Genomic DNA, 144,179 nt, shown 5'->3' with positions numbered 1-144,179 from the left:
CTATTCACCAGTTGGTATAGTCCCTGAAAAGGAATTAGTAGACTGCTTCCAAAACTACTATAAGCATTCATAATACTAGCCTACAGAAAGAATTACAGATGGGTCTAGGAGTTTGGCCTAGTGGCCAAGTGCTTTACCTAGCGTGCAAAAAGACCTGGGTTCACTTAAATACACAGAAAAAGCTGGAAGTGGTGCTGTGGCTCAATTGGTAGAGCTCTAGCCTTGAGAAAACTCAAGGATAGCACTTAGGCCCTGAGTTCAAGAGAGAGTTGAGAAAGAATCACAGGTCTATTAACATTACTATGCCAATCTTTTTTGAGAAACTTTACCACCACATAATAGGCTTTTTCCTTATTTCGCTGTATTGTCTATTTATTTACATGTGCTTGCTCCTTTATTGGACTATAAATTCTTCAAGGATAAACATTTGGACTCATTAGTTTCATATATCTGTTTGTCTACCACATAGTAGACCTAACACATATTTTGTTGAAAGCGTGGAATGGCATATACCTGACATTAACTAGGCATATAAGATAGTACAAGCCTTTATTTAGTATAATTGAACTGACCTTTCCAAATGAATAAGTAATTTCTCTTCATTGTTTGGCTTTCCATGAATTATAATTGTTAGTATTTGACAATTAATTAGGGTATGCTAATGTTAACAATGCAAGTACCATCAGGTATGTGTCAAAGAAAAGATGGCTAGTCAGATGTGGTATATGTCATATCCAATTTTCACAAGGTCACTCAATATTTAGAATCCTCCACTGCTTCTTTTTCTCTGACCAAGCAGAATTTTGAGTGCCTATTTTGCATAATTTAAGCACTACATGAAGTTTCATAAGGATTCTTGTCTAAAGTATATTCCTCAGTGAAAGGTGATTTATCCCGTCCAATTAATTCACATCTTCATGTTCTCTAGGCCCTTTCAGTCTTTCTAATCCTTAACTGAGTAATTCAGGCAGAGATCCAGTGCCATCGTGTTTGTCTCATGTCTCAAAATCTTTCAGTTTCACTCAGTTAGGACATGAGTTAGGCTTAACTCATATATGTGATTGACTTCAGTGTTTACACTGACAAGAGTGCTAAAACTCTGACTTTGCCTACCAAAGTTGTTATCATTTTTTATAGTGCCACGTGCTAATAACTGAGCTTTAAACACCAGGGCCTTGGGGGCCATTGAGCCAGGCTGTAGAAGTTGACTTCATAATACTACACCGACCATCACCTCCCCCAGTTCCCATACCCCAAGTAAATTCAGCCCTCACCCGAGTTTTGAGGCAGAACTATTATAAATAAAGTGATGTAAACACAGATGAGAGGCCTTGAGGCTACAAACCTATAATGCAAAATTAAAAAAAAAAGAATCCTGACAGTACAAACATTATTCCAAAGGATTTATGTTGTTGGTTGTGGGGCTTCAACTCAGGGCCTGGGGCGCTGTCCCTAAACCTCTTTGTACTCAAAACAAGTGCTGTACCACTTGAGCCACAGCACTACTTCTGGTTTTTGATTGGTTTATTGGAAATAAGAGTCTGGAGAGGACTTTTCTGCCCAGGCTGGCTTGGAACCATGAACCTCAGATCTCAGCCTCTTGAGTAGCCACCGGCTCCTGGCAAAAGGATTATTTTAAAGGAGGAAATAGCATATTGTGGAGTACACTCTGATTATATAGTTTGCAGGTGTCTCAACAGTTAGATGAATTGGAATGGTCTTCATAGGTTTCGTTATAGAGAGAAATAAGCAAGGCTAGAATGAACCAATCATGGGGAAATGAGATAAACAAGAGTGGTGCGATTAGACAGACGACCAAGGCATTATTCTAAATCCAGCCTGATTTCAAGGCCATCACTCTTATCCACTGTAGCAGCTTCCTTCTTGGTCTCCCTGCCTCCAACCTATCCTCATTTAAGCTTAGCCTACAAACCACAGCCAGATTATGCCTCCTACAGCTGAATCCTTACTATTCCCACTCCATTCAGGGAAGCATAGCTTCCATCATCTCCATATTGCCATCAAATTACCATGCGTGCTTCCCCTCTCACTATCGAAGATGCTCCACAAGCTGGCTACATGGGTCTATGACAAAAGACACTGGCTTCATCCTACTACCTACTTAGGTCTGAAGATGCCATGAACCTACATGCTCATTGCTTCCCTTATTGTGTTTAACTGGGATGACTTCTTGCTCTCTCTCTCTCCCTACCCCTATTTGAACCTTGACACCCAATCTTTCTCATTCGGTGTAGCTCTAGAACTGCAAGCTACATTTCCCTATATAAAATCTTGATGCTTCTTACTGACTTACATTATTTTCTCCATTTTTGTCAGTGTTTGAACAGCATTTTGTTTTGTATATACTGATCTATTTGGAGCTGTCATGTGATGATTTTCATTTTTAGTGATGTGTAAACACATGCATCCTTCTTGTGATCAATAAATTCCTTAAAAGCAGGAATATATCTTGGTGTTATATACCAAAAACAAAAGTAATAAGAAAAATCATCCTGATAATGGTATACCGATATTTATGAAAGTTTTGGAGCCCTAAAGAAACATCAAGCAAATTGTTTTTCTTTTTTCAAAGAGAACTTTAATACAAAATAGAAAGTAAAAAGCGTTGCATTTCAAAAGAAATTATTTAAAAACTTTATAGTGTTAAATAAATCGCCCATTTATCCAGAACCATCAAGGGTTTTAATATTAGACAGAAATCACACAGACACACAGACACAGACAGCAGACAGACAGACACACACACACACACACACACACACACACACACACACACACACACTTGAGCTCTGTTGAGTAGTTTGTAACTAAGAGGAAGAAAATGGTATCCTGTCAAAACACTTTAGTGTTATGCTATAAAATGATCCTTATTGAAGTCAGTCTCAGAGCACTGCCCACCTTCAGCTTGGCACCATTATTACCTCAGAAAAGGAAGCCGGAGGTTGTGTTGACATAAAGGAAATGTCATTTGTGAAATCCCTGCATTAGCTGGATTCTTCTGGGAAGTGACTTGTGCTCAGACTTCAGAGGCAAGAATCTGTCTTTGCAGGGAAGTGCACATTTATGTCATGTCATAAAATCCCTGAACAGTAAGTAGCTGAGGATGCCTTCAAGTAATATTTTTAAAGTATTGCTACCGAAAAATGGCACAATGAATACATATACTGTCTTAGGGTCTAATAAAGATAAAAATGGCAAATCAAACCAATCTCACGGGTAGCAACCACTAAGAAGGAATCTATGGTATTTAGTTTGATTACCTTTATATGCTTTTAGATTCATTACTTTGGATCTTATATGTAAAATCTGTAAAAGTTTATCACCTATTAACAGAGATAGAAAGGTAATTGTTTACCAAGGCTGTGGTCCTTGAAGGGAAGAGCAAAGGGAAGATAGGTTTCCAGCAGACTGCAGGAGGAGTACATTTTAATAAATTGGTATACTACATGCTGACCAAAATTATTAATGTAAGCATAGTAATATGATGATGTCTTTTAGATTTCAAAATCAGTAAAATGGGAATTAAATATTCACATCTATCATCCTAGCTACTTAGGAAGCTGAGATCTGAGGACTGAAGTTCAAAGTCTTCCCAGGAGGAAATCCAGAAAGACTCTTTACTTTAGTGAAACAAGAAGATAGATGCAGGGGTATGGCTCAAGTGGTAGAGAGCCAATCTTGAGTGAAAAACATTAATGAAACTCTGACCCTGAGTTCATGTCCCAGTTCCACCTCATACACAAAAATCATGAGCTAGTGGATAAACTGCTTTAACAGGTTACCTGTTTAACTGTAATATATACATATATTAAAACATTGCATTTTGATATATAATTATTTGATGCTTAATTTTAAAATAATTTTATTAATATTTTACTTCATGATTTTTTAAATTTTTAAATTTTTATTTTTATTATATTTTGGCAGTACTGGAGTTTGAATTCAAGGCCTCACATTTGTTTTTGTGTGTGTGTGTGTGTGTGTGTGCGCCAGTCCTGGGCTTGAGCTCAGGGCCTGAGCATTGTCCTTGGACTTTCTCAAGGCTAGAGCTCTACCACTTGAGCCTCAGCACCACTTCCAGATTTTTACTATGTATGTGGTACTGAGGAATTGAACCCAGGTCTTTGTGCATGCTAGGCAAGCACTCTACCACTAGGCCAAACTCCCCGCCCTACTTCATGAGTTTTTTCCCCAGTCCTGGTGCTTGAACTCAGGGTCTGAACACTGCCCTTGGACTTTCTCAAGGCTAGAGGTCTATCACTTGAACCACAGTGCCAATTCCAGTATTTTCTACGTATATGGTACTAGGAAATCAAACTCGGGTCTTTGTGCATGCTAGGCAAGCACTCTACCACTAGGCCATACTCCCCGCCCTTACATTCATTATTTTTGTTCCTATGTAAATCGGTATCTTAAAAAATAACAATATCTAACTGCTTCTTTGTTACTTGTTTTTCACTTGTGTTCAGTGAGAGTAGTGGTTCACTGAGAGCAGCAGGATCTGAGGAGCTTGATGAACATGGAGAGATGGGTGGGTCATGGTTCCATCATGAAGAACCCTGGTTTAGAGCAGTCTTTTAAGTTTTGGCTGCGTGTTAGCTTGGGGAGGTTTTACAACTGCCCTTCCCAGGCTACATTCAGAAATGATTAGAATCTGTGTGGGCTAAGAATCCCAACATTTTCTTTTCATTAAAAAATTCATTGTTGGGCCAGGAGTTTGGCCTAGTGGTAGAGTGCTTGCCTAGCATGCATGAAGACCTGGGTTCGATTCCTCCGTACCACATATGTAGAAAAAAGCCGGAAATGGTGCTGAGGCTCAAGTGGTAGAGATCTAGCCTTGAGAAAATCCAAGGACAGTGCTCAGGCCCTGAGCCCAAGCCCAGGACTGGCAAAAAAATTCATTGTTATTACCAATTTTTCCCTCCCATTGCCACCCAGAAGTTGCATAGTTCATTTTCCACATAGTGTCTAGTGAACACCAATGCTGCACCATTTTTTTTCAAAGTACCTATGGTTCCAGTGATGGATAAGTTCAGAAACCTCTTCAGTAAAGAGGTTTTGAAAGACAAAATGGCTTTCTTTCAAAATATCCCAGATGGGGCTGGGAGTTGGGCCTAGTCGTAGAGTGCTTGCCTAGCATGCACAAAGACCCGGGTTCGATTCCTCAGTACCATATACATAAAAAAAAAGGTGGAAGTGGTGCTGTGGCTCAAGTGGTAATGATCTAGCCCTGAGAAAGCCCAAGGACAATGCTCAGGCCCTGAGTTCAAAGCCCAGGATTGGTAAAAAATAAAAATTAAAAAAATAAAAATATCCTAGGTAATTGTAACATATAAGTAAGGTTTGGATAGCCTATGTGTAGCTCTTGAAATTTCCCAGATACCATCCTAGTGTATAAGTGTATCTAGGCAGATTGTTATATCTAGGTTCATCTGATTCTTTTCCTTTTATGCTAAGTTGATCCAACATTAGAGCCTACTGTCTTGAAGTAACAAAAAGATTTCAGAAGTGGGTATAGTGAATGCACAGAGAAGCTAAACCTGCCCCAATAATGACAATGTGCAGTAATAAATTTGATATCATCTTGGTTACTGCTTCTTCATCCAAAGAATGTCTATTAGATTACCTAGGCCTGTAGTTTCCTGACCCCCAGACTGAGCCTTAGATGACTGTAATTAGAAACTTTGAACACTAATGGTGAATTAGTGAATTTAGTGAGATGAATGTTGAAACTCCCAAATGATTTCAGTGGCATGGATGGCCACAATGGATAATCATCATTAGTTGAAGGCGAAGCTTCTTTCCAAGGGTGATCTCTGGGTAGCAGCAGTGGCAGCATCTGATGTATGTGGGGGAAAAAAACCCTAATAATTCTCAAGCGTCATCAAGACCTGAAAATTCAGGAAACTCAATGGTAATGCCTGGTGATCTATGCCTCAACAAATCTTCTAAGGGACCCTCATGCTTACGTTAGATAGCCACTGGTCAGGTAGTTTTAACCACATCTCCTTCAGGCTTGATCTGTTCTCTGGTCCTCAGATACTAATGCCTGAGTGCCTTCTTCAGGGCCTGTCACAATATCCTATTTCAATTGTTCAAATGTTCAATTGTTTTCTTCTAAGTATTTTATCACCTTTGACTCCTCTTAGTTTCCTGCACAAGACTGTGACAGAGGTATAGCCCCATTTTCCCCTTTTGATGCAGTAGAAAAACTACCATTTCTAACATGAAGTCTCAGTCTTGAGCCTATCAGCCATTCTCTACCTTCAAATATGACCACTGATAGGCTAGCAACATCAGTGTGAGCTTAGCTTGTACAAGGCTCTGGGTTTGATTCCCGAGTGCCAAAAAATGTACAGATTAGTGAAAATACAAATGCCCCGAGTCATAGAAAAATGCTCAAGCTGTCAGTAGCTGATATTTCTGGGACTTAGCTACCCTGATGAGTAACCTTTACTTCTGTCTCCCAGCCACTTATGCTCATGGGTGATACCAGCTAATAATGGATGACCACCCTGATGCTGAGATAAGACCCTGTGATAACAGGTATAATGGGGGCACAAGGGAAGGGAAGATAGAGATGAGGGAGCATTGGGTTCAACTCAACATCAGATAGACACAGCAGCTATTCTGAGCAGCCTCGGGCACTTGGGCTCCTATCCCCAGGCAAAATAATGTTCTTTGTTTTCTGACAGAAGCATAATCTCTCTAGGGAAAATCTATTGGGAACATGTCTGCTGAGATTTGTGACATGTTCTGGGAAAATGGTCCTTTGCTAGGCAGTGGTGCTAGGAGCAGGGTTTAAGTACTATTTTGTCAGCTGTGGTAAATGGAAAATGTGTATAAAAATGTCTGAGCAGTACTATATAGGGGCAGTGTTCCCCTTGGTAAAGGAATGCTGGGAATGTGCTATTAATTACCTAGTTCCACCTTTGCATGGAAAAGATTATAATTATAGCATTTTTCATTTTTGTTTACTTGTCAGCACTATATCCATGCATGGCATTTGGATAAAGAACTGTATTTTTTTTTGAGTTGGAGATTTTAGAAATCTGAGATTCTAATATTAGACTTGCAAGAGAGTTAGGTACTTGAAAAGAATTCATTTATTTTACCGTAATTTAATGATAATTTTAAAAGACATTTAGGCACAATATCAATGATCAAGATGATGATTGCCTATAAGGAATATGTTAAATTCTAACAGATTTTTAATTTTTTTGGTAGTTATCATCATCTTTTGAGACAAATTCTACTGTTATCTCTATTTCAAAGATAAGTAAGGTGCCCTAGGAGGTGAACTCATCTGATTTAGATTAATAAAAGAAGGAGTTACCCCTAATGACCGAAATCTTGTCATTGTGTTAGTGTCTACTTCAATTGTTCCAGAGTAATGAGCCAAAACAGACAAAGTTAATAATGTAAACCATCAATTACACCTGAATAAAGGCCAATTATATCCCAGTGTGCAAAATGAACAGATGTCACAGAAGTTGAAAATGAGATGTGTGCTTGGGAAAATGTAGCATATTTACTATAGAATAGATTTTGTGCCCCCAAATAGATTTCAGCACCCAGTTGTACAATGACTAACTGCTGTAGAAATCTATTAATAACTACTTGGGGAGAGGGGGATTGAGGAACCATGTCTACATTGTTAGACTTTTGTATGGTTGACTTTTGCTTGGCACTGCATAGTGCCACTGTGTGAATCACTTCTTTTGTCAGAGGGAAAACCCTTACTACTAGATATATCTAAGTGATAACCACAAATGGTTAGTCTGTTGTTTATGTCTCAGTATTAGCTAGCACACATTATTTGTTATATATATATTATATATATATATATGTATGTATATATTGAAGACTCCGTTCCCCAAAGGTTAACTCATGTATCTTGTTAGGAAACTGATTGATTTGGATCTATGGTAAGGTAAGCACCTTATGAAAGAAACCATCATTACCAATAAGTTGGGCTGTGTAAGAATTGGTCCCTCACTGAAGCACACGTTGTTCCTTCTTTTTCAAACTGCTATTTTCTGTTTGATACTTTCATCACTGTTAAGTAATAAATTTATTCTTGTACTCAGATTAGTTTAAGAAATTTTCTTTGCAGCCGCTTCACAATGGGGGAGATATTATCCAATAAGCTTTACCTGACTTATGTAACTGTAACAATTCTGAACATCACCTTTGTGATAACCATAAAAATTTTAAAGAGACTTCACAAGTCACATAGAAGGAGAGGAGAGCCCCACTCACAAGGAGGGACAATATGGAATATCACTCCTTATTGATGTTCCAAGTGGTTATTTTAATTCAGAAAAAAATGGCTATAAATTTATTGTAATTTTCATTTTTTTTCAGTTGGTCATGAGGCTTGAACTCAGGATCTGGGTGCTACCCCAAGGTCTTCAGCTCAAGGCTGCCACTTTAAGCCACAGCACCACTTTTGGTTTTCTGGTGATTAATTGGAGATAAGAGTCTCATGGACTTTCATGCCCAGGCTGGCTTTGAACCACGATCCTCAGATCTCAGCCTCCTGAGTAGCTAGGATTGCAGGTATGAGCCACCAGTGTCTGGCCAATTTTATATTTTTATCATATTTTGTCTTCCTTCCATCAGCTTATGTAGTGATGAAACTAAGTTCAACGGCTTTCTAGTCTATCCTCAAAAAATGTACACTCCAGATAAAGGAGGCCCAGAGTGTTTAAGAGAAAGAAATAGTCCAGAGAAGAATTAACTAGAAGGCAGTTGGGCAAAGGGCTTTGTTTCAGGTAGGGTGATCAGAGATGTCTCTCAGGGGAAAAAAAAACAATAGCAGTTAAGAAAATATTTAAATAAAGTGAGGGAGAATACCAAGAACAGTTCTAGTGGAAAAACATTTCAGACAGAGCAGAAAAATTAGGGAAAATGTTGGGGTTGGCAGTACAGACTTGAATTTGGTCCCCAACAGCACACAAAAAAATGTGCAGCAGAAAACCATGCATTGTTTAGAGCAATAAATCTGAACTAGGAGCAATTTTGTTCCTTGCAAATGACATCTGGCATTATCTAGAGATATTTTAATTTGTAACAATGTCAGGGGATGCGATTTACATGTCAGGGGTAGAGATTATGGAAGCTGGTCAGCATCCTCTAATGGATGGGGCAGACTTCTCCCCTCAGCCAAAAATTATGCAGTAATGCTGTTTGAAAAATCCTGATGTAAAGTATAACTTTTGAGGTTATTTGATTATAATTCTAGAGGAAGTCTACATTTTTTCACTAGCTTTGAGTGACTGTACAATTCTGTAATAGAAAAGTGATAGGCATGCAAATAATATTAGTGTGTAGACATGTAATGAAGTCTTCCCCTTGGATGATTTGATTGTTGTCTCCTCCTTGCTAGGGAAGAAACTTTTTTTTCTTACATTTTCACATTCATTTCCATATCTCTGATCCAAAAATGTGTCTTTTCTTTGAATCTGTCTGAATTGCTGTAATAACTCACTGGTTTCTGTTAGGCCCAAATGACTAGGTGTTCTTGAGGCCACAGTCACGCCTACCCGACCTACTCTCCCAGACTAGATAATGCTATGTGGCCGGGTGCCAGCCCAAAGATGTGTTTTCAGCTTGGACCCTGAGCAGATATCCCAGCTTAGCAGCTTCCCTTTCTCCAGCGGTGGTCTTGTTTCTCACCATTTGTCCCACCATTAGGTATTTTCCAACTACCTCCACTACATAATTCTAACCTTCTTTCAGACCCATTATAAACACTCCCAATTGTAAGTAAGAAGTGTGGCTCTAGCTTTGAGAGAAGGCTCCTCTTTGCAGATTTTTTTCTGAACAACCCTGTGCTGGTGTTGAGCTGTTAGGTGTGTCTTTGCTTATTCTTTTTTTGTACTTTTTTTCTATTTAGAACCTAACAGTTCCCTCATTGTTAATCAGGAAAAATAAAACATTTAATGCATGATTATTCTTACATCTGCAGCAGAATAGCAGTGATGTTACTTTTTTAAGTTACCTTTCAAAAAATTCTGAATTATTTTTAATTGTTCATTTTATCTGGGAAAATCAATTATTGTATATATTATCAGATATTTTATATAAAACACCATTACTTTTGAGGAACCATCTGTCCATAAATATACCTAAATGGTTTTCATGGCTCCATGATATTCAACTTAGTATATATACCATATTTAATCACCTTATAATGCTTTTGAAGTGATAAAAAAATTTCCATTTTTTAGCTCGGTGCTACCAGTGGCTCATGTCTATTATCCTAGCTACTCAGGAGGCTGTGATCTGAGGATCAAGATTTGAAGCCAGTCTGGGCAGAAAAGTTCCCATGAGACTTTATCTCGAATTACCCACTCAAAAACTGGACATAGAGCTGTGGCTCAAAGAAGTAGAATACTAGCCTTGAGCCAAAGAGCTCAGCGACAGTGTCCAGGTTCTAAGTTCAAGCTCCACAACTGAGAAAAAAAAGTCCATTTTCTGCTGGGAGTGTTGCTAACAAGCTTATAATTCCAGTACTCAAGAGATAAAAGTAAAAGGATCACAGTTCAAGGCTAACTAGAGACCAAAGTGCAAGACCCAACTGATAAAATAACTAAAAGAGATGAGATAGGGAGATGGGATGCTTGTGTTCAAATCTCAGTACCATCAAAAACAGAGGTCCCTCACCAGAACCTAACCATCTTAACATCTTGATTTCAGACTTCCAACCCCCAGAACTATTGGAAACAAATTTCTGTAATTTCTAAGCCACTCAATGTATGGAAATTTGTTATGATACCCTGAATGAACAAAGATAAGTCTTAGGTTAAATCCTCAATATGCAAGACTTTCTCAGTGTCTACTTCTGGAAAACCCAAGGTGTACAGATATCTGAAATCCTCTAATTATCATTCTGTACTATCTCTATACCATCTTTATATATATCCCAGGATCATTTTGGCAGCATTTCTTTGTCATTAAGAGGAAAACCTATAAAAAAAAGGAAGAAGAAAATATAAAATCCCTAGTAGCACTTTGCTTTCACCTCAAAGAGGAGAGGAATTAAGTAGATAGAGCAAAGAATTGCCCTTTGTGGAATTAGATGTAAGATCTTTGCTTATAGTCCTGAGGTTAACTGCATGACTGGACTTGTAGTGAAACAGTGCACTGAACATGAAAATCTTCAGATAGGGCACGTAGGGAAAGACCCACAGAAACTTTAAAAGGTTGCTCATGAAACAATAGATATGGATATATTAGTTGATTGATTTTTTTCTAAATATAAGGAAACTTCAAACAGCTAGATTTAATTTGACTGATGCATTAGGGAATTAAATGCATGTTCCTCAAATAATTTTCACCTAGCCTGAAATTCATGCTGAGAGTCAATCTCATGGAACTTCCATCTTACCTGAATAGGACGATTTAAGTTAGTCATCAAGTGTCAAGGATGGAGATGTGATTCAGTGCTAGGAAAGAAAGGGTAGGGAGGATTCTAAATAGCGATTCTGTTTCTACGATCTGTCTACTGGAATTTGTTTTTATCCTCTGGATTCAGTTAGGCATCTAGTGTTCAGGAATAGCTGGTTGGACATTGAGAAGGGCCATAGAATGTCTTTTTCCTTTCTTCCTTTTCTGGAACCCTTTACATGGATGTTCATGCTAGGAATGAGGACAAGGGCAGAGGAGGTGGCAGTTGGCTCAATTAGCTAATTTTAGAACATTTCCATCACACTTAAGGGAAACATTATATTCACTATTTTAAATTTAATTGTTATTAAATATGCAAAGAAAGGCTTACTCATTGATGTTCAGCTTCTGTCTTCCACCTTCTTCCCTTGTCTTAAAACATGCTTTTATCTTGCCTTCTCTCATTATAAACACTTAGACTATAACAGGACGTTGTAGATTTAGTTTGATGTGTTCTTTCTGGACAGAAAGAGAGTATGAAGAGTCAATATTATATTGTACAGAATTTCTATTACCCCATGTGAGTATCACTTAAATAAAATATGAGTTTTCTATATTTCTACGCTGTTATTATGAACACTCAAATTGCTAGCCTGCCTCTTCATACTGCTTCTTTTGAGAAATAGAAAACATTTCATTCCTTTAAAACTCTTAGATTCTCAGTTCTGGAGGATATTGTGCAGACAACCAAAGTACCAAAATCATGTATTATTCAGATGACATTCAAAGGGACACTGCAGCAAAATAGTCCTAGCAGCCCATGAATTAGTTGAATAAACTCACCTTTAAGTAGCATGCATGTTTGCTAGTTTCCCTTTGAACATTTTATTTCTATTCCTCACTTCTATGAGCAATAGCTGGAAGCTTTTCTCAAATCACATTGTTAATTCTTAGAATCTCCTTGCAGATCTTTGGTAGGTGAAAAGTGTAGTATTGAAATTTCCCAACTGGAGATAGACAAATTCCCACTATGTGTACCAAACAAGACAGATGAGATTTCAGAATCTTTGTAATGACTAAGATTCAAGACTAACAGCTTAGAAAAAGAAAGAAAATCACTGTCAGTTTATAGTTAGCTCACTTTTTCTCACAAGACTGGTATTTCAAAGCCTAATATCTTCCAGGGTGGTCCCAGTCAAAATTAGCAACCAGCCATTTTCTTTCCATCTAAGTGATAGCGGAATCTAAGAAACCATTTTAATTATACCAGCATAATGATTTATCTTCTCTAATATTTTTATGCAACATTTTTGGACTGAGTTATTTCAGTCCAAGTATGATAGCTCGAAAGCAAATACTGTTGTTGAAAATGACTTACAATTCTGTCCAATACAGGCTGAAATTTAATGCTATCAATGCCTATGAGTCAGTGACAAATTATCTAAAGTCTTTGATTGTCATTGCCATGTGTTTTAGTCAAAGGGGACAGTGTCTATTTCAGGGGACTGAATAATATAATCAAAGACCAAGTCATAAAGCATATATAAAAGTCTTAACTCTAGGCTTCATGCTTGATATGCCCTCAATATTTGAAAATAGTTCATATTATTATCACTAGTATTTGCAATTTCTACAACTGATAGTAGTTTAAAGAGGCTGAGGGTATATCTTAAGTGGTAGAATATCATTTGCTGAGCTGGCACAAAGGCCTGGGGTCAATCCTTAGTATGGGCAAATAAATAAATAAATAAGACAACTAATAAATAAAACTGAATTAAAAACATTAAATTTGATACTTTTCTTGATCCTTCCCATCTGTGTCATTTCTTGCACAATTTTAATTTGTAGCCTTTCCTTGTAATAAATCACAATCACAAGCACAGAAGCTTTTAGTGAATTCTCCGGGGCTTTCTACCTCATTATTAAACATGGTAATTTGAGGAACCTCCTCAACTTGCAATTAGTTCCATAAGAGAGGAATAGTGTGCTTCCCTCTAAATTCTAAGGCTACAATGTCCCCATCTTCATAGTACACTTATAGATTGTGTATTTAAAGTCACTGTGACTTGGTCTCCTTATAATGGGGACAATAGACGGAGGGACTAAGGAAACACTTAATCCCTACATCACTCACTCTACCTTTTACATAGTAGGCTGAGATCCTTACACTTTGGTTAAGCCACGCCACTTCTTCCTATGGCATCAACACAGCCAGCCAGCACACACATCATTTAGCTTTCAAGCTTTTCTTTGATGTAAAGTTAAAACTCGTCAAGAGAAAGCCAGTACAGATGCTTGCTGACTTTACAATAAATTGACATAGGATTCTTTTTTATTTTACAAAGATGCAAATGTGATATGCATTCTGTAGGAAGAGCACTTCAAGTTTGGATCATTTCCTTGGAAAATCGTATGCAGTATGATTCCCTATTGTGATTACATGCCCCTGCAGTGACTAGATCCCAGTCAGCCATAGGATGGGAGGAGCATCAACCAGTACCCTCCAGTGCATGGTGCTGCTAATCTGGGATCACTAATAGGTTAGATCCATTCAAGGCATTGTTGCTGTGATGCTTTCAGTTCATTGTGGACTTATTCAGATGGAATTCCATCATATGTCAAGGAGCATTTACCTATCTGTCTATATTCACAATGAACCATAAAAGCATGTTTGAAAACCTGATAAAAAAGGAAAACTGAGACAGATATAAGTCTAAACACATAAACTGAAGTCTAAAAGTGTTTTCACTGTGCTTCTGCTGATTTTGCCCTTACCTAAGTATGATTTTTCTTTCCCTCCCATTGTAGTCTATCAATATCTTCAGCTTTGGCCTTCCCAAATTTGCCGGGCGACTGTATATACAGTATCCTTCCTTCCTTCTTTCCTTCCTTCCTTCTTCCTTCTTCCTCAACCCTCCTCCACCCACTATATCAGGGTGTGAACACAGGGCCTGTACTGTACTGGCTAGGTAAGTACTCTACCACTTGAGACAGGACTCCACCCCTTTTCCTTTATATTTTTCTTTTGGGGCTGGCCTGAGACTGCTATTCTACCTATACTTCACACATAGAATTACAGATGTACATCACCATGCACATCTGTTTGAATTCTCTGAAGGCTTCTGTTCTCTGTCCTTGTGGCTAGGATTCTTTATGTTCATCATAACAAGCATCTGCACTGCACTGAGATTTCTGCATAGACATTCTAGTCCTGCTCTGGAGGGAGGGTCACCTTCCTCCTGGCATCTGAACGAGAAATGATCTCATTTTATTGTACACCATTCTTTTCCACAGGTGACACATTTCAAAACCTTCCCCCAGCAAAAAAATTGGAACATTAGTGCTTAGGTAATTTATCTTCAAAATATAAAACTTTTTTGAACTCTACGTCAAGGAGATTATTGGGGATAGAATGGAGGTGTTATCATAAGCTTCTTCTTGTGTGCATATAAAATGTTCATCTTTTCCCAATTAAGTAACTATGCACCTATATGACTCATTCTTCCCATTTTGAAGTACAGTATTTATCTTCAGCCATTCCTGTATCCATTAAAATAAAATTTACTATTTGTCTAGTGAAGTAATCATAATGTGATTTCTACTTGCAGTGTTGGCCATCCTAAAACCTGAAGAATGCTCAAGTTTGAGAATCCAGCTTCTGAGATGAAGCAATTGTAGGTTGACCTCACTAATTTGCGGTGTGATAGAGATTCTGTGGTCCCTGTTTTGTTTTGGTCCCTGTTTTGTTTTGGCGTTTGCCCTGAAATCTACCTTCTCTGTCTCTGTCTCTTAGTACATAGGGCTGTCTCCGGCAGAAAACTAAAGCTTTTGCTACAGAGCTCCAGAATCCAAAGTGATCTATGGCCTCGTCCTAGGCAAGGGAGGCTGTCCTTCCAGAGTTGAGTCTCAACATGAGATTTCAACCAGCAAGAGAGGAACCACTCTGCTGTTCTTGGTCCAGTGAGATATATGTGAAGCTGACTTTATCCCAGTTTCTGAGGTGAACTTGAGACTCATGTAAGCCACACAAAGCACAGGCTATGATGTTTTACAATTGGTGTTGGAGCATGAATATTTGGATTTGATTCTCTACCCTACCACTTCCTAGCTCTGAATCATAGTCTTCATATATGTTTTCTTCAGCATAATAGACAAGGTGGCATTTGTCATAATCCGTAGAAACCTTGGGCTCTCCTAGCAGAGATTTATAATAGAACAAAATCTAGATACATAAGACCATATAGTATGATGCTAAATGTAAGGACCTCCAAGATATAGAGACAAAAGCCATATGAGTGATTGTTGTCCTTAATGTACTATGTTATCTCTCATCTCTTTTGCTGTCCCTTGGTGATCTCATATTGTTACAATATTTCACCTTGTTATCCGATATATTCTATATATGCTTAATTGGTTTTTTGAAATTGGATAGGGAAGGGGGAAAATCAAGATGAGTGGGGGAGGGAGGGAGGGAAATGGGGACCATGACATGAGAAAGGGTATCAATGTTTGTGAAGTAATGCACCTTCTATCTGGTGAATATAATGTAACCCTTCTATTAAATACAATAAAATATATGGAAAAATAAATAGACAAGGTGGCAATGCCTATCACATGAGAACAGTGTTAAGGGACATGTCTGAAAACACTGAGGGCTCAATAAGTGTAATTTTCATTCTTCTTCCATGTACTCATCATATCAATTGCTCCAGGCATATACGGATGACCAAGAAGAGCCACAGAGAATGAGATTTAAGACGTCTATTAAGGTTTTTGGAGAGGATTCTGTCTTTTCTATTGATATTAAAGCAAGATGACAGAGGTCTGAAGCTTGCATTTTCTCTCCCTGTTAGAGCCTGAGCATGAAACCAACATAAGGAATAGATCAAGGAAATATAGAAATAACATCTTATGGGGACAAGGCTGGTTGATGCTCTTGGATTTACCAGTTTGTGGAGCTTGAAGTCTAATTGATCTTTGCACTTGTCATTTGTTTGTGAAAGCTTAATCACTTTTTTTTGTTTGAGTTCTGTTTTCTGTCACACACAATCAGAAGATCCAAGGTGATTCAAGATTTAATATAAAACTGTTTTTGGAATCAGAAAAAACAGTTTTCCAGTATCCTTCAAATTGCATTTCCAAATTGGTAACTTGTATATAAATTTTACTCCACTATTTCCCATAGCTAGGAATTACAGGAGGGAAAGGAATTGGATAAAAAAATCATAGAAAAAGTAGCACATTTAGTATAATTTAAGAAAAAAAATCTCTTTGAATAGAGATTATTTATCAAATTGTGTAGGTTTCACAAACCATAGGAGTAAGAAGAGACCAGTTCTGGGTGTTGGGCAGCTGGTGTGACACAGCAGACTTTAGGAATAAAGTGACACAAAGAAACATGAAAAACTAAAATGCAACATACAGTGCAATTAATCTACAATAAACTAATGACCTTAAATAGGGGTGCCAGAAGTTTTAGGAGGGAAACAAGCTTTCAGAGAATCCAGGGTAGTGTGATTCAAGAGGAAATCAGTGAAGATCTTGAAGCTATTCATAGGAAACAATGATCATATATATGCCCTCTTGTTGCATACAGGTCCTCAAAGGCTTGAACAATGCACACCCATGATAGGGAACACAATTTTCTTTACTCAGTCTATTAAATCAAATGCTTGTTTTATGTAGAAAACCACCCATGGATACACTAACACTAGTAGCCAAATATTTTAATGCTCTTGTGTTTACCCAAGTTCACAGCTAACACTTACCATCATGCTAGGTTGAAACATACTAATTTCAATGGTTGCTACTTGATTGTTTTCCGCAATCACTATCACAATTCACATCCTCATAGAAAATTTCAAAGTGCTATTTTATCTCACAGCAATAAATGTTATGACATTTAAAATATTTTGCCAATCTGTTACTTGAAAAGGTTCTGCCTTGACTAATATTTTAATTTGCCAATCAAATGAATTTATTCTCATGAAGCTTTCTCTTCCAATAACCCTTCCTTTTTTGGTTGTTTTCCCCTTTGTAATAATTTTAAAGAGTGGTTTGTACATTAATTCCATTAACTCATCGATTCTTTGTGTTGCACATAGTTGTTCTATTATTTATCTACCAAAACTTCCAATATTTTTGTAATGTAGAAGCTATTTATGAAACAGTCTGAATATACTGTTTTAATGAGTCAAAGATGTCAAGACTTGCTATTATGCACCAACAAGGGTAAGAGGAACACTGCCAATTAAATTGATAGAATGCTTTCTTGTGAACTCAACTTTTCTTTATACCCATAGAAGGAATATTTTCTGGTCTTTAATATTGGCAGTATTATTTTATGGGGCATTGAAGGATACTGAGTCTCGTTAGTATTGACTACTTGACTCATTCTGTTATTTTACTCTATTAAATTATAAATAACAAGTTTAACACTAGCTTCTTCAGCAGGAGTTTTTCGACATGTTGATGTTAGTTAAGACTGTAACCATGCTTTAGCCTGAATTGGTCCCAGTGGCCTTTTGTTCCTTGAAATGTCTCCTCTTTTCCAAGACACTTCTCATGTCTCTGTTGCCAGGATTGGTATTGATAGTCAATATCACCTCACATATCTCAACTACAAAATGTGTCATGCCGTATCACACTGGTGGGCATCTTTTCTTTTGGTGCCACAAAGCTCTTTCTTGTCACTCTGGGAAAAAAAAGTACAATTGCTGGGTTTTCCTCCAGTGAAGATAACTTTGCTTCTTTAATGCCAGGTATACGTTTATATTGTTTGTGTACCTCAATAAGTGTTAAGTGAATGAATGACCTCTGCGCCTTCTGTTATTTGTTGAAATTTTTCTTTTTTTTTTTTTATAGAAACTTAAAGAGAGCAGTCTAGATTTTATCTTTTCTCCTTTCCTTCCCACAATTGTTAAGTAGAACAGCCTTTTGGAAGTATAATTCACAGGTGTCACAATTCGTCTCTTTATCATGTACTATGCAGTGTACAAACATGCCTCTCAAAGAGGGGACTCAAGAGGTAGAGTAATAGCCTTGAGTCCAAAGAGGCTCAGAGACAGCTCCCAGGCCCTGAGGTCAAGCCCTACAACTGACAACCTCCCCTCGAAAAAAACGTATTCAACCAGACCCGTAACAATTTTAGTTACTACCATCTTTCGTATATTTTATTTAAAGGGATTCAAAACCATGTTGTCAAATGGCTCTTGACTCCTAAATCTTTAGCTGAACTTCACAGCTTATGCCAGTGATTCTCCAAGGGAATCATTGTCCAGTAGAATTCCCAGCATGACTATGTTCCAAAAGAGCATTCTAAATAACGACAGCTGAGCTTTAGACCTCGGCTAGAGCAACCAAAACATCATGACAATCATAAGGAGGAAAGTCTTCATGTACTATCAATTCCCCTCTCTCCCCTCCTCTTTTCTTCTGGTCTTCTCTCCACTGGCCTCCCCCCCCCCTCTCTCCACTTCCTCCTCCTTCTTCAATTCCTCCTCTACTTCTTCCTCCTCCACTCCTCCAACCAACTCCCTCCCCTCCCTCCCCCTCTCTCTCTCATTAAGGATTGACCCCAGACCCTTATGGTCTGCCACTTAGCCACACCCCCAACCCTGTTGGGGAGCTTGATGGAAGAGAAAAAAAATCTACACAGAGAGAATGCCCTTTGGTTTTCCCCTCCATTTTCTCTTTTGAATACTGTCTTGAGAGCATGTTATATTTAGAACTGGGCCCATGTGAACGAGCAAGGTAAGACATGGGGTTCTTGATGACATCGCAATGCTCAGCGAATTCTGAAAGACCTATCAATCGACTTCATATACTGAACATTACATATCTTTCTGGTAGCTATGTTTTCTCTGATCCATATCACCTAAAGCCATAACAAATAAAGAAGTAACAAATGACTTCCATTCTACATTCCTAAAAACATTTTTGAATCATTTATTGTAGTTTTTGCTATTATTATATATTCTATTCTAAACTATTTATTATTCTATATTCTAAGTACATGACATTTTGGTTGATATCCAATCAGTACTTATTTAAATGATAGATTTGTAATTTTGGAGTTTCATCTCCCTTTATCACTTATTTTTTCTAACATAACTCTTAGTGGACCTACTTTTAATAACTGTTCCTTAAAATAATGTATTATAATGCTCAAACTCAGCAAGTATTCAGAGACATTGCAAATTGCCAAATACATATTTGATTTGGCTAAATATATGCTAAATTTAAGAAATGGAATGCAAATAGGCAGAAGCTAAAAGCTTTTGCTGGCTTGGACACTAGTTATTTGGGCAGAGCACAAACTCAGTAGTGAAAATGCAATAAAGAAGTCAGTGTAAATTGAAAAGACTAATCTTAAAATGCAGCTTACATCATCTTTCAATATATCTTTGTCACCTACAAAAATATATGTGGCATTATGAGGAAGAATAATGTTGATCTATTACTCCCATTTGCAAATGAAATTCTCCCTTATCAGGGCCACTTAAATACACAAAGCATCCAAGCACACGTTGTCCTTTTGTCTTTCCCAATTAGTATCTTAGTAGATTGTCTTAAATTCAAAACTGTACAAAATTTAGTTTACATAATGGTTTTACCTTGTTTACCTTGTTTGCCAGTAATTACATATAGGTAATAATCATGATTGCAGATGCTGTGAATATGAAGAAAATATGGAGTATAGAACCATGAAAAAAAGGATCAGTAATCAGCTTGACTAATTATCCTTTTAAAATTTCTTTTACAAGCTCATTCTCTCATTTTCACTCATTTCCTTCTTATGGGCTTTGTCTTTATTTAACACATTAAAATAATATCTCCTAATTTTCTGCATCAATCCAACCAACTTCAAATCTTTCCCCTATCCTCATATCCAAATTTTTTTACTTCTTAACAATAGTCAGAAATCAATGCACTCAGTATGGGATCAAATTCCTTTTAGCACTCATCTTCCAGTGTAGACTGGAGATGCCCTAATTTAAGCATCCAGAACACCCCACGTGGGGATTTCTCTTCAGTCCAGTGCAGGGCATACCAAAATTTTTGGGGAATGCATACACCTGGCAATGATGTGTGTGTGTGATGTCTGCAAGTCCTATTCCCTGAGTGAAGATAATCAAAACTGAGTTCTTTTATTTCTCAGGAACTTAGGAGGCTTGAACTTCAGTTGATTACAGTAATAATCTATTGGAGACCTTACACTTGACTCCCCTCCTTTCCCCTCCCTTCTGCTTCTCTCCTCTCCTCTCCTCTCCTCTCACCACAGAAGTCCTCCATGTCAGTTACTAGTCTCTCAGGACCACCACACAGATTAATTGCTTTCACTTTCTTGACAGAGGCTCTTGCTACCGTGATATTGCATAGCTATGCTTTCCATTTGACTTCTCTGCCTGTGCCTACCTGGTTCTTTGCTACAGGCTTTTCTGGCTATTCAATAATCAAATAATTTAGTTCCTCTTCTCATTCTGGATGATTTTTTCATATATTTTTATTGTAATTAATAGAAGGGTTATACTATATTCACCAGGTAGAAGGTGCATTACTTCACAAACATTGATACCCTTTCTCATGTCTTGGTCCTCATTTCCCTCCCTACACCCCCGCCCCTCAACTTGTTTGCCCCCTTCCCTATCCTATTTCAAATAACCAAATAAACATATATACAATATGTCAGATAACAAGGTAAAATATTCTAACAATATGAGATCACCAAGGGACAGCAAAAGAGATGAGAGATTACATAGTACATTAAGGACAACAATCACTCATTATATGGCTTTTGTTTCTATATCCTGGAGGTCCTTTCATTTAGCGTCATCCTATATGGCCTTATGTATCTAGGTTTTGCTCTGTTGTAAATCTCTGCTAGGAGAGCCCAAGGTTTCTACTGATTATGACAAATGAGGGAAACCATTGAGCCTATGTTCCTTTGAGTCTGGCTTACTTCACTTAACATGATTTTTTCTAAGTCTATCCATTTACTTACAAGTGGGATAATGTCATTCTTTCTGATGGCAGCATTGAATTTCATTGTATATGAATACCACATCTTGTTGATCCACTCATCAACTGACGGGCATCTGGGTTGGTTCCATATCTTTGCTATGGTAAATTTTATCTCTGATTTTTTTTTCCACATGCAGTTACTACTAATAAGGAAATGGTTCACATATCTCTATCTTTAGCCTAAACCTCTGGTCTCTACTTGAGACCTGCATACTTAGTTGACTCCTTATTTGACTTGGATAGCTTGAACATGTATCAAATTCAATAGTATACATGGGAATATACGATTTTCCAGCAACCTGTACTATCCTATCAGTATCTACTTTAGAAAAGATGGCCAGCTTTGAATCACTAAATCCCAATAATTCTCAATTGATACATCTAATTCATATGTATAATGCAGTACTCACTATATCATTTTGATTTTACCTACCAAATATTTCTGACTTAGTGATTTCTGTCTAGTCACCATCTCCTGAACCTCTGAAAATACCTCCTAATTTGCTTTCCTGTTTCCTTTCAAGCACTATAATCAAGATGTTGTGATTGCTTCCATCCTCTCCTCTGGTGTCAGATTTAGAATAGGGTCCCAGTTCATTAAATATGCACAGAGTACTTTACATCTGGGCTCCACTTGCTTCTCTAACCTTGTCTAGTCCGAGATTTTCTCTCCAACATACTGAATCTGGCTTGTGTGACCTTCTGTCCCTACTTATGTATACCTACACATAAGGTTCTTGAACATACTATTTCTCTTAAAACCCTTCCGTGTCCTCTTCATTTCTCCCATATTGGTTAATTTTTTAGATCTCGGCTGGATTATTACTTCCGTTAGGAAGTTTTCATTCACCTCTCTAGGCTAAATTCTAGTACAAATCCTCCACATCCTACTTCCCCCTCTTTTTTATTTATTTTTTTACTTTATTGTAATTAATAAAAGTGTTACATGATATTTGCCAGATAGAAGGTGCATTAATTCACATATATTGATACCCTTTCTCATGTCTTGGTCCCCATTTCCCTCCCCTCCACCCCCCCATCTTGGTTTTCCCCCCTTCCCTATCCAATTTCAAATAACCAAATACAAATAAATCCAATATATCAGATAACAAAGTGAGATACTGTAACAATATGAGATAAACAAGGGACAGCAAAAGAGATGAGAGATAACATAGTACATTAAGGACAACAATCATTCATTATATGGCTTTTGTTTTTATATCCTGGAGGTCTTTTCAATTAGCTTCATACTATATGGCCTAATATATCAAGGTTTAGCTCTATTGCAGATCTCTGCTAGGAGAGCCCAAGGTTTCTACTGATTATGACAAATGAGGGAAACCACTGAGCCTAAGTTCCTTTGAGTCTGACTTACTTCACTTAATATGATTTTTTCTAAGACTTTCCATTTCCTAACAAGTGGGGAGATGTCGTTTTTTTTCTGACAGCAGCATAGAATTCCATTGTGTACACATACCACAACTTGTTGATCCACTCATCAACTGAGGAACATCTAGGTTGGTTCCATATTTTTGCTATGGTGAATAATGCTGCAAATTACATTATTACAGTGGAGATTCATGGTTATGTGTTCAACAATAAATAACTGCCCTGAATGAGTGAATTAAACCAAAAAGCTCCCTTCATAAAGCTATAAGAATCTTACCTCCTGATGTGGGCTCCATTGTGCCACATCCAAATTCCTATGTTAAAAACCTAAACCTCGGGCCGGAGTTTGGCCTAGTGGTAGAGTGCTTGCCTAGCATGCATGAAGACCCGGGTTTGATTCCTCGGTACCACATACATAGCAAAAAGCCAGAAGTGGTGCTGAGGCGCAAGTGGTAGAGTGCTAGCCTTGAGAAAATCCAAGGACAGTGCTCAAGCCCTGAGCCCAAGCCCAGGACTGGCAAAAAAAAACCTAAACCTCAACACATCAGAATATTACCATATTTGAAATATGGTATTTTGAGAGAGAGGTAAGTGAAATGAGGTTATCAGATCATAATTCAGTATGATTGGTACTCTTAAAGGGAGAGTATATTCAGACACAGAGAGATGAGGATGACACACAGACACAGATCTAGCGAGAATTCAGCCATCTGCTAGTTGAGGAGAGAAACCTTAGCACAAATGATTGGTGTAAACATCTTGATCTTGGACTTCAATCATCCAGAAGGATGAGAAAATGGATTCCTATAATTTAAACCACTCTATCTGATGTGCTTTCCTAAAGTGGCTCTGGCACACTAATACATTTCATTCCCTCAATGGATCAGTGTGCAGTGTTTTGGAATATACCCAGCACCATGTCTTTCCTGAAGAACAGTTCTCCTCTATTTTGCCAAATACGGTCTCTGACTGCCAGGATGTTCCCATCTGCTCTAAATGAAGCAGCATTCATCACTGTCTCGTGTGTTCAGCATAAAAGCCAATCTTTATAAATTGGGGCTGAAACGACCTTGGTGTAGAACCATCATTCTATGCGTGGAGACGAACGATGATATGAAAGACAAAGCCACATTGGAGACATAAGGCAATATATGTTGAACCTGCTACCTTTGAGTTATCCATGACACCTTTGTTGCTGGAATTTACAGTTTCCTATTCTGTTTAAAAAGTCAAATGATATTTCCTACAAATCTTGTGACCAATTTGAATATTTCCAGTCCTTCTATTCCTTTTTCTTAGGATAGATATGACAACTGGAGTTGTTTCATGTTTGAAAGAATAAGATGGCATCAATCAGTAGCAGGGGATTATAGGATTTTCTAATTATTTTTAAAGACTGAGACATTATAGAGCATATATATTGGTTAATTTTAATGTGATAATATTAATAATGAGAACACTTGTCCCTCGGAATATATATGTTTTTCTGTAAGTAGTTAACTTGGTGGTAAATAGGCTTAACCCCCAGTCACATTTCCAAATATGATTAATATTTCTTTGTACTTTCCTTAATGCTCCATTAACTAGTGCAAAGTAAGTGGTCCTACTGCCAAAAGCCTTGTCCCTTAATGAAAAATACATTTACACTCTTTGTGAATTAATTAAAGCCATGTGGAATTTGGAATAGAAGATTCTACCTTAAATATTTTGTTTTAAACAGACTTAGAAAATAACCATTTGTACCCAACAAGACTCCAATATATTTTCATCTTTGAAAACAAAAATACAGAAGTGCTTAAACTTTTTCTCAAGCTTCACAGTTTTCATGCATATAATTTATAGCACTATTCCAACATGTACCTGATTAATAGCAATGAATGACATTGAACACTTAAATACCTCTGAAAGGGAAAGGATTCTTCAGTTTTTTTTAATTCCATAAATCTCAAATATTTTAGAAATTTAGATGTGGAGACAAAGGGTATGCCACATGGATATTTTAGGTGATTGATGGCCATACCTTGAGCCTGATAGAACTATCATGTCTCCTCAATTCAACAACTATGTCCGGAAAAGTATTCTGCTCACTAAGAGTCCAAATAAACACATCTAATACTAAGTCTTTACCATCAGAAGCACACCAGAATGCAGCAGGAAGGCCTACTCTTGAGAGAATGCTTAGTCCATGATTTCTCTGATGAACGGACTGGTAGCTTAAGCAATGGTAAACTCTGAAAACTTTTGTCCTCATCATCTATTCTTGTTTTTATATCAATGACTATTATTGAACATCTGTTATCGGTCAGGCACATATAGGCCATAAGCTATAACCCACACATTTTAAAAAATTTTTATTGTCGGGATAATGCATAGAGGGGTTACAGTTACATTCGTCAGGTAGTAGGTGCATTACTTCTCATACATTGATATCCCTTCTCATGTTTCCCTCCTCACAACCCCTCCCAATCATCTTGTTTTCCCCCTTCCCTTTCCTACTTCACATAAACAAACGTATATACAATATACCAGGTAACAAAGTCAGATACAGTAACAACATGAGATTAATCATAAGGGCAAAAAAAGAGAAGAGAAATAACATAGTACATTAAGAACAACAATCACACAAGATAAACTTCGTGTTTATACCCACACATTATAAAGGTATCCAGTGAAGGAGCCCTCACTTTTGCTGCTTGCTCCATGGAAAGTTAACTCAAAAGACTGCTGTCTATTAATATCTTTGAACGAATTTATTTGTGCCATTTATCTGAAAATGCCTCATTCCCTACCTCAAATGAAAAGTTTAAGATCCTCTTTATTCATTTTCCCAAGCCGAGAATATCAATTCAGTTCTGATATAAGAATATCCTGGAAAGATATTGAAACAAAAGCCATATAATGAATGATTGTTGTCCTTAATGTACTATGTTGTCTCTCATCTCCTTTGCTGTCCCTTGGGTATCTCATATTGTTACAGTATCTCACTTTGCTATCTGATATATTGAATTTATTTGTATTTGGTTATTTGAAATTTGATAGGGAAGGGGGGAAAACCAAGACGGGGGGCGGTGGGGGGAGGGCAAAGGGTACCAAGACATGTGAAAGGGTATCAATGTATGTGAATTAATGCACCCTCTATATGGCAAATATCATGTAACCCTTTTATTAATTACAATAAAAAAGTTAAAAAAAAAGAATATCCTGGAAAATTTGGTAAAACACAAACTACTGATCAACTGTTCCTGGTTTTCTTTGGGCTGTGAGGTTTCCAAAGTCTTTCCATGATAAAAATGGGGCAATGGCAGACAAATAGGAAACCACGAATAATCAATCACTTGAGGAGGCCTTTTTATGGTTTTTCTGAGGCACATCTCTTCTTCTCAGTCTACTTCTTTCATTCACACATATCAATTCCGAGACTACGCTAGCTCTAATGTATTTCCTGCATGCTAATCCCCATTTGTAGAGCTTGCCTTTTCAACTTTCTTGAAATCTGGCAGGTTTCCCCTAACACCTGTGACATCAGATTTAGGGGAGAAATGCTGGAGTGTACTGTCTCCTCTAATAATTACTCCTCCTTCCCTTAGATGCTTAATGACCTTTAGTAAGGGTCTGGAGACCTGGTGTCAAAAATGATGAATCAAACAAAGATGACTGGAATCTCAGCCTGCATATTGAATTCACTCAGCAATTACAGTAGTTTAAATACATTTGTCAGAGATGCTGCCAGAACATCTGAAACAGACTGGAATAAAGCTGACTTGTGCTATAAAGACCACTTCTAAGTTCTACTCAGGAAGCTGAGATCTGAGAATCAAGGTTCAAAGCCAGCCTGGGCACAAATGGACCTGAGACTCTTATCTCCAATCAATCACTAGAAAACAGGAAGTGGGGCTTGGCTCAAGGTTAGGGCAGTCGTCTTGAGCTGAAGAGCTCAGGTACAGTCCCCAGGCCGAGTTTAAGCCCCATACCCACAAAAAAAGAACACTTGTAAGTTTAATTTATAGGGAAAAAGTGATCATATTGAAAGCAACTCTCCTCATTCTGTCACTTTACTCTCTCCTAACTTCACTCCTCTTTCTTTCCTTCTTTCCCTTTCTCCTTTTTCCTTCATTCCTTTCTCTCTTTCCTTTACTCCTTCCTTTCTCCCCACTTCCATCCTTTCCCTCCTCCCTTTCCTTTCTTCTGTCCTCCCCACTGCTTTGCCCACTTTTTCTTCTGGTTATGTCAGGGAATTCTGCCTTCACGAGAACTTTCACATAATCAAAATGTATTTGCCAAGCCTGACTCCCTAACGTCAGATGCAAAATTATTGAATTCTAAATTTTGTGTAACATGGGCGCTAATCAAGGTGGAGATTCTTCCTGAAAAAATAATTAGCTTTGGGGATAGAAAGCTCAACTGAAGCATAATAATTAAAGTGGTTCCCTGTTTTTATTTTATTGAGAACACCATTATATTGCTCTTCTTACAAACCAGATGCTGGTTCATACAGTCCCTTACAGATTTAGTTCTGAAGGGGAAATAGGAAAAGGAACAAACTTGATGTTTCTACCCCCCAGTGCACTGGCAGATTTTAGATAATCCCTAACCCTTGGAAATTCAAATGCCAGGATTAGGGTTCTCAAGTGGAAGATGCTGGCTCTTTAAATATGTAGTGATATAAATATCCACTGACTCCTCCAACAATGTGGAAGGAAAATCTAAGATGAGAAGACTTTCAAGATAAAAATATTATAGACATCAGTTATACAAATACAAGTCTGATGGACACTTATCACAATAGAGATTAAAACGAAAGAGGTAAAACTTATATATGCATTTCATCATCATGATTGAAATTTTTAAAAAGTGAAATCCAGAAATCACAAAAATTTACTGCTCAGTTTGGAGACTAGCAAGTCCAATGTGAAGAAATCAGAAGATTCCGTGAGCTCTAACTGAGTGCACTGGCCGCTCCAGAGATGGTACCCCTATCTGGGTCTGTCTATTTTAGAAAGGAGAAAAGAAATTGAAAACAAGATTCTCTAGGCTAGGAATGAAGTTTCAAATGACTTATTTAGAAGTTTGTTTGCAAATAACAGCTGATCCTCACAGCAATCCCCTGTACAAACCAGTCAACCCTAAAGCACTCTTTCTAGAAGTTTCCCCTAGAACCACTCTTTTTGCTAATCTGACTTTAAAATCTTGTTTGCTAGGCTGGTATCTCAACGGTTATTACTCAATTTTCATCCCTTAGGGTCATCTCCAACCTCCCTTCCCCATTTTGTATGTGACCTATTTGCGTTGCATGGCTTTCTTGAGTGGGGATGGGGTTTATCTGACAGAAGCCCTTTTTTCAAAATCCGAGAAGGCAGAAGCAACAAAGTGTACCCTTTACATGGGATGGACTTATGTAGGTATCTATTTATATATTGAACTAGAAGTGCATGTTTTGATTTTTGTTCATTTTGTAGGATAGATTGCCTTTTTTTTTTTTTGCCAGTCCTGGGCTTGAGCTCAGGGCCTGAGCACTGTCCTTGGACTTTCTCAAGGCTAGAGCTCTACCACTTGAGCCTCAGCACCACTTCTGGCTTTTTTCTATGTATGTGGTACCGAGGAATCGAACCCGGGTCTTCATGCATGCTAGGCAATCACTTTAACCACTAAGCCAAACTCCCGGCCCACGTTTTCAGTTTTTGACAAATTTATTCTGTGAATGAATTTAGTTTGACAAAGGAAGACTGCATTATGGAATACACATCAATCTTAAAATATATTGTTGACTGATTTTATGTCATGAAAAAGTTATTAAATAATTTTATAATGAATTTCTATAATGTGATTTTATCAATTGTCCCCAAGAGTTAAAGAACAATAGCTTTCCAATTTTTTTATCTACTATGGGAAATTGGTCTTTTAAAGGCTTTGATGATAGTGAAATGAATGGATTGTGGCATAAAGTGATTTCTTCCATTGTAAATGTGTTATTGAGTCTCTTTTTTAAAATTAATTGACTTACCTATTTGGGTGCTATTGCAGTTTGAACTCGGGGCCTTACAATTGATAGGCGAGCCATGCCTTCAATTCTTTTTTGTTGTTGCTTGGTCTCACTGTTTGAGGTTAGACTCATATCATTATCCTTCTATGAAGCTGTGATTACAGGTATATAGCACTGTGCTTGACAGACTCCGCTGCACAGTTTGCTCCTTTGTCTGACTGGTTCTTCTGTTACTTAGAATGTGGACTTCTTTCCTCTTATTTTTCTGCTTTTCTGTTTTACCTAAATTACTTTTTTTCCCTCCTGAGGCTTGAACTTGGGGCCTCTTTGGTACTATCTCTGAAGGCTAGAACTCTCCTATTTGAGCTACAGATTCACTTTGGGCTTTTCTGGTGGTTAATTGGCCATAAGAATGTCATGGACACCCTTGCCCGGGATGGTTCCATACCATGATCCTCAGATCACAGCCTCCTTGAATAGCTCGACTTACAGATATGAACCACCTGCCCCCTACCAAAGGTCTCTTTTGAATTTGTTTTTGAAGTCTGTTTTTTCTATTCCCGTTGTTAGGTTTCCATTTATCCTATCATTTTGAAAGCATTTTAAGACTTATATTTATTTTGAATGTTTCTTTTTTTAAACAATGTTGTGTTCTTATTTCCTGTTTGAATATCTCCTCTGGTGATATTAATGGTAGATGTTAAGAAACCATAAAATCAATTAAATTATAGGGACCAGGCATTTGGCCTAGTGTTACAGTGCTTGCCTAGCATGCACAAGGACCAGGGTTTGATTACTCAGTACCACATATACAGAAAAAAAGCCGGAAATGGTGCTGAGGCTCAAGTGGTAGAGCTCTAGCTTTGAGAAAGTCCAAGGACAGTGCTCAGGCCCTGAGCTCAAGCCCAGGACTGGCAAAATAAATAAAATAAAATAAAAAATCAATAAAATAAAAAATCAATAAAATAGTAACTGACACTAACTTCTTTTCTCACAACATTGATGTTCAAAATTTCCTCAGATGCCCATTGTGGGCTCATATTTAAGAATGTAGGATTAAATATCTAATTGGAAGATCTGGCTCACTGCAATCACACACACACACACACACACACACACACACACACACACACACACACACACACACGGCTTAAGCATCAATTTAAGGATGAGAACATTGTTGTATGCCAGGTTAATCTTGTTCTCCTTGGATGACATTCTTCTGGGTGACAGAAAACTATTTCCCATTTCTGATTTCCTAAATTAAATTTTAAGTCTTAAATTTCTGGTGGCATTTTTGCCTACAACGGGAATTTTTTCAGGGCACTAGGGACAGGGTTAGGGATGTAATTCAGTAAGAGAGCTTTTGCCTAGCATACTTGAGTACCTGGCTTCCATTCCCAGTAATGCAGGGAGAGAAAGAGATGGACAACTCCAGATTGATGGCCACCACACAATGTAAATTATAGCATTTGAAGCCCTGAATTTAATGAACTATACTCCATAGCTTCTCCATGAATCCAGCTATTGTGCCCCTTGTTTGATTTTTTCTCTGAGATGAAATTATTTTGAATTATAATAGTAGGAGACTCAACTGAAAGCATTATTTTAGGGATAAAACATATTTTACATTTTTTTATTCTGCCTGAAAATAAAATAATTGACACAACCTACAAATATAAAAGGTCACCATCTATTCATCATTTCCTTTCAGCTGTCTCCTAATGGCTCGAATACTATGTAAAGTACCAGTGTGTCACCGATTAACCAATATAGCAACAGTGAGAATATTATGATATGGGAACAGAGAAAAAATTATTTTTGCAACTAACAGTGATGATAAAGTTAGAGCCATCTCCTCTCTATCAAATATCTTATTCATTTCTGGAATATTTTGTTGGTTAGAATTTGTGCCAATTTCTTATTTTGTGCCAAAAAATCTCACCACGTTATCTCTAAAACATGTAACAATGCCTCTTTTTAAGTATTTTGCCTGCACTTAGCTTGTTTGTGATAATAACGTGAACATCTCTGATTGAAAATGTCATTGTTTCCCAGATGCCACTATTTTTCATCTAGAACATTTTTATATCACCACTTTAAAGCTTCTATTTCTTGCATATTTTTCAGTTACACTTTTATTAGATGGGAACTAAGTCCTCAGCTTTAGAAGCACGTTTATTATTTAGCAAACTCTGGCTTAAGCTCCACTAGGATAAATGCGCCTTTACCCTTATGATGCTCACTGTTTTCTTCAGCCACATCTGAATGCAAACTACTCTTCAGCTTTCCATTCCTTCTAAAGATAGTTCTCTCATATACTTCTTAAAGGACAAAGGATGAACCCAGTGCAACAGTGATATTCACAAGACAATATGTTGGAAATGAACTCTACAACTTGGGAGGGGGAGGGGAAATAGAAGAAAAACATGGAAAGGGGTATCAATCAATGTTCAAGAAGTAATATACCCATTATCTTACAAGTGTAACTTTATACAACACTATGATAATAAAATTTTTGAAAAAAAGGAAGTCTGCTTCTTACCCTCATGTATCCCAATGGGCCTGATGAATGTTCTAGATCTAAAACATGATTGATTTTCCTGGGAAAGAGTTTTGCTTGTCAAAAATACTTTGAGTTTGGTTGTAATCAATGTTCATGATTTTGAAAACATTGGAAAACTAGGTTTATCATATTTATTACTTACTTCCATCACACATGAGCTTCTGGGTATGCTTAGAAAATCCTAAGACTAGAGAAAATGAGACCATAATTCACTAGGTTTCACTCCCTACACTATACATCATAAAACAACAAATATGATTTATCTCAGAGCCAAGAGTTCCTTGTAAAGCCCCAATTTCAAAATAAGGAACAGAGCAATTAGAGACAGAGTTTGGAGACACCAAAGAGAAGGACTAGGCAGCCCTTAAATATTAGTTTCTGATAATTAAACCCTCAGAGAACATGTAACTCCTTGCCCTCCCATTCTTTGTCTACCTCTGGGATCCATGGCTCTATTCAAACTCTTTCGATTTTTATCTTTTACCACTTTATCCATTTTGTAGAGTGCTTTTTTCTTGCTCTATTCCAGAACAAAACTCTATGACTAAATATAATCTGATTATATTTTCTGCTTAAGTCTTGTCTCATTCTAGGGTATTTGTTAGCTTTCAGTATTTTAATGTGGAGGCAAAGACAGCATGCATCACAATTAAAGGAAAATGTCTTAATATTGTTATAAGGAAACAGATAAGGAATGATACATGAGTATAGACGCTGATTTAGTAATTGAGGCAGACTCTTATCTGAATGTTTTCAATACCAGCATATTCAAGGATTCTAAAAAGTACTTCTCTTTATCTCAACAAATATCCAGACGGTGGAAAACTAAAGCATTTCTTTTAAACCACAGTTTGTTCTTCCTTCATTTAGTGGAAAGATTATTACAGAGAGTGATTTATAGAGCAATGTAAAATTGTTTTCCTTTAAGGATGATATATCCATGCAGTCTTGATATGCAAAAGAAGATTCACATATACTGATGTCATTGTTCTAATTTTTCCTAAAGACCTAAAGGCAGAAACTCTAGTTCCATGATTATAAAGCTGTAACTCTAAGAATGTTTTTTTCTAAAGTGACAGTATAGTGGATAGTAAAAGTAATAGGCTTGGCAACAAGAGGTTATGCGTGTGAAATATGCTTGTGAAATGATTTACGATATATAGAGAGTTAAATTAGATCATTTTAAGGTTTTTTTTCTAGCTGTAAAATTTTCTATTGTAAGCCATATCCTCTTTGAACCATAGTCCCCTTGTTCTTTCTAGTTTGTTCACTGGAAAAATAGTCTTGCTTTGTGAAAAGGCCTTTGTGAAGCTCCCAGGCTAGCGTACAATAAGTCCATCTCCTTCACTCTTTTCTTTATACTTCTCCTTTCAGTGATTGTGATAAGGTTAAATCAAGTAAACCCTAGAAGTGTAAGCTTTCTTGGCTTAATATTCTTACATGGAGTTAAGAGCCCTAAACAGCTATATAGACCCAGTTTGATCATGTTTTTTCCAAGAGAATTTCATTCTTGATCTTCAATAGTTGAAATAACCCAACAGTAAATTGTGAAGGATTTTTTTTAGTAACTCTCTATACCACAATTTTCCTCAGCACATAGTTCTCATCACATGGACTTCCAATCTAATGATAAGCATTCTCACAGAAAAGCATTTTGGCTTTCACTCTGGGATGGTGTATGGACAGATATGAGCCAGATTTTGTTTCACAATTTTTCCAGGCAATGTTTTCCTTGAAGATAAATCTGATCCAACTTCGGCATGTGAGTTTTATTCATTGCTGAAATCATTTCTATAACCGGTTCACTAAGGAAAAAGGTTTAAATATGGCTGAATTTATTTTTCCTTCCCACACTACTTTCAATTATATACTGTTTGATCTTTCTTTCTTGGTAAATAATAAATCGCTTAATGGTTATCTTGGATGAGATCACTGTCTTCGGGTGGCTTTGAGTTACTTCAAGACAAGGCCCAGTTAGTTGCAATACCACATTTGACTCAATGCCAGTTTCAGTAGCGGCTTGTCTACTAACTGCCACTGAAAAGAGTTGAAGCTGAGACAATGATTGCCACCAGGTAGGAGGAGGTTGGCAAATTCTGAGGCATCTTTTTCCTATTACAATTCTGGAAGTAATTACAGAGAGACACAAAGAGAAAGGGGAGCAAAAAGCACAAGTACCTCTTTTCTTAAACTATTGAGTGTCCTTTTATTTTTTTGGTTCTCACAGTGACACTGTCTAACACTATTCATTTGTATGCCTCTATAACAGACATCTAGAGAAGACACATTTTCTTTCTGATGGATTGGGGAGCTGAGGGTATGAATTTTAGAAGGGATGGGTGATATCAAAGGGTCTCTCCTGCTGTTCAAGACACTACGTGAAGATTTTCAACGTTGGCCCCTTCCATGGGGAGATATTATGAGGGACATAGCAATTAGTGGGATCATCCACTCATTACCTTCATATAGCTTCCCACTAAAGATTCTTGCACAAGGAAAAGAACAAAGAAGTGATAAAATGAAGGGAAAACAGTGAACAAGCAAGTTATTTCTTTTTTTCATATATTTTTATTATAATTAATGAAGGGTTACATTATATTCACCAGATAGAAGGTGCATTACTTCACAAACATTGATACTTTCTCATGTCTTGGTCCTCATTTCCCTCCCCCACCCCTCATCTTGTTTTCCTCCTTTCCCTAGCCAATTTCAAATAACCAAATACGCATATATACACTATATCAGATAACAAGGTGAAATACTGTAACAATATTAGATAACCAAGGGACAGCAAGAGAGATTAGAGATAACATAGTACATTAAGGACAACAATCATTCATTACATGGCTTTTGTTCTATGTCCTGGAGGTCCTTTCATTTAGCGTCATTCTATATGGCATTAAGTATCTAGGTTTTGATCTATTGTAAATCTCTGCTAGGAGAGCCCAAGGTTTCTACTGATTATGACAAATGAGGGAAACCATTGAGCCTAGGTTCCTTTGAGTCTGGCTTACTTCACTTGAAATGATTTTTTCTGTCTTTCCATTTCCTTACAAATTGGGCGATGTCATTCTTTCCGACAGCAGCATAGATTTCCATTGTGTATAAATACCACATCTTGTTGATCCACTCATCAACTGAGGGGCATCTGGGTTGGTTCCACATCTTTGCTATGGTAAATAGTGTTGCAATGAACATCGTTGTGGTAGTGGATTTAGTATGGCCTTGTTTCTGGACAGTTGGGTAAATGCCAAGTAGGGGAGTTGCTGGGTCATAGGGGAGTTCTATGTTTAGTCTTTTGAGGAACTGCCATACTGCTTTCCATAGAGGTTGAACAAGTTTGCACTCCCACCAACAGTGTAGTAGTGATCCCTCCTGGCCACATCCCCTCCAGCATTAGTTGTTATTAGTTTTCTTGATCATGGCCATTCTAACTGGAGTGAGGTGGAATCTTAGAGTTGTTTTGATTTGCATTTCTTTTATGACCAGAGATGTCAAGCATTTCTTCGTGTGTCTATAGGCCATTTTTATTTCTTCTTCAGAGAAGACTCTCTTTTAAGTCTTTGCCCCATCTTTTAATGGGATGGTTGTTTCTTTGGAGATTAATTTGGGAGTGAGTCAATGTTTTTAGCTGTTGATATATTTTAAATATGAGGCCACTGTCCATTGTATGGTTGGTGAAGACCTTCTCCCACTCTGTAGGCTTTCTAGTTAATTTGTTAGCTATGTCCTTTGCCATACAGAAGCTCTGTAGTTTAATGCAGTCCCACTTATCCAGACTTTCTCTAATTTGTTGTTTCTTGGTCCTTATTAAGAAAGTTTCGACCTCTGTGCCAAGGAGACCTCGTGTATCTCTGATTCCTTCTTGCAAAGTTTTCAGTGTATCTGCTTTTACCTCAAGGTCTTTGATCCATTTGGAGTTAATTCTAGTGCAGGGTGACAAAGAAGGATCCAACTTTAGTTTTCTGCAGGTGTTTAACCAGTTCTGCCAGCACCACTTGTCAAAGAGGCTATTTTTCTTCCATTCTATTTTTTTTGGCTCCCTTATCAAATATTAGGTGGCCATAGGTCTGTGGGTTAATGTCTGGGTCCTCGGTTCTATTCCATTGGTCTTCAGGCCTGTTCTTGTCAAGCAAGTTATTTCTTAGGCATGCTATGTCTCAATTCATTAAGAAACTCTACAAGCTAGTCCAGAATGTGAATATTAGGATTATTCTGCTCAAGGGGAAAGGGAATGGAGTATTATACAACAGATATCTAAAAATCCTTGAGAGAAACCAATCGTGGCCAGAGAAAGCCCTTGGGTATACACACAGATGACCGAGGGTGAATGTCCCTTTCATGGAGCTATCTCCAGTCTCATATTCACAGGTCTACATCTTAAAGGGCACTTTTATTCAGATTGCAGATCTACAGGGAAGCAGGGGCTTCTCTGTGAAACATCTAAGCTTAGGACCAGTGTCTGTGATCATGCGCTTTCTCCTCGTAGAATGGATTACATTTCCACAGAGATGGAAGGAAACATTCAGGGCCTCTTTGCTCTAGCCATTGAACTCCTTTTTGTCACTTCTGCCCAGTTTTTTTAATTGGGCAGGAACATTAGTAAGGAGATGGGGAGAATATTCCTTCTACTATACAAATAGAGTAAGGGCTAAAGGAGTGAATATTGGGTAATCAATAATTTAATCTATCACTTACCACCTCCAGGCTTAGTGTTCCAAAATGTATATTCATAAATACTCACAGAGGACAAAAAAAAGTGGCCACTACTATTGCTATCAATAATCTTTTAGGTATACATTTTCAACAGAACTGAGAACACCAAAGTAATATTTTAGATAGCTATTTAAACTATGTACATAATATACATTTCTTAAAACTAAATACATAATATATACATTAGCAATTGAAAGTAAAATGTAAACATAACATATATCAGTTAACTTATATATATATATATATATATATATCTTTCTAGGAGCTTATCAGTGAGAAAAACCAGACAGTTGAACAAGAGCCTGACTAGAGAAGGACTATCACAGAAAAGACACATGACCCTTTGCTAAAAGAAAAGAGAACAAAACACATTATGAAGACAAAAAGAAGAGGGTGAACTACAAAAGCAAATATCAGTATTCATTTGGCAAAAAAGATTTCTTAGGCCAAGAAGAAGAGAATGCCAAATGTAGTGAGTAACATGAAAGCAGTACATTCTGAGGGCTTTGGGGACAAGATTCCAATCTAATTATTCATCAAGATAACAATTCCAATCTAATTATTCATCAAGATAACAATTACTAACTGTTGTTAGTAATTTTTCATGAAAAAGAATATCTGGAAGGTTCCCATCCTTTTTAATTTTGGTACTTTCTGTTTCTACACTATTAATTTGCCAAATCACATCCTGAAATAATAATGAAGATTCTTATGAATTATTGGGTAATAGGATGAATATTGGCTCCCAAAGATGTCCACATTTTGATCTCTGGAATCTGTATTTTGTACGTGGGATTAAGGTAAGGACGTTGAGATGGGGAGATTTTCCTGATTATCCAAATAGAGTAACTATAACCACAGGAAGCCTTATGAAGGAGAGTTAGGAGCATCAAGGCAGGAGGATGAGAAGACAGTGCAGTCAAGTAAGTCAAGATGGAACTGATGTGGCGAAGTATCAAGCAATACAGAAAGCCTTCAAAACCTGGAAGAAACAAGACCCAGAGATTCCCTGAAGCCTCCAGAAGTCTTTACCTTTGCCAAAATCTTGATTACAGTCCTGTAAGACTTAGTTCTTACTCCAGATATCCAGAAGTGAAAATAACACATTTGTGTTCTTTGAAAAACATTAAGTTCAGGGTGATTTGTTGCCATGGCAACAGGAAACGAATGCAGTACGTAGTGCTTGCTGGTTGCTCCAGATGTGCCGTTCATTGTGCAAGTTATGGAATGTAATCACCTGCTTGCTTCCATGTGGAATAGACTTGGCAACTTATTGTAACAAATGTTGAATATGTCAAGAGAAAAGTAGTAACTTCACAGTGGAGAAAACTGGTAGACAGCACGTTTTCCTGGTTATGAAGTTTAGCAGCACCAGTGATAAGCCATGTAGATATCATGACTCTGATCAGACGGTGCTTCACCTCTATGTAGTTTTCCTCTTCTGACATTTTTTTTTTGTCCATCTCGCATCAGGAGAAAACACTAGTTCAACCAAATTAAGGCCTATCTTATGTAATACCCCAGCAGTAATGATCAAAATTGTCCAGTTTGGGCAAAGTCTGACAAACTATCAGGAGCCAGAGAGCCTAGGAGACATGTTGGTGAACTAGATGGGTCCTGGCATGCAAAAGGGAAAAAAATAGTGACATCCAAATAAAGCTGAGTGAAAGAGAGGGAGTGATCTGTACAAAAATGAACTATGTCTATAGGTCACTGTGTTATACATTCTTAGTTTTCATTAAACAGGAACAACAATTTGATAGACTCATTTCTAAAGAGAAACCATTACCCGTACTTGTCAGTGCACTGTGTGCTAACATTATACACATTTCATTGTCTTTATTATCTATCTGCTGTTCGTAATCCTAAATAAATTAGATAAAAGATCATATAACTCAAATAATAGTTATAACTCCATGGGTTAATTACTATCTTAGCCCTATTTTCTAGTAGAAGATATTATGGCAAAAAGAAGTTAATTGACTTGCCGAAGTTAGCATAAAAATTTAAGGGGAGAAATTTTAAATATTGAACAATATATCTAATTCTTGCCACAACTATTAAAGCACAATACCTTAGGCCCAGGAGTTCAGAAAGGTTGATTGGTTCAAAATCACAAAGTTGATTGATTTGTGACCGAGTCTAGAACTGGCATTTCTTGATTCCCAGTTCAGTACTTTCCTTCTATCTCCAGGGTCCATCATCCATCATGTTGAATGTATTACAAATGCCAAAGTAGAAATGAGTTGAGAAATAAAATTAATAAGTTAGCATTGCATATGGGCCAAAGTGTTAATACTGAACATCATCCCTAATAATAGAAATTAGTAAATAATAAATAAGGAAGAAAGGGTTTATTTAAATTTTACTCTATATTTTTATGTGCCAGTACTGGAACTTGAACTGTAGAACAGAGCGCTGGCCTTAGCTTTTTCATTCAAAGGCTAGCTTTCTACCACATGTGCCATACCTACACTTCTTAATTTTACTCTAACAACTCAAAGACATTTTAAAAGTGAGATGACATATGTTTTAGTGCCAGGCTAAAAACTGAATAGAGATCGAAACTTCATAACTGGTCTAGTTTTCTGACAGGACTTTGATTTTAATAGATTGTCCCAGAAGCTGAATACAATTCAAAATTTCTTCTGCTTGCAGATATTGTCTTGACACATCCTGACCTTTTTTAACCCTTAAGGATTATACTTTATACTTTATACTTTATATTTAACATCTTTTGGCACCCTTTGGAAGTGTTCTTTTAATATATGTTTCTTGTAGTTGGAAAATCGTTGACTTTCACTGGTCAATGTGTCCTTCAAAGACATTCAAACCTAAGAATAAGTTTGAGGCTCTTATGCTTTAGAAATGCTTTCATGATTGTCTCAACCCTTGAAGCTTGCTTCCTTATGGTGTATTCAAGTTGAATATAATTAGATTTCTCTTCAAAAAATATGCCAGTATCAAAAGGTTTCTTGAAAGCTAAGTGTTGTGAGCTAATACCTGTAATCCTAGCTATTCAGGAGACTGAGATCTGAGGATCAGGGTTCAGAATCAGCTTGAGCATGAAAGTCCATGAGAATCTTATCTCCAATTAACCACCAGAAAACTGCAAGTGGTGGGTGCATTGGCTCAAAGTGGAAGATCCATAGCCAGTCTAGTCAAAAATATTCATGAAACTCTTATCTTTAAATAATCATCCGCCCAAGGAAAGGTGGAAGTGAAGCTGTGACTCAAGTCTTAGCTGTAGTCATAGTCTTGAGCAAAACATCTCAGGGACGGTGCCCAGGCCCTGAGTTGAAGCCCAAGGACCAGTAAAAAAAAGTTTCACATACGATAATCAGATAAGATATCAAATCTCTCAATGATACCTTTTTTGAAAGAAAATACTCAAATACAGTAAAATGTACCTCACCGAAAAATGGCATTCAGTAATTTTTTAAAGTGCAAGTATTTATTAACTAGGGTACTTAACTGGATTGATTTAAAAAAAACCTTCACAAAACTGTGGTATTATACATGAGGAAATTTATAGCCCCTGTACACTATACTAACATCCAGCATTGATTGGATTGTTGTGTATGTATTCTTAAATGTATGTCCGTCCTCCCACCTTAGAAAATCTTCAGATAAATAACTTCCTTTCCCTGGAGTAGAAGATGTCAACCTTGATTTCTGTTCTTTTTCCATAGTTGCCATCATCCAATGCTTTCAGAATTAATGGAGCAGAGAATTACTTGTTTAATGTTCATAAAACCATTTTGTGGGCTATTTACTTAGAAATGAATTCCATGGAGAGGAAACTGTCTGGTAGGAGAGCAGGAGGAGGATTTCTTCTAAATATGAATGAGGGCAGTTACAAGTATTGAACCAGCAGGCACCTCAGATGAATAGTTACATGCCTTTCAAAAACTGATAAAAAACCATTCAAAGCAGAAGTGGAGACAAGTCCAATTTGTTAAATAATCTTAAGATGTAGAGTAACACTTCAAACATGTTCAGCCTCTGCCTTCACAGGTAAAATGAGTTTTATTTCCGTAACCATGGTTACTGTGCGTACTACAAAGATACTAAAAAAGTGGAAGAGAGGAGTGAAGAGTCAAGTAAAACCTGTTGAAACATATAAACCAGATACTAGTAACATTATGAAATTTTTTTGCTCTGAAATTTTAGATTTACATACACAGTTATATATACACATGTATATGTATTCACCATGTGACATCTAACATAGAAAAGTCTGTCATTGAAAAATCATGGGAGCAAAATATCTCAGGGACAGTGCCCAAGCTCAGGGTAACAATGTTCAAGAAGTAATGTACCCACTACCTGGTAAATGTAACTGCAACCCCTCTGAACATCACCTCAACAATAAAATAAAATTAAAAAAGAAAAAATATACCAATGTTGGGATAATAGGTATAATTTAGGGAATAGAATGTGAGAATCAGAGTGGGAATTTAAATTATACAAAATAAATCTTAAAGATCAGGAATACCTGCTTCTAATAGTCTAGTTTGCCAGTTTGTTTATTCCCCAGTGGAATGAAGAAAAAGAAAAGAAAAGAAAGGAGGAAGGGATGAAGGAATGAAAGGAAGGAGAAAAGAGAGAACACTTCTCAATACTAAATGCAGAAATTTAAAAATCAAAATGTAATGACTATCTTGAAATCAGCTCCCTATCTTAGGAGCAAGGGAATAAAAATTACACCCTACAAGTTTGGAACATGAAATGGGAACTTCAGAAACCAAAATTTAGAAATGAAAAATTCAGGCATTTGGACGTAGAAATAAATATCCCCAGATGGAGAAGAATAAGACAACAGTGAGATTAATGTGTTGAAGTTTCCACGTATTTCTAGAAAAAAATCCTTTATCTGCATAAATTTAATCAACAAACACTAATTCTTCTTAATTAACATTCCCTTAGTGCAAGTGTTTTCCAGAAAGTAGGAGATATAGTTATAAATGATTTCCAGTAACATACAAACAAATCTTGAGACAAATTGTAACATTTTATATTCTTTAGCATTAAAATGCCTACCTCTTCTGTCCAATCAGAAAAGTGATTATTTCCCCAACCATGTCATTTGATGGTGGAATCCATTTAAAGCTCTGTTATCTTAGTAACCATAGTGGATCATATACTTAAAATGCATACATGAAATACTTTCCTGAAAAAATTTGAAGTTAGAATCTAGGTTTTGAAGGGCACTTTTGATAAGTATTTAAGGGGCCAAGAATGTGGCCTAGAATGTTCTCTAGCATGAATGAAGCCAGAAATGGTGCTGTGGCTCGAGTCCTTGAAAAAGCTCAAGGACATGCCCAGGCCCTAAGTTCAAGTACCAGGACTGGCAAAAAAAATAGTTGAACAACATATAGCAAGATATTTTTAATAGAGATAGAGCATTTTCATCTCAGTCATTATACTTTATCCATAGTTTTCATAAAATAGAAGTCTGTTCCAGGTTTCCCAACTCTTGGCACTTACTCTAGCTGCAGCACTAAAGTAAACGTTTGCCTGCTTTAATTCAGGGATTTGCACTGTAACTTAATTTCCCATCCCACTCATAATAAAATTTTAATTAGAATTTATTACCACACTATGTTCTAACCACTCTACTGGTTGTTGCATAAGCCTAGTCTCCAGATTTCAAGTTTTAAACTTCTTTACTAAGTCTCAGCCTTTTCTGAAAATTCTTGCTATACCCAAGGTTTACGTGAGAGGATTGAGGACCTGTAATAAAAAAAAAAATCGAACAGTAAGCTGTTTGTAGGAAATTTAGATCTAGCGAAGTTATTTTTATTTTGTTTTGCTTGACCTCTTTTTTTCCAGGCTAGTAATACCAACCCAAGTAATTGTTTTTAACATACATCAGTAAGAAAAAGGTCAAAAGTTCTCAATTTGATTTCTGTGTTTACACCTGTAGGCTCCAACCTTTAGTCAGGGGCTTTCAAAATGAGTGAATTTGATTTCTTTTGTATTCCTCAGAATAACAAATGTTATAAGTGCTTGGTCAGTAGTTTAAGAAAATGAATACAAACATTTTACAGGCAGTGTGCAGAAAGCATAAAGAACGAGAGAGAAAAAAAATAAATTTCTAACAAACTTGAAGATAGATCTCAAATTTGAGAAGAACTTTCATTAGGGAATGAAATTCCCTTCACGTTTTAGGTGCTTTTAGGACCCGTTGTAGTCTTTTGAATCTCTTTAGTCTCTTACTTTTCTATTCCTTTTGTCTTTAACCAGACCATTTTCCAAATCATACTTGTTGGTGATAACTCTAAGTAAATGAAGTGAAACTCCTTCTTTCTTTGATTGTTCTCTTTTGGCTCATCTTGTCAAATTATGAGTCCTCTCTATCCTAGGTCTAGATATTCTGTACATACGCATTTTTTTTGCCATTCCTGGGATTGAGCTCAGGGCCTGAGCACTGTCCTTGGACTTTCTCAAGGCTAGAGCTCTACCACTTGAGCCTCAGCACCACTTCCGGCTTTTTTCTATGTATGTGGTACCGAGGAATCGAACCCAGGTCTTCGTGCATGCTAGGCAAGCACTTTAACGACTAGGCCAAACTCCCGGCCCTACATACGCATTCTTATATCACAAATACACTCATCTTTCTGAAATAACTATAAGTCATGCTTCTTCAATGTATCTTCTTGAGATATAACAAATGTAATCACCATAAAACATAAAACAATTTGCCCAAAACACCATTGTGTGGCTCCTTCATATCCAAGCATGGGAATATTTCTTCAACCTGGAAGTTTTCTACCTCTTTTTTAAAAATTATACTTTTATTATTCTTAAGTGGTTGCACAAAGAAACTTCAATTAAACATGTTCGTTTGTGAGTAAAATTCATCTTGATCAATGTCATCCTGTCTCTAATCATAATCCAAAACTACCTCCTACTCGCGCCTCAATTTCATACCAAATGACAGTTATTAAATATGGACTATTTTTGGAAATACATGTCGATGAGTTCAAGTATGTAGCCTAGCTTCTTTAGCTCAGTCTTTGTGCTTAATATTTATCTGTGCTATAGTGTAGAGATATAATTCATTCATTTTTTTGATGTATAGTATACTGGGGTACCGTTCAACTTCTATTTGAGTCTTATTGAGTTGTTCCTATTAAGTTTGTACTACTAAGGCTATAGGACACATTCTATGGTATGTTTGCTGGCTCAGAAAAAAATACATTTCTATAGGATAAAGACACCCAAAGGAGGGGAGTTGTGAGGGGTAAGGAGGAGAAAACAAGGGATGGGTCAACAGTGTTTAAAAACAAATGTACTCATTACCTTATTTATGTAATTTTAAATCCTTCTCACTCATCACCTTTCAATAAAAAATATAAAAATAAAAAGTCACCCAGAGGTACAATTTCTAGGTATAAGTGGTACAAATGTTCAACTTTATTGGCAAATATTATTCAAAAGTAACTCTATAATGTATGTTCCTGTTAACAGTACATGAGAATCCAGCCGTCCCTTGCTATATTGTGGTTCACATATTGCAGCTTCATTGTATGACTGATTTCAAAAAAAGCATGTAAAATAATGATCCCTTGACTATTACAGGAATTACATTCCAAAGACCCCCACAATAGGTGAAAATTGGTGAAATAGCAATGTTAGTCTTCCCTCGCTATATTGTGGTTCACTTATTGCTATGATGTGGATTTTCGCCTATTGCAGGAGTCTCTAGTTTACAACTCCCATGATAGGTGAGGGATCATTGTACTTATTGCTCCATATATTTGTTAATACTAATGTCATATATCTATATAGACCCATTTTGATGCGCATGTATTATAAGATGTTTTATTTTTCTAGATTTGTGTCTATGGGTGTGTATGTGTGTGTGTATGTATGTATGTATGTATAGTACTCTGAACCCAGAGACTTGCACATGCCAGACATGCACTCTGCCATTAAGCTATAACCCCAGTTCACACATGCTCCTTTTGGGGGGGGGGTGGGGCTCAGTTTTGGGGCTAGAATTCAGGGCCTGGGTGCTGTCCTTGAGGATATGTGCTCAGGCTATGTGGGCTCAGGCCAACACTCTACCATTTGAGCCACAGTGCCACTTTTGGTTTTTGAATGGTTAATTGGAGATGACAATGTCACAGGGACTTTTCTCCCCAAACTGTCTCTGAACCGTGATCCTCAGATCTCAGCCTCTTGAGTAGCTAGGATTACAGGCGTGACCCCCCAGATGCTGGCTCACACAAATTATTTTTAACAATCTGCTGGTTATGTGTGGCATCCCATTATGATTTTAATTCACATATATTAAACTGTCAATGGTGTTCAGTTCTTTTCAATGCAGTATTAACTACTAGAATTTCCTCTTTCCTCTATTTCAATGTGTCTGTTCATATGTTTTCCCATTTTTCCTTACATCGTCTTTTTTTTTAACCAATCCTGGGCTTGAGCTCAGGGCCTGAGCACTGTCCTTAGACTTTCTCAAGGCTAGAGCTCTACCACTTGAGCCTCAGCACCACTTCCAGCTTTTTTTTTCTATGTATGTGGTACCGAGGAATCGAACCCTGGATTTAGTGCGTGCTAAACAAGCATTCTACCACTAGGTCAAACTCCCGTCCCTGCATCATCTATCTTTTGCTTACAATGTACAAAAGATCTTTATATCTCCAATTCTTTATATCTCCAATTCATATATTCTTCACATAGTTTAATCCTTATCTGAATTTGGAAGCAGAAATGTTTACATCTTCACTGTATGCACCTCATGGTCTTAAATTCCTGGTGGGTTGTACTGATCAGAAACCTATAAGAGTGAAAACTAGTTGAATAAGTCACTATAATCTAATTAATTTCTTTGTATACCTTTTTATTTTAATTTCTACAGTTCATCTGTGAACATTTTTTCCTTTTTAATTACTTGTAATACATTTATTTAGCAACCATTCATTACTTGGATATCTCTGCCAATGTCTATCTTGTTGAACTTGTTTTCCTAAGTACAAGGACAAAATAAATTATATTTTTATGGAACCAAGTGAAATATTAAATTAAAAGAAACAGTACCCTATTATTTAGCACAATATCCTTAGTTATTGGACTTTGTTTAAAAATGGCTTTATCTTCTTGAGTATTGATTCCTTAAGAGTAGATAATCTATCTCTTGTTAAAGTTATAAGAACCAGAGCTTTGATTAACAAGGATACTTTATTTCTTCTACAATGTTACCTATCTGTTGCTTTCATTAAGAATTTACAAGAGGAGAGGTTGTCAATGTAGATAGCAGATAGAATGCTTGCTTAGTACACACAAAGCTCAGGGTTGCATTCACACACACACACACACACACAATCTAAATGAGAGGAATTCATCAATTGTCTCTAATATCGGACTTTTAATATACCTTAAACTATCCTTGATCTTTGCAAGCATTCTTCCTATTTTTCTTCCTTTGGAGCTCTATGGGTGTGTGTTTCCATGTTTCCAACTCCATTTGGAAATACAGACTATACTGCTGGCATCCAGGCCCATGTTATTGATGAATGGATCCTATTAAATTCTGCACTCTTCAAAAAGTATACACTTTGTGTCATGCTGAATGTGTATGACGATCTAACATTTCAATCAATTTATAAAAGTATTTCTCTGAAAAGAATAAGAAAAGTCTAATGCTTTTGAATTACAGTATAAGTTAGAAAAAGTTACTAAAGCAATTCAGATGTTAGCCTTACAGGTCTTCATAATAAGGATGGTGAAGCTTTTATTTTAAAAGACAAATTTGTGATTAAACGATACAGTACTGGTGTAAGACTAGCATCTAACGTTTACATCTTGTAAAATTTTTAAGTGTGCAACTTAGGGGATAAGGGTTAAAGGAGGTTCTAGAATTCATCAGCTTCCTCCAGTATAGTTCCAATTCAACTGATCTATCAACAAATAGGGCCCTTGATGCTCTGTTCACAGTGTTTCATAAAATAAGCGAAGATCAGAAGAAATACTCTGCTTTATTAGACTTTCTTATCTTTTGGGATAATTACTAGAAATTTCCTTCTCTAGTTAGATACTGTTTTTTATTCAATCTTGAAAGCTTGTAAGTCTAATGATATGCAAAATGATCGAATTGTCGAACTTACTGAGAGTTGAATTCTATTTTAATCTTTGCAACCGTCCTTTTGCAATTTGTTTTATACACCCAGGAGTCAAAGTTCCATTTTAAAAGTTCCTCTCTCTTGTGCCGGGTGCCAGTGGCTCACACCTGTAATCCTAGCTTCCCAGGAGGCTAAGATCTGAGGTTCAAAGTGGTAGAGCTATAGCCTTGAGCAAAAATTGCTCAGGCACAATCCCAGGCCCTACATTCAAGCCCCATAACTGACAAAAAGAAATTCTCTTTTTGTTACAACTGTTCAAGTGAGCTCAGCCACTTGTAGCAGGGCCACAAGGAAGGTTTATGGACCCCCCCCCTATGTTTTGCACCACTTCTACTCATTCTATAGACTACAATCAAGTCACAGAACCACACATAGCAGCAATGGAATCAGGTACAGACAAACAAATTATGAAGGCAGTCACAGAACTGGTGAATAGGCACATAGGAAGGAAACGGGGAGATGTCATTGAATAACATATACCCAATGTAAATCATTTGGAAATCATTTGTAAGTCTTAGTCTAAGGTAGCTCATACAGAAGGATAGAATAGTGGTTTAAAAGATTCGCTTTTCATTCCTTGAAAATCTGATCAAAGTAAACAAAATATATAGAAAAATAGGATAAAAGACATCTAAGTCCATTAATATGCAAGCACATAAGTCACACCGAATATTAAGCTCAAAGAAGGGCTAGAAATTTGAGCCATCAATACTTTCTTCATGGGGGAAAGGTAATTGAATGTTCTGTACAATTCTGAAGGAAGAGCACAGTTGTAGGAGAAATGAACTGACCCAAAAAACAAGCAATAGTCTGGGAAAAAGTTCACATGAACTCTGAATGTGGTCACAATACTATTCTTTCTTTATGTGAGTCATTCTTCTGGAGCTTTGGCCGTTCTATAGACAAGAGAACTTAAGAGCAAACTCTTCCTATGCTCCAGGAAAGTCAGAGGGATGAGAGATAGGGAGGGCAACAGAATTTCAGAAAGATCTTGTTCAGAGACTACTGCTTTGGTTCAAAGTACTCTGTATGACAAACTACCATACTATGGGGTATTACCTTCTGAGTCCCAACAATATCCTGTCTTCTGAAACATTATTGCACTACAAATGATAAGCACATGATTGCTAAGTTTTCATCAAATGCAGCAATCTGTCCAGAGGACTATGATATGCTATTCTAGGAAACCCTGAATAATTTTATGTAGTGATACTACAAAAAAGAAATTAGAATTTCAGCTCAGTTTCTAGAGCTTCTATAACTCCTCATAAGCCTTTTTTTATCACCTCATGAAAGACAGGATATTAATTCTGTCAGTGGGGACTAATAACAGACATTGTCTTGACATAAATCTGCACTCTCTGGTGCTTGCTAAGACTATAGGTAAGCAGAAGAGAGAATGGCTCAGCAGAAGGTGGCCTTTGTATACAGGGCAGTACAACTTTGCCAGGCATTTTAGCTGCTTTTCTTTTTTTTGTTGTTTTTTTGCCAGTCCTGGGCTTGAGCTCAGGGCCTGAGCACTGTCCTTGGACTTTCTCAAGGCTAGAACTCTACCACCTGAGCCTCAACACCACTTCTGGCTTTTTCTATATATGTGCTACCAAGGAATCGAACCCGGGTCTTCGTGAATGCTAGGCAAGCACTTTAACCACTAGGTCAAACTCCAGCCTAGCTGCTTTTCTTATACTGAGGTCTCTCTCTCGCTCTCTCTCTCTCTCTCTCTTGCAGCAGCAGCATCTGGGAGCTTGTCAAACCTGCAGAACCTCGGCCCTACCTCATCACAACCTGTATTTTAACATGATCTCCAGAGAATTTGCATAATTGAAACTTTCCAAAATACTAGTGGAGAACACTGATTCTGAAAATTGGCTACACCCTGCAACCACGTGGGAAGATTCAAATATGCTGAAACTTGAGAAAGTTCTATTGTCATCCATCTGGACTATAGTGTAGACACTGAGATTCATAAAATCAATTTCTAGGTGGTGCTATTATGTTTTTTGTTTTGAGAACCACTGCTTTAAGTGGCCCAAATATAGTTGGGAAAACATCCTTTAAAGGCTTCTGTGTTAATGGCTTGATCCCTAGCCTGTGATGAGCCTGGGATTCAGTAGAATCTTTAAGAGTTGAGGGCAGGAAATTAGAGTTGGGAGAGGGATTTAGATCACCAAGGGTGTGCTGTTGGAGGAGAGGCCCACCTTGTTCTCTTGTTCACTTCCCAGCTACCATTAAGTGAGCAACTTCCTTCATCACATAATTTCCTCTTCCCACCATAACGCGCTGCTTGATCACAGACCCAAAAGTAACAAGCCAACCAACCATGCATTGAAACCTCCCAAACAGAGCCAAAACAAATTATTCCTCAAAGGAATGAAAAGAAGTTAATTTTGAATTAATGGACCTTCTATCTGGCAAATATCATGTAACCTTTCTATTAATTACAATATATGAAAAAAAGAAGTTAATTTAGAGATGCCTAACTTTTCTTCATTTCCAGGGAGAAGTGAGGTTCATTGAAAACACGATAATTCAACAGTAGGTCATCAGTAACAAGGAAAACTCCTATAATATTGTAAACTTAGAGACTTTTTTTCTGTTAAAGCCTGGACCAATTAGGAAGGAGGTGGGGGCAGAACTGGTATGTGAGCAGTGGTGTTTAGGGGAAATCCTTTTTGATATTTGAAAAGCTTTCTACTATTATACCACTAAGCAGATTTTCTATGCCTTTAGTGTGAAGTTTCATGCTGTCTTCAGTAACAGATATTTATAAGTTGGATCTGTTAATCATGTTCCAGAGGTCTTAAACATTATGGTCTTAAACATGAAGGTCATATTTTTTGTTTCTTTAGCACTATCTGAATGTAATAATTCATCAACATCAACCTTGTCTTCAAACAGTAAATTTCCTTCAACTGAGTTGTTTTTCTTTTGATTTATTGTGCTTTTCATTTCCAAGATTTCCATTTGGTTTTATTTCATAATCTCTATATTCTGCTGAATTTCTCACCCATGTCTTACATTCCCTCCTTGCTTCATTCAGCTGTCATTTTATAGCAATATTATTTGTACAAAATAATGGTTTTCATTATGACATAACCTAATCCTAACTATATTTTCATTTAAAAATTTGTGTAGAGATAGATGATTTTTGGTGTCTATTTCCAAAGAACACTTTAATTTCATACTCTGCTACAGTTTTATCATATGCTTAATAAGCAATAAAGGAATAAAACCTGGTTTCTAAGAACTTCCTGATAACATGAAAAATTCAGAAAAAATGTTTAAAAGTTGATCAGAGCAAGTGTCTCATGTCTGTAATCCTAGATACTCAGAAGGCTGAGATTCGCAGGATGGTGGTTCTAAGCCAGGCTGCAAGGCTCTGTCTCCAATTACCCAGTGAAATGCTGGACTGGAAGCGTGGCCCAAGTGTCAAGGTAGAGGACCAGCCATGAGCAAAAAGCTGAGGGCCATCTAAAGGCTTTGTGTTCAAGCCCTGATACTAGGCTATTGAATGTGGACCGTCATTAGTTGCTATTATATTAATTCGTTATTTCATCTGGAGAAGTGAGGGAATATCACTGCAATATGTGTAAACTGTTAGCCGGATTGTTTTAAATCAGATGCCCTAGGAGATCAACAGTTTGTAGAAGATGATAAAGCATCTTACTCTAATATTTTCTTTTCACTTTCATATATACTAGAGCTATACAAGTGTCCATTCCCTCTTGGGAATTTTATTGGATGTTACAGGAATGGGATATAACCATACCTGGATGGATTTTTGTCTCTCTGGGTTCTTTAAAATTCCAAACAGAATTATTTACAAGCTTAATTATGTCCCTTGGATTTAATCATATACCCTAAAGTCATTTATGACCTCTCAAAACTCCATTTGATGAATAGTATACAAGCATCTGAATTCCAATGGGTCAGCTGGTTATCATTCTCCTGTGATTTCTTTTTCTCCTGTGATTTTTTTCACCATGCACGTTATATAAATCTGTGTGCCTTTTCACTTGTTAAGCTATTATAGTTTCTTTCAACAGACTTAATTACTTAGTCTTCAGAGGTAAAACTTACCATCCTTACAGCTTATTCTATAAAGAATTCTATTGAGCGCATGCCATACACCAGTGGAATGATCTTAACAAGGTGGGAAAATATCCCATTGTCATTCCAAAATGTTCTTACTCTAATAAAAGACTCATACAAGAAATGTAAGGGACTCCTAATTTGGATAAATTGTGATTGAATGTTTTTTTTTCAGGGAGACAAGCATGCATTGGGAGAGCAGGGATAAGATGAAAGGGCCTTGATACGTTGTACGCATGGTGATCAGTAACATAACTTAATCTGAGTGCAAAAGGAGAAATTGATCCCATGTGAGGGTCTCAGATCTTGGTTCTAGGTTCTTTGTGTAAACAAAGAATTGAGTGGGACACAAACAGCAACAAAGTACAGGTTTATTGGAAGCAAATTTATACTCCCTATGAGTTCAGAAGCTGGCTGAGCATGAGTGTGGCAGCAGGTAGGGTAATACTTTTTCCTACCTTTACGGAGGAGAATAGGAAAGGCTTTGATGAATATATTCATTGCCAGCTGAAACTTACATAACAGATGACTTTTTTATATACCCAGATATGTTAGGACTTGCTGGAACGAATGAGTGCATGTTCCTCATCTAACTCGTTTTTAATCAGGATCCTTAGTGTGGGGTTGAATGGTCATTGTAAAGGCATTGTCCTAGTCCTTCACACATGCAAACATGGTGAAGCTTCTGCTTTGCTGGACAAACATCCTGGTTATCAGCTGGTTATCAGGATATAGTGCTGTAATAATCTGACAGTGAGAAAATCTATGGAGGCACAGTTAAACTAATAAAACTTTTTTTGTCACGTCAGTCTGCAACTGCCATGTCCTGGGCTACCACAGAAGTAGGAGCAGCTGCAACCTCCAAGTGGTGGAGTTTTTTTTTCCTCTCCTCTTGCAGCCCTCTATACTCCGTAGGCCTCTTGCTCTCTTCCTCTCCACAGGCCTGTGTGCAGGCTTCTTGCCTCTTTGCAGGCCTGTTCACAGGCTTCTCGTCTCACCTCATGCCTCTCCACAGGCCTCTCGCCTCTCTGCAGGCTTCTCACATCACCACAGGCCTCTCTGTAGGCTTCTTGCCTCACTATAGGCCTCTCCACACTCCTCTTGCCTGTCCAGAGGCTTCTTGCCTCACCACAGGCCTCTTGCCACTTGCAGGCCTTTACACAGGCTTTTGTCTTCACCACAGGCCTCACCACAGGCTTCTTGTCTCACCACAGGCCTCACCACAGGCCTCTCCACAGGCTTCTTGTCTCACCACAGGCCTCACCACAGGCTTCTTGCCTCACCACAGGCCTCCCACAGTCCCAGGCACTGCTCTACTCCAGGAGCTTCCAGGGCAGAGCCCTCTCTTCTCTCTCCTGCAGAACACCAGGTGCCCCTGTTTCCAGTGGTGATATCAGAGTGGGGTGTGATTTCCTGCCCCTCTGTTTCTCACAGCCTCCGTTAGGCTGGCCAGGAGTATTATCACCACCTTGTGGTTGTGTTGGCAAAGGTGTTTAGGAGGGGAGTGGGAGCATTTGTTAGTCACAAGGGCGTCTATGGGTGGATCTATGTGCTGGTCTTGCTAGTAGCTCTGACAACCAAGGATTCTGTTCTAGCTACCTGCCTCGCTAGGTCATCACTAGCTGTCTGTGATGTCCAAGAGCACTTTGTTCAGCATCTCTGGCATGATAAATAAGTGAATATTTATCTATAAATTTCAAAAATATCTCCAAGATTCAATTTGGCATTTCTCCTTCTATAGATACCTACAGGGGAGAGAATAATCTGTTCCCTCTCCTTTCTGAATTCTTTGGCTGAGACCTGAATCAAGTTGATATAAAAAGATTAGTAGGAGAAAAATAATTAATTACATTTTTGTGCACAGAAGTCCAACAAAAATATGAGACAAGGAAAAAGAAAACGAAGAAAGTGCTAGGGATATTGCTCAGTAGTAGATTGTGATATGCTTAGCATGCAGCAGACCTTTGGCTCAATCACCAGCCACCTGACCCCACTCCTACATGCACAAAGGAAAGAAAGATAAAGTTTTGGGGATTCTGGATTGTAGAAGACAAGTTCTAAGAAAAGGAAAGAAAATGTTTAGTGAATGTATTGTAAGGTATTGGGGTAGTAAAGGTTGTTCCTGTCCAGAAACTAATGAAAAATTCCTTTTAAATGGAAAGTTATTTTTATTGGCACATTTTAATTGAATATATTAAGAGGATAGAAATATCTTTTATAAAAAGGAAGCTTGTCAGAACTATTTCGGTGTCTGCTAGTTCACAAAATCAGTATATGTGAAAGAAGAATATTTTGGGGGTGATGTCTTATGAATTCCCACATACGACTTGAAAGAACCAAAGTGATTTAATAATTATCTAAGGAAAATTCTAAGAACAGGCATGTGTATAGATCAAGAGTATAGGAATGAGTATGGACATGGAGGCTATTGCTGAATAAAGGATTGGGCTCTCTTTGGTCCCATCAGTTCTTGCTAGGGAGATTCTAATGCTAAGGAACTTCTCAACTGACTAAAGTGTCTTTCTTTTTTCCATTTCTTCCTTTAACCACAACTGAATTTAAGCTAAGGGGGTATCTCTGGATGAGAAAAGGCAATCAAAGAGTCATAAAGTTGAAGCTTAAAGGCAGATGCCATTATCCTGACCACAAGGGATGGAAGAGCTGGATAATGAGTCCAATCCTGTAGCCAAGGATTGAATCACACCTACGGAATGAAGACCCCAGAAAGACATTGGAAACCAGGTTCCATGAAGCTTTTTGGTTGGCAAACTGCTGGCTAGCCCTAGAGAATGATATGTCCGAATTCCAAAGAAGATGTACATTCTAATGGATATTTTAGGATTTCCCAGACATCACCCTACATCATTTTAATTTAACTGAAACATTTTTCCATAGTAGTGATCGTATGTGTAGTGCTTTCCTGAGCTCTGTGAGTCATTGTAAAAAATTATCAATGTGGAGAAAGTGTAATCCCTGAAGCTATAGTGTCTCCAAATGTAATGGAGTTGACACTTGGTACAAAGTCAATAAGCACAACCAGGAGATGAAAGAATGGAAGAGGAGATTTATAATAGGTGTGAGGAAAAAAAAACCCAATCTTTTAGTCAAACCAAAGTGTCTCCATAATGTAAGCAGTCATCAATTTGTATTGCTATTTCCTGGAATTACTTATTTCTTGACTACAAACCGTGTTGACTACAACTGTGTTGTTTGTATGCAGCCAGCCTTGTCAATGCTATAAGTCCTTACCAATAAAGGTTAAAGACTTCTTCCACCTACACGATTAAACACTTACTTAACACTTATTCTAACTTCCCTGTATTAGCCCATCAACCCAGTAACAAACTGTGAGTGAGTCCAATGTGAGCCTGATTCCTAATGAGCCAGGATAGTGTCATCCCTTGTGTTGAGATAAAAACAGAGCTGATGACTCCCACTTGATGTGATGAGCTTGCCTAGCTCTGAGAGGGGCTATGTACTATTCTCTGTAGAAGTAAATAGTACCTGGATAAAACCTCCTTCATCGCTTTCATTTTATTTATTTTTTGCTAGTCATGGGGCTTGGATTCAGGGCCTGAGCACAGTCCTTGGGATTTTCTCAAGGCTAGCATTCTGCCACTTGAGCCACAGCACCACTTCCAGCTTTTTCCATGTATGTGGTATCGAACCTGGGTCTTCATGTGTGCTAGACAAGCACTCTACCACTAGGCCAAACTCCTGGCCCCTCCTTTATCTCTTGTATGTCTCTTTTTCTTTTTGACACTGGGGGAATTGTATGTTTCCAACAATGGCAGCAATTAAGGATTACACTGGAGATAATTGTCAAAGCATCTTTCTCCTTCAAACAAGGAAAGCGAGAGAAATCTTAAGCATATTCAGATAGAAAAGAGGTATCATCATATGTAAAGAGATACATTCCTCTGGGAGCTGGTGGCTCATTCCCATTATCCTAGCTACTCAGGTGGCTGAGATCTGAGGATCATGGTTCAAAGCTAGTCTGGCCAGGAAAGTCTGGGAGACTTATCTCCAATAACTCCAGAAATATCTGGAAGTGGCTCTGTGGCCCAAGTGGTAGAGTGCTAACCTTGAGCAAGAAGCAGCTCAGGGACAGTACCCAAGACCTGAGTTCAAGCCCCAGGACCCACACCAAGGGAATGAAAGAAAAGAGGCACATTCCTTAGCATACTCAGCATGAGGTTCAGAAATAGTGAATACAAATGTCTCTGCGCAGAGAATTTAGCATTATAATGCTAAAGGAGTCAGAATGACTCAGCAATTTCAGCAGGTGCCTGAGTTTTCCTTCATTCTTATTGTAGAATAATAATAACAAACATGGAAGACCCAATAAGTCTTTGAAAAGCACAGCAGCTTTTTCCTCCTATGTGCCTGCCTTGGTGCCAGGGTCATACCAGAGGCCTGTCTCTGTTGTCTAAACAAATCTGTCCCTGATATTCTCTAGCATCACAGTCAAACATATACATGGTGAAAAATAAAGGAAATGTAGTCACCATTGTTCCACAAGGCTCGGTATCTTTAAGTACTATCTTTAGGGTTACATGAACTCAGATCCCATAGGGAAAAGAAAGAAAGGCAGACAAATGCATGTATATAGTAAGACATGGTCAAACTGTAGTCTAGCTAATCATTTTCTCAGCACTCCTCAGGAGGATCCTTCTGATAATTAGAAAATTGTTCCCTAGAGGGTATACTCAACTATTTTCATAAATATTTAGCCATAAAACCTGTTGCTTCTTGCCACTCAAGGTCACCTAGAAGAGGATGATTCAAAGCAATGGAGACAAATGCAAACTGTTTTCTTCTGTACTATTACTCATTGGATATTTGCCAGTGCTCTTAACAAAAGCAGACTTGAAGTCCTTGGTCCAAGCTTAGGAACAGAGGAGGCAGTTGTTCAGAAGTGTAGGTAACCTGTGAAATTGCCAATTTACGTTAGCATCTGTAAGGAGGGAGGTGTAATCAGGAAGGTGCCTTTAAGCCATCAAATATGTGGTAATTTCAGGTGGATAGTGTCATCATTGTCTCATGGGATTGGATAGATACAGCCAGCTTTTGCCTCAGTGGGGAAAGGTAGTTGATTGAACCTCCATGGGATAAAATTCGTATGTCTATAGAAAAAATTATCCTACTGTAGGCTATGTGTAGTTTACAGAGCTACAAAATGACTTTCATAATATCAGCCTACTAAGGAAGGGTAAGCTGTGGATAGTATACAGTTTCCCACGGAGATACTGAGTTGTCTTTACCTTCTTAATTTAAATGAAGGGATGGAACTTGTGAGGACATTCAATCTACACTCTATCATTTAGAAGAAGCTACCTGAAACCAACCATGACTGAACAGTAAGTACTGGTCAAGTTCCAAACTTAAATCTTCAGAAAAAAATGAACTCGATCTCTACTGGCACCATATCTCATCATCACAAGCCTTCCAACTAGAAAATTCTCTTAGATGTGTGGTGATTCAGAATAACTCTGTGTACCCTGACCACATTAATAATCATGAAATTAGTAAATACATAACCTAAACTCTTCTGTTTGTTCTCTCAGGTTGGTCTGTCATCCATATAAAAGGTGAACATCTTATTCAGAACATTGTATCTCTCCATCTACTCAGCCTCCTCACCTATCCAACTCTTCACCTGTGGGGATTTTTGTATTTGGGGTTTAGTGATTCCTTCTATGAACTCCATTTTTTGCAATGTTTATCCTGTTTTATGGTCAGTTGCCACTTTGAAGGTGAAACTAGAAGTTTCTGTCACACATGTCACATCTTCAAAATACCCAGTGAACCTCTTCCATGTGATTCCAAATCCCGAGATAACTTAAATTCCTGGAATTACAATATTCACCAAAAAGTCACCAAGCAAATGTCTTTGAGTATATGTTTTTAGAATCCAGTGTAAAATGTCCTGTAAATTAGAACGGAAGTACCTAAAAGTTATCCTCACAGCACTGACTGTTAAGTATATGTTCCTGGGACTATGAAGTATTTTCTGAGAACTTGTTGAAGGTACAAAATCTCAGGCCCCACTTCAGACCCAGAACCAGAAGCCTTGGAGGTATGTTTGGCCAACCTGTACAAATTATTCTGACACAGAGTGAAGTGTGAGGGTCAATTCCATAGATTTTAATCTTAGTAGAATTTGAAACACAGAAGATCAAGAGAAGCCAGTAGGCAGAATGAAATGTAATTGCTTTTCATCTCTCTTTGTTTTAGTCATGACTCTGATGTTCAGCTTTGCAACCAGAATCTCCTGAGCATTGAGAATGAATCTAATAGTCCTTCTGCTCCTTGATTCAGTGAACTCTTTATCCAAGGACCTCCTGCCCCTTTCATAAGAAAAGAACCATATAGAACTAATGGGAATCTTGGAAGTACAAATATTCAATCTAACCCACACTTATGTTTTGACTCTACATACTTCATGCCCATGGGGAAAGCATTTCCAATGAGCTCAGCTGGGCAAAACCAATCTAGTGGTTCCCAGATGTTTAAATGTTTGCTTCCAGAATATGGGATCCAAGAAAATCTGGGGCAACAAGCTTTCAAATCACTTGCTTGTCTGACTTTAGCCACAGTTCAGAGGTCCTCTGTCTTACCTATTCTTTGTTATTCACATCCCACTCCCTCGCTGATGTGACTCATCTTCTGGCACTGGTCCCCTTTGGCAAAAGATTGGACTTTTAGTCATAGTGCAAAGCTTATGATTCTCTCTATGGCATTTAAATGTCTTCTCTCTTCTAAAACTATCTCCAAATTGCTGCCAGGGTGGTGACTCCTCTCAGATGCTCATCTTGAAAGTGTCCCCTGAATGGGCGTGGAGAGGACATTTTAACACAGGAAAATATCCTCCACTATTGCAGAATCTAGAAATGAATGCAGACGAGTATGTTCAAAGGAAGCCTGTGTAACTATGCATAGCTGATGAAAATGACAGTCCGCAGGTGACACACCAATTGGAGGTGTGAGCACAAGCACCAGCCTCTTTAGGAGATGGGGTTGAGGCAGTTAGAGCTTAAATCAGTTTCTCTTTAATTTGCATTTGCTGTTGACCCACTAGGTGGTAGAGCATTGATGAGCTGAGAGCCCCTGGTATTTTCAGAAGAGCTTCTTTCCCTTCACATCTACAAGCCTGGTGTGTCCTCAAATAGCGTGTAGTTCTCACGAGAGACTGTTAGTTGTGGGAAGGAGTAAATTCTTTAGTCTGAACATATGACATATCCTACATGCCTATTTCTTACCTTATAAACATTTTTAAGATCAATTGGCATATAAGTCAATTTAACATCATACTTAGAATATCATTTGAGTCAGTATTTTCAAACATAGCCAAACGTTAGAATCACTAGAGACTTTAAAAATCCCAATTTCCATGTCCAAGCTCAAGAAATGATAACCCAAAGTGTGACTCTTTGGTTTTCAAATTAAGAGTATCCAGGGAGCAGCAAATGCAGGAAGAGCCTTTCTTTGGGGTTTCTTTGTTTAACTTGAATGGAATCTGCCAGAAGATAAATGATACTTGATTATTGGGAATTCCTTTTCCAGATATTTCATCAGCTAGGGGAGATTGATACCCACTGCAGGAAGGAAGACTAGAGTTGATGCCAGTTGGTTGGGGAGGGTTTTCTTGACTTAAGTCCAATGGGTACCAAGACATGTGAAAGGGTATCAATGTATGTGAATTAATGCACCTTCTATCTGGCAAATATCATGTAACCCTTTTATTAATTACAATATATATATATAATATATATAAAGAAGTCCACTTGTAAGGCAAGGGATATCGCACTAGAAATAAGGGCTCAATGAAAAGGTCTCCCAGCCTTACAAATTCTCCAGTAGTCAGTCAAATTGAAGAGCTCAGAGACCCTCCCGCCCCTAAACTTCTATTCTTCTACCTAGCAAGACATGCAATCTTAAAATCTGCTATGAAAATCTACACTAGTGGTTATTCCATCTTAGATGTCATTTTGGTTGGGATGTTCAATGGATGCCGAAGGCCCACATGATAAAAGACTGGTCAGCAGCTTGTGATGGGGTAGAACATTTGAAAGACAAAGCCAAGTGGAAGGAAGTTCGACCATTGAAGTGATTATTGGGACCCTGGTCCTTCCTTCTCCCTCTCATTTTGCTTTCCAGGCTCAATGAGGTCAGTGACTTTGCTTCACCATCTGTTCTTCGCTATGATGTCACAGGCCAAAAAAGCAACACAGCCATCCAACCTCAGGATGAAACCACAGACCAAAATAAACCCTTACAGTTTATGAGTTGATTGTCTCAGGCATTTGTTCCAGTAGCAACAACCTAACACAGGTGCACAATAGAAGTACTTAGAAAGCTTTACAAGTCCTGATAACAAAGCCATTATCCTGGAACAATTAATTCAGAATTGATGGTTTTCAGAATCAGGATACTGAAAGAAAAAAAAAAAACCACTTGCAGGCTGAAACAGAGCTTGAAACAGTGGTCACAAAAGTAACAGATTGTTGTTGGGTACCAGTAGCTCATGCCTGTAATCCTAGCTATTCAGAAGGCTGAGATCTGAGGATCATGGTTCAGGGCCAGCTCAGACAGGATAGTCTGTGAGAGACTCTTATGTCCAATTTACCACTCAAAAACCAGAAGTGGTGCTGTAGCTCAAGTGGTGCAGCACTATTCTTGAGCACAAAGAAGGTCAGGGACAGTGCCCAGACTCTAAGTTCAAGCCCCTCAACTGACAAAATGACAGTTGCATACTCAAATCCCCTAAAGGATTATTTATTTAAAGAAAAAAACATACATTATGCTCAGCATAAATGAAACAAGAATCTCCCGAGTGGGATCTGGATAGTAATTATTTTTTTTGACAGGCCTGGGGATTGAACTCAGGGCCTGAGCCCCGTCCTTTGACTTTCTCAAGGCTAGAGCTCTACCACTTGAGCTATTGCACCACTTCTGGCTTTTTCTATGTATGTGGTACTGAGGAATCAAACCCAGATCTTTGTGCATGCTAGGCAAGCACTCTACCACTAGGCCAAACTCCTAGCCCTGTAAATTTTATAAACTCTATCGGTGAGTCTAATGTGCAGAAAATTGGAAACTTTGTCCTCCAAAATGTGAAAAAGATGTTACACTAATAAAGGAAAGTGAGCATATGAAGTTATGGTTCATAATATATATGTAAATGTACATACATAGATCATATTTCCTGAATCCATTCATCTGCTTTAGGGCGTCTGTTGCAATGAACATGAATGTGGCCACACATTCTGCAGGAACATATACCATCCTGAGAACCAGCTGCATCAACTCTCTTATTTGGGAATTTAGTGTAAAGACAACCCTCAAATCACAAAAATCCTCAGATCAGCATTTTGCTTCCCCTGCCTGCAGGCTCAATTTTATAAATTCCCATTACTCTTTATCCAGGAAGATTTGTCCTTAACCTTGGCTGCACATTAAAATCACAAGGAGATATATTATGTTTTCAGTGCCTGCCCTATACTACAGACCAGTTAAATTAGAGGGTGATAGTGATGGAAAGGATGGGAGAGGAAGGTGTTAGTGAGTTTTAACTTTTATTTAAATAAAAATCAGCCAATGACAACACTTCTGTTATTTTTATCTTTATTTGTGAGAGACCGAGGATAGGGCATCCTGTATGTATTCTATCAATGAGCTACAACTTCCAGCTCCAGTATTTTTTTTTGCCAGTCCTAGGCTTGAGCTCAGTGCCTGAGCACTGTCCTTGGACTTTCTCAAGGTTAGAGCTCTACCCCTTGAGACTCAGCACCACTTCCGGCTTTTTTCTATGTATGTGGTACCAAGGAATCGAACCTGGGCCTTCTTGCATGCTAGGCAAGCACTTTAGTAGGCCAAATTCCCGGCCAGCTCCAATATTTTTAAAATGGAAAATAGTATTGCGATATTGTAGATTCATATCCACTGACTTTAATTTGTGTTTTCCTTGTTGCTGATGTCGAACTTCCTCTTATGTGCTTATTTGCTATTCTTATGCCCTGTTGGGTAAGAGATTTCTTTATGCCTTTTTCCCATATTCTGAATGAATTCATTATATTTTAGCAGTTGAGTTTGAGAGTTCTCTAGGTTGTTGTGATCCTTTGTCAAAATATGAGGTTTGGAAATATGTTCTTGGATTCAAATTTGTCTTTATCTGTTTTACATGAGCTTTCACAGAACAAAAGACTTTAATTTTGATAATGTCCGATTTACTGAATTTTCTTTTACTTTTTTCTTTTTGCTGATCCTGGAGCTTGTACTCTGGGCCCAGGCTCTGTCTCTGAACCTCTTTGTGCTGGTGCTCTACCACTTGATCCACAACTCCACTTCCAGGTTTTTTTCCTGAGTAGTTTATTGGAGATAAAGAGTCTCGTGGGCTTTCTTGCCCAGGCTGGCTTCAAACTGTGATCCTCAGATCTTAGCCTCCTGATTTGCTAGGATTACAAACATGAGCCACCAGCACCCAGCTTAAATTTGTTTTTTTTTCTTTTATGGGTTATGCTTTTGTAATGAAATCTAAGAACCTATTGTTGAGCTTTAGATTTTTTTTTAACCAGTCTTGGGCTTGAGCTCAGGGCCTGAGCACTGTCGTTGGGCTTTCTCAAGGCTAGAGCTCTACCACTTGAGCTTCAGCACCACTTCCGGATTTTTTTCTATGTATGTGGTACTGAGGAATCAAACCCGGGTCTCCGTGCATGCAAAGCAAGCACTTTAACCACTAGGCCAAACTCCCAGCCTGAGCTTTAGATCTTAAAGACCTCTTTTATACTAAAAGGTTTATGGTTTCACATTTTATACTTTTATGATTAATTAGAATTAGCAAGCTGAATAATTCCAATTTTTTGCAACATCATAGGTGCCTTCTTTCCATCAGGCCTAATGAGTGTGCCGACCTTGGCCATATCAATGTCATAGAGTTTCACAGCCTATGTGTTGTCACTGACACCCATGGTGAAAAACTCACTGGTCACGGGGCAATTGATAATGACACAGTGGTCAAACCTATCCTCCTGGGAGCAGTCTTTGCAGCCTATTGAGGCCTACAAAGCCACAGTATTTTTGACCATCAAGATTAAGGTGATTTGTGGCTCTTTTTAAAAATGGTGAACACCTTTCAATACTGCCTTTCTAGGCTTTCAAGGCCTTTGTTTTGAGAATGGCAGAATGTTCTTTCTTTTAGTGTCATCATTGATGTTAAAGAACATTTTACATTTAAATGATTCATTTTTGAATTAATTTTTGTGGACGATGAGGGGTTTAGGCAAAGTCTTTAATTTATCTATGGATTCTCTCCAAGGTAAAGGCTGAGAACATTTAATGTGATGATTGAAAGATACATCTTTTTGAAGTCCAAACTCAAAGGTTTTTTTTTCATTTAAATCATAAGAAGTCTGAAGAACAATGATATGAAGATATGGCTTATTTCAGACCAGAGTTGACAAAAATGCAAAACAAGATACATGTAATTTTGAATACTTTAGTATCTTTATTTGGAAAATAGCTAAAATTTAAGCAGTACATTTTATTTAAGCAAATACATTAAAAATAGAATTTCAAATTATATATATGTGTGTGTGTGTGTGTGTGTGTGTATGTGTGCCAGTACTGGGGCTTGAATTGGGGGTCTAGGCAGTGTGCCTTGGCTTTATTCACTGAAGTCTAATGCTCTACCATTTGAGGCACAGTTCTACGATTGGAGGTCAGAGTCTCCTGAACTCTTCTGCCCTGTCTGATGTCAAGCTTAGAGCCTCAAATCTCAAATCTGCTTTCTGCAAGGGATGGATGACATATGTGAGCCACTGATGCCTGATTCGATTATTACTTTGTATGCATTTTTCTGGAATCATTCTTCACAATATCTCAATACAATAACTCCATATGTAAGCACCTTCTACATTGAAATACTACAGACAAACAAAGTCTTGTTCAACATCCCAATACTTTTCATGTTGGCTAATTGAATATTAGATTCTCACACTGTTTCTACCTGATGCTAATGTAGGAGTACTCACATCAAATAATAGATGCTCTATTAGAAAAACTTCCTTCTGCTTACATTAGGATAAAACAATTCCCTTCCAGAGAAATGCATGCATGGTGGAATGTGCTGCCATAAATATTGATGTCGGACTGACAGTGATGGGCCCGCAGCCTTGCATCCATCACGTCCTTCCCTTCTTTCATGTTTTCATTCTTATTTCCCTCAACGCAAGTTATGAAATTCACATAAGCTTTCACAGTGGTCTAAATTCATGAGTATCTTGTTTATGGAGAGAACTATGCAGCAGTGAAGGTGGGACAAGGTAAATCTTACATGTCATCATTAAACTGCCTAAGGAACATAAGGAACACAAAGCAGAACAAAACTGATGTCTATGCCACAAATGAATGCACCCATGTTTAAATCAATGTACTCTTAGTCCCATAGCATGGACTAAAATAGTTGCTTGACCTTAGCCCTCTTGACATTTGGGATTTTTGATTTGTTTGGATTTGATTGTTATTCTTGGTTGTGCAGGGATGACCTGTGCCCTACACAATGTTAAACATCACCTCTGGGCCACTGTGTGATTATTAAAAAAAATATCACCAGACATTGCCAAATGTCCCCCCAGGGTCAAGAGCACCCTGGACTGTGAAGCATTGCACCATAATGAAATAAAGTTCTGAAATAAATGGCTTTCTTTTTCTTCTTTCTCTTACTTCTCTTCTTTCTTTCCTCTCTCCTTGCTCTTCTCCTTATCTTCCCCTCTCTCTCCCTCTCCCTCCCTTCTTTCCTCTCCCTTTTTTATTTTTGCCAATTTTAAAGTTTCACATGATTAACAACATTTCTTAACTATTATGGAGTTTATTATCTCCAACCTATTTTCCTCATTGGGAAAAACTATGCTTTCTAAAAGGGCTTGTGAGAATCTTGAGTCACTGAATAAATGGCTCCCCTGGTTTCAGGCCACAGCCATATGGTTGTATTGATATACTATAAACAGGACGGGTTTTATCTAGTCTTTGATATAGGATTTATCACCTTGAACAGTCCTCTATTTTCTGCTTGATGATTTCCTGCTAAGCCTGGAAGGCCAGATCAAATTCTCACATTTTGTGAAGATTTTACTAGTCCCCTAAGTCAGGAAAATGATCCCTTGGTCAGGGGTCTTCCTGCTTTCCTCAAGCTCCTGTGAGGGAATCTATTCATGTCAGTCATACCTGCATAGTGAAAGAATGAGTGTACCATTAAGTGATGTACAGGTTAAAGCTTGGGGTTGAGGTGAACAGAAATTTGACTAAAACTGATGAAAGTAAGAAGCACCTTAGGACAAGGTAACTAGTAATGGAGTTCATACTTGGAATATGAGCACAATTCCTCCAAAAATTCATAAGAATATTCTTCTCTGCTTCCTCTTAAAGAAGACCCCAAGCCTCACCAGCCCAGTACTCATATTTTGTAAGTTAATCTGCTCTGAACTTCAATTCCCCAAACAGATAGGCAGGAAGGTAGAGAGAATAAAAGATATTTCTGTGCAGATGTGCCACTGTGACTTGAGGAAAGAAAAGAGGGAAAGAAAAAGGAATAACGTATTTGGCCACAAATAGAGTATTTTGCCCTGATAGGACATTCTAATGAATTTAAATTTATCTAATGAATTTAAATTTATCTAAAGATAGACTAATAGTCTAAATCTGATAAATCTAAAGATTTGTGCCTGGATCATTAGCCTAGACCATTTCTTCACTAGGAAGATGATCTGTGCCTTGTAGATGGTTTAATAGTATTCCAGGCCTTTACCCAACAGATAGTACTCTTCTTAATTGGGAAATCAAATATTTCTAGACATTGCCTCATGTCTTACTGGACTGTGGAACCCAGATTGAAATATTTCGAGTAATACTTCTCAAATAATAGAGAAGTCTGTTTTTGAAGAATTTTTAATTGATTGTGAATCTACACATTATTAAACTGCAAGAAAGATTGAATAGGGTGCATTAGCTCGTGCCTGTAATCCTAGCTACTCAGGAAGCTGAGATCTGAGGATCACGGTTTAAAAAATCAATTTTAAAGAATAATTTTGTTACTGTATTTTAAAGTAATAATACAGCTTTAAAGGGCTATGCATATATATATGTATATATATATATCCACTTTAGGTCAAATTCTTGTGCTTTCCAGGTCAGTGCTGCACTGCTTGAGCCACCCCTCAAGCCCTTCTCAGTTTCATTATTTTTCAAATAAGTTCTCAGTTTTTACCCAGGCCAGACTGGGCTATAATCCTATTACATTTCCCAGGTAGGTGGGATGACATATATGCATTGCTACACCCAACTTGTTAGTGGTTGAGAAAATTGTTACGCAAACTTTTTTGTCAAGGCTGGCCTCAAAGTTCATTTTAATGATTTTTGTTGGCATATTCTGTCATAACCTTTGAAAGGAATAAACAATTGGCAAAACATGATCATTTATAGGTGTCATCCACAATCATGCTGTCTACAGAGTCTTCACATAAGATTATATTTGGTTTCTAATTACTGCATGTATTTTTGAGTCATTAAACAAATCCATATTGAGTAAACTAATTGATCAACAACCCATTTTGTATCTGTCATTAAGCTGGACCCCAGGGATCCAAACATCAGAAACAGAGAAATTCTACCTATAGAAGAGAGGAGTACCAACCAAGGAATGTTCCTGAGGGAAGTGACACTTCAGGTTAGATCCAGTGAATGAGTAGCAGTCCAGCGGATGAAGCAGAGGAGGCTGAGAGAGAATCTCAAGCAGAAAGGGCTGCTTAGTTGACATTCAGTTTAGACATCTCTCCAGGGAAGTGAGAGTAAAATGTGACTAAAGCTGAAAGAGCCTCATCAAATGAGGCTGAGAAATCATTCAGAGGCTGAATTCAGGTCGTGTCAACTCTTGCTATGCTAGTAGCTGCTTTGGTTTGAATATGGTTTGTCCCAGCAAAAACGGATTGATTACTATTGTGGTAGTGTTAGAAGATGGAACCATTTAAAGAGTAATGAGGTCATCGAGAAAGATAAATCTCTTTACTTTTCTCTTGTTAAAAGATATGACATAGGGGCTGGGAGTTTGGCCTAGCATGCACAAAGACCTAGGTTCAATTCCTTGGTACCACATACATAAAAAAAAAGCCAGAAGTGGTGCTGAAGCTCAAGTGGTAGAGCTCTAGCCTTGAAAAAGTCCAAGGACAGTGCTCAGGCCCTGAGCCCAAGCCCAAGCTGGGCAAAAAAAAAGATATGACAATCTTTTAGTTTTTGTTGTTTTTGAACAAAAAGACATGCAATAGTTCTATGTTTGCTCATTCCTTTGTCTAGGGACTGGATTAGTTTTTATGAAAATGAGTTGTTCTAAACTGAGGGTAGCCTCTCTGTTTCACACCAGCCCTTCAAGTTCCCATCAGGTTCTAATGTCACAAAAGGCTTAATTTTGAATTTTCAGTATTCAAAACTATAAGCTAAATAAATGAAGGTCTTTGCTTTATAACTTACCCAGTCCCAAATATTCTGTTCTGCAACAGAACACAGTCTATACCATCAGGTATGGGGCCAATGTGCAGCAGCACGTGGATATACATGAGCTCGGATCTCTCTTCATACCCACTCAATAGGAATCCACATCTGAATAAGAGACTGAAAGTGCTGATTTTAGGACATTCAAGTGCTGAATTTTGATTGGATTTATGTAAACACTATAAGGTGTTTAAGACATTACAGGGTTGCTAAGTAAATAAGATCCCAAGTTACTTTTCATTGCATAGATATCAGGTATTGGAGAAAACCGACGTTTTCATGAAAATTTGAGGCTAAAAGGAGATGCACTTAATGTACTATGAGAAGTTATTTCCTTTCTCTTTTTTCTCCTTTGGGCTAATCCCATGTGGTTATTGTAACTGACTTTGTTACTTGGTATATTGTATATTGTTTACTTGTTTATTTTAAGTAGGGATGGGAAGCGGGGAAACGATGATTGAGAGGGCATTGTGGGAGGGAAAGGGGGACAAAAACATGAGAAGTGCTGTCAAGGTTTGTGAAGTAGTGCACCTATGACCTGATGAATGTGACTGTAACCCCTCTATACACTATCCCGACAACAAAATTCAGTAAAGAAAAAAATGAGAAAATAAAATGTTAATTGTTGAATGAGAGGATGAGAATTTGAGACAGAGGGTACAGCTTTGGCTGGGGTAGGCAGAATACTCCTGAAATCCTCAGTAGTGTCCACATCACTGCCTAGCAAATCAAGTTTCTGTGGGAGAATTCTTGTGAAACTTAGGCTATCATCATTTATGGGTCATTAACTAAACAAGAAAACATGTTGAGGTTTTCAGATTTTTTGGCTTTGATGAGAAAGGCCTGTGCATTCACTTGAAAAAAAGAACAGTGTATTCACTTGAAAAGAGAATAAACATAAAATGAACCTAAAAACACAAAGCATATCTTAGATGTGAAACACACTGTGCTGTTTATCTGACTTATGTGTACTCAGTGACTCTGAGGATGGTAGTTCAGAGTCACTGTAGGCTTTTCAGCTTTGATGTTGGCTTGAAAATATCTTCAAAGTACCAAAGAAAATCACATTTTTACAAGATTTCATTTAAGTCTTTATTAAAACTTTAAGAATAAGGGTAGCAGAAGCTCGTTTAAAAAGTAAAAAAATATAAAAAAGTGGTAAGAAACCTATCACTAGAAACAATTGCTGTTAATTTAGTGGGTTTTCATTTTTTTCTTCTCTCTGGGGAGATTGAATATTTTGCTTTAATTTGTACATTCCAATATACAATTATATATGTGTGCACATATACATGCATATTGTTTTGTTTCACTTAAAGTTTATCATAATTTCTTTTGCCATTGTGCGATCTTTGCAATATTGAGTGCAAAATTACTCTGAGGATTTATGAAAGATGCTTGGATTTGCAAATAAGAATATTTCAAATATCTATTTCCTAATTAAAAATAAATCTCCCACAGATTAGTTCCAATAGCCCCAGCATCATTTGGTAATAAGGAAAAGAATCTTTGTATTGACAACAAAACCCAGAAGATTTGCTAATTTCATTGTCGCTATTTGTAGAATCTATTTTTAAATGTGACCTTGTGCTTTGATTCTCACCAAACAAAGCAATTATTTTTTTTTCCCACCTGCCATTTAGTGACATTTCTTCGGTACTAATTCTCATCTAGCCTTTCTTCTTTCCCATCCTGGGGATGCTTAGTAGCTAGCTCTAGATTAGGGAATGTTCATTTTTCATTTAAATAAGATTAAAAGGGACAATTACCAGATATTATTTAACTGAAGGAGCTAAACAAGAAATGTGTTGACCTCACAGATCCAGAAAAGCAAAATCCATTTAATCAGCACTTAAATGAAACACACTTAATAAGGAGGCTTTCTGAGAAGGCTCAAGAAACATTTTCTATTTCCAAGGATCATGTTGTATGGTAGAATATCATACTGGTTCAGTTGGGGAAAAACACACCTGTAAATGGTTAGGTACCATGGCTCACTTCTATAATCCTCGGTACTCAGCAGTCTGAGATCTGAAGATTATGGTTGGAAGCCAGCTCAGGCACACAAACCCAAGTGACTCTTCTCTCAAATGAACCACTAAAAAGAGACATTGAGCTGTGGCTCAAGTGGCAGAGTACCAGCTTTGAGTCAGAAAGCATACGGGCATTGAGTTCCAAGCTCTTAGTACTGACACCACAAAAAGCTGTGAATGGTACCTGTTCAGTTTTCTTTTAAGTGTTCTGGAGCACCTTTAAAGTTTGAATGATTGGTCTCTGGAATAAGCTGCTTTGCTCATAGGTATTAACCATTAAATCTTCACATTCTCGAGGAAGTGATAAACATTTAAATTCATTTCAGAAAGCTGAATGCCAAATGACTTTTCGAAGGAGAGTAAACATAGAGACATCCATGGCTAGTGATTAAATCAGTTCAAACAAGTGGACTTCCATGCAAAATGGGTCAGGTACACCCTTCACTTTGTTTGCAGCATGATAGACTTTGTACAGTGGTATGTTCTCAACTGGTGTATTTTCTTAATGATGGACCCACTTTCACCTCTATGTGTTATGATTAAATTAGTGTTTCAAACTATTTGCCCTGACAGATTTGTATTTTCATTCATTCATCATTTACTCTGGTTTAGGTGCTATATTTCCTGGGTAAATGTGTAGACTAGGGTGAATTATATTCCAAACATTTGTGTGTGTAAGATTCTATCCTGAAAACCATGCACATTATCAGCTAGCTCCCATGTATGTAAATGGAAAGGTTAACAGCTGGTCTGATTACAGCCACTCATTCCTACCCAGGGATTTGCTAATTAGATTTCCTGGTGGTATCTACGAATGGGGAGTCCTTATCAGATATATGGTATACTTGTTACATATTTGCAGTAGTCCTTGAGTATGATAGAGTTCTCTGGATCTAAAATTAGAAACACTATAGGAAAAAAAGAAAGTCTAGTAGTGAAAGAGAATTTGTTGCTTTATTGTGAAAAGTAACTTTTATTAACAGTGACAGCATGTCTCTGAAGAGAATGGGGGCTGATAGTTCAGGAGAGGAAATGACCTGATTGATTGGAAATGACCTCTGCCCATCTTCTTTGATAACAGGATTAATTTGCTGGTGAGAACTACTTGGTCTATATGAAACTCCTCTTCTGGCCAGGGCATTTGTCCATAGTGGCTGGCTGTAGGGCTTCTGTAGGAGAGTTTGGTTAATCCTAAACCCAGGGTTCTTGTTATATTTGGAATGTCTCAGATGTGGGAGGCTGAGGGGCCCATATTCTTTCCCACTCATCTGCTGGCTGGCTGCTTACTTTAACAAATTCATCTGGAATCTGTGCATATCTGGGTCATGGCTAGTTTGAAAATGCTATCTAGTTACCAGACTATTCAATGAAGATGATTTGTAACAAAAATTGTTCACTTTCTGCAGTGATGTCCCCCAAACATCCTTGTAATAAGAAAATACTTCATCTGCTAAATGTGGACCGGGATCACTCCATCCAACCTCTGTAATTTTCTGAGGACAGAGGTCACATTATATTTCTCCTTGCAACATTGTGCCCAGCACAGTACCCAGCATCTAGATGATATTATTTCATTCATTTTAAACAACATACATATATAACACATCTCACTTCTAAATTGGCATGAACTATTCGGCTAGCAAAACTTCTAACCACAACTTTTGTGGCCAATGGAATGTTTGATAACTACTTATAAGAACCCTTTCCATGAAAATTTTTCAAAGCTTAATATACAAATGACCTGAGGATTCAGGGATCTTGCGAACATGCAGATTGTGTGTTAGTAGACCTGGGGTGAGCCTGAGATTGTGTCTTTTGGGGCATTTGTGAAACCTTCCTCTTCAATGCACGGTCAAGGCAATGTGATATCAGTATTGCTTGAGTGTTAGAAATAAAGGATTTGGGGCTCAATTTCAGCCCTTCTTAGTCATACTCCAGTTCTTTCAATGAATTCTAATACATTCTTTCAAAATGTCCAAGGACTCCTTATTGATCTTTCTCCAAGGTTACCTGGCCTTGCTTAAAAATGGTATTTTCTTTGATTCTTCTATCTACAATGACTGATGGGCATTTCCAAGCTTATTGCTAAGTGACAACAAAGCAGTTTTCTATCCTTCATTCTTTTTCATAACTATAAAACTTTGAACTTTCAGTCCATTTTGATTCAAGCCTAACAGTGTAATCCTATTATGCATGTGGTTTACTGGAGGGCAGGAAAATACAATATTGAATAATGAGTTCTGTGGGCAAGAAGAGACAGGTGGAAATTTCACCTATAATTGAGTTAAGGAACATTAGACTCAATAAGTAGCAGGAACAGCCTGGGGTAAGTAAAATTTGTTTATGTACATGGGAAACTTAGTTCTTCTCCTGAGCCTTTGACTGAGAGGTATATTGATTTTAAGGCATAAAACGGAGGGGTTAATAGGAGCAATTAGCCAAAGAGCAGGGCTAGAACCAGTGAAATTCAAAGACGGAAGTGATAAAGAAAATACTCCTGGATTTCTGTCTTCAGAAACATATCAAGATTGTTGGGGTCCTTCGTCCCCAGTCCCTCTCGACTAGTCAGAGGGATGGGGAAAAACACACCCCGACCAGGCCAAGCTGCGAGAGGAGAGGGCCCACTGTCCTCCTTCACTCAGCCTTCCTTCCCCGGAGCACGAACAGAGACGCCACACAGCTTCATCAAGGCAGGAAAATCTCTCTCTCCAATAACCCCCCCCACTGAGGCAGTCCCTCCAGCTGATATACCCTCACTCTAGCTCCCAGCAGAGAGTGATCAACAATAACACATTTGTAACCAATGGTCATCAAGTCTTGCGCCCTGCCTCTTGCGCCTTGCCTTGTCTCAGCAGAAAGTTATTAGACATGGGGTTACTCAGCCCCCGACATCTCCCGTTTTTATCTTAGAAAAAGGACAAAACCTAGGATATGTGGGGCTACCATCATATTAGATCGACTGTGCCTGTCTTAGGTGTCTCCAAGCTCATTAGTCTTCTTACCCGTCATGGGATCACCAAGTCCTTTTTACTTGGCTCCTGTCTTGTGTTGACAGGCTACCAGCCAACCATTTAAGCAAATCAGACCTGAGGGGGATGCAACTATTTCCTTGGGAGCAGATGCCTGTCGCATTAGCATTCATTTTCTGCGTTGACTTTATAGGCAAGCAATATAGACATATTACAATTATAGCGCATAAAAATAAATCCAATCAATCCTGCCCATCTTTGATCAAGTCCCAAAATAGTCTTGATCACCCAAAGTTAGAACATTAACATGTGTCATTTGTGCACATAACAATTCCAGTACCAGAGTCTCTTTTACTGATGAGTGGGAAAGCACTCTCCTCTGCCTGTACAGGCACTGGTAGACACTGAGGGGCTCTGACTACAACAGCCAGAGAAAACAGGGAAACATTCCAACATTAAGAAAACATTATTGAAACCAATAAAAACAAAGTCTATCAGACAAGCTATAGGGTATAGCAGGGCAATGGAAGAATTAGAAGAGTCTTCCAAAGCCCCCCTCCTTTTTGTTTTAAACTACTGAGTCTTCCAATCCCCCCTTTTTGTTTTAAACTACTGTCTCCCATGTCTCTAATTTATCCTATCTCACCTTCCAAAAATGACTCTGGTCCCTTCATTTTAAAGGGGTTATGGGCAAAGATCCATTTTCTGTAACTTCAAGCTGACTCAGGGGCGTTGTCTCTATATTTTGCCAGGGACCCTAAAAAGCTTTAGCCTGTTTTCAACTATCCTGCCCCCAAGACAGGCTTTCTATATCACTACCACTTAATTCTTTCTTTTTCTCAAGTATTTTTCCAAGCGTCTCTGTGCTTTTCACCTGTTCTTAAACTGTTTACTCCTGTATAAGTTGCCACACAGTTTAGACTTAGATTTACCCACATAGCATGCTAACAATTTAACCTTGAACATGTTCACTCACACCTATTCACATACACATTCATATTTGCACAAAATATCGGTCGTTCTGGTCTCAACCCATTAGGCTCTATTCTAAAAATCGGTTGTTCTGGTCTGAACCCATCTGGTTCTATTCTAAAATTGCCTCGCCCTTATACCGCTCTGGCTACAGACTCCAGCAAGGTTCCTCCCTACCGTGCCGAAGTGACCTGCGCTACGGAGGTGATCTGGGAATGATCATTGCCTTACCCCCCGCGAGGTTCCTCAGTTTCCCCACTGTGCCGAAGTGACCTGCGCTACGGAGGTGATCTGGGAATTATTAAAATCTTTTACTGTTACAACACCTAGCTGCTTCTGCTGTGTTTGCCTCTCTGCTTTGACACAGCTGCAGCTTCTTTGCCTTTTTTTCTCTTTAGCTTTGGGAGGAGTTTTTGGTTTTCCTTTTCCTCAATTTTCTCTCTTTTGCCTTTTTTATGGGTTTTTCTTTTTATCTTTTGCCTTTTTTATGGGTTTTTCCTTTTATCTTTTGTCTTTTTTATGGGTTTTTCTTTGTATTTTCCTTTCAGGTTTCTCTGGTTTTTCAGTCTTTGAGTTTTTCTTACTTCTTTGACTTTTGTAGTTGCTTCCCTTTCTCTTGTTTACTACTTTTTTTTTCTTTCTCCCTGTAAGCAATTTCAGCCTGCATTTTCCCTTCAGGTTTCCTTGGCCTTTCAGTCCCTCCTTTTTCTTTGTGCCTTTTAGGTATCTCTGGTTTTTCAGTCTTTGAGTTTCTCTTACTTGACTTTTGCAGGTAATTGCTTCCCTTTCTCTTGTTTACCACTTTTTTTTTTCTTTCTAAAGCATTCTCGTGCCCCACATTGGGCGCCAGTATGTCAGGGTCCTTCGTCCCTGGTCCCTCTCGACTAATCGGAGGGATGAGGAAAAACACACCCTGACCAGTCCAAGCCACGAGAGGAGAGGGCCCACTGTCCTCCCGCACTCAGCCTTCCTTCCCCGGAGCACAAACAGAGACACCACGCAGCTTCATCAAGGCCTGAAGATCTCTCTCTCCACCACCCCCCCCCCCCCCAGGCAGTCCCTCCAGCTAATATACCCTCACTCTAGGTCCCAGCAGAGAGTGATCAACAATAACACATTTGTAACCAATGGTCATCAAGTCTTGGCCCTGCCTCTTGCGCCTTGCCTTTCTCAGCAGAAAGTTATTAGACATGGGGTTACTCGGCCCCTGACACAAGATGGAAAAAATGATCATGAATATAGTGAAAGAGACATGTAGTTAAACACTCAGAGAATACCATTAACTTTAATGAAGCATTATTTGCATACTTTAGTATCTGCAATGAAGTTCCCGAAATTAGGATTCTTATAATGTCTTATAAAGCCTATTTGACTTGGTTCTGAGTGATGTACAAAAGCTAAACAATGATAGGTAAGTTTCCTACAGGTAATAACTGCCTACTTTCCAGAGTTTGGGCACCAGGTGTTGGAGTGATTGGTTAAAGTCTTTCAGAACAGTGAGCAGAAAGCAATAATAATAGTTAATTTTCTTGATAACCTTCCATGTCAGTGAGTTTCAAGAAATTTTTGTATGTTTAACTCATCTCCAGAAAGATAAAAGGTAAAAAAAACAGCCTGGTATATATAAGGAAGGAAGGAAAGAAGGAGGAAGAACAAGCTGTATAGTAAAAGCTGGTCATGACTGAAGTGAAAACTGCTTGAATAAAATGAAACAGAGAAATGAGAAGCAACAGAAGGGTCTTTGAGATTCCATGTGGCTTTCAGTGAAAATGCATGCTTTGTCACATTTAATTTTACAAATACAATCTAGTGAGAATATGCAGAGCTATCCTTGGATTTAGTTGTGACTCTTCCATTACTTAAAAGTTTCATGGAATTAAAAATAGTTGGTTGTATGGCTAAAACTCAGGCCCTGAGCACTGTTCCTGAGCCTCTGTGCTCTACCACCGAGCCATACACCACTTCTTGTTTGTGAGTGGTAAATTGGAGATAAGTGTTTCATGGGGACTTTTCTGCCAGAGCTGGTTTTGAACCGTGATCCTCAGATCTGTCTCCTGAATAGGGTTACAGATGTGAGCCACCAGCGCCTGGTGTGTCATTGAATTTTAACTTTGGCCATCTCCTTCAACTCTGGTTTCTATTCTGGCTGCTGTCTGGGCTTGAAGGCATCCTTGGACCTTCTAGTCCCATTAGAGTTTCCAAAACAATGTTCTCTGAAGTGTATTCTCAGACTACTTAGTCCAAAAATATGGTAGTTGAAAAGATAATTCCACATGTCAAGAGACAAAAGTATAAGGATTTAACTTAATTAACAATTGCCTTTTGTTTTTATTCTAGTATCAAGCAACACTTTATTCCACAAAATGGAACAAATGAAATGGTCTCTCTGGTAATCTCAGCAGAGGAGTTTGGTTTTACAGAGACTGGATTGAAGAATGCTAAAATAAATACAGACAGCTGAATGGTCTTAAAAAGAAATTGTTTTGGGAACAGTCTTACTACATTGCTTAAGCTAATTGTCTTCTGCAGTAACCTCCCAAGTAACTCACACTACAGGTTGTGAGCCCAACTAAAATGGTCATTGTAGTTATTTTCTTGGTAAGGTGGAGAGTGACAGAGAGACAACAGTTGGAAAATAATATCAAACCATTTCAGATTACTTCTCTTTTTTGCCAGTCCATAGTGCTTGAAGTTGGGGCCTTAGCACTGTCCTTGGGCTTTCTCAAGGCTAGAGCTCTACCACTTATGCCACACCAACACTTCCGCTTTTTCTGTGTATGTGGTACCAAGGAATTGAACCTAGGTCTTCGTGCATGCTAGGCAAGAACTCTACCAGTAGGCCAAACTCTGGGCCCATCAGGTTACTTCTTTTGTGTGAAGATTAAAGCAATGGAAACTTCATTACTATCTGGTCTGTTTGAAAAATTTGGCTAATAAATCTTTAATCTTAATTTCTCGGGTCTGAAAGAAAAGCGTTGTTTCAGCTTGAGATGGAATTTTAGTGTGACTCCAGTTTGATTCCTTTTTGGGTTGGTCTGCTGGGTCAAGAGAATAGGAAAAAATAACAATCATCTCTATATATCTTTTTTTCAGGTGTAGGGCTTAAACCTAGTACCTGAGAACTGTCTCTGACCTTTCTTTGTTTATGGCAGTACTCTACACCTTCTGGTTTTCTAGTGATTAATTGGAGATAAGAGACTCCTGAAACTTCTTCTCTGGGCTAGCTTTGAAGCACAACCCTCAGATCTTTGCCTCTTGATTAGCTAGGATTACAGGTGTAAGCCACTGGCGCTTGGCTTTGTAAATTTTTTCCCATTTCATCTATAATTTTTTATTTAACACATTGGGCTTGTAATTCTTGAACATACATACCTTTCTCAGAAATTTGTTATTCATATTAGTACAATACAGGTCCTGAGAAGATTTGGACTGGTGCTCTTCTATAGTGGTGGAGTGCTTATCTACCATGTATGAAGTCCTATTTTTCACCTGTAGGCATCACCACTAACTCAAGAGAACGATTGAGATATTCTATCAGTAGAGTCTTAAAGTCTAGAGAAAAGTATTTGCATAAGCCTCACACTATTTGGTTCTAGGGACTCCAAACAGAAGAAATGTCTCTATGTTCTAGAGAGACAATAGCCTTACTGCCCTGTAATCCCTATTAGGGCTTGGAGTACGATGACTGTCTCTTATATTTATTTTCTTTATCGTATAGAATTATCTTATATATTCAGTACAAGCTAGTTGGTAGGTGTACATGGGGCTAAAGTTAAGAATAGAGATGGAGACTGCTAGTTTAGAATTTAAAAACAGTGTGCTTATTTGTGGGACTGGAGTTTGAATTCAGGGCCTTGTGCTTGCAAGACAAGCCTTCTACCACTTGATCTACACATCTCTTCCAACTCAGCCCTGTTCACTTAGGCTGTTTATAGATACAATCTTATGTTTATGTTCAGGCTGGCCTGGACCATATTTCTTTTATTTATGCATCCTTCTACAGCTAAAATGACAGTTGTGTAGCACCAGACCCAACGTTTTATTAAGTTGAGATCTGGTGGCATTTTTTTTCTTTAGTTTTTGCCTGGGTTGCCCTCAAATCATGATCTTCCCAATTCCTTCCTCTAGAGAAGCTAAGATCCCAGGTTGAACCACCGCACCAGGCAAGAGCGGTCTTTTCCAGTTTTACCAAGTTTTCCTTGATCAGTTAGGCTCTAAATCTTACTGTCCCTTCTGGAGCTTAGAATATATCAGGGAGAGAAGCACAAATATTTCAAGGGGTGTGAATTGGCCCTTACAAAGAGCTTGGCACTTACTGAAAGAAGAGATTTGAACTGCAAAGTGCCACATTGTGCACTGGTGGAGGCCATAGAGCAAAGAAAGACATGAGCGTGGCCTCTAGGTACTGTCTATAAGAAATCAAGTTTAGTCCAATTGTCATGAAGAAGTAATTATTTTAACCATTTGAAAGTATTTGAAATTGGATCTTTACCCACTTGAGCCTCTAGGGCAGACACAAGCTGACACTTACAGACCTGTGAGACTCTTAGGAAAAAGCAGCCATGCGATGCTGGACTCAACCCACAGAAATGAGGGAGAGTAAATGTGGGCTGTTTTAGGTTGCCAAACTTGTGGAGATATGTATTATGGTAACAGGAAATTAATATATGCTCTAATCTGATTAAGTACAAGACTTGTTCAGGATAGTAGGCTATATAGTTCTGAGACAATCAGTGAAAAAACACCCTTCTAGAAGCACTTGAGCAGTCTATCAACCCACTCCATCACAGTAACTGTGTGTCTTCAGAGTAAGTTCTGTCTATAGTTTAGAAAACCAAGAAACTTGTTTTTCCAAAAAAAGAATTGTGATTCTATTGTTACAGTATCCCACTTTGTTACCTGGTATATTATATAGATATTTACTTGTTTATTTGAGAGGGGAAAAGTTAGGAGAGTGGTTGAGGGGGGAGGGAAATGGGGACAAAAACATCAGAAGGGATATCAATGTGTGAGAAATAATGCACCTTCCATCTGGCTAATATAACTGTAACCCCTTTATACATTGAAATAAAAAATATTTAAAAAATGAATTGTGATCCTATCACCTCATTCACCTTAAGGTTACTCTTCATTCTCTTTCCTACTTGGACTGTTCAGAGGTCAGGATCTGTTAGACTTACCCACCTGCCTATTTTTTGCCAGTCCTGGGCTTGAGCTCAGGGCCTGAGCACCGTTCCTTGGACTTTCTCAAGGCTAGAGCTCTACCACTTGAGCCTCAGCACCACTTCTGGCTTTTTTCTATGTATGTGATACCGAGGAATCAAACCCGGGTCTTAGTGCATGCTAGGCAAGTACTCTACCAATAGGCCAAACTCCCGGCCCCCACCTGCCATTTTAACCAACTACTCAGACACAGAAACTCTGGCAGATTATGACAGGCAAGCACTGCAAGTGGTAAACTAAGTTAACTTCGTGTGTGCACCAGCAATGGGGAGTGAACTCAGTGCCTTGTTCTCTCAGCTGGCTTTTTTTGTTCAAGGCCTGTGCTCTACCACTTGAGCTACACCCCCACTTCTGGCTTTTTGGTGGTTAATTGGAGGTGAATCTTAAGGATCTGTCTGCCTCGGCTGGCTTTGAATGAACACCCTCAGATCTCAGTCTCCAGAGTAGCTAGGATTACTAGTTTGAACCACCAGCACCAGACTAAGTTAAATCTTGGCTCTAAAATTGACTGCTCACATTCTTAGGGAAATAAGTTACTTCCTAGATCCTTGTTTTCCTTATCTGTAAAAAAAACAAATGAGGTTTTATATACACAGATTGCTGAGGGCAAATGAGTTTGGAAAACTGCTATTTCAAGGGTCAAGTTCTCACTTTAGAAAGTCTATGTCCACGGATCTTATACAGATAGGGAGAACTTTTTCTGTATTCTCGCCAGTGAAACCAATTTTCCTCTTTTGTTCTTTTTTCTGTGCTGGTCCTGTGGCTTGAACTCAGAGTGTGGGTGTTCTCCCTGAGCTTTGTGCTCAAGACTAGTGCTCTACCACTTGAGCCACAACTCCACTTCCAGCTTTTTGGTAGTTAATTGGAGATGAGTCTCTGGACTTTTCTGCCCAGTCTGGCTTTGAACCATCCTTGATCCTCAGATCTCAGCCTCCTGAGTAGCTTGCATAACAACCCTGAGTCACCAGGGCCTGGCTTATCTTCAAATATTATTATATGTACAGAAAAATCAATTTTGTTCCTTTTCATAAGAAAATAGTTATGTAGATAAGTTATGAGACTAGACATAACATAAAAGTCATTCTTACTGAGTACAAGGATAAAATTAAGATATTTATGTATCCTATTTGTCTGACCCATGTGTGATGAGATTTTATTGAGGCGCCAAGAACACTGAAGCAGGAGAACAAAGCAGAGAGAAGTGTAGAGGACAGATCTTTGTTTTTGAATGTGGTGAAATGTTGAGTAAGATCAAGTGTCACAAGTTCCGGGAAACTGGGAAGCGATAAACCAGTGGGATGAGACCACTGTCAGTATACAGTATAAGTTTATCATTTGCTCTCATCCTCACACCTATTTTGTACTGAGGGGGGAAATAGGCCGATATGCCTTAACTTTCCCAAGTCACCCAGGTGGTAAGAAGCAGAGGCACGTAGGATTCTAATCTGTCTCCCCAACCACCAGTCTATGAACAAATGGGAGAGAATGCCAATCTGGAAAGGGGGCAGTCACATGTTTCTGGAGGCTGATAATTCACATGTGAGGAAACCTAAACTTGATAGTGCAAATTTAGAGGAAAAAAGACCTGAAGATCCTGTTACTCAATGCTTTCCTAGCAGAGATATTCCTTAGAAGATCTTGTTCCTCACAGTTGTCCGTTAGGAAACATCATTCCCATGCTAGTGTGGGACTTTGTATGTTAATGCTATTTTTTAAAAAAGGTTTTATTAACATTGATTTTTACATCATATTTCAAATGTCATGTTTAACAAACAGGTATTCAAGAAGGGATTCTCTATATGTAATCAATGACACAGATTTTAGAACATAATTAAAATTAAGCTGAGGGTTTGTTTGTCATAGATATGTTAATGCTTTTTATAGGTCAAGTTTTTAAATCAGTTTTGTACTCCTACCCTTTGTTTTTCAGTGGAGAGGATCCTGTCCTATTCAATTTTTATAGAGAGGTGGCTTTTAGAACATGGTCTTCCATTGCTTATGGGAAGCAATGTAGTTAGGACCCTGAAGGCCTCTTTTCTCACCAGGCTTGGCTGTCCTGAACACTTCCCCAACAATCCTGTCTTAGGCTGGGTCCATACGTTTAATTTGGGAACTTTCAGTTGCTGTTCTCCCTTCTTCCATATGCCTGGCAGGCAGCAGGTTGCTTCTCTCATTGGACAGAAAGGTATGTGACAGGCAGAATGATGAGATTGTCCATGGAGCAATTCAGACTCATTGCAGATCTAGAGAGAGGTAAAGCAATGAGGCCCAAGACAGGAGAAGCCTGGAACAGCAACCAGCCTTCACAAAGGAGTAGGAAAGGACGGGCTTACCTGACACAGGAACTGCTTGTTTGGAAGCATGAAGCAGTGTCCTTATAAAAATGCAAATCAGATTTGAAAGGACTCACTATGATCTTTAAAAGGTCACAGTGAGTCTGAGCATTGATTTCTTTAAAATGCTTTATCAATTAGAGACCAGAGGTTTGAGTTTAATCCTGATGATATTTATTTCATAAATGTAATTATTTTTCTAAAACATATTAAAATAGAAAACATGTTTTGTTGATCAATTTATACAAAGAAAATACCAATATAGTAATAAAAATACTGAAAATATATGAAAAGCACCAGAACATTAGAGAAATTACACTGGCAACATTTCTAGGAATATATCTTTTATAATCGTACAATAAAGTGCTATTAAATCCAGTCAAAATTAGTGGTAAGATATAAAACAGTTATGATATGAAATTTGAGGCTAAGTTTACCAGCAATTATATCTCAGGCTACTTGCAGATTAAGCTAATGGTATTCATTAGTGCTTCCATGGATAATTTATTAATTTTCATTCCTCAAGTGAAATCAAAAATCTAAATCTAAACAAAAGTCCTTGGTAATTTGTTCATGAATAAGTAAAGACATGATTAAAAATAAAATAATTGATCAAGGTACCAAAGTAATAATCATGCAATATGATTCAATCAAAACCAAATGAAGATGGCATAAAATCAAATATAAATATCTATGACAAATCAAGACAAGTCCAAAAGTTCAGATGCTTTTGCTTTTATAGTTAATTTTCAGTAATTCTGGTTAGTCACATTTAAAAGACACACAGACATTAACAAGGTATTTTACTAAATTCAATCAACAAGATTTCAAGCAATGATATTTTAGGGAGCTAATGTCATCTTCAGACAAAACATTAAAGAGGCACTGTCAGGACAAGACTTATTTACTGAAGAATGAGAAACACATAGAAGTCCTTTGGGCTAATTACATTAAGGCCAAAAGTCCACCATGTAGGATGAAGTCCGTGCATCCTCACAGCATACTATGCACAGTGCTTCGGGTGGACTGGCCTTCGGTTTCATGTTTGGATCCGGCAAATAGAAAACAAACAAACAAACAACAAACAAAACAAAACAAGCTAAACTAAGACAAAGGATCCTGCCAGTGTCCTTTCAAGGTTTTATTTCCTAGGCCAATATTAAAAGACTCCATTCTATTATTATTTATATCTCAGCTATGGAATCAAATTCTTCAAGATGAAAGTCAACACTTAACCTCAGAATAATAATTAATCTTCAAACATGATTCAAATCAGAACTTAACATTTATTTTTTAGGCAGACGATTTTTTTCTTGCATAAAAGTAGATATAGCTGTGAGCCAAAAGGGACTGAAAGTAGTCATAGTAATGAGAAAACAAACTTCATTAGCCTCTGCTTCTGCAAGGTCTATCTTTTTAAAGAATTTTGAGGCCACTGCAGATAGGTATTATCATACCAAAGGCAGAGGATCAAGTAAGCCCATTCATCCATTTATTCTGAAGGTTTTAAAGTCCGCCCCAAGCTCTAGTTTCCATTTTCTAAGCACAGAGCTAACACTCAAGTTCCTGTTTTTTTTTCTTCTCGGCCCTATAGAAACTCCAGCATTTTATGTTTCCTTCCCAAGGCTGATATTAACAAGGAATATTCTGCACCACAAATCCAATATACTGCTTAGCATCTCTAAAAATGGGCTTTTCAAGCCAGGGACCAGTAGCTGATGGCTTTAATCCTAGCTATTCAGGAAGCTGAGATCTGAGTATTGTGTTTCAAAGCCAGCTTGGGCAGAAAAGTTCATGTGACTCTTATCTCCAGTTAGCCAGTAAAAAACTGGGAGTGGAGATGTGGCTCAAGTGGTAGAGCAACAGCCTTGAGTGAAATAACTAAAGGACTGCGCCCAGACCCTGAGTTCAAGCCTCAGTACTGGCACAAAACAATGGCTTTTTAAAAAAGTATTGCCTAATGCCTTTCATTTAGAAATGAGGGTGAAGATGGTGCAATCTCTGAGCCACAGAGAAACTCTCCTTTTCCAGATGAAGGTGAAGATGGAAGAAGGGAGATTCAGGCCTTTATAGTAAGTTACATCAAAGGAACAGTGTCCAGCCATAGTGGGCAATCTAAAGCTGCATAGACTTATTGGAAAGGGGGATGGTTTGGCGGACGATCATTGTGGGCATTCTACCATAATTAAAAAACTCCAACTATGCTTAGCTTTCTACATTCTACAGAAGTTAAGTGTTCCGGAAAAAGCCCAGAATTAATGAAGAGGCAGGCTATTCAGGAACACTGAGAAACAAAGGCTAAGGTGGTTTGGCATTAAATAGTTTTACATTCCAAAAGAATATTGAGCATCATCTGGAAGTAATTCTCAAAATACAAAGTCATGATTCAATAAATTACTCTAAGTAGTTTTCTCTTTCTAATATACATGTTCCTTTATATATATCATATACAAAAGCTAGGAAGTCAGTTCAGCTATATTACTTGTCATAAAAAAGCAGATTACCTATTGTTTTGGCTGCAACAAAGCATATTACTCATACTTTCCAATTCAGCTAAAATATTTACATGATTAACTTAAGCTTTTAAAGTATTCAAATCAAAGGGAGAATAAATTAAAATTAAGCTAGTAATTTACACAATTCATATAAATTTATTTACTCTCCTGTCTAGCAATTGTCATTCTAACCAACGTTTCTTTATTCAAAAAAATTATTTTCAAGACTAGTATGTGTTGTTCCCATGTACGTGCTACACATTTTCTTTTAGAAAGAGCAAATGTGCAATATTATTAGTGGCTTGGTCCGGAAATGTGGAGTCTGTTACTTTTTCCAAATAACAGGTGAAGAGGCCATGTTTCTCACTGTGCACCAAATCTTTAGCTGTTCAATGAATAAAAGAAAGAAACAACAAAAGCAAGCAAAAGTATGGTTAAGGCAAGTAGCAGCTGCTGGAACCAAATACAACGCTGAACTTGGTCTTCAAGCTTCCTATTGCTTTCTAGTACACGATTGAGCTGAAAAGGGGGGAAAAGAATGAGAGATTTATATTAATCAAACAAGCAGTAATCCTGAGAATGATGAATAGGATTATTAGAAATTCAAGCATTGAAGGGATGGGGCCCATCTGACCTGAAAGGCTGGGGGCTACAAATGCAGGGAGGTACTTGGTTTGTTTCTGGACAGAGGTATCTGTGCCTACTCTTGTTTCCAAAGGTCCACTTTTCTAGTGAGACAGGAGCAGAAAAATCACTTCCTGGAGGTACAGAGACCCTAACCATAGGATCTAATCCATTCGTCTTTCCATTGTGATTTCTTTTTTCTTCTGATGCTGGGGATCAAACCTAGGGTTTTGTTACATTAGGCAAGGTCCACTGAGTTACACTGCCCAGCCTGCATCAAATCTAAATATATTGCTTTGTTGCAAGATGGAATTCTTTGAAACTTGCCAAAGCACCTTACACTTTGTTATTTGATCAAACTGGTCAGAGTTTTTCAAAGTTTAGATTGCTGGAAGTAACCCACCATTTGCCATTTCTAATTTGGCTTTTCTTTAGAAAAAAGAAAGTATTTTCATTGTGTCTATGCCAAAGGTCTTCCATTAAGTCAGTGGAAAAAAATTGAACTTCTAGTACTAACAACTGGCTTTAGTTAGGAAGAAAGGACACCTACCTGCAAATGTAGATCTTCACTGGTTTTATCTGACATATTAAATGCATTGTCTTTCAATGTAAGAGAGTTTGGTTGACTGCTCTCAACAGTATGACATCTTAACCTATGAAAAACCAAGAGAAACATAATTTCTTTAAATTGTTTCAAAAAAAGGTTGAACACAGAAGTCAATATGATAGAGATGAAAGGCTTCCTTGATCTCCCCAGGTTCAAGTTAAGTAAGATAACAGCTTAGTGTTATCTACTTCTCTTCTATATTCATTCATTTTCCAGGGCTGGGGATGGAGCTTTACACATGCTAAGTAGATTCTGTACCTCTTCCTTTTTTTTTAAGTTGGTCATGGGACTTGAACTCTGGGCCTGAGTGTTGTCCCTGAGCTTTTCAGCTCAAGGCTACTGTCCTACCCCTTGAGCCATAGTGCCACTTCCAGTTTTCTGGTGGTTAATTGGAGATAAGAGTCTCATGGACTTTTCAGTGCCTGGGCTGGCTTTGAACCGCCATCCTCAGCCTCCTGAGTAGCTAGGATTACAGGTGTGAGCCACTGCGCCTGGCTGATGCTGTACTTCTGAGCTACATACTCTACCCTCCTATAGCTTCTTGATGGATGTATGAAGAGATTGTTGGTAATGTGTAACAGCTCTGGCGATACAATGGAAAGTGTTTTTTTATTTTTATGAGATTGAGTAGAATTTAGCAAAATATCTTACAATATGAAGATGGCTATCCTGTCTAGATGATACTTTACTTTGGTATTCAGTATCAAACTACCAGACTTTCCTTCCACCTTCTAGGAAAGAACAGTGATCCCCTTTTGACAGTTACAGAAAAGCAAGCCATTAGTAACTAGTAAAACAAACAGTAAAGAAAATAAAGCAATTCCTATGTAACAAAACCAAAATAAAAATTCCTCATTTTGAGAATCTGTTTCTTAAGAACTTCACATCTATCTTGAATACCTTCAATATTAGCGTTTCTTAACCTTTAGAAATATTTTTCATGGTCATTCCTTCGGCAAAACAAACCAAAACACACTCAGAAGTGAACAAAAGGCAAGATGCTGGTGGCTCATGCTTTTAATCCTAGCTACTCAGGAGGCTGAGATCTGAGGATTGCAGTTCAAAGCCAGCCGAGGCACAAAAGTCACTGAATCTCTTATCTTCAGTTAACCACTCAAAAACCGGAAGTGATGCTGTGGCTCCAAGTGGTAGAGTGCCAGCCTTAAGTAAAAGAGCTCAGGGAAAGTGCCCACGCTTGAATTGAAGCCCTGTGATAAAATAAATGTGAACAAAACCCCCAAATCATTAACCCTCATAAAAATAAACGTTGGTTAAGTATGATGGGGGCGGTGCCTCCCTAACAAGTCTCATCTCCAGTGCAGATTTTGTTTCCTTCCCGCCCCCCCCACATATCTATAAACTTCCCATATATAGGAGAATGAGAATGCAATATATATTTTTATGTCATTTATTTACTTTCTAATAATAGATCACAAATGTAATTTCTCAGGTCTGAATGCATGGTATATTTTTTATATTTTTTAATCAGTTGTGGGGCTTGAACTCTGGGCCTGGGCACTGTCCCTGAGCTCTTCAACTCAAGGCTAGTGTTCTACCACTTGAGCCACAGGGCCACTTGCGTTTTTCCGGTGGTTAATTGGAGATAAGAGTCTTATGGACTTTAGTGCTTGAGCTGGCTCTGAACCGTGGATTCTCAGATCTCAGTCTCCTGAGGAGCTAGGATTACAGGTGTGGGGGCACCTGGCCATAGTGTATTTTTTGAATGGCTACAGAATAGCCTTTTGTATGGACATATTCAAATGCATCTACTGCTTTACTGGTGACCATTTGAGTGCTTTCTGTCCATGTTTTCACTCTTCCAAACAATACTGTAACAAGCATTCTGGTCACATAGGTGAACATTCCTATGAGTCTTCGGGTAGCTCCATGTCATTGACCCCAATTTAAATTAAATTTCAGAGATTGGTATACCATCCCCAGATGCTGTCAAGAGGGAAGGAAGGGACAGCACCTTGTCCATGAAAGGTTCCTTTCTTTTCTCTTTCATTCTTTTCTTTCTTGCTTCCTTTCTCCCTCCCTCCCTTCCTTCCTTCCTTCCTTCCTTCCTTCCTTCCTTCCTTCCTTCCTTCCTTCCTTCCTCCCTCCCTCCCTCCCTCCCTCCCTTCCTTCCTCCCTTCTTTTGTCAGTTAAGGTGACTGAATTCTGGGCCTGAGCACTGACCCTGAGATTTTCAGTTGAAGGCTAGCACTCTTACCACTTTGAGCCACAGAACCACTTCTGGTCTCACAGACTTTCATGGTTGGGCTGGTTTTAACTGTGATCCTCAGGTCTCTACCTGTTGAGTAACTAGGATTACAGGTGTGAGCCACCAGTGCCAGGCATGAAAGCACATTTCTATTTCTTATTCTTCCACCACACTCAAGACCCAGGGATTAAAAGAAAGCTCACCTATGCTCTACCACTTTGTTTCTGGGAACTTCTTTCCAGAACTGAGTTAATTCTGCTGGCCCAGTGCCAGATGGCTGCTCCATTTCTGCAGCCATAATCAGAAATCGGTCTTGGGCAGAAACAGTTAAGCCTATAATCAAAAGGATAATTTAACATATAAACAGGAGTCATCACAACAGGCTGAGATTTGGCTTAAGGCATTACTCCATAATATAATATTAATTTTAAAACGATGAAAAAATGAATAACTTCAAACACTGAGAAAGTTCTGAGCATGAAAAATTTTGATTCTTCAAAACTTAATTTCAACTGGGGTCAGTTTAAATAATTTCACTCATTCAATAGAATTACATTTTAGTGCTGGGAGGGTTTTGTAGGTCATTTTGAGAAAGAGGTCCAGAGTGAAGCAAGGTGACTTGATGATATGTGGATTTCTAAAGTTTAGCCCCAAATCTCTGCATATTCACCGACAGGATCTGGGTTCCCATCCAGTAGCACAGCTACTGTGGTCACCCAATGACACTCACCCCCATGTGGAGACAGAACTATATCGACTGATGCTCCAGGATCACAGCTGCTGTTGCTTGGCTTGACTCTGTATTTTTCGGGAGCAGTTGTTCTCACCTATTCAGAAACAGTCATTTAACAACTCATATGGTTTCAACCTGTATGTTAGGTGGATTGGCTTAAGGCATGTTTCTGAAAAGAAGCTTTTACTTCTTTCATAAGTCCTATTATCACTTAGCGTGGACTACCTACTAAGTTTATAGGTGATAGTAGATTCAAGTCTTGTTACAGTTTCTGAGGTACTGGGGATTAAACCCGAGACTTTGTAAGGGCTGGCAAGTATTCTACCACTAAGTCCGCCCACGCTATTGTAGAATTTGTGATTCTTGTCTCTGCTCTTTAGCTGGAATTGGAGAGACAACCTACCATGCCCAGCTGTTGTTACATTTATACATAACACCCACTGTCATATTAATGATAAAAATAAACTATACAATCGACCACACAGGAGGGAGAAATGTACCTTCACTATTGCAAATTAAATTATTCATGAAATGAACAGCGATTTTCTTTGGCATTTATCTGCAACCAACATTAAATTCCAGAATAAATCTGGACAGTAGTCCATTAGTGTGCATAAAGACTGAGACTTAGATCCCAGGAAAATTTTAGATGAGATATGCCACTTAGAACTAGTATGACTTGCCTCAAAACAACACAAATAAACACAGTATGCAAAGCTCAATCATTATAAAAAACCATTTATTGCTCAATTATTAATCTTTCAATTAGGTTATATCCCAAATCACATCCCATAGCACATTTTATTATGTCGTTAAGATATTTACCTTAAATGCCACTGTATTTTTAGTCACATTTGTTAGTACTATTAAGGTTTTCTTCTCTCCAGAATCTGTACTTCCAAAATACAGTTCTTCTGCTGGACTAGGTGACAGGAACAAAAGAAAATTATATTGCTCAGAACAAAGAATAAAGTAAATATTAACTGGAAAAAGACCATCTGTCCTTGGACTTTTTCAAGGCTAGAGCACTACCACTTGAGCCTTAGCACCACTTCCAGCTTTTTTCTATGTTTGTGTACTGAGGAATCGAACCCGGGTCTTTGTGCATGCAAGGCAAGCACTTTACCACTAGGCCAAACTCCCGGCGGCAAGACCAGCTAACCTTTTATGCTCATTTATATAGAGTCTTCTAAAAAAGAATACTACAAAATAATTAGCTGATATAATTTTGTATTTTAATCTTACTGATCTACTGCATGCTGAAAGCATAAAAAAAGCTCTATGGTTTTTTCCTAAGGTCAAAAGTAACATAGGAAAGTACAGAGGAAGAATTAAGAAGCATTTGAGAGAAGGGGGGGTAGGGAGAGAGAGGGAGGAAGGGAGGGAGACAGAGAAAGAGAGGGGGAGAGAAAGCATGTGTACACATGTGCAGGTGCATATTGTTTGTATATCAGGTCTACAGCTTGAACTCAGGGCCTGGGCACTGTTCCTGAGCCTATTTTGCTCAAGGCTAGCATTCTTGAGCCACAACTCCACTTGCACATTGGGGTGGATAATTGGAGATGAAGAGACTCTGAGATTTGTCTGTGTGGCCTGGCTTCAAATGGCAAACCTCAGGTTTAGCCTCCTAAGCAGCTAGGACTGTGGAACTCACACCTATATGTGTGAGTCACTGGCACCAACTTTAGAGCCTAGCTTAAGCTACAGAAGAGATAGTAGTTCTCAGTAATCAGCATACAGACTGTGAGTACCTCTCAGGAGATGAATATTATTCAAACTCTTTGCATATTTCACAATAGCTCTGTGATTCTGCAGGGGGTACAAGCAGCAAGGTAAGAGCCAAAGAGCAGCACTGGAAGCTGCCCACTGCAGCCAGGCTTTCTTCCTAGTTGTTTTTCCCTCAACAGTTATAGATTAGGATTTATCTTTTGACAGGCCTCCTGTAAAAGCATAGTTAATATGACTTCCAAACAAGTAGAGGGAAAAATGAGAACAAAAAAAATCCAAACTCACAAGGGAAGAAATGGTAAAGGAAAAAAAAATCATAGGAAACAAAATGTGTGTATGTCTATTTTTCTCACTCACATACAATATACAGCCAGTAAAAATAAATCCAATGACAAAAGTACCAGAATTTGTGAAAATGAATGAATCCTATCAATCGGAGAATCTTCAAAATCAATTTTTTTAAAGCCTGGTTAATGGACTAGAAAGATGGCTCAAGTGGATGCTGGCCTAAAAAGATCAGTTTTATGGCTGATAGGATACAAACTTAAAACAGCTACAAAGGAAAGTTTCAGGTTAGCGGCAGAAAATGCTACATTAGATTATTACCTACTGCCTTTATATAGCAATATAGGGCTAAATAGATTTCCCAACTAAAAGCAACGTTGGGAAAGAGGTCTTGAAATAACACAAAGTCAATGCTAAATCTCTTGAGATCCTGAGTTTAGAATGCATGGCTTCAAGTGTGGAAAGCAAGTGCTCTACTGCTGAATAGCATCCCCAATTCCAAATCTTAAACTCTTTATATCTTAAAAAAAACACAGCCACAGAAATGGAGATGCACTGGAATGAGACTTTATGGTAAAAATTTTATTTTTATAGTTCACTTTTGGCGTTTTAGAAGGTCAAGTTAACAAATGCCATCTTCAGTGGAATTTTTGTCACCCCTCCTCTACAAATGTATTTGCATCAGTAGTATGAGAAAAATAGCTGCAATGTAGGTTTATTAAGATATGAATATTCACTTTTATTATCTAGTATGTCATGAAGGCTCTTTACACACAATAGAAAAAGAAATAAAAGTTAAAAGTACCTACAATGTCTGAAAACCAAGTACAAACTTCATATAATCCTTAACTTTCTATTTTCTTTCTGATTTCTTTTGTTGTTATTGTTTTTGTTGGTCATAGGGCTTAAATGCTAGGCCTGGGCACTGTTCCTGATCTCTTCAGCTCAAGTCTACCACCCTACCCCTTGAGCCACAGTGCCACTTCCGGTTTGCTAGTGGTTAACTGGAGGTAAGAGTCTCAAGGTCTTTAGTGCTCAGGCTGGCTTTGAACCTCGATCCTCAGATCTCAGCCTCCTGAGTAGCTAGGATTACAGGCATGAGCCATTGTGCCTAGCTTTAACTTTCTATTTTCATCATTTCACAAACAAGTACAAAACATTTCTCAATTTTTGTAGCCCCCTCAAGATGATCAAGATATAACAAACAGTATAGCTAATAGTAAGTTTTATTACCTGATGTGTAATAAGGGTCCTTTAAACACACTCAACGGTTTCTTGAAAGATTTAGTCTTAGAATCAACTTTTTCTGATTCATCTGTTTTGGCAGTACATTCAGTTGAGCTAATCTAAAGATTGAAATACAAAACAAAACATAAAGACAAAACAAGGAAGAAAAATAAAGATATTTTAGTTTCACAATGAAAGACAGGCCATTAGACCCACAAATAAAACATTTCTATTCCACTAAAATCATTGTCTTTAACATAGATTTACTATATCTAAATATATAGCTAAATATATTTAACATACGTGAATATGATCCTCAATATATATTTGAGTGTCTACTACGATCAGGTCACTGTTATACACATAACACGATCATTTCGTAAGCCTTTAATGTTTATGTTATATTTTATCAATAGCATGTTGATATTTATCCATCAAGACCATGAAAATTTATAAAAATGATTGCCAAGTATTCTTTAAAAAGAAATGGAAAGGAACTAGATCACGATAAACTTTAAGCACTTTTGTTTTTATCTTAGACAAATAAAAAGTAGTACAGATTGATAATAATCCTAGCTAGTCAGGAAGCTGAGATTTGAGGGTTACAGATAGCACGAGTTGGAATGTCAGTGACTAATCTCCAATTAATCAACACAAAGCCAAAAATGGAGACCTGGCTCAAATGACAGAACATTGCTCATGAATAAAAAGCTGAACCACAGCTCAAAGCATGAAGTCCTGTGGTACAAGCCCCAAAACCTCCCCCGACATACACACACACTGCAGACAAGAACTATTCCTTCCAGGTACACTTTGGCAAGTTTTACACAAAGCACAGACTCAGCCTCTTTTATTTATTTATTTATTTATTTATTTAAAATTTAATTATTTAATTTTATTATCAGGTTACTGTACAGAGGGGTTACAGTTACAAAGGTAAGGTAGTAAGTACATTTCTTGTTGAACACTGTTACTCTCTCCCACATTTTTCTCCCACTTTCCCTCTCCCCCAACCCGCCCGTTCCAAGTTGTAAAGTTCATTTCCAACATACCATGTTGTGAGTATCGCTGTTCCATTGATTTGCCCTTTGTCCTTTGTCTCACCATTTTTTTGTTCCCCTTCCCTTCCCTAATTCAAATAACTGTGTATACAATGCACCCGGCACCAAAATCAAATACAGTGACAACAGGGGATAAACCATAGAGGGGCGGGGGGAAGAAAAACAGAGAAAAAACTTCAAACAGTACATTATAAACAACAATCACAAAGGAAAAATCTCTTGTTTCCAAATCTTGGAGTTCAGGTCACTTATAATCTTCTTATGTGGTCATAGGTTATTGAGCTACTGTGATCCTCTGCTAGGAAAGTCCTAGACATATACTAATGATTACAAATGAGGGAAATCATACAGGCTATGTTTCTTTGGTTCTGGATTACTCCTGAAGCTGTATTGCAAGTCAACTCATCCAATCCATTCTTTACATACACAAAGATGGGGAAGAGTACCAAGTAAACTGAATTACTCCAAATTACAGAGCCAGCTTCTGGTAGAACTGGTGCTATGCCACAGCTTTTAAATTCAAGTTTGTTTCATTCATAGAATTACCTTTTTAAGGGGAAGTATTTGCTCTTCATTAGACATTGTTTCCAAGGTTTCTTTACCATCACTTTCTATATCTTCTTTACTTGAAGTTTCATCCTCACTGGTAATAGGTCCATTCTCACACAAAGGTGTCTGGAAGTCATCATCCACTAGTGGTGGGTAGCTATACTTGAAAGGATCCTAAAAGAAAAGAATTTGTGACTTAGGCACAGTGGCTCATACTTGGAATCCTAGCTACTTGAGAAGCGAGAGATTGTGGGATCATGGTTACAGGAGTGAGAATCCCATTACAACCAATAAAAACTAGGCAGAGTCTGGACATAGCTACTTAGGAGGCTGAGATCTGAGAATCTCCCTTTGGAGGCAGCCTGGGCAGATTATCTAAGAATAGGAAACAAAGAACTAGACGTGTGGCTCATGTGGTAGACCACTAGCTGTGAGCACAAATGCCAAGCAAGCGAGTGAAGTTCCAAGTTCAAGAAAGGAAGAAAATAGGATGAAATGGTATGCACATGTCATTCCAGGCTACCCATGAAAAGTGTAAATAAGAGGTTCAGGCTGGACTGTGCAAACATTGACATCCTATCTCAAAAATAACCAGAGAAAGGGTTGGAGACATTATAACTGATAGAGAATCTAATAAGTTCAAGACCCTGAATTCAAACTCCAATATTGCTAAGATTACTTTTCTGTATCAGCCTGTTGATATATAGGGAGATAAATAATTCTTTTATACTACACTTCAAATTTATTGCTTTGGCTGTAACAAGAGAATTACTTATGCCCCAGAAGGGAAAAGAGACATAAATAATATGGGACAATCAAAAGCTATCTACCTAAAGAATCAAGTTAAATATGTAGCTTACCCTTTACAACAAAAGAATGGTTAAAAACTTGTCTCAGGCCAGATTTAGCTACATAGAAAATTCACTATGGGCTACACAGAATACACTTTCTACACAAAGCACAAACACTAGTATGCATAATATTATTAATAATTGGATACAGATGGGATTCAGTGGGTCTTCAGTCCAATCCCTAGTTCTACAAATCCAAACAAAACAGAACAACTACTTAAAGAAGTTATTAAAAAAGAGAAGAAACAAAACAAAACACGAATCAATCAACCACCATAAAGACCACCACACTAGTATGCAAAGGAACATTAAAAGCAAGCAAGCAAGCCAACAAAGTTTTGTTTTTTTTAAGCTATAACTGGAGGCTCATGCCTGTAATATCTGCTCTTCAAAAGGCTAAGATATGAGGATGTAGGTTTGAACCAGCCCAGGCAGAAAAGTCCTCTTATCTTTAATTAACTAGCTCAACAGCTGGTTAATTCAAACTCCAGTACAAGCACACAAATAAAAACAAAGGTAACAATACTTTACTAAATGCTATTAATTTTAAGGGATAACAATTTTAGAGTAAAAATATTAAAATAATAAAACAGCAACTACAATGTTCAGATACTAACCACTACAAACTAATTGTAACATCTGGAATGAACAATACTCAGTTCTTCTAGGTTAAAATGTAAACTATAAAGTCTCAAAAGAGTAAATCAGAACAAATGGAATTAAAATTGTAGTCCAAGTTTTTCCTCATCAAAGAAAACAGAAGGTCATAACAAAATTTTCTACTTGCTTGTTTTTGCTTCATCCTAAATATAGTTTTGCCAGACAGACAGCATACAAAGCATATTATAAAAATTAAATAACTGAAATATTTTCAGGTTATCCAAAAAATACCAAAATCTATAGACTACACAGCTTATATAAGTATGTATGTATGTATGTATGTATGTTTGTGTGTATGCATGTATGTATGTACGTTTGTATGCTTTTTGTGCCAATTCTGGGGCTTGACCTCAGGGCCTGGGTGTCGTCCTTGAGTGTTTTCACTCAAGGCTAGTGCTCACAGGTCCACTTCTGGCTATTTTGGTAGTTAATTGGAGATAACAGTCTTCGGGACTTTTCCTGCTTGGGCTGGTTTCAAACCACGATCCTCAGATCTCAGCTTCCTGAGAAGCTAAGATTACAGGCATGTGTCACCAGTGCCCAGCTATAGTTTATTTACTTTTTTTAAAGTCACCATACCATTAAGTTTCTGCTACAGTGTGTGTCAGGTGTGCATCATCACATCCCAGACACATTATTAAAAATTCACAGAATCTATTTCGAATTTCATTTGTAAGTGGCAAAAATTAGTCTTAACTGGCTAGGAGGGTGGCTTAATGGCAGAATGCTTGCCTAAGCATGCACAAAGACCTGGGTTCGATTCCTCTGTACCATACATATAGAAAAAGCTGGAAATGGTGCTGTGCCCTAAAACTGGCAAAAATAAAGACAAATTAGTTTTAAAATATTTTGGTGTCTAGGCAGGTAGAGTGCTTGCCTAACATGTATGAGGCCCTTGAATGATTCCTAGTATGCAAAACCAAAAAGAAATGAACAAAACAAGGATAAAAACCACAAAACTGCTTAACATTATCTTTTAAATTAAAAAAAAACCTTTTGAGTAACAAAAAGTCAGAAAAGACCATATATATATATATTTGGTTGTTTTTCTAGACAATATACATTCTTGGAGTTATTATAAAAATGATGTGGAAAGAAATAAGGTATTTGGGATAAGAGTAGAAAAGACATTTTATTTTAGACTTGTTTCTGAATACTCTCCTGAACACTGAATACTCTTTATTTTAGAGCCATATAAATTAATATAGTAGTCATGCAGAAGTATAAATTTAAATTTGAAACTTAAATGAGAAAAATGCTAGAAGCATTGCTTCCAAATTTAGGATATCTATATTTCAGAAGGATAGTATAATATCAAGATTCTTTTTTTCTAGAGGAAAGAATACCGTCTAATGTGCCATTACCCTGCATTATTTCATAAACAAGTTTCAAGGACTATACTTACAGTTCCACCCATGTGAGGAGGCAGGTACTCCACGTTCACATATTCCTGAATGTCATGTTTACCTGTGAACTTCAACAAACTCACTGCTTCTGGACCAAGCCAGCTTTTCACGATCTTGAAAGCAGCTGAAGAAAGGCAAATCATTTTTTTTATTAACATCCCTTCTATTCTATTTCAATGATTTTTATTATATGTGCAAACAAGTCTTTCAAAACTATTTTGAGGCATAATCAGCTAATATTTATTTTACAAGATATGATCATTAGCATTCTCTAATTTCTGTTGATATTTGTAACGTATGTTTTACTGGTTTCAAATGCTCTAGGAGGATTTAGAAAGATTAAGAAGGCAGCATTTTAACCTGCTTTCATAATCACTGATAACCTCGCCTAGATTTTCGTCTCTGAACATATTCATCAGTGGTTTGAATAACAATATCTCAATGATCCAAATACCAAAGGAAACTGTCAGGTAATTCAAGGAATAACTGTGCAATGGTAAGAAAAGTTATTTACCTTATGGTTCTGATAATCTTTCTATCTGTAAAAACCTTTTCAAAGGAGAATGAGAAGGCTCTGCTGGTTATGGATGCAAGCTAGACCCATATTTCCTTTCTGATTCTAATCTTCTCTGCCTTTTCCCAAGATCTGAAGTTTTTACAAGTGTGGAAGAACTTAGAGAATCTGTAATAGGAAGTGGCACTGTGGCTCAAAGTCTTAAAACACTAGCCTTGAGCTGAAGAGCTCAGAGACAGCACTCAAGCCCAGAGTTCAAGCCAGCCACATGATAAAATATGAATATATATATGTCACATATAACTGTTGGGTGATTAGTGTTGTGCTATTATGATATTTGCTATTTATAGTCACTCTTTTAAACATTGCTTCTAATGAGATTTCTAAACATACTTTTTTTCTCTCTCTATATATTTTTTATTGTGATTAATAGAAGGGTCACATTATATTCACCAGATAGAAGGTACATAACTTTACAAACATTGATACCCTTTCTCATGACATGGTCCCCATTTCCTTCCCACCCCTAAACATACTTTTAAGAAAATTAAAAAAATTGTAATAAATGTGTAAAAGTGTACATAGAACAACACAGGAAATAAAAACAGCACAATAAACATTGAATTGTAGTTTAGCAAATAACATTTTCATTTGGCATGCTATGATTTCACTTCATTTTGTGGTACTGGGGATTGAAGTCAGTGAGTTACACCTGTTAGGTGTATAGTTGTATATAGTTTATTTTCAACATGGTGTCTAGTGAGTATCACTGAAGCATTTGTTCACCCTTTGTCCCACCATTGCTGTGCTCTTTACCTTCCCCAAGACAGATAAACTTATATACAAGACAAAATGTACAGAAATAAGAAACAGTGACACAAGAAAAAAATAAAAGTAAAATAAAAAGAACAACCTGTTTCCATTTCTTGGCATTCATTTCAATAAACATCATTTTATATGATCACATGTGAATAGCGATCCTCTCCTAAGAATATCCTCCTTTTGTTTCACTGTGTGAATGTCTAGAGACCTGTATAATTTATCATGTCCAAGGATATGTTTTTGTCTTTTACCATCTAGTGTAGTTTTATAGGCACATCCTAGTTACCACAAATGAAGGAAACAAGGCAACCTATGTTTCTTTGGTTCTGGCTACTTCAGTAAAGCTGATTTTTATTAATGATGCTCACTGTAGATATTCATTGACGCCCTTTATTAGGCTAAGGAAATTCTCTTTTATTTAGTGAAGAATTAGCCTTTGTCCTCTGCGTCTAAGAGATAACCTTCATGTCTTATAGTTGTCTTTGCTTGCTTGAGCCCTTAGATTATGGTGGAACACTGTGACTAGGGGGTAGAAGAGGCTGGCCATGGAAACATACAAACATGTGATTTAAAGTAGGAGCTTTGGGTATATATTAAGTCTCTGGAGAGAATGAAGACTGAGATTAATCAAGAAGTTATCAATCGGGGCCAGGAGTTTGGCCTAGTGGTTAAAGTGCTTGCCTAGCATGCACGAAGACCCGGGTTTGATTCCTCGGTACCACATATACAGAAAAAAAACGGAAGTGGTGCTGAGGCTCAAGTGGTAGAGCTCTAGCCTTGAGAAAGTCCAAGGACAGTGCTCAGGCCCTGAGCTCAAGCCCAGGACTGGCAAAAAAAAAAAAGAAGTTATCAATCATATCTATGAAATAGAGTCCCGATAAAAACTCTGGGCACTGAGGCTTGGCCAAATTTTATCTGAATCTTTTCTCTGTAATAGATGGAAACTGTGAGAATAATAGCTTCCAGGAGATTCTAGAAAGCCTTCCAGTAAATTATCAAAATTGTAGGTGACTTAGAGAACTTTTGAGCTTCTTAAAGTCAGAAACATGAGTGGTTTTTTATGGACTATTGTATTTCCTCTAACTTCCAAGTGTTCTAACTCTGCACTTGCTGCTCTCAGTTTAAATGCTTTTGTCATGAGAGACTAGAAGATTCTGTCAAATTCATTTTGTGTGTCTGCTCAGATAAGAATGAAATTTTCTTTTCTCTTTTATTAATAATATAGATTACATTGACTTTCATCTTTTGAATCAACCTTGCAATCTTGAGATGAATCCTATCAAAGGGGCCAGGAATTTGGCCTAGTGGTAGAGTGCTTGTCTACCATGCACAAAGACCTGGGTTCAATTCCTTGGTACCACATACATAGAAAAAAGCCAGAAGGGGTGCTGTGGCTCAAGTGGTAGAGCTCTAGGTTTGAGAAAACCCAAGAAAAAGCTCAGGCTCTGATCCCAAGACCAGAACTGGCAAAAAATAGTATCTGGCTGGGCATATAATGCTTTTAGTAGTTTTGGACTTCCTGTGCTAGTGGATTTTTTTTGGATCTGGGTATGGAATCCAGGGTATCAAATACACTACCCATGTACCCAAACATTGAGCCACATCCCACAATTTCAGGGCTATATTTGCCACATAAAATAAGTTGAGAAATATTCCCTGCTCTTGTATTTGTCAGACCTAGTTACAATGGATTGGTGTTGAGATTCCTTTAAATATTTTGCAGATGATGCCATCTGATGCCAGCGATGCCATTTGGACCTGGATTTACCTTTGTAGGACGTTTTCTGGTTACAAATTCAATTTTGTTATCCTTGTTATTCTTCTGTTATATTTTGTTATCCTTCTTTTCTTATTCCTGTTGGATCAGCTTTAATACTTCAAATCTTTTAAAGAATTTATCCATTTTATCTAGGTTATCTAATTTTGGGGAATCAACTATTCATAGTAATCTCTAATAATACTTTTTATTTCTATATAGTCAGTAAGGATGTCTAGTCCTTAATTCCAAATTTTAGCAATTTATTCCTGGTGTTTATCAGTTTAATAATAGATTTTCCAATTGTGCTTAGCTTTTCAAAGAACTAAAGTTACCTTGTTGAGTTTTGCTATTGCTTTCTGTGTAACAATTGACTTTGATAAGTATCGATGAAAATGAATAACATTCATTAAATAACATTAAATTTTCAATTGCTTTAAAATTGGTAAAAATGTGTTTCAATGGCTTTTAAAAAATATTTTACCAAAAATATGAGGGTCAAAAGGACCATGTAGTGCTATGAGCTGATTTTCAGATTCACCACCTGCATTGTTCCTCAATACTCAAAGCTCCTAAGAAAACTAAGCCTAGGCCTGTGTTGTAACATTCCTTATGAAGGTGACAAATTGAGGCTTCTGCTTTTAGTTGTACCTGAATAGATGAACAGGTTGAGGCTGTTTTCAGACTAGCCGGTACTCCTGGCCAGAATCTGGGGATAGAATGTCAACACCAATTCTCTAGGAAGAGCCTTTGAGTATTATAGCTTCAACTTCTTAAGAACACATACCAATGGGCTGGGAGTTTGACCTAGTGGTAGAGTGCTTGCCTAGCATGCATGAAGGCCTGGGTTCCATTCCTCCGTACCACATATATAGAAAAAAGCCGGGAATGGTGCTGAGGCTCAAGTGGTAGAGAGAGTCCAGGGACATTGCTTAGGCCCTGAGCCCAAGCCCAGGACTGGCAAAAAAAAAAAAAGAACACATACCAAATAAAAATATAAACGTAAAAAACCAGCTGTAGAAATTTGGTTAAAGTGGTTAACTAAGAAAAAGGAAAATCAGATATTTGGTTTTAGAGAAGGATACATAATACACTTACCATTCATTATCCAAGGCATATCAAAGATCACTATTTTTGCTAAAAGATAAAAAATATTTTTCATTGAGTGTGACTTGGTACCTCTATAGTAATAACACTTACATCTGACCTAGATAAAGCTTAAATATAAGTAAAAATTGAGCTGGTTGCTGAAATTGCAATTTAGAAGGTGTGAGTGGTGCTAAGGCTGAACATTGCACAATGGGAAGGCCCCGCCCAGGGGGAAGACCTGTGGGAAAACAATAATGCACTGTAACTGTCCTTGGGCAAACAGCCCTAGTTCCTTTGTTCATTTACTGCCCTTGTAGCTCGCAGAAGGGCATAAATGAATACAGCTCAGTGGATAAGTAGAGTCTTTGAATGTGGCATGTCAGTGCTGAAGGTCACTTAACTTTAAAAACAACACCATGCTTAATTTATGATTTCAGTCGTCATTTTTTAGAACCTAGAGTGTTAGATCTGTCTCACAGCTGTCCTTTTCATTTTTACTACATCATTATGGTTTAAGAAACAAATATTTCTTCTTTATAAAAATATTATGGACTCCAGGAAGCCATTATTCCCAAAGTATACAGAGTATTATTTCTGTACTGAGCTGAAGATAATAGACAATCCTATCAACTATTATTAGAAATGATCAGAAGCTACAAAAAGAATTTATGATATCCAATTCATTCTTTTATTTCAAATGAATGACTATGTAATTTCCCTTCCTGAGCAGAGAGCCTCCTAGAGTGGTTATAGTAATACAGGCAAATGAAGTACAGAAAGAGAACAAGGTATCAGCAAAGTGGCACCTAATACTATTTCACGACTGATTTTGAAGAAAAAACAATTCCACAGAATCTGATTGATGTATTCTCAACTGCATTATGTTGTAAAATATGCCCATTCTCTGAAATGAACATTATTCTAATCTATGTTATTATTGATAGGTGGATATGGTTCTCTCAAAAGAATATTATTTATAGGTATCTCTTCATAATTTCCTTTAGCTATTTTAATAATTTTTAAATTTTTCCATATTAAATACAAGCTAATATCAAAGAGAACTGAACTCCTTACTAATCATTGACTCTACTGCTCAGATAGCAGTAAAGCAGGACTTGTGCCTCATAATGGATAAATTCATGTGGATTAGAAGTCCATGCAGGTTCCCCAACCTTGTTACTACGGATCCATTCTGTTAAGGAATATTCAGAAGTTATGTGAAGAGATAAGAATTCAAGCTAGGCACTGATGGCTTACACCTGTAATCCTAAATACTCAGGATGCTGAGATCTAAGGATCACAGTTCAAAGCCAGCCCAGGCACAGAAGTCCTTGAGACTATTATCTATAATGAACCACCAGAAAACTAGAAGTGAGGCTGTGACTCAAGTGGTAGAGCACTAACTTTTGGGCTTAAAAGCTTAGGGAGAGTCCCAAGGCCCAGAGTTCAAGCCCCACAAAAACTAACAAAAAACCAACAACAACAAAAAAAACCAATTCAGGATTGGGGTTGTACTGACTCTCCATATGTATTATGATTTTTATGTGTCCCTCACATCAGATAACAATAATTACATAAAAGTATGCCAAAGAAAGGTGATTTATGAACTTTTGTGCCTTAAGGTCACCAGGTTCACAAATCTTAGAAGACCCTAGTTGTGTATTTGCCAGGAACATGCCCAGTCCAATCTGTAAATTTTCATCTTTTGATGGCCCTGCTGTTTCTCTTCTGTCTTTTAACTCATGGGTTTAAATATATTTGCCTATTTATGTGGGTTGGCAGCTTGTTTTCCCTATGGCGAATACATCATATAAATGCAACCAGAATGAACAGGGCTGGGGATGTTAATGTTAGCTCAACAGTACAGTGCTTGTGTTCCTAGCATGGTGAGACCCTGGGTTCCAACTCTAGCACCACAAAAGAAAATGAAAACAAAAAGTAAAAGTCCACATGCCACATTCAAAGGTAGTATGCATCATGGCCAAATATTTGCTTAAAGACAATAACCAGTAACAGACTTTATAGTAAGAAATTTCATACAATAAGTATTATTTTAAATGCATTTCTAAAGGGAAAGATCAGTACAAATATGCTATATATATATTTTTTTTTAATGGTGCTAGGAAAGTGGAGATCACTTGAGCCACATATCCCAGTCCTTTTTTGTATTTTAAGTTAGGGTCTCACTAATTTTATCTGGATTTGCCTTGAACTACAGATCTTCTTGCCTCCTGAATAGCTGGGAATATAGACTTCCACCATCACACTTGGCTACAAGTGGGCTAATGTTGCCAATCAATGCATATTGGCATGTACAGGTGATTATGTGAGAGTATGTGCATGTGTGTGTTATAGGATGTTTTAGGATTGAAATTCTTAGCCTGAAAGACAATGACTATGCATAAAATATTTGTCTCAAAAATATTTTCCTTTGCACCTACCATGATATACACTTACAGTTTATCTGTGAACACATTTAAAGTTCTTCATCAGAAAGCAGTTTTAAATATAAACGTCTATAATAATACAAGGTTCTTCAGCTCTCAAAAGTTTCTACAGTTTTAATATACTTTATAAAGAAGTAAGGTACTTACAGAGGTATTTAGGGTAATAAACCTTAAAGCAGTTGATGATAAATCGTACAAAGTCCATGTCCTAAAATAAAGATTAAATCTTTAAGACTGTCCATATCAGAGGACTCTAAATTGTACATTTCCAAAGGTGTCAAATATTAAATACATGAGAAAATTAGTAAATTAGAGTGAGCTCATATACCGATATTTACATTTGTAAGGATTATGGTTTGATGTCATTAAGCTGTTTATATTAATAGGCCCTAAGATTAAGAAATCAGATGCTTAGCAGCATTTTTAAATTATTCACATTACCTCAATCTAGTTACATACTTCACACTGCTAAATCAATGAGGCATAAAATAGATCTAAAACAATCCCAACAGAGAATTCTTTTTTTCATATATTTTTATTGTAATTAATAGAAGAGTTACATTATATTCGCCAGATAGAAGGTGCATTAATTCACATATATTGATACCCTTTCTCATGTCTTGGTCCCCATTTCCCTCCCCGCCCAACAGAGAATTCTAAAAAGCTACTGAATAACTAAAGCATTGTTGAAATGACAATTTTTAACCTATTTCTATATAAATTCTGGTTTAGAACATGCCTTCTAAATATAATTTTATACCTCATGACATCTATGGTAAAACTTATTTTACATCTGATCTCATTGGCCTGCTGTTTCATTGCTGCTTTTTCTTTTATTTAGGGTCCTCAGTTTAGTTTTTTGATTTATTTTTTAAGTGTTGTTCATTGACTCCAATTTCTGGGAGACTTTACAAACATAGCTTACAGGTTGTTCTATTGCTTTGAGCACAAAGGAATTTGGGGAATTATTCACACTTCATTTCATATTATTCCATGGTTGGTCAAAGATGATTTAACTAATCCTTGTAAGTTACCCTGAAAAGACTGTTAGATGAAAGGCATAATCAAGCAAATTTAAAGGCAGCAAATTTACTGAAAGTTAGGTTTTCTAGAAATGAAGCTATTAAGTTGTCCCTAGCATGTGACTTCTATGGCATGAAATTTCATTACAATAAACTGAAAATAAACATTCTTAAGTATTTACTATGAACAAATCCTAGTATATAAAGATACTTTTTTTAGTTAGGCGCAGTGGCTCATGCCTGTAATCCTAGCTACTGAAGAGGCTGAGATCTGAGGATCATGGTTTAAAGCCTTATCTCCAATTAACCTCCAAAAAGTCAGAAATGGAGCTGTGGTTCAATATATAGAGTACTATATTTGAGCACAAAAGGTCAGGGACAGCACCCAGGCACTAAATTCAAGCCCCAGGCCAGTACAAAATAAATACATACATACACACAACTATTCATTAGAGGCCTTCTAAAAAATAGTTTTCTCTATATTGTTTTTAAGTCTAGGCTTTTTTAAAGCTTTATTTTCTTTTTCATTAAAGAAAGGTATTAAAACTTAGTAATTTGATATACTATAAATAGATATATCATAAGTTACCATAAGGGAATCTCATTTTTCTCTATTTTTTGGAGACAGAATCTCACTATGTAGCCCACCTAGTCTTGAACTTACTATCCTCTTGCTTTAGCTGACAAGTTGGGATTATAGGCATATCCTCTAATGCCTGTGCAATTTTTAACTATTTTAAATGACACTGAAAAATACTTTGAGATACAGTGGTTTTTCTGTACTTAGGATTATTTCTTTAGAACAGATTTCCAGTACTTAGTTACTAAGAAGCATATTAACACAAATATTTTAAGATACTTAACACACTTTGTAAAGGGCCTAAATTATAGACTGGTTGGTTTGGCTTTCTTCCTTATTCTCTGTTTTGTTTTTTTTTCCTTACTTATATTCTTTGAGATTAGGTCTTGTACATTACTCAGGCTGTCTTTGAAAACCTGAGCTCAAACAATTCTCCTGCTTAGCCTCCCAAGTAACAGATTACTGGAGTGAGTCACTGTACCCAGCTGTTTAACTTATTTTTCTAAGATTGGCAAAAATTACCTAATGGAAACTCAGTTTCAAAGCTAATCAATTCAAACAAATAAATTCCAATAAAGAAACAATGGTCACCCAGGCTTCCCCCAAATCAAAGAACTGAAATAATAAAATTCACATGACCACTGTAGAAAAGTTCAATGATATCTACCCATCCCTGTGCCTGGCACAGAGCAATACATTCAGTTAATGACATAGGTGATCAAATGTGACAGAAATCTAACATTACAGAGATCTTCCATGCTATTAATTGAATGTATTCCTCTGTGTCAAGCACGGGGGGTAGAGGATATTAGCTAAGGTAGAAAAGCTCATTGTTATCTAATTGACTTATGGTCTGACAGTCTCAATGCCCTCCTTCTCTATCTGATGTACCAGACAGGGGACATTTCTAGGAAAGCTAATGTCAATGCCAAATACTGGAACAAATTAATTGTCCAGAAAGCCCATGAGTCATTTTACTCAGAATGCAAGGGGAAAAATTAATCCCAAACGTATGTAAGTTAGATCCATTTTATGGCAGTTATTTGTTTGGCAAGGAGGACAGGAAACGAGGAGAAAGCTAAAATAAACAATAATTTAAGATTAATATAAAATGCTTACTATGCTATTTAGTCCTGTGTCGGAGAGATCAAACATCAGTGTGACAGGTTTTCCATTTTCTCGCTTAGCATAACGTTCTAACCAAAATGCTATGAGCTTCTTTTTATCCATTATTGTTTTGTGGTCTTTTACATGATACTTCACTCTGATCCAGACTTTAAGAACCAAAGATAAACAAAGGAACATTTTAATGTTTTTAATATCAAACCTTTCTCTTCACATTGTTCTTCATTTGTAACTCATTTTGTTTCATAGATTGAAAAAACAATCCTCTTCATTTAAGGAACAGTCACACTTGGGATCATTACATTAAAGACAGCAAATAAGGAAACTTCATTTTTAAGCAAGGGGAAAAGCAAATGAAACTGTACACACAATATTTGCTAATAACCTAAAAGTGCTCTTCAGTATAATAAGGAGAAAGCCAGTGGTTTCACCAAGCACTAGAGTAGAGTATAGAAACCCTCCAGGCTGGTGGGGTTAAGGCAAAACGTGATAAATGCTAACAGTAGAAGCTGAATGAAAACATTGGCTGGGCTTGAAGGACTCAATGAAGTGCATGGGTGTGGCAATAAAGCATAGGATGGAAAAGCAAGGAAAGGACCACAATAGACCATGACTTGAGAAGGAACTGAGGATGAAAAGTTGATAGGCAGGGACTGAACTGAGGAATGAGCTGATGAAAGTAGAAAATGGGCCAGCTTGTAGCTAGATTAGAAGAGTCAATGAGTGGCCCTGAACTGGACAATCCAGAAACAAGGCACGTGTGATTATTCCTCCTACTATTATACACATTTTAGAAGCAGTTAAGAGGAAGAAGAATTTGGGAGGATTGAACAAGAATCCATTTAGCAACCTTTTAGTGATCATCAAAAAAAATTCTCCAAAAATATTGGGCAGTATTAACAACAAATCAGAAAGAAGAAAATGACTGTGTAACATATTGTTTTGGCTGTGCTACAGAATGCAATATTTGTTTTCACTGAGTATATTATTAGTACTATTAGTATTTTGGCCAGTCCTGGGGCTTGAATCAGGCCTGGGACTGTCCCTGGGATCTTTTTGCTCAAAACTACTGCTCTTCCATGTGATCCACAATGCCACTTCTGACACTGTGATTATAGGAGATGAGTCTCATGGATTTTCCTGGCTTTGAACCATGATCCTCAGAACAGTAGGCAGAACTTCTAAGTGTCTGAAACTTTTAAGGGTAGATCTTGCAATCCCAAATTGTATGTTATGTAGGGAGAAAGGCTCTGCTGACTATAATTCAATTGAGGTAAAGAATTACACTGCAAAACACCAAGAAACCAGTGTATAAATTAAGTATACTTACATAATTTGTTACCTTCTTTGTCATAACCATGAAGGTAAATACCACCAATTTCTAATAACCATCTAGGAATGGAGGATTCACTAAGGTCTAAAAAGTGACAAAATTTGATCAGTAATTATGATTTAGGTATCTAAAAATAAAACACAATGTAAAGGTAATGTTATAGAGTAGTTGTGGCATAAAAAGATACAATTTATTTAAACGTTTGCAAAGAATATCTGGCAATAAAAATAGAAACAAACTGGAAAAGATACAGGTGACATAAAAGGAAAATCCTTATTTCCTTTGACATCCTATCCTTGATCTACATTGTTACATTTCCACATTCTGATTGTTTCATAATGATCCAACTTGCAAGCAAATAGTACTACTTTGAGATAATATCAAAAAACACGGTAGGTGCTCAAAGGTAGAATGAAGAGAGAATGGGAGAAACTGGGAGAAGAGGGAAGGGGAGTGAGGAGAGAGGAGGGGAAGGAGTAATGGGAAGACAGATGAAGAGATGGAGGAAAAGAGGATATAGCCTCAGATTTAGTGAAAAAAATCACTTTATTCTTCTAATAAGATGGCATTGTTCTATAAAGTTTAATATCCTGTAGACTCTAATGCATTTTATAAGCCTTGGGGTAGATGCAAAATATTTTATAAAAAATGCAACATCCTTTAGAAACAAGAACAAAAGAAAGTTTTCTCTAGTCTCTAGGGAGGCCCATGACCAACTCTGTGAATCAGTACAAATCAAGGCTCTTGCTTCATATATTGGTAGTTCCCCACAGACTTTTGAAGATTTCTTTCTTCTCCTTGGCTGTTAGTGTTCCCTACTCGTGAGTTTAAATCTGTTTTTAAGATCCGAGTTATACATTGTGCTTGATTAACAAGTTCTTCACTATTTGTTGAAATTATCTACAGTGCTTGCAGTGCCAATCAATTTACTTCTTGGATACTAACTGCCCTTCCTGTGCATTTACAGACAGAGATAGAGAGAGAGAGACAGAGGGAGAGGGAGAGAGAGGGAAGGAGGGAGAGGGAGAGATGGAGGGAGGGAGAGAGGGAGAGAGGAGGAGATGAGAGAGAGAGAGAGAGAGAGAGAGAGAGAGAGAGAGAGAGAGAGAGAGAGAGAGAGAGAGAGAGAGAGAGACAGAGAGAGAATGCTCTTATTTATTTATTGCCTGTTTTGTATTAAGTCTTTATACTTAGTTACTCCAGCGTTTATAATCTTCCAGGACAGAAAATCCATTATACCTAATTGATATCGGTAATTATGCCAGCTTCTTCTCATTAATTCTTTAGGCAGAGACAAATATCAGGTAACTCTTCCTGTGCAGAGGTTTTCATATACTTAAAAGATCATTACAGAATTCACAGTTGGGGATAGATTTCAATCAACTGGTGGACTTAGATATTAAAGCTTTAAGAGAATATTGCAATGGACAACCTTAGGTCTACACTTGTAAATTTGGGGTCCTGGTCATTTGGGACACCTATGTAATACTCATAAGCATAAGAAACCCCGAAAATAACAAAAGACAGGCAACAACAGAGAAAACCAGGAAAATAGCATCTCTTTATTGATAGGCCTGGTATTGAAGAAGCTGTCATGTTGTTGTATGCACAAAGAATAAAAGTTTCCTCTCTGGTGTTCTGCCTGCCTTACAAATGATCTTACTCATTTTTTAGTAGCTGTTCCTATGAAAGTATTACTGGTACTTTTTAATATAATTTTATTCTGATATTTATGATAACTTCCAAGATAAATATACAAATACATAATTAGATCAATGTAATACAGTAAACATTTATGCTGGTGATATCACCCTGGAAAGATTAAGTTGAACCGCTTACCATTAACAGAAAATTCTTTCCTCCACTGAAAACTCTCATCCAGCATCTTTACTGTTTCCTCAACAACATTATGTCTCCAATGTAAGTAGCTTTCAACCCAGTTATCATCTTGCTGGAGCCTTTCAATATCACGTGGATCATATTTATCTGATTTATCTAGGGGGATAAACAGCAATACACATACAAGTCAGATTAATTCAGCAGTGAGAAATAACGAACACTGATAACAAATAAGAAGATCTGGAAGACAAGTCTAAGCTGTTAAAGGATAGATACAAGGATATGATCTAGATGAAATGGAATGTAAAGGACTGATAAATTTATAAGTGAAAGAATAGAGTTATATAAAGCCTATAGGGTTTTGCAATTCATTGGTAAAGTTAGTACTCTTTTAATCTAATCACTTTTCAATAATATCACCAGATGGAGTCCAAACTTTCAATATATAAGCCATTAAGAGGATACCTCCTATCCAAAAGACCATAGGCAACATTCTGAAGATGTTTTGGGATAATTACTTTAAATATTTTTTAACATTTCCCTACACATTCTATGTTCCTACTAGCCTTATAGCACATAGCCCTACTTGCATATCCTGTTCTAATTATTTCATTATTTTCCTATGACTGACCTCGTCTCCACACAACCATTTCTATACACAAATCCTACCATTCCACAAACTTGACTTCAGATGCTCCCTCTTACATAAAAAATTTCTCTGTGCCCTGGAGTAAATTTCTTCCCTTTTGTGAACAGCTAAAGGATGTGATCTAAGATAATTAACTGATTAAGACAATCACCAGTTTTTCCTTTAAATTCTGCTATATTTCCCAAGGTGATAGTAAAGACCCAGTGGTCATATCCTAAGGGGCCATATGCCAATGAAGAGCCCTTTAGTAAACATATACTGACAACACTGACTCAGTCTCAATTTTTAATTCCTCAGCCATCCACATTCAATCAGAGGTCCAAGGAGAAAGCTTTGAAAAATCTCCTGGCTCCTTCATTTCCTCTTCTTTCATATCTAGTGAGTAGCCAAGTGTTATAGATTCTACCTCCTCTCCATTTGCACTGCCTTAATTTCAAGTCCTCAGGGATAATAGCTGAAAGGATAAGAGAGAATACAAAGTGTATTCAGAGAATTATCTCCGAGTTTCAATTTCCTTATCTTTAAGCTGTTTTATAGTCTCACAGTAATGTATTTGGATCAAAAGAACAATTATATATGAAAGTACTTAGGAATTTAAAGCATTAAAAATATGAGACCATAAATCTCCCACCGTGGAGAATTACCTTGGATATAGTTTTGATACCTAGGCTCTACTTTTCTAATCTATAAAACAAACAGTTTTGTTTATCTTGTGCATATTTTAAGCTCTGTTATTGAAATTTCATATTTATTCAAAGTATGCTTTTTCCTTAAGGATGAATAACATTTATAAGCATGAGTGGGATTCAAGTGTTCACATATAGTCTCCTGTCCCACAAGGAAGTATCATCCATACAACTTGGTCACTGAACCAATGGCATTTTTTGAAGATAACAGGCTGATTTCACACATTTTTAAGAAAAAAAATTGTCAAATATCCAAGTGTACATAATAGACTACATACCAGTCCTACTTTCAAATAAAAATGGTGGTCTACCGTATGGCAAAAAGAATTGTTAGCAGAAAGAACAGCTCAGGAGGAATTTCAATACCAAACTTTAGACTCTATTACAGAGCTATAGTGACCAAAAGAGCTTGGTACTGGCACAGGAACAGGCCTGAAGACCAATGGAATAGAACTGAGGACCCAGATATTAACCCACAGACTTATTGCCACCTATTCTTTGATAAGGGAGATAAAAAAAATAGAATGGAAGAAAAAAAGCCTCTTCAACAAGTGGTGTTGGAAGAACTGGTTAAGCACCTGCAGAAAACTAAAGTTGGATCCTTCTTTGTCACTCTGTACCAGGATTAATTCCAAATGGATCAAAGACATGGAGGTAAAAGCAGATAGACTGAAAACTTTACAAGAAGAAATAGGAGATACACTAGGTCTCCTTGGTACAGGTTGAAACTCTTAATAAGGACCAAGAAACACAAATCAGAGAAAGTCTGGATAAGTGGGACTGCATTAAACTACACAGCTTCTGTATGACAAAGAATATAGCTAGCAAATTAACTAGAAAGCCTACAGAGTGGGAGAAGGTCTTCACTAACCATACAATGGACGAAGGCCCCATATCTAGAATATACCAACAGCTCAAACAATTGAATCACTTCAAAACTAATCTCCATAAAAACTAATCACATTAAAAGATGGGCCAAAGACTTAAGGGGAGTCTTCTCTGAAGAAGAAATAAGAATGGCCTATAGACACATGAAGAAATGCTCAACATCTCTGGTCATAAAAGAAATGCAAATCAAAACAACTCTAAGATTCCACCTCACTCCAGTTAGAATGGCCATGATCAAGAAAACTAATAACAACTAATGCTGGAGGGGATGTGGCCAGGAGGGATCACTACTACACTGCTGGTGGGAATGTAAACTCGTTCAATCACTATGGAAATAAGTATGATGATTCTTCAAAAGACTAAACACAGAGCTCCACTATGACCAGGCAATTCCACTACTTGGCATTTACCCAATCATCCAAAAACAAGGACATACTAAATCCATTAGCACAACGATGTTCATTGCAGCACTATTTAACATAGCAAAGATATGGACCAACCCACTCAGTTGATGAATGGATCAACAAGATGTGGTATTTATACACAAAGGAATTCTATGCTGTTGTCAGAACGACATCGCCCCATTTGTAAGGAAATGGAACGACTCAGGAAAAATCATACTAAGTGAAGTAAGCCAGACTCAAAGGAACATAGGCTCAATGGTTTCCCTCATTTGTCATAATCAGTAGAAACCTGGGGCTCTCCTAGCAGAGATTTACAATAGAACAAAACCTAGATACATAAGGCCATATAGTATGATGCTAAATGAAAGGACCTCCAGGACATAGAACAAAAGCCATATAATGAGTGATTGTTGTCCTTATTGTACTATGTTATCTCTAATCTCTTTTGCTGTCCCTTGGTTATCACATATTGTTACAGTATTTCACCTTGTTGTCTGATATATTGGATATAGGTGTTTTTGGTTATTTGAAATTGGATAGGGAAGGGGGGAAAACAAGATGAGCGGGGGTCGGGGAGGGAAATGGGGACCAAGACATGAGAAAGGGTATCAATGTTTGTGAAGTAATGCACCTTCTATCTGGTGAATATGATATAACCCTTCTATTAATTACAATAAAAATATATGGAAAAAAAGTGGTGGTCTAAGAAACAGATGGTAGTTAAGCTGGCAACTCAAATACACATGTTGTTTTATATGTTCTTCCTCATTTTCTCACATAGAACTTGAAAGACATGTCCTCAAAAGTCAACATTTAGTCAGATTTATTGTATCGTGAGGAACTTTTCTAAAATAAAATTTTCTGTTTCTTCTCAGCTTCCCCACTATCCAGACAATGGGAAACGCAATGAATACTGTGTCCTTGATTATAGTCATGGCCTCAGTAGCTCTGTATACCATTGCTTCTTGGTAATCAGGACAAATGATAACACAGTTAACAAGGTAATTAGCATTTTAGAATTAATATGAAAATAGTTGTGTCTTCACAGACTTCTGAAAGAGTCTTGGCATTCCCTAAAGTTCCAGACTGTACTTTGAGAACAAGTTAATGTTTGGCAAGTGGTAAAAACTCACTGACCATTAGAGAAAGATCACATTATAATTATAGCCATTCTTGATATTATCACCACCTCTTCTGCCACTGTTACTAGAGATACCATAAATAACAATAGCCTCAGGTCTTTGAAATTAGAAATTCTATTTATATAAAGTGATTACTTCCTAATCATTTACCCCCAGGAAATAGAAATGACATCTGTGAAGGAGAAAAGAAATGAGAAGGAATTGTGCAGTTTGGGACAAACATGTAGAAGAAAATTAGAACAAGAAGAAGACAAAGAACAAAAGAACAGAGGAGTATGAAGGGATGAACAGTGATAATATAACAGAGAAGAGAAAGATAGGGAGACCAAAGATAGAAGAGGCAAAAAGAGAGTTAAAAAAAGGATAAACTGAACATTTAACGTGAGGAAAACATGATCAATTTCCATAAGCCGAGGGGTTATAGTTAAGTTTGCTTATGATATCAAAATTTGGGTTTTTTGCCAGTCCTGGGCTTGAGCTCAGGGCCCGCACACTGTTCTTGGACTTTCTCAAGGCTACAGCTCTACCACTTGAGCCTCAGGACCACTTCCAGCTTTTTTCTATGTATGTGGTACCGAGGAATCAAACCCAGGTCTTCATCCATGCTAGGCAGGTGCTCTACCACTAGGCCAAACTCCCAGCCCCCAAAATTTGGTTTTTAAACACAGGTCATAGACACCTCAGACCACAAGTAATTAGGAATTTCTAGAAAACTAGTCTTTTGGTCAGTCCAGACATCCTATGGTTTAGATGAATTTCTCCCTTCAATTCTGATGTCACCAATGTATTAAGAAGTAAAGCCTTTAGAAACTGATTAGGCCATGAGGACGTCTCTCCTTAATGGGAGTAAAGATTGTATTAAAGAGACTTCATACAGCATTAGCTAGCTTGCTCTTCTGTCTTCTGCCCTCACGAGATAATAGTGCTTGGATCTTGATCTTAATTTTCCAGTATCCCAAACTTTGAGAATATAATTTCTGTTTTTCATAAATTACTCAGCCTCAAGTGCTTTGTCATAGTATCACAAAACAAAGACAAAATGCTAAAGGAACAAAGTAAAGATACATGTTTAAAAGTTATCTGAACATATAAAATCACATATACACACATACACACACAAAACATCATTTTGAGGGTTATGACAATCAATGCTTTTTTATAAAACTTAAAAATCTGTTAGTACAAAGTATAGAGTTAAAAATGCTTAGTTTTACACACACTATGTGTGTATCAGCTGTCAATTTTTGTTTCGTACTTTGATGTTGCTGTGGATAAGTTAAAAACTTAATTACATACCAGTATTAATCTTACAGGATGGAATTTTTGCCCTCATTTCTGCACTTCTTCATAATACCTCATTTTGTACTCCTTTGTTAAAAAAACCTTTTTTTTTTCCTTTTTGGTCTGAGACCAGAACCCAATCTCAGTACCTGATGCTTTTGCTTATTGGCTTGTGCTCTATCAAATGAGCCATGCCTCCAAACCCAAGAAACCTTTTTCTAAAATATGGAAAATAAGGGCTGAGAGTTTGGCCTAGTGGTAGAATGCTTGCCTAGCATGCACTAAGACCCGGGTTCGATTCCTTGGTACCACATACTTAGAAAAAGCCAGAAGTGGTGCTGAGGCTCAAGTGGTAGAGTTCTAGCCTTGAGAGAAAAAAATCCAAGGACAGTGCTCAGGCCCTGAGCTTACGCCCAGGACTGGCAAAAAAAAAAAAATATGGAAAATAAGATCCATTTGATGTTGCTTTATTTTTTATCTCTTTTTTGAATATTTTTATGATCTTTAAGTGGTTATAGAAAGGAGTTGCCATTCAACAAAGCGGTTTATGAATACAGTGCACCATGATCAATGCCACTTCTTTTAACCTTCTTTCTCACCCTATCAACATAGCGTTCTGTCACTTTTTGTGAATTTTAGGTTATGTATTAAATTTTTTGCCAATTAACAAAGCTCTGTATATATACAATGCATCTTTTTTTGCCAATCATAGGGCTTGAACTCAGGGCCTGAACAATGTCCTTGGGCTTTTTCAAGGCTAGCTCTCTACCATTTGAGCCACAGTACCACTTCTGTTTTTCTTTTTCTTCTATGTATGTGGTACTGAGGAATTGAATCCGGGTCCTTGTGCATGCTAGGCAAGCACTCTACCACTAGGTCAAACTCCAAGCACCTTGATCTGTGTCATCCTTTCAATATCTCCCCCCTTTAATTCACCCCTTCCCTTATTTTTCTCAATTTTATTGTATATACAATGGATTCTTGCCTACATACCTTCTTAATGAATTGTCAGCATGTTGGCCCTTCAACTGTGTATGTGTTCTTATATGAATTTTGCTTTATAAACCAGCCCTATATCTATACAAGGGTTTTACCAGCAGATAAATTATAAAGCCTAAATTTTGGCAGAAGGAAACAACAGACACATGACAATGGTCATTCACTTCCAGGTACAGCCTATACTAAATGCTCCAAGGTAAAGATTTAGGTTTTCACCCTTTCCTATACTTAGACAAAAGATTCAAAATTTACCAAATATTTATGGAGCTGAGGGACATCATGAACAATGACTTACTAGCTTCACAAATCAAGTTGAAATTTCCCCTTATTATCCATAAACATCTAACATTTCATTTACTAGATTATTAGGCATTTTAAAGATATTTTGCTGCTAGAATTCTCGAAAATCTTAAACTACATCTTTAGTTTCCTTGTCACACTGATACCTTAAGTTATCCTTTTTAATGAATAGTTATAGAAACAATGGTATATATCACCTTCCTTTTCCTTTATAAGAATTATCCTGGTTTCTCAACGTCTCACTCCTAAGCACGACTAGAGGATCTCTGAGTCCAGCAGCCTTTGAGGGCCATCTCTGCATCACCTGACATCAGGGTTTTCACCTGAGCCTCTCCCTGTAGCCATTGGGAAACTTCCTAATCACTTTGTAGTCCTTTCCAAGCCATAGACCAAGTGAAAGAAAGCTTTTTATAGCAAACTAACTAACTAACTAAATAAGGAGAATTATCCTGGTTTCAATATTAAAAGTAACATTTGTAGGTTTTATATCTTAAGGTTTTTTTTGAAATATGGTGTTTAAACTCAGAATCTTCAGCAACGGCTTTACTATTTGAACCATGCCTCTAGCCCTTTTTGCTTGTTATTTTTAGACAGAGTAGCATACTTATTGCCCTTTGTGTGGCTAGAATTATAATCATGTGACATCATGTATTACTTAGCTTTAACTATTTTTAATATCCATGGTAGAAATGTCATTAAGACATAGGTTATCTATTAGAAGTAAAAATTACACACATTTCTGGGAAGTTATTAATCCATGAACTAATTAGATTTGTGCTATTTTCATTCTAGAAATTTTGATTTGTTTTTCAGTACCTATTTACAATTGCTTTTAATATTGTTGCTTAATGTTGTGAGGACCTAGGTTACATATGGTAATATTTATACCTCAAACATCCCCAGCTGCTATTGTTGTTGATTTTTCATTACTACTTTTGTGACCCTTTTTTTGCTGTTTATTTCTTTTGGTATCTTCATTTTCCTTCTGTACTCTATTTAATCGAGTAGTTTAGTAGTTTACCCACAATAAACAACAAAATCTTTGCATGGCTGAAATATTTTACCTTCACTTTTGAATTACTCTAGGCCGACAGGAATTTCCCTCAGTACTTCCAGAAAATGACTTCATTGTTTCCCAGAACCATTGTTACTGATGAGAAATCAAGTTTTCAGTTTCATTTTTCTTCCTTTGTGAATCCTGTTATTCCTCTGTAGTGTTAAATTTCTCGTTGTCCTTAAGTGTTTACAGTTTTTTAAATTGTATTTTATTGTTGGGGTGATATATAGAGGGGTTACAGTTACATTCATCAGGTAGTGGGTACATTACTTCTTGTTTTATTATTTTCTTTGAGATGAGTTTCATTTTTATCAGGCTCATGTTATTTATTTCATACAAGACTTTCATATCTCTTTCTGTTTTGGCAGGAGTGAGGTGTGAACTTGGGGCCTTGTGCCTGCCAGACAGGTGCTTTATCACTTGAGCTATGTCTATAGTCCTTTGTTGCTTTAGTCATTTTTCAACAGGGCCAGGATCAGACTCAGATTGTGATCTTCCTACGTATGCCTCCTACACAGCTGGGATTACAGATGTGAATCATGCCCAGAGAAAAATTGTACATATTAATGGGATGAATACACAATGTTCTGGCATATGTGTACACTGTAGAATAGGTAAAGAAAGCTAATTAACATATTATTTCAAAGACATCATTGTTTTGTAGTGAGAACATAATGTTCAAGTACACACTGTTGCTATTAATAACTACCAGTTGCACAACAGATTTCTTTATTTGTCCTGTCTGGCTACCACCATTCTATTCTCTACTTTCATGAATTCAACTGCTTTCCATTCCATATAAAAGTTAGGTCAGACAGTATTTGACTTTCTGCTCTTGGATTTTTGTACTTAATATGCAGTCCTTCAGATTCATCTGCGTTGTGGCAAAGGACATGATCACCTTATGAATAGTATCCCATCACATAATATATATATACATATACATTGTATACATTCATATTTATCGAATACATTTCTAAGCCCTTTTCCTTACTTTGATCATGACAACTTGAAAAAGGTTGACCTTAGAAATGTTTTTTTTAAAAAGCTTGAATATTCTGAGAATGTTAAAAAGAAGTTTACCTACTTTTTGAAAAGCTTCTTTGCTTGAAGAAAAAAATGGTTCACTAGTTAAAAGGACTGTGATAACCTGCCATATGCTAGCTCCAAACAAAAGCTATTTTTTTTCTAAATGCACAGATGGGCAAAACCTGAACTAAGCTCCAGGATGGTTCATGACCTGGACACTTATGCAAACTAAACAATATCCAGGAGAAGAGTCTCTAGGACAGTTCAAATTATATGTACCCTTCAGCAAAAGAAATTCTTCCCCATTCGCTGCTAACATTCCAGTCCCTGAAATTCTCCTTTCTAGTTGCCTATGATAACAATGTTGCCCCTTTCAGTCTAATAAAATGAAGACATTCCACGAGATTGATTGCTTAATCCAAGACATAAAACAAAAACTACTAGGGACAAAATAAAGACATTTTCAAAATAAAGGAAGTCTTACTACAATAGACTGTGCTGGAAAAATTATACTTTATATAAATTGATGGTGATTCTAGAAAGAACTTGTCGATCAAAATATTATTAAATACATGGTATATACACAAATACTGATAGTTAAAACAATAATCATACATTAGAAGAGGTGGCAGATATGAGTAATCAGATTAGAGGTGAACAATGTATGATTTACCAGGGAACAGAAAAAGATTTAAAAACTCTCTACACCTGTGAAGACTACATAATAATTGACTGTTGTCAATATTATACATAAAAAAGCCTAAAAAGAAAATTACAGGCCAATTTAAGAATACAGATGCAAAATTCCTAAGCCACCAATAAAAATTTAGCAGTTTTAAAAACCTCATTAATATAATCTACCATATTATCAGATAGAAAGAACTCAAATGAAAATTTTATCAGATACAATGAACGTATACAATAAGTGAAAATTTTAGTAAAATTCAAAAACTATTTTTTGTTTTGTTTCTGACCAGTCCTGGGTTTGAACTTCAATACTCAGGGGCTGGGTGCTCTTCCTGGGCCTCTTTGTACTCAAGGCTAGTGCTCTTCCACTTGAGCCGCAGCACCATGTCTGGCTTTTTGAGTAGTTTCCTGGTGATAAGAGTCTCATAGATTTTTCTGCCTGAGCTGGCTTGGAACCCTGATCCTCAGCTCTCAGCCTTCTGAGTAGCTAGGTTTACAGGTGATAAGCCACTGACACCCGGCTCAATACATAGTCTTAATGGGAGCAAACTAAACAAAATCCCTCCAAGTAGCAAGCTAATAATACAAGGAAACTTTCATTTTGATGGAGGATATTTACAAACATCATACTTAATGGTGACATGACCTATCTTTCTACAATCAGGAATAAGTAGATTCTTGTCACTACTTCCATTCCATAGTGTGCTAAGGATTTTGGTGAGTAGAGTAAAAGTAAAACATTGAAAGATGTAATAATTGGAAAGTTAGAAAGAAAACTGTTATATTGAGGATGATGTTATCTATGTTGAAATCTTATCTAATTTAAAGATAGATACACAGAATTAATAATTTTCTAAGGTTTCCAAATTCAGTAATGTAAAAAAGTCAATTGCACTTTCCATACAGTAGAAACCATCACTTAGAAAATAAAGTTTAAGGCACAATATTTAAATAACAGAACAAAAACAAAACATGTATAGTATCTGTAAATAGATATAAGAAGAAACTACCTGCTATGAGAAATTATAAATCTTTCAATAAAGAAGACTTCAGCAGATAATTTTCTACGTTCTTGGTAGGAAGTTTTCACCATGATAATATCCACTTTTCCACATCTGGCTTCTGATTTAACCAATTCCAATAAAAGGTTTTTTTTTTAATTTTTGCAGAAACATAAGCTAACCCTAAAATTCACAAGGGACAGCAAAAGTTCTCTAAAAGCCAGAAGTGTTTTTCATGGCAGTGGAAATCAAATGACCCAGAAAGAATTGTTCAGCCTCACTGGTAATCAAAGAAATGCAAATTAAAGCCTACAATGAGATTGCCTAATACCTGTAACAGACTGGCAAGGAATTTTTTTTAAGTTTAAAGTTTTTAGGACACTCAAATAGTACTGGCTAAAATAAACACAAGCCCAATCTTTTGGGAACAAGGACAATAATGAACCTGTTGAACATGTGCCTATTATATGAGCCACTCATTTAACTCCTGGGTATGAATTCTTGAGCAGCAGTAAATGGTTATTTATTTTATTAACATTTCATACATTCTGCACATAAAAAGTCAAAGTCATGCTAAATGAAAACCAAAAAATTAGACTAGGAAAAAAATCATTGGGTAAAAGAAATGTATTTAAAAATAATGAAGAAAATCACAAAGTAATGAGTTATTTTGCACATATTAGAAAACTGCCAAAAAGTAAGTGTGCCATAAAGCAAGGTTCCATACCAATATTAAAAGACGTACAGGGGCCGGGAGTTTGGCCTAGTGGTAGAGTGCTTGCCTAGCATGCACGAAAACCCGGGTTTGATTCCTTGGTACCACATGCATAGAAAAAAGCCAGAAGTGGTGGTGAGGCCCAAGTGGTTGAGTTCTAGTCTTGAGAAAGTCCAAGGACAATGCTCAGGCCCTGAGCTCAAGCCCAGGACTGGCAAAAAAAGTACCCCTACTAGTCTGAGGATGGAATTTACTGGTCCATTGTCCCCTAGCATGCTCAAGGCCCTAAGCTAAAACCCAGGACTGGCAAAAAAAAGACATACAAAAATTATACCACAAATGAATATGAACATATGAAAAGAAGTTTACCCTTATAAGCAGTCACATGAAAACTAAAAGAACTATCTTTTAAGCAACCAACAACGACACTAAACATGGATATGTTTGTGGTAAGAAAAGGCTGGTATATGGGCCTGGAGTGTGGCCTAATGGAAGAGTGCTCCCCTAGCATGCATGAAGTCCTGAATTCAATTCTTCCAAACCACATATACAAAAGCTGGAAGTGGTGCTGTGGCTCAAGTGGTAGTGCTCTAGCCTTGAGAAAGTTCAAGGAGTGTCCAGGCCCTGAGTTCAAGCCCCAAGGCTGCCACACACACACACACACAAAATAAAAAGGCTGAAAGAAATAGTGAGTAGTGTCTTCAGGGAGAAAGTTCTACATATATTATCATGTGTCAAAAAAATATTGACTTGTGTGGCTGGAGATTGGCCTAGTGGTTGTATGCTTGCCTAGCATACATAAAAACTGGGTTCAGTTCCTCAGTACTACATATATAGAAAAAGCCAGAAATGGTGCTGTGGCTCAAGTAGCAGAGTACTAGCCTTGAGAAAGCCCAAGGACAGTGCTCAGGCCCTTCTTACAAGTCCCAGGACTGGCAAAAAAAATGACTCGTGAATAATTTTGTTATAGGCATCAATATAACACAAATAATAAAAAAAACCCTACAGCACCAAAAATGTTATTAACAAAAAAACTAGAAATAATTCAAATGTTCAAAAAGGTATTATCTAGCTTGATGCTGGTGGCTCATGTCTATAATTCTAGGTACTCAGGATGCTGAGATATGAAGGTAGTAAATTCAAAGTCAGCTCAATCAGGGAAGCCCTTGAAACTTTTATCTCCAATTACAGTCACAAGTGGAACTGTGGCTAACGCAGTAGAGCACCAGCCATGAGCAAAACAGCTAAATGACAGTGCCTAGGCCCTGGGTTCAAGCCCTTAGACCAGACCAGGAAAAATAAAATAAAATAAGAAGATACTACCTAAATGATAAAAAATCATTATTTAAAGATTTAAATATCAAATAATAATATACAATATGGCTTACTTTAAAAATATGGCAATATAAGAACAGGCCAAATAAAAATTATAGCACATTAATTACAAACTGAGTGGTCTTGCAACTCTGGTCTTTAAAGTATATGAAAGATTGGAAATAAATTCATCCACTAAATTCACTCAAATGAATATAGATGCACACAACAAGCCAACAATAACAAATCCTACGGATCTCTCAATGGCACTTTATATTCACATAAGTACAAACACATCACTTGAGTGTTCAAAGCTCTCTATATTATCTTTCAGCTAGATTTGAACTATATGTACTTCACTCTTTAATGCTTATAATAACAAAGTTCTTAAACATACTTTACATCTTTGTACCTCATTGCCTAGGCACATATTATTTGATCTGCCTGGATCATCTCCTGAACCTGGCCAAGTTCCACCATGTTCCCAAGTTCATCATAATACCACCTGGGTTAGTACACACTCTGTTACTACAACACATCCCTATAAGATAAACAACTTATTGAGAAAAGGTTTATTTTGGCTCAGAGTTTTGGAGGTTCCAGTCTATGATCAGTTGGCCTGGTTACTTTTCTACTTATGGTAGGTAGCATAGCACATCATAGTGAGAATGTGCCAAGAGAAAAAAGCGGCTTATCTTGTAACCAGGGAACATCAGGAAGATGAAAGCACTGAAGTCAATCCCTTTAAGGGCACATCTTCAGTGACCTTAAGATTTCCCAGTAGGCTCTAGCTCATTAAAGTCTCCAACATCTCCCAACAGTTCTAGGCTGTGAAGCTATTTTTTATGGTTTGGGAGCTTTCCAAACCATAGCACCACATTTTTCTGTGAAATTTCTTCTAAGTCTGTGCTAACCCAATCATCAGCCAGTAGTTATGTCTCCTTTTCCTTGATTCTTGCAGAATATACTTTCACACTCATATTACACTTAACACAATTATTGAACAGCTATTTCTGGTTTTAATACCTTTACTAGATGGTACTTCACAAAGATGTGCTACCCCTTTTCAGCTCTTTAATACTAATACATTTTGCCAGAATTAAACATATACTGAGCACTTGAAAAACAGAATGAATTATTGACCCAAGGGATTAGTCTCTTACCTTTGGTGCAAAGACAAGAATGGGTTCATTTGAGACTCAGCATGGAATTTCTCATAGTAACAATGAAGAAAAATGTAGTAATACTATTGTCTTTTTTCCATTCTTTCTTTAAATTTAATTTTATTGTCCAGGTGATGTACAGAGGGGTTATAGTTACATATGTAGCTTAGGGTAATGAGTACATTTTTTGTCAAACATTGTTATCCCCTCCTTCATTTGCCAGCTAAAAATCTATCCATGATTTGTAACTATTTCTATGCACATTAAGAAATGTGCGTGAGATCCCCAGGAAACTACTTCCAGGAGTTTGTGAAGTGTAAATAATGATTAAAGACATACACTTGCAGAAAATAAACATTTTTCTCTAGGACGAAGTTATGTAGTTAAGTCTGCCATAGCATGTTGTGATAAAAAATAGCATTCATGATATTAGAGAATATAAAAAACCAATAGAAAGGGCAGTGGATGTTTTATACAGCACTGTTACCTTCTAAAAGTAAGACTAGAAGGGAGACCACAGGTAAATTAAAAAAAACAGTATCTTATCATATTTAAACTCCACCTTCATCAAATGTTCTATTTCAGAAAACAACTGCAAATGTTAAGGTGAGAAAGTCTTTAAAGGTTTCTATTTTTATTTCTCATAGAATTCTTTAAATAAGTATTTATAATTGCTATACATAACAAAATATACACATTTAAAGAAAAAATCCTTTATACTTAATGCTCTAAGGAGTGTATTATTTTGAAATAAAGCTTGTCAGTATTACATATAGTGTGAGAATTGCCTTTTTCAGACTTTGGTGAGAAATGGAACCATTTTGGACAGATTTTAATTTGAAATAACTACATAACTACTCTTCTAAAACACATGTTTATGTGTTACCATAATCACTCAGTGAATACGTACTGTGGACTGCGCTAGGTATTTAGAGATGAGTAACATACACAGGGCCTCTGCCCTGAATTTCTACAGGTTCTATCAAACCCACATATCATCTGTTGGAGGAAATGAACAATAAACAAACAAATGAATAAGAAAATTACAGATTACATTAACAGTTGTAAAAAATAGAAAATCAACAGGACAGGAAAGCTGTCATAATAGTGAAGATCCCTTATATACATGTAAATCTTAAAAAAAAAAAAACTAGACAGACAGAGAGACAGAGAGACAGATATAGAGATAGATAGAGGTAGGTGAGTAGGTAGATAGATAGATACGTAGGTATAGATAGACACCTAGCCAGGAACACTGACTGAGCAAAAGACTTCTAGGTAGAGAGAAGTGATAGAAAGTTCCTGAGATGGAAAAAGACCATTGTGTTTAAAGAAAAAAACAAGGCTGTGTACCCATGGTTCAGACTGAGATGTCAGTTTTATGGGTCATTCAAAGGAAGTTAAAGAGAAAAAGTATCAGTCACATGTTTTCAGAATAAGTATTTTTAATTAACTTTTGCTTCAGTTATGTGTGTGCAAATGTGCAAACAGGGTTTCAATGTACAGTATGTTTTCAATGTAGGAAGTAGTCAAATAAAATCTGTACTAAGCAAGAAGAATAAAAGGTGAGGTGGAAATGTGGGAGAAAATCAACTCAAGCATGACCTTGTATTGTAGTCTAAAATATCGTGTTTTTATTCTAAGTACAGTGGAAATACACCAAAAATTTCAAGCTGGGGATTGACATGATATAATTTGCCATCGTGATATTACAGGAATATTACTACAGTAAAATCTAGAAGGGCTGAGCAGTAGTCACTGGTCAAGAGACTAATGCCAGGGATTTGGGGAAAATTGCTTAATATTTTTGTACGTCACTTTCCTCATTTTAAAAATAAGAAGGTTTAACCAAGATGACCTTTAAGACCTTGTCTATTGCTAAATGACTGCCTGTTTTCTGCTTCTTCCTTTAGGCATAAGTAACTGATTATTGCCGAGTCATCAATTCATTAGGTCTAGTATTGAGTTACTTTATTAAAACACTATAAATCATGCAAAAGTGAGTTCCAATTCTATAGAAAGCAATTTTAATACTGTCTTCTTACTGGAACCAGTTATGTTATTAGAATGAAATCTCTAGGCTAAAAGTGAATGGAATGCTTTTGTAACTCTCTGGTGCAAAGTTTGGAGTGTGAAAAAAACTTGGCAAGGAGGCCAGAAAAGACTTATGGATCAGTGTATGTAGTGCAGATTTACTTATTTGTTCTAGGTCATCAAGTGATGTATAATCCAGCCCAGTTTTAAAATTGTAGGAAACTTCTGCTCATTATTGTTAACTGCTTTCACAGTAACTAAAATGGTTATTGAGGCAAAATATTCCTTGAATATGACCTACTATATATTGAGCGCACACACACATACTATATATATATATATATATATATATATATATATATATATATACAATATTCCTTAATTTAACCCTCCTAACCTTATTTGGAAACATGGAAAAGGCTGAGAGCAGATATGCAAGCTCTAGAGTGGCAGGGACAAGATTGTAAACAATTTTGAAGCAGATAAAATTGTTTTAAAAACCCATATTTATAGTAACCTATTCTATATGCTGTAAAAAGTTACTGCACAAATATTCAATCAGCAGTTCAGTACTCTAACAGCATAGGTATCTTTGACACCTGACCCCAGAAGGTTCAATCAATAAATCAATTCTGGACTTCATAGAATTTGTTCTAATACTAGCAGGTCTACACTGTGGGTGACATTGTGGGTTCTAGGATATGGAATTAGGCAAAATAGAAAATGAATTTACATGTCTAATTAAGTACACATCAAGAGTACTGTGACAGTATCCTCACTTATTTTCTCGAATTTTCTGGTAAAAACATAATTCTGGCTAGCACCAAAACCAAGGAATGGACAGTGTCAATTGTATAGTAGGCCTAACAAGTTTCTTGCTAGTTCCAGAAACATGAGGAGGCTGTGGGACATTGCAGGTTTCGAACTTACATTAAACCCCTTAATGGAAGAATCCGAGGGACACCCCATCTGCTCTCTTTAAGCAGCAGTCACCATATGTTATGGAAAGAAAAACCTTTGAAATGTGCAGAGCATTGTTCTCCTGAACCTCAAAAGGGTCCCCAACACCTCCCACAGGGACACCCGCAAAGACTACCAAAGTTGGGGATGCTCACTGTATGGACTACTGAACCTCAAGATCCCGGTGCTCACCTGTCATATAATCAGCTTCGAACCTCCGCCGAGTCTCAGAGATGAGTTTAGCCTTATTCTGAGGTTGATTCTGGAAGGAAGACATAACAGGATCTTAGCTATTTAAGCTCATCACCCCCGCTTACCCCTACTCCACCCCATTTGCATCTAGTTGAGTGCTGGCCCTGGGCCTTGGGGGTTCTGGGTCCAGGGGCCTGCAGTATTGCGGGACTCCTTACCTCGGCCATGATCTCAATCGCGGACGTGATTGCAGTAGTAGCTTTCACCCCTTCTACCACTGACAGTGGAGTATCTCATCCCTCCCCTCGCCCGCCCCAAAGCAGCCCAACCCCAAGGTAGACAGAGAAGGGAGGGAGGGAGTGGGGAGGCGGTCGCGTGACACTCCAAGGCAGAAGGAAGTGCCACGGGATGGCCCAATCAGACTAAGCCGCCTCAGCGTGGAGGCGGCCCCACAGGGCTCACCAAACGGGTTCCCTTCGCTTCTCCTCGTGGCTCCTCCCTCCCCTCCCTCTCTAATCCCCCGCCCTGCGGCCCCGCCTCCGCCAGCACGGAGTTCGCGGACTCTTCCTCCTCCAGCTCCGCTCCAGAGAGCTCGCCTGCCATTCGCTTTCCCTGTTCTCCCTGGGAGGTGCTACGGCCCCTTCCTCAGCCTACCCAGTCATGCTGGAAGGCAAGGCTCCGCCTCCTCGGCGTATGACGCAACACTAGGCGGAGCCTCCCAGAATGCATCTCGCTGGCGGGAGCTTTGGAGTCACTAAAGCCGGTCCCGGGGTGGGGCATCCTTTAAGTGGCTGTGGCGCCCAGGTAGGGTAGCGTGAGCACAATTTTCTTGTTGGACATTCGGGTGGTAGGGAGCGGGGCTGGATTCGCACTTTGCCCCCCTCACGTTCGAATGCCGGAAAGAATCCGACGTTCCGGGACCAGAGTCTGTCAGACGTTCCGGGACCAGAGTCTGTCAGTCTGTGGAACCGTTGGTTCCGGCGTTAGGTCTCCTCAGACTTTTCTCCCTTCTACCGCTTTCCCTGAGAACTTCGAACTCTTTATACACTTAGTCTAAATGAAAAATAAAGTGTCTTTTGGGTTAGTTACGGTAGCTCCCAACTGGTTGGAGGAAGATTTTTGTCCTGTGAGACGTTTGTGCGAGTCTTACGTCTTACTCATAGAATTCAGGGATGTTAGCCGTTGGCCTGCACCACAGGGCAACCACAGTGGTTTTCCAGAGCAGAATGTCAAGGTTACTAAGCCTGATAAAGGCTTCAATTAACTAATATGCCAATTCAAATGTCATTTACCTCACACTCTTGTCTATGTTTTGTATTTTATGTTGAAGAGTGAACACATAAGTTGAAAAATGTGACTATATCCTTTAAAATATTTGGCATATTTTCATTCTCTGGAGGCAGATATAGTAGGGTACTTTTATATCTTTCTCCCCAGGCTGTTGTATATGTTTATATTTTTATGAGAAAGAGTGAACAGTTTGAAATCTGAGTGTATCCTTAAACATTTGACATATTTTCATGTAGTCAGATGTATTTATAGCACTTTGACAACTTTTTCCCCAGGCTCTTTTATATGTTTTTCTTTTCATGGGAAAGACTGAACCCAATGTTGAAAAATCGTGTGAAAATATCCTTTAAAATACTCGAATTATAACTACAATTTCCTTTTGGATCCAATGCCCTGTGCTGATATCCATCATTTTGACTATAACATTTATTACTCATCAAAAATTTGACATGAAATATTTATTGTTATTTTGACTTAGACTACCTGCTTCTAAACAACTCAGTCACCTCATATCTGTAGGCATTTGAGGAAATCCTGAAGCTGTTCCTCAGTTTCCTCATCTGTAAAATAAGAAATTAATAGTGCCCATGGCATGAAGATGCCATGTGGAATAAACAGTGAATCAAAATGCTAATGAAGAATACCTAACAATACTCCGTAGAGGATACTACAGTATTTGAAAGTGTTCCCTGAGAAAGCAGTCGGGATGTAGCCATTATAGGGAAATAGAAAATATGCAATACTGTTTTATTTGTTTTATGTTACATAAATAATAAACAATGATAGCTGTTGATTTGTTTCAAGACCTCCCAGTGGATGCTTAAAACTATGAGTAATACTGAATTCTATTTGTATTTATATTGTTTTTATTTCTGTTTGCTCTGCAGCTTGGCCATTTAGTACCAGAGTTAACCTGTCTTCTGCTTTATGCCCTGGTACTCTGTAGTACTACTCTTCGGCTTTGAGGCCATTTATTAAGTAAAGTAAAAATTAGTTTGACTACAAGCACTTCAATACTATAATAACCCCTCTTCTAATGGAGGTAGTTATGAAGTGACTGACCAACACAGAGCATATAAAAGGACACATACACTAAAAAAGGACGAAGGGGACCGGGAGTTTGGCCGAGTGGTAGAGTGCTTGCCTAGCATGCACGAAGATCCGGGTTCAATTCCTCGGTACCACATACATAGAAAAAAGCCAGAAGTGGTGCTGAGGCTAAAGTGGTGCTCTATTCTTGAGAAAGTCCAAGGACATTTCTCAGGCACTGAGCTCAAGCCCAAGACTGGCAAAAAAAAAAAAAGGACGAAGGGATAATGCACATTCTCTATTATCTGGAAAGGAGTTAGACAGTGTAAGATTTCATCACCCTTTTCAGAATGGTATACAGTTTAAAAATGTAATCTGTTTCTGCAATTACCTGTTCAGTTTTTTCAGGCCTTAGTTCACTATGGGTAACTAAAACTGCTAGCTGCTGGTAAGAAGAAAGTACTGTATTTCCTATGCTCTATTTCAAGTGCTTTATATTACTTAACACTAATACCTTGTGTGATATTGGCATAATATCACTCCTTTAGGTATTTAGAAATGTGAGGAATGAAGGTATTAAATATTTTGTCCAGATTCACACATCTCTTCTCATAACAGGTGGAGCAACTCTCTTAAAGGTACACTTACTCTCTTAAGTATGTTTTGTTTAGCATATGTAAGTATTCAGTAATAATTTCAAAAGTCTAACTCAACATGAGTATCAAAGCATATAGAAAGACCAGCATCATTTTTTATACTTGCAGGATGTTCTCTTGATTTCTTTCTTTTTCTTTTTTTTTTTGCCAGTCCTGGGCTTGAGCTCAGGGCCTGAGCACTGTCCTTGGACTTTCTCAAGGCTAGAGCTCTACCACTTGAGCCTCAGCACCACTTTCAGCATTTTTCTATGTATGTGGTTCTGAGGAATCGAACCCGGGTCTTTGTGTATGCTAGGCAAGCACTCTACAACTAGGCAAAACTCCCAGCCCTCATATTTTTTTAAATCAAGTCTTCCAAGTTTCATTTGTAATAACCTGCTTGTTAAGAACAGGGAAATATAGAGGGAAAAGTGTCGACTCGAGGGGTTGAGAGCCTTATATCCAATCTAGCACTATTGTTGATTAGGACTGTAAATGTGTATTACTGTTACAACATTGGGAATGTTTCCTTTTCTAAAATAAGGTTTTCACATTTAAAAGATAACATAAAAGTAATAATAATACTTATTTTATGAGCATATTTGTAAGCATTAAATGAAATAGTACATATATTGAAACTAGCAGATAATACATATGATTGTTATTGTTTAATTCTTCTATTCATTTAATTCTTCTGTTCAAAAGAATCCAACCAACAAAATTAACAAAAATGCATGCTCACAATAGTATAGAAGTGTAGACATGTTTACTTACAGAAGTGAAGATACTTCTGCGATACTTTGTTGAATTCTGCCTTATTTCATCTCAGTTTTTCTCCTTTCTTTTTTAGAATTAAAAATATCAACTGGAATCAATTTATATTTGAAGGCTATATCAATACAAAAAATTGATATTATTGTGGAATAACCAGCAAATGAACGATGTCAATTAATCAACAAAGAAGGCTCTTGTGTTATAATGGGGAAGTCCTTATTTTTAAGCTGTCTAAAAAGAAAGTTTCAGATGAAATGCATGCAGAGACATGCATATTATATGTCAGAAAGATGGTATTTGATATCGAAATCAACACATTTACTCTGAAGTCCTCTGGATTCTTTCCCATGCAGAATGAAGGCTCTCATTTAAAAATTATATGTTGTAACTCTGTGTCAGATTTCAGAACTGGAATTAACCTTCCTTATGTTTTAATGCAAAACAAACAATTGGATAATGTTTTTGAATATTGTTTAATATTTCTCCACGGCAACAATAAGTTTGAAAAATGTTTGAGTTTTACTTTAGGATATGAGATGAATGATAGCATAAGAGTCCTTAATGGTCCTTTACTTTTATGGCAATATGTCAAGACTGTCTATTGTATCTCTTCCCAAATTGGCAAAGTCATTACCGTATCCAACAGTTTTTCCTCTGTTCTTTGGGCAGGAGAGATTCAAAATCTAGGTTTAGTTATGTTGGGGTTAATGGAATATGCTGGAAAAACTTTAGAACCAGAATATAATGTTTGTAACAGCAAATTTTGTATGTATTCTCTTCAAAGTCAAAAAGTATTAAGTGATACCCATATTATTCACCCTGCTTATAGTAATGTGGTAACTTATATTCATATCTGTAAAACTGAGATTGTCAACAACCAGTTAAGAATGTCTTTGATTGCCCTTACCCGAGTAAATCAACTCATTTTATTTCACAATGGGATGCCGAAAATAGTGTGCCAGCTTCCATTTGAAGGACCTTGTACAGTTCAACCTGTGATCGCCAGTGAAGGAAAATTGTTTTTCATTGTTTCATTTAGATCCAATCAAGTTTGTGCTGTTTCAGAAAAGGACTTTCAGGTATAGTACTTAAATAATAATTCAGTTTGTGCTGGGTGTGGTGGCTTCCACCTGTAATCCTAGCTGAGATCTGAGGGATCAAGGTATTCATGCCCCATGACCCACAAAAAAAATAATAATCAGTTTGTGGTTTTAGGATTTGTTGCTTATTTGTTTTGATTTGCGTTTTGACACAGGATTTTGCTGTATTATACAGCCTAATCAGGACTGTGATAGTCTCTAGAAAGTAAATATTTATTTACTCTGAATATCTTTATATTTATATATAATTCCTTGTTTTCTGATTCTCCAGTATAATTATTTTAGTTTTACACCATTTTCTTGTTTATATTACTGAAGATAAAAATTATAACTACATGAAAAAAAAGATATTAATTTATTTCACATCTAATTTTTTCTCTTATCTATTCTTCCTTTAACGGTCTGTTTTTCTCAGATTACTGCTAAGTGGGAAAAATTTAGCTTAGCACTGGTAGATGACTTTCTTGGAAATGGAAGAGAACAAGTGCTGCTCCTTTTTAAGGATTCATGGAATTCAGATTACCTTGCTTCATTTGAGCTAACAGATATGAGCACTATAAACTATTCAGTAAGTTCTGTTTATTTCTTATATGTGACTTTAAGATCCATTTTAGAAAATGTTAATACATAAAAGCTTTTGACCCACTTGCCATTTAAACATTTTGTGATTTCATAAGTAAATTTAAAAAATTAAGTATATAGGACTAGAATGGTGAATCATGTGGTAGAGTGCTTACCTACCAAGCATAAGGCCTTGATTCCTCCAATACCACCGACATTTATTTTTAAAAAAGCAAAAAAAATATGCAATCACTTAAATACACACACTCAACAAGTGCTGTACAAATGTAATATACTTTTAATAGAAATTTGGGATATAGTATAACTGATGATCATTCAAATGAAATAGAACTATAAATTTACTTGCATTCATATTTTATATCAATAAACATGAAAGTATGTATTAAGGAATAAAATAATGTGAATTTGTTGTTGTTGTTTTTTGTTTGTTTTTCTTTTGGTAGTGAGACTTGCACTATGGGCCTGGGCACTGTCCCTGAGCTCTTCAGCTCCAAGCTAGTACTTAATTATGTTGAGCCACTGTGCCACTTCCACCATTTTGGTAGTTAATTAGAGAAAAGAGTCTCATAGACTTTCATGCCCAGGCTGGCGTTGAACCGAGATTTTCAGATCTCAGCCTGCTGAGTAGCTCGGAGTATAGACATGGGTCACTGAAGTAACAGTTCAGCTGGTGCCAGTGGCTCAAGCCTATAATTCTAGTTAGCCTGCATGAAAGTTCTTGACACTCTTATGGCCAGTTAACCACCAAAAAATGTAAGTAGTACTGTGGTGCTGTGGTAGAGTGCTAACCTGGAGCTGAAGAGTTCAGGGACAGTACCCAGACTCAAAGTTTAAGTCGCACAACTGACAAAAGAAAAGTAACAGTTCAAAAATATCTTGATGTCTTAAATGTAAGATAAATTATGGTTTCAAATCTATGTAAAAATCTTTCGAGTGATTTTCATTCATAAAAGTCTCCCTAGGGAACGGAGGAAAACAAAATGAGGGGTGGGGGTGGGGGGGAGGGAAATGGGGACCAAGACATATGAAAGGGTATCGATGTATGGGAATTAATGCACCATCTATCTGGCAAATATCATGTAACCCTTCTATTAATTACAATAAAATATATGAAAAAAAGTCTCCCTAGGTAAAATACTTTAGGATTTCATAGGAAATGAGTGAGCTGAAATTTTGCAATGTAGTATACCAATTTCACCAAATATTTGTAATTATCTCTTACTTTTTTCTAATTATAAGATGTGGAAAATATATAATTTGCCTTTTATGGAATAATTTATAACATAGTGAACTGTCCTTTGATTAGACAAACTATAATCATAGTTGTTAAGCTCATGAATTTTCAATTTACTTCAAAATTTCAGTGTTTAAATACCTTAAACATCATTTTTTATTAGAGTGAACCAGTGAAATATGATGAGGATTCTTTTGAAGAACACTGTGACAATCGTTGCTTGGTGATTCCACCTCTGCGAAACTGTATACTAGTTAGTATCTGTGTTGTCCTTTTGCTTTGTAATTAACACTATGGAAATAAGGTTAAGAGCATTGAAAGAATGGTGCTAGTATAAGGCAAATACTGCTTTAGGTGACTGTGCTAACGAGCACTACAGTGGTGATCTCTTCTTTAGGGAACACTCTTTACCTACTTAAGCCTGAGATGGGTGGTGACTTTCAGACTCCTGAGATGCCCTAAAGACACTGGGACTTGAACTCAGGGCCTCATGTTCTTGATTGGTTTTTATTACTCAAGGTTGACACTCTATCACTTGAAAAAACCATTTCTGTTTTTTTTTTTCTGGTTAATTGGAGTTAAGAGTCTCAATAAGCTTGTCTGTCCAGACTGGCTTTAAAGTATGATTCTCAGATTTCGGCCCACTAAGTAGCTAAGATTACAATCATGAGCCACCCAACTTGAGGAATCTTTTCAACCATCCTAGTATAAAATACATGACTGTTTTTCTAACTGTACCGTACTCTTCAGATACCATGCCTTTCTTAGTTCCAACTTTATACAAGCTTTTCCACCCCGAACTGCAGGTCTATCAAATCTCTGTGTTCTGCTGTTTAGCAGCCACTTCTCACTACAAATTTGTCTAAAATCAGTTCACAAAACCCATACCACATCCTGAATGTTGGCCTGGCTTGATATCTCCCATAGGAGATTAATTCTGTCACCTTTGAATTCAGTCTCATTCTAGCTTCATGCATGGATAAAATGTACCAATGTAAACTAATATGCATGGTGCATGGCCTGTAGTCCAGTTCTCAATAGAGTCCTTCCCATAGGAATTCATGAACAGTCTTTTTTTCTGTATTCTTACTCCCACAAGAATCACCCATTAAATTCTGCTATACCCTAGTCCACATTTCCAAATTCTGGATTTTGTAAGTTCAAAATCTGTGGAATAACATGGTCAAGTAGTCATAGTAACACATCCCACTTCTTTTATACCAATATTCCATGTTATTCCGTTTTAATGGTTATGTCAGAATACTCACCATAAATAACAGGAGTTATTTATTTTGTTCACAATTTGTAGAGTTTTCAGTCCATGGTCAATTAATTGTCTCCTATGTTTGGGACCTGAGGCAAGATAGAATATTATGTCAGTTGCAGTGGTGGTAGCTCATACTTGTAATCATAGCTGAATAGCTATGAGGCTAGGAGGCTGAAAACTAAGAATCATGGTTTGGAGCTAGCTAGGGCATTAAGGTTTGCTAGATTTCATTTCTAAATTAGTTTTGGTACTAAAGATTGAAACTAGGACCTCATACATGCTAAGCATACACTTTACCACTGAGTTTTATCCTGGGGCTTGGAGTTTGGCCTAGTGGTAGAATGCTTGCTTAGCATGCATGAAGACCCGGTACCAGATGTATAGAAAAAAAGCTGGAAGTGGTACTGTGGCTCAACTGGTAGAGGTCTTTCCTTGAGAAGGCTCAAGGACAGTGCTCAGGCTCTTGAGTTCAACAGGACTGGCAAAAAAAAAAGAAAAAGAAAATTTAAAAAAAGAATGTAATGCATTATAAATAACAATATTGGTCAAATCTGCCCCATTATTAGGATTATGATAAATAATTGGTAATATACTGGAAGCTTAGAATACTGTACAATTGTCAAAAAGAATAAGGAATATTTTATACTGACTTAATAATGATGCCTTCATAGTATATGAAAGTAGAACTTCATTAAATATTTCAGGCTGGGAGCATAGCCTAGTTTAGAGTGCTCACCTAAGATGCATAAAGCCCAGGGTTTGATTCCTCAGCACTATATATTCAGAAAAAGCTAGAAGTGGTGTTGTGGTTCAAGTGGCAGAGTGCTACTCTTGAGCAAAAAGTGTCCAAAGACAATGCCCAGGCCCTGAGTTCAAGCCCCAAAACTGGCAAAATAAAAAAAGTACATGAAATATTTCATTTATGAAGCAAGACTTAGACTTCTGATTAAAAACAACTTAAGGCCAGGTGCTGGTGGCTGTAAAACAATTTAGAGCCTGGTGCTCTTGGTTCCTGCCTGTATTCCTAGCTACTCAGGAAGCTGAGATCTGAGGACTGCGGTTCAAAGCTTGCCTAGGCAGGAAACTCAAGAGGAAGAAAGCTCAGGGACAGTGTCCGGGCCCCAGGTTAAAGCCCCATGACTGACAAAACAAATTTAAAAAAAAAAACCCTGAATTGATGGATGAAATGTTTTTGAATTTCTATTAAAAACTTCAAGATAAGAGAAAAAACAAATTACACCTCTGCTTTAATTTTCTACAGTGTGCTTATTTTTATTTGTAGTTTTATAACAGAAACCTCATGACATATATCATTTAACTAGTCTTGTGAGTCACCATTCTGTCATGTGGCAGGGAATATGTTGAGATGAAGAAAGAAAAAAGACCACTGCTAAATTCTAAGGGTTCATTTTCAGTCTACCCATGTCATCCATTATACTATTCTCAACCCATCCAGCAGCTACGATTTAGCTACATACCTTTGGTTATATCTTCTACCCAAATCACAGTCACTTAGCAAATTAGTGATGGGAGTGTGAAAGACATGGGACTCACAGAACTAGGTCAGCATGAGATGTTTTAAAATATCAGCAAACATTGTATGTACTTTGTGTAATGAGATAAGATATAGCAACAATTCTATCCACCCTCTAATTTCTATTCATTGATTAAAAAACACAAAGCTTACCTGCCTTAAAATTTATTCATAGGGCTGGGAGTTTGGCCTAGTGGTTAAAGTGCTTGCCTAGCATGCACAAAGACCTGGGTTCGATTCCTTGGTACCACATACATACAAAAAAAAACCTGGAAGTGGTGCTGAGGCTCAAGTGGTAGAGCTCTAACCTTGAGAAAGTCCAAGGACAGTGTTCAGGCCCTGAGCTCAAGCCCAGGACTGGCCAAAAAAATGCAAACAAAAAAAATTTAATTATAAAGAAATCCAAAAAGAGATTGCATTTTGTTTTTTAAAATATAGAAAAACATATTTTATTAAAGGCTGGATTAATACTTAAACAGCCTCAGATATCCATCTGAGATGAAACAACTTCAATCAGTTCAATGACACAACTCTTTAAATTTTCAGTAGAAAAATATATTTCATGAATGCTTTATCATTTTTACTGAAATCTATGTGGCACACTTCTCTGTGCCTAATTCAGAGTTAAATTTGTGTTGTTTCTTTCCAGTAGTTTCAGCATATTTTTTCCTAGTGGACTTGACCCTAGAGTCAGTTTAATTAAATAAACTTACAGCCATAGGAAGGTTGTTCTGTGCCATCATTAAAGTTTTACTGTAAAGTTTACATGAATAGAAAATTTCAAACAGTCAAATTCAGAGTAATCATTTCTATTCATGATGATGTCTTGCTAAGTGTATGCTTCCTTTTGATGTAGAAATTGTTTCAGGAAGAAAGGCATGGGTTTTGTGGGGTTTTAATGAGGGTAAGCATGTAAAGACTTGATTTGTATTCATATTGATTATAAGTTATTTAACATAATAGTTAATGAATGCAAATGCACTGATATTCTCTAAGTTTGATACATAAACTTTATAGTACAGTTATTTGCTGTATCTTACTTGGCAAGAAAATACTTCTCTTATAATAGAGATTTGGCATGTATTAATAAAAGTTTTACTTTGAGAAGTGTTTGTTTTTCTATAGAAAAATGAATTGGATAGTGCATTGCGGGGAAAGTGCTTCATGAATTAATGATATGTTTGGTTTCATTTGGAATTATGTCTCTGGTAACTATTTTTCTTTTTACAGATGTTTTTGGGTTTTATTCAGCAATTCAAGAATCTTATATTGCTTAAGGAAAAATTTATTTTAAAATATTGGAAAGCTTTAATAAACTTGACTCAAGATGAAAGTACACCAAATATAGAGGAGGTAAAATAAATTATGTGGCTCTTTCAGCATGAAATATGAGTTCAAAATCTGCAAACTGTTGAGGTGTTATATAAATTGGAATTTTGTAGAAATCTTACTCAGTGCATCAAGAAATATTGATAGGGATTATATAATGGCAAATTTATGATTTAAGTTATTTGTTTAAAGAGCCAGTTATTTTGCCAATTTGCATATAATTCTGTAGGGTATAAAAATCTCATTTAATGAAATTTTAATAACCTTTGGAAATAAGTCCTTTTGCTTAGAAAGATTTAACAATTAAATTTGATTTATTTTGAACTTTGCATATGTTTATAGTATAAAAAGATTTCATTGTGCTATTTCCATACATGCACACAATGTTCTTTGAGGAGATTCACCTCCTCTGCCACCTTCCCATTCTTCCTTTCCCTTTTGCCCACCTTTGAAAACAAAGTTTGTGTTGGAATTCATTATGCTATCTTTGTGTCTGAGTGTGTGTTGTTTGTGTGTATATATGTGTGCACATGTAATGTTTGATTCTTACCACCCTCATTATGCTCTTCTTTTTCCCTTCCATCCCATTGATAATCTCCTAGAGACAGTCTTCCTTTTACTTTTACATCCTACTAGCATTACTGTCATTATCACCATCAGCAGTAGAGATTAATTAATCTCCAAATAATGGGAGAACAAGCTAAGCACTGTTTGGTTCATCTTGCTTAACTTGGTGGCCTTTAGAACTATTGATTTTTCTGCACATGACATAATTTTTATTTTTCTCCATTGCTCCATGGTATCTTATTGTGTGTTTGTGTGTGTGTGTGTGTGTGTGTGTGTGTGTGTGTGTGATATTCATTCACTGATTGTTGGGTACTACATCTGATTCTAGAGTTTGACTAAATTTGTAAACAGAACTGTGATAAATGTGGGTGTGCATGTATCTTTCTTATGTAATGTATATACCTGCCTTTCAGGAATTCACCTAAAAGTGATATGACAGGGTTATAGATAAGTACATTTTTAGTTGTTTTGGAAACCATGCTGGTTTCCATAATATCTGTACCTTCACTTTAGCATATGTATGAGTTAGATAGAAGCTATTCCAACATACTGTATATTTTCTGAATTTCTTAATAGAGTTTATTAAGCATTACACAACCTTCCTTTGGCAATGATATCATTTCATTAGGATAAGTTTTCTTTTAGTCATTGGCATTGTTCATTTATTTTTTTTCCTTTTTTGCCAGTCCTGGGCCTTGAACTCGGCCTGAATGCTGTCCTTGAGCTTTCTCAAGGCTAGAGCTCTACCACTTGAGCCACAGCACTATTTCCAGCTTTTTCTATGTATGTGGTACTGAGGAATTGAGCCCAGATCTTTGTGCATGCTAGGCAAGCACTCTACTTCTAAGCCAAACTCCCAGCTCAGCATTGTTCATTTCTAAAGCATTTATTCCTCTAGAAAAGTTCTTAAGTTGTTATGTTTCCTTAATATAAGAAAACATACGTTTTCTTTCTGTCTACATGTTGTAACTTTACTTTTTTTTCCCTTGTAGCTGCCCATTATAAGAACTTATTCGGGTAGCATGTATTTATTTATACCAGTGTAGTAGATTTTTAGAAAAAAATCTTCAGACTTCATAAAAATCATATTTTAGATAAGAATTATATGCAGTATATAATTATATATGTATTTATAAAAATATAAATAAATCAAGAAAAGAAATATAGAAAAATTATTATTGTATTTTAATACTTCAAGTCACTTCAGTACTTGTTATTTCCTCTCAATCAGCTTTATTCTTGTCATAGTCTGTGCCTTGTGTCCACATTTTAGTCTTTGCAATATGAGCTATTTGGTTCAAAACATAATCCTATTAGTGCTAAAAAAGAAAACCAACCAAAAAAATACTGTATCATATTTCCAAATTACTGTTCTAATTTCCTGGGGGACCTCACAAAATTTATTATTAAGTTCTCCTAATTCCTTTACTTAACTTCCCCCAGTAGTTTACTGATATTAGAAAGGGAACTGAATGCTTAGAAATTAATCTGTCCGCTGGAGACATGACTTAAATGATAAATCTCCTTTCTAGCATGTGCAAAGTCCTGAGTTCAAGTCCTAGCATTACCAAAAAAAGGAAATCAATGAATACACTAAAGCAACTATGTGCAGTGTCCTATATTTGGCCTGTTCTATTATTAGTTTTGAAAGCAAGTTTTAAAAATAACTGTTGGACCCCGTGCAGTGACTCATGCCTATAATCCTAGCTACTTAGGAGGCTGAAATCTGAGGATCAAGGTTCAAAGTCAGCCCGGACATAAAAGGACCTGAGACTCTTATCTCCAGTTAACCTCTAGCAAACAGAAAGTGGGGCTTGGCTCAAGGGTAGAGCAGTAGCCTTGAGCTGAAGAGCCCAGGGACAGTGTCCTAGCTGAGTTCAAACCCCATGACCCCCCGACACACACACACACACACAAAAAACAACTATTGACATAATTAACTATTTCCTTAGGATTCAGATAAATAGCCTACCTCAGATCTCATAGCTACAGACAGAATCACCAGGTTCATAAGAATATGTTAGTCCATTGTTATATAAGTACACCTTTCTTTCCTAAGCAATTGCCAGATAGAGACAATGGATAACTTGGGTTTTGGAAACAGTCTATTTCTCATAAAACCCAGTTCTGCCTCTTGGTAGACATGATCTTGGGAAAATTACATTATCTCCCCATTCATTATTTTTCTTACCAATGATAATGCAATTGACCTAAGATAACTACAGTTATTGTGAGAGTGAAATAAATAGATGCATGAATGGCATTTAGAACAGTTCATAAATGAAGTAAGCACTTAGTATATATTATATATTAGTTATTACTACTATTTATATTAGTTATTGTAATTTATAATCTATACATGTGTGAGAATGACTGAGTATGGCCTGAACTTCAAGAGTAAAATCTTAGCAAAAACTTACAAGATATTTTAATCAGTTTTGCTCATACAAAGCTACAGTTATGGGCTCAGTTCAAATATCACGGTGTAATAATTCAGCTCCCATATAAACAGTATATACTAAAAAATGTTATAAATATACAGAGTGGATTGCATTTCTTATATCTGTGATACATATTGTACTGTCACTTTACTTTTTAATGGACTACAGAATTATATCATTGCTGGCTCAAGATAAAATAATCCATCTTGTTCTAGTCATGCCATGCTTGTGAGTATAGAATTAAATATATACATATATATATATATTAGTTAATGCATAATTTTTATTTTAATAAATTGTGTATGATCTTAAACGTCTATAATTTATTTGGATGCTTTCAAGCCATAAAGACTAACCAAAGGCCGATTTGCATTATTTCATTTTTTGGTAATCACCTATTTAAACATATTTTTCTGTAAGGTGTCATTTGTTCCTCTTTTTGGGGAAGAAGAAGAAGAAGAAGAGGAGGAGGAGGTGGAGGAGAAGGAGGAGGAGGAAAAGGAGGACAAAGAGGAATCTGTCGATATTGATGAAAAGTTGCCAGATGTTTTTAAATATTCAGAACAGGAAATAGAAAAGATATGGTATCGTGTGTTGGATGATAGCTTAATTGTTGGAGTAAAAATCACATCTTCTTTGAATGTGTAAGTAACTTTTAATTGTTACCGTGTGGTTCGGAGTTTATTCTAGTGGTGTCCAATAGAAATTAAGGCCAGTCTGGTAGCACAGAAATGGAGGGACAAAACATGAACAAATGTAGCAATGATCCTCACTAGATACCACGTTGTAAATGAGCTGCACAACTTGTGGTGGAGGGATTGGGTGGGGGTAAACCTAGGAGAAAACAAGGAAAGAGGTGACCCTGTTAAAAAAGAAATGTACTCATTACCTGACTTATAGAACTAACCATACTGTATATCACCCTTGCAATAACAGTTACAAAAAGAAAGAAATTAAGGCCACACAGGAAATTTTCTGAGTTAGGTAATTTTATTGCTTTATTGACTTCAATATATCTTAAGCATCATTACAACATATAAACAGTATAAAATTATTGATAAAATACTTTAATATTTTTATATTGCTTTTAAATTTTAATTTGTATTTTAGATCTATAATGCATTGAGGTTGATACTAGCCATTTGTATCATGGCTAGCACAGCTCTGCAATTATCTCTTATATACATATTTTGAGTTATTATGAGGTGGATGACATTTATGAAATTAATAAGTGATTGTCAGTGGCTGGAAGTATATAGCTCAAGTAGTAGAGCCCCCTTCATATTCTCTAGTATCTCTATGTGGAATTCCATGTAGTCCAGGAAATTCTGTTAGGTCAGTTCCTTCTGTACTCTGTGTTACTTATCATCTTTTCTGTATGTTTGTTTCATATCTTGATGAGTCCTAAGTAGTTCCTGCTGATGTATTTTCTGTTTACTAATTTATCATAAGTTTTATTCAGCTATTTAACTTCATCATTTACTTTCTAATTTTTCTATACTATTTATAATTATCATTTTTCTCTTTTCAGATCTAAGTGGTCTTGTGTGCTGGTCTTGAACATAGGGCTCAGGTCCCTGAGCTTTTTTGTTCAAGACTAGCACTCTACTGCTTGAGGCGCAGTTCTTTTTTTCATATATTTTTATTGTAATTAATAGAAGGGTTACATCATATTCACCAGATAAAAGGTGCATTACTTCACAAACATTGATACCCTTTCTCATGTCTTGGTCCCCATTTCCCTCTCTCCCCATCCCCGCCCCTCATCTTGTTTCCCCCCCCCTTCTCTATCCGATTTCAAATAACCAAATATACCTATATCCAGTATATCAGACAATAAGGTGAAATACTGTAACAATATGAGATAACCAAGGGACAGCAAAAGAGATTAGAGATGACATAGTACATTAAGGACAACAATCACTCATTATATGGCTTTTGCTCTATGTCCTAGAGGTCCTTTCATTTAGCGTCATACTATATGGCCTTATGTATCTAGGTTTTGTTCTATTGTAAATCTCTGCTAGGAGAGCCCAAGGTTTCTACTGATTATGACAAATGAGGGAAACCATTGAGCCTATGTTCCTTTGAGTCTGGCTTACTTCACTTAATATGATTTTTTCTGAGTCTTTCCATTTCCTTACAAATGGGGCAATGTCGTTCTCTCTGATACCAGCATAGAATTCCATTGTGTATAAATACCACATCTTTTTGATCCACTCATCAACTGAGTGAGTTGGTTCCATATCTTTGCTATGGTAAATAGTGCTGCAATGAACATCGTTGTGCTAGTGGATTTAGTATGTCCTTGTTTTTGGATGATTGGGTAAATGCCAAGTAGTGGAATTGCCTGGTCATAGTGGAGCTCTGTGCTTAGTCATTTGAAGAATCATCATACTTTTTTTCCATAGTGATTGAACGAGTTTACATTCCCACCAGCAGTGTAGTAGTGATCCCTCTTGGCCACATCCCCTCCAGCATCTGTTGTTATTAGATTTCTTGATCATGGCCATTCTAACTGGAGTGAGGTGGAATCTTAGAGTTGTTTTGATTTGCATTTCTTTTATGGCCAGAGAATGTTGAGCATTTCTTCATGTGTCTATAGTCCATTTTTATTTTTTCTTCAGAGAAGACTCTCTTTAAGTCTTTGGCCCATCTTTTAATGTGATTAGTTTTTAGGGAGATTAGTTTTGAAGTGATTCAATTGTTTGAGCTGTTGATATATTTTAGATATGAGGACTTTGTCCATTGTATGGTTAGTGAAGACCTTCTTCCACACTGTAGGCTTTCTAATTTGCTATGTCCTTTGGCATACAGAAGCTCTATAGTTTAATGCAGTCCCACTTATCCAGACTTTCTCTAATTTGTTACGTTTCTCGGTCCTTATTAAGAAAGTTTCAATCTGTGCTAAGGAGACCTAGTGTGTCTCCTATTCCTTCTTGTAAAGTGTTCAGTCTATCTGCTTTTACCTCCATGTCTTTGATCCATTTGGAGTTAATCCTGGTGCAGGGTAACAAGGATCCAACTTTAGTTTTCTGCAGGTGCTTAACCAGTTCTGCCAACACCACTTGTTGAAGAGGCTGTCCTTCTTCCATTCTATTTTTTGGTTCCCTTATCAAAGATTAGGTGGCAATAGGTCTGTGGGTTAATAGCTGGGTCTTCAGTTCTATTCCATTGGTCTTCAGGCCTGTTCTTGTGCCAGTACCAAGCTGTTTTGGTCACTATATCTCTGTAACAAAGTCTAAAGTTTGGTATTGAAATTCCTCCTGCACTGTTCTTTCTCTTGAGCCACAGTTCTACTTCTAGATTTTTGCTAGTTCATTTGAGATTAGAATTTCACCGACAAGGTTGCCTGTGCTGGTTTCAATTGAGATTATCAGATCTTAGCCTCCTGATCTGAGTAGCTAGGGATTACATGTGTGATCCACCAGTAACCCACTGGGGAGTCATTTTTTTATTTTTCCACTTATGTCTTATTTCCTTCATATGTTTAGCAGAATTTCTTTAAAAATGATTATAGATACAGAACACCGTGAATATGCCCATAGAATATTATAGTGAGCTCTATTTGCCCCTCATTGAATTCTAGTAACCACTTGCTACTAGTCTTGTTTCATAATATTTCCATTCATTCTTCACCCCTACCCCCAGATTTAAAGCAAAAAGACATCATACTATTTCGTTTGCAAATATATCCGTGTATGCATCTGAAAATCCAAGAACTTTAAAATATGTTTAGCTACTCTGGTAGAAGTTTAATTTTCCTACTTGTCTCAATTTCAAACTGATAAAATAAAATCTGGGCCTAATAAGCTCTATAACTCAGACTTGATTTGTGAGTGCGTGTGTGAATGTATGTCAATATAGTGGTCTTTTAGTGTATATTTTGAGGAAACTGAGCAGTAGAATTAATTTGCTGATTCATTCTATATGGTATTTCCACATTTTCTTTCCATAATTCCATTTTCTTAACATCAGTAATTACATTTGCATTTGAAATAGTATTTTCCTTACAAACAGAATATTTGATTGTTATGTGAGCATGTAATAATGTATTTGACTTTAAAAGTTTTTCGAGTAAGCCATGTTCTGTATTTCTTACAGATCCCAGAATGATGTGACGTTATCACTATTAATCGATAAAAACTATAACCACCTCTGTCCATTACTTAAGTGTCAAAATAAAGTGATTAGATTGACTTCTTTCTCAGCCCCATACTTGAAGCCACATGAAGTAGGATCTGAGGCAAAAACAATATCTGAGGCAAAAAGGATCAAATTGACCCACGAGGAAGAGGAAAGCTTTATTGGTGAACAACCATCTAAGAAAGAGTATAAACAGATAATTGCTGGTGTAACATCATTTCCTCCACTTTTATTATTGAAAAAATTTTCTTGTATTGTGCTGCTACAAACTAAGGAGAGAAAAAATGGTAAATGTCCTGAAAATCGTTTATTTTCATGTGGCAGACTTTGTATAAGTTTTGAAGATCTTTCAACTGGGCAATTCTTACTAACATTTCCAGATAAGAAACAAACAGGTAATTTTGCAGGTATTTTTTAATGGTATACTTAATTGAATCAGCACATTTTAAGACCTATTTGATAATGCACTGTGTTTAATGACAAAACTTGTAAACTCTTTCTTTTGTAGAACATATAGAAGATCTTTCTGCACTTCTCGCAGTATTGAACAAAAACTGTTTTCATGTCACATCATCTGTCACTGCCTTGAATGTAATGCAGATGTGGCTCATAGACTACCTGAATTGTGACATAATCGAAAGATTTCCAGAAATATGCTTTTGTAATGAGCCAGGAGGTGTCTATGGTACACTCTTCAAGTGGAAACAAAGAACACCATTTGAAGGCATTTTAACAGTATATAGCAGGTAATGCATATCAAATTGAAATCGGTGCAGACAAAGATAGCATGTGTGAACTTGGTGAGAATGAGGTCTCCACGTAGAATTTGATACTCCTGTGGGACATGCCAGAGCCATACCTGGTATATCATGAGTGAATTGATGTGGCATTATTTATAGTTTTGAGGGTATATTTATGAATTTTATATATTTTTATGCACCCTTACTTCAAAATCTCCTTTTACCTGTTTTCCATAGTGAAACTTAAAAAATATATAGTGTATTGAAACTTAGTCAGGAAGTACCATGGTGAATATTCTTAACAGAATTGGTATAGGCTATATACATTGGACTGTCATAGTCAGATTTTATCAATAATTTTTTTGTTCATGTTTATAACGATTATACTGTTTACAAATCAGTAAAAAATTAACAACAGTATTGTTATTGATTTGTGTTGCTTTAATTTTGTAATGTTATGTTTGGTATTTTTATTTTTAGGAATAAAACAGTTTTGTTCCAGTGTCTTCATAATCTTATTGAACGACTCCCTATGAAATGTTACTTTCGAAATCTAAAATCAGGAAGTGAGGATCTTCCAGTTGATCATTCTGCATTAACTTTGGAGGAGGCACTAGTTACCCCTGCTTCTTTTAGTACGTTAACCTTACATAATTTTGAAAGCAACAATGTTAAAAAATGTGAAGCAAGCAAAGAAAAGTGTAGTACTGTGACTACTTCATCCGAGACAGAGGACATAAACCATCTGTACAGAAAATAATATGAGGGAGAAAATGTTGGAAATGAACCTACAAGTGAGTGGTTCTTTATATGGAGAAACAACTTTGGAATTATCTGAGATTCAGTTGTCATCAGATCTTTTTGCACAGAAAATGACTCATTTTTCATTGACATAAAGTTCTGGTTCCCTTGTTATATTCCTCTTTTGTAAAAAAGAATCTTTAGATGATGTATAAAATAGTATTCTAGAGCAGCAATTTTCATATGGTGCTATTTTTGCCTTCCCCCAGAACTCCCACCTCCTATAATGTCCTATAAGGGACATTTGATAACGTCTGGGGAAATGTTTTTGTTACATGGACATTCATAAGAGCCAAGATAAGAAGCCTATAACTTATATGAGTGATATTTTCTGCTGTATCATTTGTTGTTGTAGAGAACCGCCATGTGCATAGTACGTTTATCAACATGTGTGGGCTCCTCTTTTCTCTAGGAGTGAGTAGGGGTTTACTATGGGCATCTATTGATTAGAAGTAGCTAGAGATGTTGCTAATTATCCTATAATGCACAGGACAGCCCCTTCTTCCACAACAAAGAAAAGTCCAACCGAAAATGTCAATATTCAATATTCTAAATTTGCCATTTAATTGAAGACAGAAAAGATATAACAATATTTTGATCTAAGTCTTATCTCTTTAATGTGTGCTTAATAACACCAAGCATATAAAAAAGAGCTCGAAAGTTATAACTTAAAATGTGATCGTCAGGATTCACAAATTTCTGCAACTATCTCAAGCTTCTTTGGAAAGTTAAATAGCAGTGTTTGAATGAGACTACTTTTTGAAACCCTGTTTAATTTAAATTTTATTAGGTAGCTTTTCTAAAATGGTGTGTTTATAGGAATGTGAAAAATTGGGCATTTTCTTTTCTGAAAAATGCATGCCTTTTAAAAGGCCAGGTATATTTCACAAGTTACTATTAAAAGGAAAATTGACAATGCTTTAAATCATCTAAAATCTTAACTCTAGGCAAAACTCAAACATAAAATCCTAACCAAATAACTCAAAGAATGTACTGCTCCTTAGGGATGGAGAACTTTAAGAATAAGTGAAAATTCACTTCAGTAAAGATTTGATTTATAAGAAATCTAGTGAGAAAACTTTCAAAGGGCTAAAAATTCAACTAAATCATTTTTTAAATCTAATTCTGGACTAATAGTGTCAGGAGAGGAAATAATGAACCAAAAAAGGGATATAGGGAAGAAGAAATGTTCCTGGCCCATTTTTATTTTATAATCCCTAAGTAAGATAGTAATTTCCATCTCTGTTCGAAGAAATAAAGATGATTATAAAAATTGGTTTCTTATAGCCATGAATGCTAATTTCTCCCATCCTATAGTAGTAGTGCTCACACCTAAGATTCTTGCAATACAAATGTTTTTTTATATAGGTATATATATATTTGTTTCTTGACTTTTTCTGTATGATTCACATAATATTGCTGCCTTAAGATAGATTTTCCAACCCCATCTCTGGCAATGGAAAAATATGTCAGATTTCATACAAATGGAGCTAGAACATACTCAAGTTAAATTGTGTAAATCTGCAAATAGTATATGATACGTACTGTCTTTTGACATTATGTCTTACATGTTCCGAAAAAAAACAAGTGTAAAAGATAGCAACTAAATTGTGAACTACAAAAAATATAAACTCGTTCATTGGAAAACTAAACTATTTCATTGTAATTATCTGTAAGGGAAGTTAAGGTACCAAGTTACTTTTACAAGTTAGTTTGTATTCCAGAATATTCTCTCTACTTACTACAAACTAGAAAAAACTAAAATTAAAGAAAAGACACTCTTGTCATTTTCTTGTTTCATTTGTCTGTTTTTGTCTGCAAGCAAATTCCATTCATCACAGACTTGTGGTCAAATCCAAG

The 144,179-nt window shown here is 37.0% G+C and overlaps 2 protein-coding genes across 3 annotated transcripts; one reads left to right on the top strand and one right to left on the bottom strand.

The window, feature by feature from the left end:
- Positions 1 to 79,560: 79,560 nt before the first annotated feature.
- On the bottom strand, positions 79,561 to 123,737 carry Mospd2 (motile sperm domain containing 2). Of its 2 annotated transcripts, none has more exons than XM_090326813.1 (15): positions 123,505 to 123,737; positions 122,851 to 122,920; positions 106,350 to 106,505; positions 104,508 to 104,594; positions 103,172 to 103,326; positions 100,598 to 100,658; positions 98,013 to 98,051; positions 93,822 to 93,946; positions 90,903 to 91,079; positions 89,302 to 89,414; positions 86,881 to 86,977; positions 86,053 to 86,149; positions 85,526 to 85,655; positions 83,060 to 83,162; positions 79,561 to 82,404 (listed from the first exon to the last, which is right to left on the bottom strand). In XM_090326813.1, exons 1-15 carry the CDS (start codon positions 123,628 to 123,630, stop codon positions 82,267 to 82,269), a joined length of 1,674 nt encoding a protein of 557 aa, XP_090182939.1. In that variant the 5' UTR covers positions 123,631 to 123,737; the 3' UTR covers positions 79,561 to 82,266. The 2 variants fall into 2 exon arrangements, with proteins under 2 accessions (XP_090182939.1, XP_090182940.1); XM_090326814.1 differs by lacking the exon at positions 123,505 to 123,737 and adding an exon at positions 123,069 to 123,153.
- A 2,996-nt stretch (positions 123,738 to 126,733) lies between these two features.
- On the top strand, positions 126,734 to 143,672 carry Fancb (FA complementation group B). The gene is given in 9 exon segments (XM_090326815.1): positions 126,734 to 127,657; positions 128,094 to 128,246; positions 129,658 to 129,759; positions 133,547 to 133,648; positions 137,053 to 137,276; positions 140,737 to 141,173; positions 141,287 to 141,524; positions 141,999 to 142,274; positions 142,276 to 143,672. Coding segments are annotated over 9 exon segments (2,583 nt in total). The 5' UTR covers positions 126,734 to 126,745; the 3' UTR covers positions 142,415 to 143,672.
- The last annotated feature ends 507 nt before the right edge of the window (positions 143,673 to 144,179 follow it).

The sequence above is a fragment of the Megascapheus bottae genome, chromosome X (assembly GCF_031878675.1).
Source record: "Megascapheus bottae isolate mThoBot1 chromosome X, mThoBot2.hap1, whole genome shotgun sequence".
In the NCBI taxonomy this organism is placed as follows: Eukaryota; Metazoa; Chordata; class Mammalia; order Rodentia; family Geomyidae; genus Megascapheus; species Megascapheus bottae.
The sequence above is the reverse complement of the archived record's forward strand: the minus strand, read 5'-3'. Positions and strand labels throughout refer to the sequence as shown.

Excerpts from the sequence above, each read along its gene's own strand:
- Mospd2 (XM_090326813.1), bottom strand. The coding sequence starts at position 123,630 with ATGCCCCACCCCGGGACCGGCTTTAGTGACTCCAAAGCTCCCGCCAGC. Across the intron at positions 104,595-106,349 it reads GAAAGAATTTTCTGTTAATG|ACCTTAGTGAATCCTCCATT; the intron begins GTAAGCGGTTCA and ends GTCACTTTTTAG. Across the intron at positions 100,659-103,171 it reads ACACAGGACTAAATAGCATA|GACATGGACTTTGTACGATT; the intron begins GTAAGCATTTTA and ends TCTTTATTTTAG.